Source organism: Epinephelus fuscoguttatus, linkage group LG5, assembly GCF_011397635.1.
Source record: "Epinephelus fuscoguttatus linkage group LG5, E.fuscoguttatus.final_Chr_v1".
Lineage (NCBI taxonomy): Eukaryota > Metazoa > Chordata > Actinopteri > Perciformes > Serranidae > Epinephelus > Epinephelus fuscoguttatus.
Window position 1 is genome coordinate 10,689,471 of NC_064756.1, and position 136,260 is coordinate 10,825,730.

General features: G+C 40.8%; 7 protein-coding genes and 1 long non-coding RNA gene across 13 annotated transcripts; 5 read left to right on the forward strand and 3 right to left on the reverse strand.

Annotated features, from left to right (window-relative positions):
* Positions 1-1,067: 1,067 nt before the first annotated feature.
* On the forward strand, positions 1,068-19,891 carry samsn1a (SAM domain, SH3 domain and nuclear localisation signals 1a). Its single transcript, XM_049575890.1, has 16 exons — positions 1,068-1,106; positions 2,630-2,809; positions 3,169-3,215; positions 4,147-4,187; positions 5,458-5,541; positions 5,836-5,930; positions 7,583-7,706; positions 8,437-8,867; positions 12,733-12,810; positions 13,960-14,040; positions 14,658-14,786; positions 15,383-15,500; positions 15,678-15,835; positions 15,945-16,157; positions 16,537-16,684; positions 19,058-19,891. Exons 1-16 carry the CDS (start codon positions 1,083-1,085, stop codon positions 19,210-19,212), a joined length of 2,106 nt encoding a protein of 701 aa, XP_049431847.1. The 5' UTR covers positions 1,068-1,082; the 3' UTR covers positions 19,213-19,891.
* An 898-nt stretch (positions 19,892-20,789) lies between these two features.
* hspa13 (heat shock protein 70 family, member 13) lies at positions 20,790-26,108 on the forward strand. Its single transcript, XM_049575884.1, has 5 exons — positions 20,790-20,948; positions 21,049-21,389; positions 21,722-21,935; positions 23,161-23,328; positions 23,675-26,108. Exons 1-5 carry the CDS (start codon positions 20,924-20,926, stop codon positions 24,247-24,249), a joined length of 1,323 nt encoding a protein of 440 aa, XP_049431841.1. The 5' UTR covers positions 20,790-20,923; the 3' UTR covers positions 24,250-26,108.
* A 258-nt stretch (positions 26,109-26,366) lies between these two features.
* Positions 26,367-77,852, reverse strand: gdpd5b (glycerophosphodiester phosphodiesterase domain containing 5b). Of its 3 annotated transcripts, none has more exons than XM_049575882.1 (17): positions 77,416-77,852; positions 56,728-56,901; positions 45,379-45,482; positions 42,527-42,620; positions 42,254-42,313; positions 41,781-41,879; positions 40,776-40,869; positions 39,533-39,678; positions 38,120-38,202; positions 36,579-36,729; positions 34,542-34,763; positions 33,871-34,028; positions 33,626-33,773; positions 32,539-32,621; positions 31,779-31,793; positions 29,271-29,383; positions 26,367-27,719 (listed from the first exon to the last, which is right to left on the reverse strand). In XM_049575882.1, exons 2-17 carry the CDS (start codon positions 56,842-56,844, stop codon positions 27,634-27,636), a joined length of 1,773 nt encoding a protein of 590 aa, XP_049431839.1. In that variant the 5' UTR covers positions 56,845-56,901; positions 77,416-77,852; the 3' UTR covers positions 26,367-27,633. The 3 variants fall into 3 exon arrangements, 2 of the variants coding, with proteins under 2 accessions (XP_049431839.1, XP_049431840.1); XR_007449335.1 differs by lacking the exon at positions 31,779-31,793 and adding an exon at positions 28,708-28,985 and having other exon boundaries at positions 26,371-27,719; positions 77,416-77,850; XM_049575883.1 differs by lacking the exon at positions 31,779-31,793 and having other exon boundaries at positions 26,372-27,719; positions 77,416-77,849.
* Positions 40,760-55,120, forward strand: LOC125888502 (uncharacterized). Of its 2 annotated transcripts, XR_007449337.1 has the most exons (4): positions 40,813-40,893; positions 48,375-48,553; positions 48,750-48,810; positions 54,131-55,120. It is a non-coding gene; the product is annotated as an uncharacterized LOC125888502 (long non-coding RNA). The 2 variants fall into 2 exon arrangements; XR_007449336.1 differs by lacking the exon at positions 48,375-48,553 and having other exon boundaries at positions 40,760-40,893.
* An 8,274-nt stretch (positions 77,853-86,126) lies between the features above and the next one.
* Positions 86,127-90,180, forward strand: serpinh1b (serpin peptidase inhibitor, clade H (heat shock protein 47), member 1b). Of its 2 annotated transcripts, XM_049577109.1 has the most exons (8): positions 86,171-86,280; positions 86,912-86,943; positions 87,730-87,879; positions 88,008-88,200; positions 88,352-88,622; positions 88,743-88,841; positions 88,950-89,182; positions 89,292-90,180. In XM_049577109.1, the coding sequence occupies exons 3-8, from the start codon at positions 87,761-87,763 to the stop codon at positions 89,592-89,594; spliced, it is 1,218 nt and encodes a 405-aa protein (XP_049433066.1). In that variant the 5' UTR covers positions 86,171-86,280; positions 86,912-86,943; positions 87,730-87,760; the 3' UTR covers positions 89,595-90,180. The 2 variants fall into 2 exon arrangements, with proteins under 2 accessions (XP_049433065.1, XP_049433066.1); XM_049577108.1 differs by lacking the exon at positions 86,912-86,943 and having other exon boundaries at positions 86,127-86,280.
* Positions 90,181-92,499: 2,319 nt separating this feature from the next.
* Positions 92,500-102,794, reverse strand: gucy2f (guanylate cyclase 2F, retinal). The gene is made up of 18 exons (XM_049577107.1): positions 102,053-102,794; positions 100,058-100,359; positions 99,313-99,667; positions 99,127-99,211; positions 98,751-98,847; positions 98,531-98,656; positions 97,756-97,836; positions 97,442-97,618; positions 97,157-97,313; positions 96,803-96,952; positions 96,572-96,720; positions 96,294-96,457; positions 95,993-96,185; positions 95,608-95,782; positions 94,757-94,855; positions 94,567-94,661; positions 93,986-94,071; positions 92,500-93,252 (listed from the first exon to the last, which is right to left on the reverse strand). The coding sequence occupies exons 1-18, from the start codon at positions 102,792-102,794 to the stop codon at positions 93,171-93,173; spliced, it is 3,315 nt and encodes a 1,104-aa protein (XP_049433064.1). The 3' UTR covers positions 92,500-93,170.
* A 9,003-nt stretch (positions 102,795-111,797) lies between these two features.
* On the forward strand, positions 111,798-122,340 carry tsku (tsukushi small leucine rich proteoglycan homolog (Xenopus laevis)). 2 transcript variants are annotated; one of them, XM_049576317.1, is made up of 3 exons: positions 111,798-112,054; positions 118,770-119,081; positions 119,739-122,340. In XM_049576317.1, exons 1-3 carry the CDS (start codon positions 112,040-112,042, stop codon positions 120,477-120,479), a joined length of 1,068 nt encoding a protein of 355 aa, XP_049432274.1. In that variant the 5' UTR covers positions 111,798-112,039; the 3' UTR covers positions 120,480-122,340. The 2 variants fall into 2 exon arrangements, with proteins under 2 accessions (XP_049432274.1, XP_049432275.1); XM_049576318.1 differs by lacking the exon at positions 111,798-112,054 and adding an exon at positions 112,097-117,912.
* Positions 122,341-131,769: 9,429 nt separating this feature from the next.
* Positions 131,770-135,766, reverse strand: mmp13b (matrix metallopeptidase 13b). The gene is made up of 11 exons (XM_049576431.1): positions 135,658-135,766; positions 135,378-135,488; positions 134,798-134,925; positions 134,553-134,701; positions 134,289-134,414; positions 134,046-134,201; positions 133,812-133,932; positions 133,168-133,301; positions 132,927-133,086; positions 132,688-132,791; positions 131,770-132,575 (listed from the first exon to the last, which is right to left on the reverse strand). Exons 1-11 carry the CDS (start codon positions 135,748-135,750, stop codon positions 132,475-132,477), a joined length of 1,383 nt encoding a protein of 460 aa, XP_049432388.1. The 5' UTR covers positions 135,751-135,766; the 3' UTR covers positions 131,770-132,474.
* Between the last annotated feature and the right edge of the window lie 494 nt (positions 135,767-136,260).

Sequence of the window (136,260 nt, forward strand, 5' to 3'; positions counted from 1 at the left end):
TTAACATTATACATGGTTGCTCTTTCTTGTTTTATCCAGGTTAGGTGGTGTAGAAATGCAGGAAATTTGTTTTAAATCACATTTAAAAAAAAAAAAAAAAAAAATCTCACTCCAAGCTGAAGTCAAAAGTTGGCAGCCCTGCAGTCCATTGTTCCCTACCTGACTCCAGTAGTGCACCTGAGAGGTATTTATAATTTACTATTTCCATTTAATTTGAGTAAGTCAATTTTATGCTACTTTCTACCTTTTATTCTACATTTTTCAGAGGAAATCATCATAATAGGCCTATGTTTCACATGAAAAACACTTGAAACGTTCATTAAATACATTTAAAGAGTAAACCAGCATGCTTAGCTCTACACAAAAGCAGTGTCTAGAAGGGCCTCTCAGTCCAAACAATGATTACATTAAAGTTTTTGTATCACAAAATTATTATTTATTATTATTTCTTACCCCACTGGATTAAACTACTAGTATATCAAGTAGTAAAAACAGTATTTGTGGGTATGAGCATTTTTTTTTTTCCAAATTCTAATTCCACCATCTACACCAGTTAAATCCATTAATGCACCAGTATTAACAATCTAATAATGTCATATATGTCAAATAATAATCATGGGATATATTTTCACAATATTTTTGTTTTGATGCATATTGACATTTTGATTGTGATTGATTATGGAGTATTTTTGCATTATTGGTCTGGTACCTTAAGTAAAGGTTACAATAAGTAAAGGATATAATACACCACGGTGTGTAGCTTAAAAAGAGCATGGCTGCCGCACAAAGCTTCCCTGCTAAATACAAAAATAAATCAGATTCAAAACAGAGACTCACACTGTTGCTCGACCAATGGTGGGTCTGTTGTCAAGAGTGAGTCCTGCTTCAGCTGGTAGAGTAATGGTGGTCCATCTATTGGATTAGTGGAGGGATTTCACTGTGGTATTAATCTGAGAAGACAGCAGGCGACCCAGGCTGGGCTCACGCTGAGCTGTTGTGTCTCTCAGTCTCTGGCTGTCACTCAGCTCGCTGTTTCACCTCCATTAGACGCACCGACACGAACAGGAGACCTCTCAGCCAACATGAACCTTTTCTGCTTCTCGCTGGTAAGAGAGACGCACTTTAAATATCTGCATCTATCTAACAAGCTGTGTGTGAATAGCTGAGGGGAAAGAAAACTTTTTCAATGCATGAGATAGCTGTAAATCATGGCATGCTGTGAAAGCAGTCAAGTGTTGGAAAATATGTACAAGGTCGTTATAACAGTGTTTCAGCCTCATATTATATTTCTTGCTTGTAGCCCAATCAATAACCCATTGACTGCAAATTATTAGAAATATCCTGATATTGAGTTGCTCCTTTTGCACAATCCAAATCTAAACTATCTCAAAATGTAAAAAAACCCTTCTGAATTCATCTGCTTTTCATTGTATTTACCATCCATTTACTATGCAAGAAGAGTGTGATACAATAGTACTGTAACGTTTGTGTACTTTAACGCTGTAGTTTCTGTATTAGTTGATGCGTTTATGACACTAGAGGAGAAAGCAGAAAGAAAGTACTGCTTAGTGAAGTGACCAGGGTAAAGACAAGTGTGTGGTGGCAGCATACGCACATGCCCCACTCGCACATATGGTCCCTCAGATGCTGCTGCAGCTGTCAGCCTGCACATGGGCACATGGGGCATGTATACAGACTATTCTCTTTGAACAGATGTTGGAGATGTTGACCAATAATCAGGATTATTGACAAGCAAACAGGGGCTTGAACTGTGATTGCACCGATTGTCCTCCCTGTTGCTGTTAGTCCACATCACGTGTATGAAAGCATGTTGTACAAATTTAAACTTAGTCATAAAATATTTAAAAAAAAAAAATTAAAATCATGTAGTAAGAACACAAAGCAGAGTAAATGATACTGTAAAAAATGTAAATGGGTGACATTAACATACACACAAAGAGACAGGAAAACTGATTACATCCATGAATGTGAGTATTTCTGTGTGTCAGATCTTTTAGTTTCTATAAATTCAGGCAAAACTGAAAACAATGCAGATTACATGGACATATCATGAGAGTTAAAACCTAAAGAGGCCGATCTTATCAATCAAAACACCTTTCTGCGTTGCTCCCAAAAATGTCAGTCTGCCTAGTAAAGTGATAAGATGTAACCATACAGACAAGACGAGAAATTGGTTATACATTCCTAGAAGGAATCCAAACAAGCTGCACACATTTTAATCCACACTGAAATCTGTGCTGAGGAATTTCAATCCTCCCCTACATCCATACAAGCAAATTTTAAAAGAGCTTTGGCACAGCATTGGCAGCATATCCCTACATGCATATCAAATCCTCATGACTCTAATTGTGTTGCTTTGCATCTGTTTGCAATGCAACAAAGATGTATATGGGCTCTCTAAACTTGAAACTGATGTGTTGCATGGCATTTCAAAGCATGTAACCTAAAAATCCTGCATGATATGTGCACACTACGTGTTTCATCAAAAGTACTAATCAGACTTAATCCAACAGGATAGATGAAATCCATTCATATGTCAAAAATGCTGCCAAAGTTCAACTGTCTAATAGCTGCACGTCTGTCTGTCTGTCTGTCCACATGGCATCAGGAGGGGTCCATGGACAGCCTGTATGAGGCGGTGCAGAGCTCAAGTGATGGCCCACCGCCGCCTATCCCCAGCCGCTCCTCCAGCCGCACATGCAGCCGATCCTGCAGCCGCTCCTGCAGCCCAGCGGTCCTGCTGGATGACAGCACAAAGTGGCGAGGCTCTGGGAGATCTATTTCTATGGTGAGAGGGATGCATACTGTGCATCCACACACATGCATGTCTTACAGATTGTGAACGGTGGAGCCATGTGAACGATCATGACCAGATTGTACGGGGTCACTTCTCTGAGGAATTGGGACTTTTGGACTTCCACCCACCAGATTGAACCTGCAAAATAAAGCTGATTATGAAATGATGAACAGGGCCAGTTGACAGCTGCTGCAGCTGAAGCAGGGCAATTCAAAATTTTGGATTCAAGCTTTTCATGTAAATTAAATGTCACTGAGTAATGATTTATTTATCAGATCTATTTGAATGTGACAGAAAACAGCATATTTTTTATATGGACTGATTATTAATGTCTGACTGTTTTCTTTCAGGAGATGCCTCCGGTGCCGGGGACCAACTCTAATAAAAAGAAAAGAAGGTGAGCTCACCAGAAAGTTAGACATAAACATCCATCATCAAATCACATTGATTTTAGCTCACAGGTAAATTTGTTTTATATTGTGTCACTTGCTTCTTTACTAACCATGTTATTCTGCTGTAAATAGATGATAAAATTTAATTAAAAACAATGTAATCCTGCCAGGAATACAGGCTTCTACTGTATAACCTTCTTTTTGTTTCCTTTTGTTGGATGTGCGTGCAAAGAAGATCTGCCATGCAAGTGAAAGGGTTTTCACATAGAGTAATAATATGGCTTGAAAGGCTCCCTGTTTATTTTCACTGTGGGTTAATACTGTAAATCCTTCCTGTAGCAGAGCAGACAGGCTTCAGAAGCGCTCCTCACCTCCTCTTATCTTTGGTTTATTTGGTCTGGTCTATACAGGGCTGTGTCTTAAGAAGAGGGATTGGCAGCCCATTAGATGCAACTGAAAAACAAGCTTTGTATGTATTGTTTAGTTTGACTGGTAGTGATTGTTTTTTGAGAATCAGTGTCCTGCGGACTGTTGGGAAAGCAGAAGGCAGATTATAGCTTTGGGCTAGTTGGACTAAGCGGATTCAAGGCCCACTTACTTAGAGTCCCCTATCGCTACAACACCTTTACCCCCAGCTTTACTTTAAAAGAAACACAGCTATATGGTCACAGTGCAGTCTCTCGGCCTGTTGGAAGAGGAGATCACGCAGAGTACCTCTGCACAGTATCAGTCTACTTTCTCACAATGAGATATCAGTTTTTACTGTGGTGTTGTGTAATTCTCTGTGCTCCGTGGTCCTCTTTGTCATATTTTGCTGTCACTGTAAATTAGGAAGAACAATTATATCAGTTGGGTTGTTGTGGTTTGTTGTCAGACTTAGGGGCTAATCAGAGGCAACTGTGTAATGTGATATTTCTTTGTCAATTTTACCCTCAGAACACACATATCCAAATCTGCATCAGACAATGAAACGCTTGGTGAGTGCAAACAATTTCCTTTGTGTTTCATTAAGGCTACAGTTGGTAACTTTTATGAAAATAATGTTGTGTCATATTTGCTGAAGCTGTCACTATATTCTGACAGACATGAGCCAGATAGTCTGTGAAATGAGTCATGTCCCTCCTCCTCTTGTTCCTAATGCTTCTAATGGCATTTGCTAGAATTGGTTGTGGCGCACTGTAAACAACCAATCAGAGCAGAGGAGTCTCTGACGCAGCTGTCAATCATGTCAGCCACTTTGTGAACTGTAACTGTTAAACGAGGCAGCAGTGGTCACATCTGAATCCAGATTTTGTTACTGCACTGGCTATTTCATCAAATGTTTCCAGAAACATATTTTAGTGTACTGTTTAGCTGTAAAATGAGAAAGAAAGTTTACCCAGCTGCCATGTTGGATACAGTCTACCAAAGCGCCAAGCACTGCCCATCAGCTGGACCAACTTTCTCAATTTACAGCTAAACAGTACACTAAAATATGTATCTGAAAACATTTGAAGTAAGAAATAGGCAATGTAGTTTGACCACAGCTCCAACACATTCTCGCTCCGACCTCATCACATATCAGCACTTGGTTGTGGACACTTCCACGTTCAGATACGACGTGAAAGGTACCCTGGGTGTGTTGGTTGTTGACGTTCTGGGCCACCTTAACTTTCGTTCTTGTCCCACCGCGTTTCCTCCTGGCACCGTTGAGTGCTGGTAAACTATAATGGCGACTGGCCGTTAAAGGACGGCTTTTTTGGTCAGTGTCTGACGCTGCAAGTCACTGCGAAGGTGCTGAATTTTGAGGACTTCGAAATGAGACGGGTCGGCAGTTTATGAGCTATAATTAGCTGACTGACAGCTGCGTTATGGACTCCTCGGCTCCTATTGGTTGTTTTCGGTCACTTATGATAAAGTCATTAGAAACACTACAAGGCAAGTGATGATTTCAGCAAATTTGATTATTATTTATTTTATTTTATTTAACTAAAGTCACCAACTGTAGCTTAAATGCTGGATTAATTTTACCACTTGCATTGTATAATTAGTTTTTAACTGTAACTGAGCATACTGGCCATGACATTTATATTCACCTGTATCATAAACCTTAAGGAAGACTGCATTAAAATTATTAAAAGCTTTGAAGCTTACAAGCCTTACTGTCCGTGACTCAGAAAACAATTTCATTCAGTGTCTCTGTGGCCTCCCCCTGCGACCTTTTGCTTAAAATCCTCACTGTTTGTGATTTGTCTCCCTTCATGGCAGATAACCCCGACTGTAATACTACAGTTTGGCAGCCCGCCAAGAGCCGAGAAGATTTAGTCCACATCGCCAACAATCACAATGAAGGTAAATAGGAAATAAATAGGTTAAGCTCATCTATATGCCAACGCTCATTTGGACTCTCAGCATGACGTCTGAAGACATGGGTGGGTTTTTCAACCAATTCACCAAAAATGCACGTGTCCACGCCTGCACTGATCATACATGATATTAAAACAAAGCAGCGGTAGGCCTTTTCTAACTGCTGGGATTTGCACTGTGGAGTAAAAATTCTAAAGGTGGTGACATTTCACATTTTCCAATGGTTTTCCAGTGTTTCACTAGCCTGATGATTTATTGCTATATTTTGTGTCCCTCTAGAGATGAGGAAGACAAAACACAGAACAGAAACCAAAGAAGGGAAAGGAGCTCATCATTGCGGCACAAAGAAAAAGGAGAAACCACACGCAAACCAGGTAATAATAAGAAGCTCAATGTTATGTTACATTTTAACAGAAATATTTAAATGCTCTGTGCACTTGTTATTAATGGTGCGGGTGTGGGTAAGACAGAAATATAATTAAGAGCTGAGTGGAACAGTTAATAGGTCGGCAGTTATGAGGGCCTGGCCTGCAGCCACAAAGAGCATTAGCTCCTTTTGTCCTTCTGTTAACGCACATGCTCACACTCCTTTATACAGCCGCAGTACTTTTAGTTATACAGCACTACATAAAACCATTGTCTGATGCATCTGTGTCGAACTGAAGTTTGAGCTGCAGCGAAACAGACCTGTTGCTGCAGGAGACGTGAGCAGGTTTGGTGCAGACTCATGGTCACATGGCACACATGGCCCTTTTTGTGTCAACTTAGGCACTGACATCCATAGAGCCTCTGGTGGCCTAAATGGCACAATCATTTAACGCAAATGCTGATTGGGTTTTAATACAGTGCAGATGGTCCAAAGAGGGTAGTGCCCTCTGTGTAATCTCTGGTCCACATGACAGAGAGAGATGTGAAAACAAGAGAGGAGGACTGTTTGTATGTGTGTGTGTGTGTGTGTGTGTGTGTGTGTGTGTGTGTGTGTGTGTGTGTGTGTTTTGGGTGGGGAGGGCTTAGAGGCCTCATGCCAGGTCACCCAGTGCCCATTCTGACTAATGCCCATCATAGTGAGAAGCAAACAAAATAGAGCTTGCCAGTAGTGGATCAGCAGCAGCTCTCAGTGCCGCACAATGTGGCTTTGCAGCTAAAGTGACCGGTGACCCAAATGACAAGTGGCAGAAGATATTGTGGCTATCTTCCCTTTTTATAACATCCCCCCTCCCCCAGGATAAAAAAAGCCTTGGTAGTGGCTCAGCGAGGCTACAATTTGTTGCTGTAGTGCTCATGCTAACCCGTCAAGCAAGTATATAGTTCACCAAGGCTATTAAATAAATGCTGGGACATGGTGTTTGACCCCAAAGGAGCTATGCACATACAATGAAACTTGAGCTGTGATGTTTAGAGGTTTACAGACGGTGCTAGAAATAAAAGATGGTGTCTGTTCAGGTGCTTTTCAACAGGCTTGGCTTGACAGAACTTTTTGGGTTCGCTCAAATAAATGGTGGCCAATACACAACAGAATGTTTTCAGATAGAAAGCATTTTTAAGGTCTTTTAATTAAGACCTTTTCATCAATTTCAGAATTGTATTTTACCACTCATATCTATAATTCTTTCGAACCCAAGGCTGACTGCTTGGTTATAAACCAAAGTAGTGGACATATCAAACTTCAGACCTGATGATAGACATGTTAAGGGATCACCAAACCTTTGGGGAATGTGGACTTCTGTACCAAATTTTATGGCACCAATAGTCCATCTGATAGATGTTGAGACATTTCACTCAGAAACAAAAATGTCAGCCTCATGGTAGGGCTAGACAACAACTCAAAGGTTCACCAAAGTCAGTAGGATTCATCCTCTAGGGACCATGAATGTTGGTACTGAAATTGCTATGCCTCGAAATCAGAGCTGTGCTACATGAGAGCACAGAGATGACACTCTTTTTTCATATTTGTGAATTGTTTTTTGAGCAACTGTCGGACTTGAAGTAGGCCCACTCATATGGACTGTATGTGTCATCTTTCCAGAATGTCCATGTTAACGGGGTGGCGACAGAGTCCAAGCCTGCTGTAAAAAGGAACCAAAAAACTGGGAAGAAACCAGGTGGAAAGAGTGGGAAGGAGGGGTCAAAGAAAAGTCACAACTCCACAGGTGAGACAGCTTCCTATGACGACAGCTACTGTCTCCCTAATCCTTAGATTTAACTGTCCTGTCTGACCTCTCTTATACCTCTATGACTCAGTGACTAAGTTATGACTAAACTGGACTCGTGCTTACAGTAGAGGAACAGGCTCATGCAGCATTTGTCAGAATGAAGCAACTCTAGTTCATGACTTTTTTGCTCTGATGAATTATGAATTATACTTCTGCTTTTAAGTGTTGAAACAGCTTCAGTGTAGGTGTTTGTGGAGTCCCTGCAGAATAGGTATGCAGAGGGCTGCATCTGTTCAGACTACACAGAGGCGTTACAGAGGCAAAAGGCAAACCACAAGAAGTCTAACTGGTCTGTTCAGCCACCTATATATTCCCTCTACTCTCTTTCCGGTGCTGCTTCAATCTGTTGAGTGGTCTCACAGATGGTCTCCTTCATTTAATAGTAATATATTTCTTTACTGTCTCTATTGTTCGTGTGTTGTGATCAAATGTTGAAAGAGACATGACAGTATTTCTTGGCGTGACTGCATAAACCTGCCAAGTAGTTTTGTGGTGGTGTTAGGACACTTAGTAGGGAAGGCATATGCAGAACTATGAATCACTCTGCACTGTTGTAATGAATGGGTTTGCTGCAGCAACACCGACATGACGCAGAAGTCTGATTCCAGTTTAAGAATCAACATCCGGTCGGTTTTTCATTTACATTTTCTTCCATCTCCTCTCTCAGTGCACCCCCCATCATGCGCTATGAGCCCACCCATGGGACCCCACTATCTGGATGTGCCATACAGGTCAGACAGGAGACCTTACCTGGGCAAAGCCTCCACCCTCCCTGCTCAGGAGAACACAACCCCGGGCCGATTCACAGATGTAGCCACACTCCCTGGTGGAGCGACGCCCACCCACACCCACCACCAGCGCTGGAGCAACCCAGGTGACAGCAGTCCCGCCTGGGGGAACATCCAGCACACCTGCCGCAGGCCACTCACAGAGTATCGCGCATACTCCCATGACTTCAGCACGTCCCCTGCGAAGGAGTGGGAGGGGAGACAGCAGCAGGTGCCGGCCCCCAATGACCACTTGACAAAGGACTGTAAACCCCAGATTCCCCCAAAGGTGCCGCGATCTATCACAGACGTGGATCTATCAGAACCAAACGTGAGTTTCTGCTGGTTGTTCTGTGCTTTTGAAACCAGTAGTTAGTCCTTGAAAGTGATCTGAGCATGCTCTGAGTCACTGCTATAAAGATACTGATGCACATTTACACCTCAGAACTGCTTATAATAACTTCAGTTTCACAGTGCGAGTCACCAAGCAGCTCTAATGAATCTTGAAGTAGCCTCACCTTTTCTTTTGATGCACTTGTTGCACTCATATACTGATGCAGTATGCCTGAATAGCACCACAGCAGATTGGTATCATAATTTAACCTCTTAAACATACAGACTCAGTGGCAGGTTTATGTTTTGGGGTCATCTGAAGGACAAATTTTGAGGAACCAGTTGGTATTTAATTTCTAAATGAATCTTAGTCTCTCCCACTGGGATTCTTTCATTTGGCCTAGTTGCTGTTCAGTACATCAAGTTCAATGGTTACGCAATGCTAATACCACAATAGAGCAGATTGACCTCAAAGGTCAATGTCTTTGCGTGTACTTGACATCTCTCTGCGTAAGACCTCTGCTGATGCCCAGAGAGCACGTGCAGTGTGAGCCGGTGTGACACAAAGAACTTAAAGCTTAACATCACTTGGGAGAAAATTATCTACGATGAACGGATGATCTGGCGTAGAGATTACAAAATCCCTATGGATCTATAGTGTCATTGATTCTTAGAGGTAATATGTCATTTCAGTGGACATGAAGCCTCTTAAGATTATAGAGGATATGGTGTAGAGGTTAAGACCTCTCTTTGCACTCCCTCTTTAAAGGGAAACTTACATAGAGCAAGCCTGTATAACTTAATACATGTTATTCTTATGTTCTAAGACAGTCCAAAACTATTAGTAAATATGAGCAACTTTCCCTAATCCAAAACCTAGAATGCTGAAACTCAAGTTTGTGATTTCATCAGTTATAAAGTCTGTAGCTGCTCCATAGACAATGAATGGTGAAGATGTTCTAGATGACATTGAGAGCATCCAGGGGGATGATCTGAGTACAACGGTGCATTTTCTGTTTAACATCTAAGAATATTACAATAGAATTAAGCTCTTTGGGTATAAAACATAGACTGTATATAAACATGGATGACACACCTCCACTTACACCTGCTGGTCAGAAGTGAAACTAAAATATGACTACTGTGTCTTGCTCATTCGGAGTCTGCGTAGTAGCAACCTCCCTGGTATCAAGTTTCCCACCCATACACCCATCCGACCAATCTCAAGCTGTGCCACTGAATGTGAGCCCTCTGACTGGCACACACAGTTGTCCACCATGTTGCAAAATCCCCCTTTTATAGCCTTAATTTACTTGTTATATGATGTGCATCAAGTGTCACCCCTAGCACAAACAGGACACGTTGTGCTGCAGCATTTCAACAGAAAACCACACAAAGATATCACTACTTTTACTAAAGATCTGTACTCCTTCCAGCTATGTATTAGCCCAAAATCATGTGTGGACACCCACTTATTAAACTTGAATTGTCACCAAAGAGACAAGACAATTTCTAGAGCTACAGCTTGCCAGGCAATATCTTTTTGCCATTGTTGGGATTGTTGGTCATATAGCTTGGGGTATTTCTTGACTCTCAACAACAAGTCTTTACTCATCTTTTTTTTGACACACATGAGAGTCAGCTAGAGTTTTTATTTATACATACATGGTGAGGGGAGGTGTCGAGCTGCTATGGGAGCCACTGTGTACAAGCAGAGAATGTATGGTGGAAAAATGTAATTCAGGGGTGATGAGGCTGTAAATAGGGCAGTGGTGTAAAGTCTCATGCCACAACATGCTCTCACGACCTCGTCACATATCAACGTTTGGTCATGGACTTTCCACGTCCAAATATGACATGCCTGTTACATGCATTGTCTTCTTTCAAAATACACTTCCGTTTTCCCAGGAAATTTAATGTTTACGTACAGTCTCTTTCAAAATAAACGCACTACGTCGGTACAACATCGCAGTGCTTTTTTCCTTCAACAACAAATACACATGGTTAGGTTTGGGAACAAAGAGCAGGGTTTGGGCTTTAGAATCTTACAATGTAAAAACACCACTCTCCCAGGTGAACATCTGTCCTTGTTAGACCCATCCACCACCAGTTACACCCACCCTACTCAAACTTTTGCCGCCTTAACTTTCGGTCTTGTTCACGTCAAAGGACAGCTTTTTTCTTTGGCATCTGACGCCGCAAGTCACTGCCCAAATGCCAGATTTTGACGACTTTGGAGTGAGACTGGGCTGCATGCTAAAGTGCCACCAGTGTGGTGTTGTACATTGAAAATAATGAGGGGCAGCTGTTTTGACGCAGAGTGTTGTTGCTGGTGTATTCTCGTCTTTACTCTTCTGGTTTCTGGCTTTAAAAGAGAGTATCCTATATTCACAAATATTGATTGCACTTTTCTAAGCCATGGTAATAACATATTGGAATTCTCGTAGCTCTTCTACCAGTCCTACAAGTCAATTTTCTCTGCTCCCTTTTAAATGTACCTTTTGGCCCATACCATATGCTCATTTTTCAATGGTATAAGATTCTAAACATGCCATACTTTTACAACTTACTATGTTGTATTTTAGAAAATCATGTCAAAAATGTATTTAAAAATGAATCAAATGAATGATTCTGGCCAAAATTCAGAGGATCTTCCCTAACAGTGCTTTAAAATATTTCAGCAAAGATCAGGTGACTTTTTTAAAATAGTAGATGTCTAATTTTGAACTCTCCAGAAGAACAACTGCCTCTCCAGGGAGTCAAGAGCCTCTGAAGTAATAGATTAGAAGCCTTAATCTGGATTGACAGGAGTTTACGGCTGATTGCAGGCAGTGGGATTAGGCAACGGTTTTGTCTGTAGAATTCCCTTTTCTGCAACTGACCGATTGAAACCCCCCCAACAATGTAAACACAGCAGCAAATCCCCACATGGCTGCACCACAGCTATGACTAACAGTAATGTGGGATGCTGTGGAGTCAAACTGATTCTTGGATCCAGCGGGGGAGGCCATGTTTTGTTAGAAGGTTACTGGTAGTTATTACTGATTTTCAACCTTTGCCAAATACAATGATCTGCTGTAGACACATCTCATTGTCACGCCTTGGTGCTTCTAAGACATAAAATAAAATATATTCACTTCCATAGTGAGAGCAGAGATGAACAGGAAAGTGTTTCAACACAACTGAGTTGCCACTTTCAGCTGTTCCTCTGTCATACGTCAGCACTTCCTCAAAAGAATTCACCCCACATTAAGAAATGACCACATAGAACAGTTGCTCCAGCATCATTTACCAAAATCAAGTTCCCCATTGCTATTAAAAGGACTTTTTGAGGAATATTCAAGCATTTTTTCATTTTCATGTCGTCCATTTTATTAATGAAAAAAACAGCTTCTACTATTAAGTTTAATAGAATAATTATATAGTTTGTGGATGTCAGCCATAACTCACTCCAGTGGTTTTTAACTGAGTTATACTTTGCTGACATTACAGCCCAACTCTGAACAGATCAACCACAGTAATGCAACACAGTAGGCAGATTCAACAGAAGCTCATCCTCCCCAGAATATCTCAGATCTCATGAAAAACAAATACCACAATTATAAAACCTAATCGCAGTTCCTGGAAGTGGTTCTCAATGTTTTCGTCGAGCGGGCCACTAAATGCAAACTCAAGCACTTGTATTTTTCCCCTTTCAAAGCGATACTGTGGAGAGAGACACTGTGTCAATTGCCTCACATCCTGTGTGTTGTAAGGAAGTGGGCCAGCCAGCCCATCAGACAGACAGCCTCGGTGTTAGTTAACACTTCAGTGTCAGGAGAGCGGGTGGAAGACAAGAGAAGAGCAAGGACTAAGATTTGACAATAACCTTAAAACAGGAAAAAATGCTACAGCGAGCGGCATCCAATGTGTCAGACAAAACAAAGAGCATGAAGCCAAAGGTAAGTGTAAATCAAATATGAGTGAGTGAGGCAAGATGTGATGTTTATTGGGAAGATGTTCAAATGTCACTTTTGACATGGTCGCTACAGAAATTACCTATGTTGTCAATAAAAAAGACAGCTATAAGTGTAGACGAGTTGTAGCTGATTTAATGTATAACACCATTTAGATAAACACTAAAATCTGAAAATGGAAAAGTTTTATTTTTAAAGAATGACTAGTTGACAGAAGTGTGATGTTTTTCTTCAAATACAATAAGCTAAATTTCCCAAGTGAATTTGTATAATGTAAAATAGACAAACAATGGCAATAAAATCTAAACAATATAGAAGCACAATAATACAATTAGGATGAAGAACATTGCTTTAAAATTCAATTCTGCCGCTGCATTTGCAGACAGTGGAGTAAAGTGTTGGCCTGTCAGGCGACGCTGCATTAAATCAATCCACAGAGGGCTGTCTAGGAGTACGCAGCTCATATTTAACCAGGATTTCCAGGGATTACTCATTTATATAATTATTTTTGGAGATGATGGGGAGTTGGGAGAGATTATAATGACTTTTAGTTTTATGAAAAAAATGAAAAAAAAGGGGAGGAAAGAATTAAAACTGAGCCAGAGAAACGCAAATGTGAGTACATGTCGCTGGCGCTATGAGGACACAGCAGTTTAATTCATGTGTTCATTTTGAATACTGGGTGCAGCTGTATAAAGACCACGATTCCCTCTGCTGCCATATGAGTTGCTACATGATTTTATACATGACCACAAATGCACCACATATGTTACCACCTCTCATTTCGAAGCACTCTGAGAACAGACCGAATATTAGCCACATATACTGACATCTATAGAGTGTAGGCGCCTTTGCTTTTATGAGCAAAATATTAGGAACACTTTCCTTTAAGAGACAGTATATAAAGTAGATACAGACAGTTGGAGAGCTTCAGTCATATTTCATTAGTGAAATCCACTTGGGTCACAAAGTGAAGATCCAGTGGGTTTTTGAGTCTTGAGACATCTGGGACGAGGACTCGCGTGTGCAATTACTTAATGTTATGTAATACTGTTAAACCTCTCGCTACACAAAGCATTTGTGCCAGTTGTCTGTATGACATCCTTTGTCTTTGTCCTCTAATCCTCCCCGCAGCGCTCTACCAGCTTCGGCAGGTTTGAGGGTCTCAGACATCACTCGTCTCCAGCCAAACCAGAGGAGAATGGAACAACTATGGTATGTAGATTTGTTTTTACTTCATTTTTATGAGCATTACAGCAAAACAGATGTCACACAGTAGCAGGAATAATGACAGTTTATGGTCTGTGACGTACCCAAGTGGTTTGACAAAAACATTTACATTGAGGATATTTCCCTTTTGCACAGCCATGGTGCTGTGCAAATACTGTGTTTTGTATTAAAAAATGGGACATTGGAAACAAGGTTCATGCTGGGGAAAGCCCTTTGCTGCACAGGAAGTGATGCATTTTCTGAATTGTTTGGACAAAAAACTAGTGGATGAAAGAAGTATGAGGAGCCAAGGTCACAGTAGCACTGTCAGGGGCATACAGTAGGTGTCATTTCAAAACTCAGGGGTACACATATGACAGTGGGGATTTGCTGTCCTCTCCCAGGAAATCTTGAGCATCAACCCCTAAGTTTCCTGCATTCTGGTTTTTATGCATTCGTTTTTGTCTTTCCTGCATCAATTCATAATAGAAATGTCTTTCATTTTGTAAAAAATAAGTCATTTGCTACTTTCATGTTTTTATTGAGGGGGGAGTGTCCTCTGCCCCCCTGAAATCTACACCTATGACTACTGTATATGTACTAAACCAGCTGTCTTTACACAGCTCACAGAAGAATGTGAGACTTTGGACCCACATAAATCAGCTGGACTTGGGAAGAAGATGAAGGCGATCTCACTGACCATGCGCAGAAAAATGGGCAAAAAACATGCAAAGTCTTTTTCTGAGGAGACGGTGAGTCACTGGAAAATATGGAAATATGCACACACACACACTCAAGCATACACTTTTTAGTTAATTATCATCAGGTGCAAGCTTTTGATCATTCAGAGGGTACAAATTACTAGTTTATGTGAGCACAACTTATTTAAAAAATCCCTTGATACCTGTCATATCCAGTAAAAGTCCAAACCCCATCAACAATGACCTCAGTAACATCAAGTGTGTGATGTTTTTCTCAAGAGCTTTATCACTTTCATCGCTTATAAACCCACATCCTCAAATACAACGCTCTTGCTGGCAATATTTGAATGACGCACTTTGCTCTGACCTACAGCGAAACGCGCCTCCTTGCAGTTTTCTGTTTTACTGTAATACAGATGAGCGATAACATGAGTTGCTTTCCAACTCTCACAACCTACTTCTCTACCTGAGGCTGTTTTAGTTTCTTTGCTGTCTTTCACTTTCGCGTAGATTTACTTGATCAGTTAGCTGGAGTTTGTACACTTTCATGCATTTAGTCTGTGATGGATTGGGGATTGTAAAACTGTCTGTATTCTATGACATTTTTTTTTTAAAATCAAAACTGTATATCTCCTCTATTTTTCAAGGGTGATGACACAGACAAAGACCCAGAGGCAGAGACAGAGAGCAGCCCACAAACTGAGAAAACCCCTGCAAAGTCAAGCAACTCCTTAGAGAGTCTTTACAGTGGCCAGAGCTCCTCTAGTAAGTATCTGCACACACTGCAAAGAGTGCCCCAGTTGTTTTAGCTCCACATAGTGAATACATTTACAGGGTTATATAAGTAATTCCACAAACTGTCAGCTGATCCCAGTGCATAAACCAGTGCAGGTCAGGACAGCCATAACTGTGTAATCATACTATGTTGTGTTGTGTTTGTGGGTTCAGGTGGTGTGACAAGTGAGTCTAATGGTTCAGGTCAGCGAGACAGTCTGAGGCTGGAGGAGGACGGCTCCTATCAGGGACAGTTCTGCGGCAGAGCTCGCGTCCACACAGACTTTGTTCCCAGCCCGTATGACACAGATTCCCTCAAACTCAAGGTAAGATACAGCACTGTGCTATGCTGTGAAGTGACAAGGCTCTGATGTCAATGATTATTTAATAAGTTAATAAATCATCCTGATTCTATATCGCTATATTTTTTCCTAGGTTGGCGACATCATCAACATCATCAGTAAGCCTCCAATGGGCATCTGGACAGGCTTGCTAAACAACAAAGTCGGCAACTTCAAGTTCATCTATGTAGATGTTTTGGTGGAGAAAGAGGAAGAAGAGGAAGCACCTAAAATTAGACAACAGAAGCTGTGCAAGAGACCTCGACCTAAAACACTGCTGGAGTTACTGGAGCGACTGAACCTCGAGGTGAGGACGGGATCTCACCTGGGATTGCTTACTTGATTTAGTCTGGTCGCGTGTCAGAGGTTCCTCAGATAGTTAAAATCATAACAGGAAAACATAAGTTCACTCTTCTGTTTGGCTTCTTGCTTAATAAGTACAAACACCTGAAAGACATCCTGTTAAAGTTCAGCTACCATGAAACGTTGGCGTGCTTTTGTATCTTAACCTCAAAGATGTGTAAAGGTAAAATACCTCTGTGGTCACCAATTTGAAACTTGTTCCACACATGTGAAAACACCTTCTACAGCACATCGGAAACTCGATATGTGGAGACTTAAGAGATGAAAGGTGAATGTGTACACCGTGTGGGTTGATGGTAATGAAAACTCCTTTGTTGTTGCAGGAGTACGCCTCTGCCTTGCTGCTAAATGGCTACCAAACGGTGGAGGACCTGTTGCACCTGCAAGAGAAACACCTGATAGAGCTGAACGTCAAAGACCCCGAGCACAGACGCAAACTTCTCACTGCTGCTGAATACCGCTACACAGAAGGTGAGCAACATTACAAGCAATGACCAACAATTGTATCACTAACATTTAACCACACTTAATTTTACAGACTGATAATTACTGTTTACTGAAAGAGTGACACGTTAGCTAAGAAGTGTAGCTAATTTTCAGTGGAAGATGAACTCTGAGATCCCAACCAAGATAACAAAGACCAAATAGACAAAGCTGGAATTAAAATAACCACTAACTAAACCAGCACATCCAAATGTTCCTCTAAAACAAAGGCTCAGTATCTGACCAAATCATTCCTTATTGAAGAGGATGAGCGCCACATGTGAAAAACTAATTTGAGTTCCAAGTTTAAAGTCTGAATTCTGACAATAAAGTCAGTATTCTGACTTTAAACTGAGGCTGTGTCCGAAACGCCATACTATCATGGCATTTAAAACAGTATGTGAATTTTTTTAACATCTCCAAAACATTAGTATGAAACCAATAGTATGTGAGCTGCATACTATTACAGTATGACAGCACTGGACACTAATATCCCACAATGCAATACTGCAGACGAGAGCATCCATAACAGACAGTGACCATGACAGCTCTGTAACAACAATAATACTTTAATTTAAGTGAATCTATAAGATTCACTTTGCCATGTGTAATATATTTAAAAAAAATTAAATTTCCTGTTGAGGCGACGTCAGCATGGGTAACCATAATTACAAGTCGCCATCCGGTAAGGAGGCTTGCAGGAAGTGACCTGAAAATTACAGCTCAGTGCATCAAAAAGATATATACTTCTGGTTATGTACATGAAGGTATGTTGAACGATAGTGCACATGTAGTGTATGTAATGCATTGTATGCCATTTTGGATGCAGCATCAGAATTCTATCATTCTATGTGGCACTAATTATCTTCCATACTTCAAAGTAGTTTCAGAGCTGACACATAAAACCAAACAACGCATGAGCTGTAGCACATACTGCCAAAGCTACTTTACTGAGCTGCCAAGTTACAGACACCACAATATTTACGGTATGTGTGGCATGTGGTGTTAAAGGTGCAAAACCCAAAGTATGATGCAGGGTGGATGCCAGCTGTAGGGAGGGAGAAACATGGTGTTAATGCCATCCAACTTCTTACCAGCAGTGATTATGTTTACATTCTCTGGGTAAATCATCTCTCCGTATGGATGGCAAAGCATTTTTCAGCAGTCATCAATCAGTAAAAGTAGTAAAGTCATTGTGAAAGTAGGTGGTAATTAGGTTATCAGGTTTGATAACCATTAAATGTGACACTCCTGTGTGAGTTGACACACTTCAAAATTTGGTTATCAGCCAATCAGAAATGAGTAGTCAACACTGTCCTGTGACAGATGTCATTTCACAAAAAGCTTTTATGACTTAAGTGCCATTCAAACAGCAAGAGAAGCCAATGCAAAGACACTAAAATGAACATCCTGTATCTGTAAAGTACTTTATGCTGTTGCTTATTACCACTTGGTTGGAAATTATTAGAAAAATGTTATATCTGTTGGAGAGTAAATAAAAGTGCTCAGTCTTTTGAATGTAAAATAGCAAGTGAAAGCTGAGGCATTTGTGCCACACGGAACAGAAATACATCCTGCACACTCTGAGAGGCTTATCAGTGACTTCCTGTTACTCAGATAGAAAGTGCTTAATGGAGCAGAAGGTGTTCCTGTAATCTGATGTCTTGAAGCAGAAAGCAGATTACCGCCCTGTGAATGAAAACAAAACTACTTTCCATTGTGAAGAAGGAACAACATCCAGTGGCGAGTTCTGTTCTCGCTGCTTTTGTTTCACTGCATGTACAGAGAAGGCCAAATTATTCTCAGTGTAAATGTACTGTTCGGGGTGACAGTGTGACTAAACAGATGGCAGCGGCCACAGTATGACCCTGCCAAGCTTATTGACTCACATGAGATGCCAGTAATTTAATCAAGCTAAATTCCATTAGGTTAGTGGTTTGGCAACCTGGGCCGGAAGATTAGACGCTTTCATCGGTGAAGTAGAAATATTAAAGAATGGTGGAATATTTTTACTCAGTGAGAGTGGAAAATAAAAGTCAAAGAGGACATTTGAGATGTTGTATCTACAAAAAAAAGACTTTGCTTGGTCACACCTGCAGATGTTATTTCAGTAGTTGGGTCATTTGGCCACTCAGAGGTTTCACAGTAATTTTAGCAGTAACAACTTTTAATCTATCTATATTGCTATCACATGTATAAATCATTTAAATATCAAAGAGAACCCGCCTTACACATTTGAATACGAGTTACTTTCCACTGACTGAAGCACTTGGCACGGGTTTTATCTTTTCTAATGTGGTTGGAAACAGAAGCTTGCAATATCATGACATTTGACTGATTCCATTTTCTCTGTGGCCGCAGGTGATGATGTCAAGGATGCGGAGGAGCACAAATCCTCCCACAGTCTACAGGAAGAAGACAGCGACTGTCCCAGAGACTCGGGCTGCTTCATCCCATCCGAATGTTCAGACAGCAAAGACGACGTAGAGCAGATCACAGATGCTGTGGACTCATAACGTGATCACCTGTCAGATGGATACTTTGACGTTTGGAATTCAGTGTTGGGTTTTTTTCTTATGACTTGTTGTTTCTACAATTATTCCTTTTATTTTTTCAAAATGTCATGTGGATATCCCTTGTTACAACAAGCTAGTAAAAGCTTTTTAAAAGTGTAATAGGAAGAACAACCACTATTCTGAATGTCATCTTATCCATGTGTCACTTCATCAAAATAATAATCACGTTGTAACTTTTGAGTTTATTTTATGTTGTTGAAAAAGTGACATTTCATTGATTAAATGTCACGTGTATTTATTGCATTCTCAATCATTTAGTGTTTTTCTCTCCAATATAAAGCCTTTATTTATCACATCTGCGTAATTTTCACCTGTCTCATCAAATCTATTCTCAATTCAACATCCAGTGTATTTTTTTTCTTTCCCTGTAAATGAAGTGATGTTGAGGGGATGTTTTGGAGATGTAGTGTCTGGATTTGAACAGCACATTTTCAGATCTTGCCTATATAATGTATACTGTACAGGAAAACATGTATGTTATTTTCTGAATGTTTGTTTGTGAATGAGTGTATGTGTGTGTGTGAGAGAGAGTCTGCGAGTGAACTCATGCAAAAGTCAGCATTCAACTGTTTTGAGAACTTTTTGTAAATAAAATTAAAGAAAACCAATTAAAATATGATGTTTTTTTGTTAGTCAGACTTATTTATTTAATCCTCCACTACAGTGCCTGAATGATACATGAAATATGATAATTAGAAAAATAAATTAGATTGTATTCATTTATTTATATTTTATGAATTTTTAATCAGAATAATTTGTTTTGACCAGGTTTTTGCACCAGCTTCTTCTTTTTTTAATTAGTTACACTTTTTTTTAAATTTACTTTTCTACTTTAATTATTAATTTAAGTAAATAATTTAAAAAATTTTTTTTAATAAGAATCATTTGTTTTAACTATATTTTTGTGTATTTTTTATTTAGTTCAACTTTTTTCATTTTAACTTTTCTACTCAAATTTTGTCCATTTATTTATTTATTTATTTATTAATTAATATTGAATTAAAATAATTATTTTTAACTAGGTTTTTGTGTCAGCTTTTTTCATTACTTACACTTGGGTTTAGTTTCACTTTTTTATTTTAACTTTTTCTACTTAAATGTTATTTATTCTTTGTCTTTTTATTAATATTAGAATAATTTGTTAAACAGATTTTCGCGTCCGCATTTTTTTTAGTTATGTACACTTTTTTTTCATTTTAACTACTTAAATTGTATTTATTTATATATTTATTTTATTAATATTTAATTAGAATAATTTGTTTTAACCAGGTTTTGCGTCAGCCTTTCTTTTTCTTTGTCTTTTTTTTTTTTTTTTTGTAAATGTGTCCTGGCTCTGCCTGATTGGCTGAGAACACAGAAACGTCACGAAACTTTCGTTTACGTTACACGTCACCAGCGCTGATGGGAATTGTAGTACATAGCTAACGTTTGCTACGCTATCCGTAGCGTAAATCGCGTATTCCTTGAACTATATTACCCAGCATACACAGGGAGCCAAGCAACGTTGACGTGTATTTTGTTGGTAGTCTGAAAAACTCCTATGTCGCATCATCCACTTGTCAAAGAAGGACATCGTCTCACCGCAACTTGAGCCATTTGACGGACATTTTGGGATTTTAAGCGGTAGCTGACTTCGCAACAGTGTGTGACGATGTCCGGAGAAATTTCTATGATTGGTAAGTTGAATGACAGTTGTTATGTTTCCGGTAATTAACTGGTGTCTTGATGCTAATACTTGAGCTAACAGGTAATACGCGTGTTATCACCATGCCACAGGTTCGGTGATCCTGGCCCTGTTTCTAGCCGGCTACCTGGGCCAACAGTACCTCCCACCCCCCAAACCGAAGGTGATCGGCCTGGATTTGGGCACCACCTTCTGCTCTGTTGGCGTCTTCCACCCGGGCACCGGGGAGGTTGAGGTGATGGCGGATGAAGAGGGGAGGAAGAGCATCCCCAGCGCCGTCTCATTCACCACCACAGCTGTGTTGGCTGGACATGAAGCCGTGGACCTGGCTGACAGCAACCCTCAAAGCACCATCTACGATGCTAAGAGGTTTATCGGGAAGATATTTGAGCCGGAAGTCCTGGAGCAGGAGAGTGCTCGGTACCCGTTCAAGGTGGGTGGTGATGGTGTTGGTGTAACTGGCTGACTGTGATTTCTGCGGTGGATCAGTTGTGTTTTCAGGAGTCAGTCAAGCGTACTGGTTGACACATCAGCAGCAAGTGGTGTCTTGCATCATGCGTCACTCAGAGCCGTCGTTTAGACTCCCCAGACTCGGATATACCCAGAATAAGAGCTACCATATGTTTAGGGTAGGAATTAATTGAGCTAATCTGTAGTTTATTTTTCACTTAATGGTGAAAATTTTGATCAAATAGTGTTGAGGTTTGCTTTCAGTTTTGTCCTCTCTCCATCCTCACTTACACTGTTTCTTTGTCCCTCTCCCAGGTGATTAACAATAATGGAAGTGCAGAGTTTCTGATCTCCACCAACCATTCCTTCACTGTAAGCCCGGAGTTCATCGGCTCCAGGCTGCTACTCAAGATGAGGAGGATGGCCGAGCGACAGCTTGGTGTGCTCATCGAGAAGGCTGTCATATCTGTGCCCGCAGAGTTTGACGAAAGACAGAGGAACTACACTGTCAGGGCTGCTAACCTCGCTGGTCAGTACTGTGATTATTTTGACTCGAAGTTGAAAGTGCCAGTGGGTCATTTGACACAGAAGCACACCAGACAGTTTCAGAAGTTTAATACATTTGGATATATTTCAGCTAAGATGTTTAACAGCTTTTCTTATCCAAAAGCATCAAACAGTAAAAAGTGCACACACTGCATTTGTGGCCTGGCCCAGCCTCTGTTAAGAGGGCTACCCTTTAAAAAATGTTTTTGCTAAAAAAGAGCTGACAACGCCACCTAGGAATTGCTTAGGGCCTAGGACTCTTAAAGCACACAGGTTCTTTAAAATCAGGGGAGCAGAGTTTAAAAACCAAACGGGAGTATATTCAATTAAAACCAAATTTATTACAGTCAAAGAACAAGGGATGGCACCACGCAGATAAACAGTACTGAATAAAGAGTAAAATACTAAAAAGTGAAAGGTCACTTAGCAGCGGGGATGCAGCCCATCAAAAAGTTCAAGTCCAGCCCAGCGGTTCCTCTCCCGTACACTGTATCCACATCTACTGCTGCTCCAATGTGCTCCGTTCCTCTTCCACACCAGCTGCCAGGCTCACCAACCCGTCTGAACTGTGGAGGAGCAGAGATACAACCAGTAGCATGTTCCTCAATGCGTTAGCTACCCCTAGCTATAGCTCGAGCTCTTTCTCTGGTCTGCCTCTATGTCCGCCGTTCAATTATGTTGAGATATTATCACGGTTTTCCTGGGTGGCAGCTGTCCAAATGCCGACCCAGGCACGAGGTAAACTGTGTTGCCGGACACTGGCTGCTCCGTAGCCACCATGTTGCTCCTTGATGACTTGGCTGAGTCTCTGAGACACTGCTGCCTTGATTCCTCCCTGGCTGCTTCTTTTTTTAAAAACACTGTGGACCGCACACTGCCTCCTTGTCCTGCTGTCTCTCCTGCCCTGCTCTTTGTCTCTTTGTCTCTGTGTCTCTGTCCACCACACCGTCTCCAACAAACTGTTAAGCTGGTGTGCCGCCTAGCACACCTGATGCTCATCCTGTAATCAGGGACTGGAGGGGGTGTGTCTCTGCCACTGCACAGTTCACACGTAAAAACATGCTAAAAAAAAATAAAACACAGCACACGTAAACAACATGCAAGGTGAAATAAAAACAGCACTCAAATAAAACATGCAAAATTAATTAAAAGCAGCATTCAACTGAAATACTCAGTATAAGGTGTACATTCCTTCCTTTGTCTTGCAGGTCTGGAGATCCTGCGTGTGATCAACGAGCCCACAGCTGCAGCCATGGCCTACGGCCTGCACAAGGTGGATGTGTTCAATGTGCTGGTGGTCGACCTCGGGGGTGGAACTCTGGATGTTTCCCTGCTCAACAAACAGGGAGGCATGTTCCTCACCAGAGCCATGGCAGGTAAAGTGTGTTCACTGCTTCAGTAATAAGAGATAGGAGGTGACACGAACACACCGCTGTCTGTATAAGGAGCTTTATCTTTTGCCGCAGAGTTCATGTCCCAGTTAAAGGCTTAAAATATTTAATTCTGTGCCCTCCTCTTCATGATTGAAGTGGATTCAACAGTTGAAAATAATATGGGGTCAGGACTTTTACCTGGATTCACCTAGTCAATCTGTTTCACAGAAAGAGTGTGTGTCTAAATAATGTGGTTTAATTTTCGTATCTTTATTCTGAAACTATATCAGAGGCGTTGTTGCTGACGTGAACAGTGGCCTTATCTTAAATGAACTGTGTGTTTTGGCAGGGAATAACAAGCTGGGAGGTCAAGATTTCAGCCAGAGGTTGCTCCAGTACACCACCGAGAGAGTCCGACAGGAGTTTGGTGTCCCACCCACTCTCAAAGAGGACATCCATCATCTCCGACAGGCTGTGGAAGCCGCCAAGCTCAACCTTACCCTTCAACCCAGCGTCACCATCAGGGTGCCCCTGCACCTTCACACCCATGACAGCTCTGAGTCACCTGAAGGCTCAACTCCGGTTCTTTTCCAGGCCACAATCACTCGCAAGCTGTTTGAGGAGCTCAATGAGGACCTTTTCCAGAAAATCCTGGCTCCTGTTGAGACCGTGTTAAGTGAGGGCCACCTGGAGAAGGAAGAGGTGGATGAGATTGTTCTGGTTGGAGGGTCCACCAGGATACCGCGGATCAGGAGGCTGATCAGCGAGTACTTTGGGAAGGAGCCCAACACGTCAGTAGATCCTGACTTGGCTGTGGTTACCGGCGTGGCCATACAGGCCGGCATCATGGGCGGCTCCTGGCCTTTACAAGTGAGCGCCATAGAAATCCCCAACAGACACCTGCGCAAGACGAACTTCAGCTAATCTTCATTATTATTATTATTATTATTTATTGAGATCAAAGGAATGCCTCAGAGACTTGCCACTCATCCCAACTTGTTCATGCTTCTTTTACGTGCATAATTATAAATCTGCTGAAGTGAGAAAAATGACCTACAAAAGACACTGTCGCCTGAATGAAGACATGGCACTCAGGTTTTTCAACTCATCTTCTGCTTCCTTGTTTGTGAAAGGCGGTGGTAGCAGAACAGTGTGTGCTTTTTACATACATTGCAACATTCCTCGTCGACAGAAATTAACTGATAACATCTGCAGAAGTATATGCCCTGTTAAAATTTTTAAAGCGACAGCTTCTTTTGTTGCACACGGACCTTCAGCAGACGTAACACAGCAAGATGCTGATAAAATGTGAAGGAGGAGCTTCTTATGAAGCTAAATCCTCTCATGTATCTACTGATTAATTCAGCTTTGTTGATGGCGCTTACTCGTGGTAGATACTGTAATGGTGTTCAATTCAGGGAACAACCTTTTGAAGGACTTACAGACTAGCCAGTACATCTTTAGCTATTTATTTATTTATTTCCATTAACTGTATGTGTGAGTAAGAGCGTGTGTGTGTTTTTTGCAGGCCTTTAATGTACTTTTACATCTTTCCATGGCAGGTCAACACCTGTGCCTGTTGAGAAAGCTGCTATATTGTTTGGGTAGAAGTTTAGAGATGACCTGCTGCAAGCTAGTGGTTCCATCAGAGACCCTGGTTCAGGTCCCTGTAGTGCTCTGCATGGTGTCCCAAAGAGGATTTTATGTCGACTTGGACAAAGAGAGAGCTCAGTGTAAAGATGTATGTACGCACATTTTATTTCAAACAAATACACTGCAATATTGACTGCTCACCTCGTAGATAGGTTGTTCTGGTGGGGTGCGAAGTCGCCAGCTAATAGATGAAGGTGCACATTGGATAAAGCCTTAATGTTAACACAGTGCTGTAAAACCTCACATCATTAGCACCTCCCCTCCCTTTGAATGCATTTTATTGCCTTGGAGAGTAAAAGAGGAGCTCAGTGCTGCACTTTGAGGACTTCCACTTGTTGGCCAACTTCGCTTTTTTGTGCAATAGTGCGTGCTTTATTTAAATGGCAGTGACTTATGCTGACTTACAGTGTCACAACATTTGTGCTGCGTAGAGAGGTTATGCACATCAGCCTGCTTTTGCTGCCGCAGATAGAGGTGGTCAACTCTGGTTGTCCCGCAGAAGGACCAAAGCAATGCTTACTGGTGCCTTGTGTATTTTGATTTTGAGAAATGTGTTGGTCGCATTTAGGATGTTTGATGCACCCAATGGTTTGTGGTTGTCAGAGCGCCTTAATTTTCAGTTTTGGTTAATAATTTAGCATTTAATTTGCTCTTATTCTGGTGGACAGCAGGCTGGTTCTGTACATCCAGAATGAAAGATGATTTCCGTGTCTGATTTAGAAAACATGACGCCCAGAACTCTGAAGTTCACATGGTCCAATAACCCTTTTTCAACCAGGAAGTTACCTACATTCCTTTAAAATAGTATTACAGTTTGCCAAATGTCATTCATGAGAAAGTGTGTTTATGTCACTTACTTTTGTTTTTCAAATGTTACATTTCTCATGTTGGAACTGTTAATGTAAAAGAGACTTTACTAAAGTTTGAAGCTGAGGCTGTGCTGTTTGCCTTTGATACTGTACAAATCATTTATTGGTCCCTAATGAAATAGGGAGAAAACAATTATGAGACTTGGATCTATTTTTGTATAACATGTTTTACTCACTGTCAGAGTCCCGCCATCTGAAAATTGAGAAGTTGAACTGTAACAACCTGAATTTCAGCCAATTAAAATCCAATTTCTCAACTTCTTCACTGTTTATTTTGAGTCCTGTATTCCTGAGCACACACAAAGCACTTCACATTTATCACATGTATCCTTCAGGTGTTATAAAAGTTGCTGCTATTGAAGAATGAGGAGAGCACTTCACCAGTGTTTAACCTGAAGATTATTTTTCCTTTGATTCAATATTGTTTATCTTGGAGGAAATACAATGAATTAACAGAACAAAACTCAAATATAAAACTCCTGTATTAGAAGATTTTTTTAATGTTTACTTCTGAGGCACAGTAACACCCAAAGAAAAAAATAGAAACACAAAAGGCAATCCACTTCTTGACCCTGTTGTGATACCTGTAGCTTCCCTTCAATTAGCTCAGAGCTTTATTTTCACATTTAGCACCCACTTCATTTACCTTACAGCAGTCAGGTTTACACCAGCAGCCAACAGTTAGATGCATGTCATCAGTCAACACTAAAACACCACCGATGTTACTGTAATACAGAGGGTGTGTAGTGACTTCCATCGTGACCGGGCTATTGCTATTGTAATAATTCATCACTATCACGTCGTTCAAATGTAATGCTTGTCTGGCTGCAGCATCTCACACACTGGTTCACCTTTTTATATACAATAAATTCAACATAGCACTGCACACAGGGTAAAAAATATATACCCAGCCAATATACACACACAATACACCATTCACATCTTTAAAAAAAAAAAAAAAATCCAAACACATTCACATTAACCATAAAAAGACAGCACAGGTCTTTACCCCCAAACCATTTCCACCAGTTCTTCTGGTACACTGGGAGCACAGCTCACATACATCAGTTGATATGGTCATTATGGTTACATGCACTGGTCAGAAGGAGGGCGGGGCCGCAGGGGCATTCAGCCTCTATCAAAATAATTATCTTACATACACCATGTGAATATTTCACTTGGAGGAGAAGGCAGGACTTCTGTAAACAGCTTGTTCATTTTTTTTTTGTTTTTCTCTTTAAATATAAATATTAATGCTAGTACTATTATGAACAACAGCACAGTGGAGTGCTGACAGAAGGCAAGAGCATAATGAGCCGTTAGCATTTAGTCTCATGCTGCCATAAAGCCTCATTAAAAATAATTTCATCTGCTAAGAGAAGTATCATGTACAGTGGTTTGGAAACAAGGAACTGCTTTGGAAATTTAGCTTAAAATAATAATAAAGAATCTGGAAACACATCTTTAAAAAGAAGCGGGCGTCGGTGACTCTCTGACATCTAGATGTGAGAGGAGGCGGCCACAGATTTGGCGGATCCCATCAATAAAAAGTGCGTGTAGTTCTGTGTGATATACAGTATGTCTGACAAGCAAGAAACAAAAGTATTTACAGAATGTACATAAAGCAACTGGGTGGTTGTTTTCTCCATCAGATACAGCAGTCTGTCAGGTTATCAGTAGGACAAAGGAGGAGATCAGACTTCACACCGACTGGAACAGGAATGATGTAAACACTGAGAGCTTAGTCGTCTCCATCTTGCTAGAGCAGATTCACACAGAGTCCCAATCACTGGCTGATGCCCCGATTGGTGTAGTAATCGTAGCCATTGTCCGCGTACAGCTCCTCAGCACTGCCAACTCCATTGCCCACCTCTGGAGGGCGCCAAAGGAAAAAGAAGTCAGTGTACCGTGTGATGACATTCACTTTCACAAGACAGTTCACACTCAGTTTTGGTTAAAAAAAGATGACGAGGAGGAGTCACTGAGGGCAAAATTGAATGGAATAGCCTTAAACTGACAATCTTTTAATTGGACAAAAAGCAGCAAGAGAAAAACTGCACTCTCTCTGCACTTGTGGCCTTAGCAAGCACACTAAAACTAATATTAGTAACTTGGGAGTGGTTTTACACTCTGATTTAAATTTGAATTCTCATTTTAACAGGGTCATCAAAACATCCTTTTTTAACCCAGAAAGATACCGAAATACCCACTCACGCTTTTATTACCAGCCGTTTAGAATACTACAATTCCCTTTTCACCTGACTATCCAAAAAGTCAATAAGAAAACTACAGTTAGTCCAGAATGCTGCAGCCGGAGTGTTGACTAAAATATGGAAAATGGATCACATTACCCAACTGCTGAAATCATTACTGTATCTTTTACAATTAATTTTAAAATTATTTTACTTGTTTATAAAGCTTTAAATGACCTCCTATAATTTTATGTTCCTGCCAGATCACTAAGGTCCTCCACTGCTTTACTTTTAAATGTTCCTCGTGTCTGATAAAAGTACTGGTGAGAGTGCTTTCTGTTTTTACACCCCTAAACTGTGGAATTAGCGACCTCTGCTCTCGATATTTTTAAACGTAAATTAAAGACCTACCTTTTAAATCTGGTTTTTAATGTGGAGTAACATTGCAGTCTTGATTTTGAAGTTTTAACCTTTTTATCCCCTCTCCTGATCATTTTTATTCCATTTTATTTATTTATTTACTCTCTTTTTATTCTATGGGGTTTTAATCATCTTTTTTGTTAATTTGTTCTGTTTTGGTTGGTTTGCTTGGGGCTGCTTGTTTGTATAAAAGGTGCTATATAAATAAAGTTGACTTGAGTTAAACTGCTGCCACTGGTATGACTCACCTTTGACCCCCAGCACTAGAGGCTGTCTAGACAGACTGGGGCGTCTATAAGCTCCCCTACACATGTCGGTGTCTCCAGTGGGAGGGTAGTGGGGAGGTTTGGTGCATGAAGGGATGAGTGGATGGATGGATGGATGGATGAAGGGGAGAGGGGCATAGTAGGCAGAGAAGTGGCAGGTAATGGATGCATGGAATAAAGGAAGAAGTCACTGCTGGTGGAGGAGGTGGTAGCATGGACAAGAGGTGGTGCACATCACACAGGCTGCTACTGGGGCTGACCTTCAACAAGGAAGAGAGGAAGAGTAGGAAGAGGAAGAGAAGGTGCAAGAACATTCACAGACACTCAAGACAGATGCATGCGGGGATGCAGTGACATGCTGGGTAGGCACCTGAAACTCAAAACGGCAATTCCTCATCTCAGACTTTTTGTAAATCAGCAAATTAAAATGTAAAGTCCAAAGAGAGGAATTAATGTCTGAGTGCAGGAGCGCAACAACACACTACAAAACATCCAGGAGTGACAAACATATACATGTCCCTCTTATCTCAGTGTGAGGGTCTTACCAGAGAAGATAAGTTTCTCCTTCATGACGTTGAGGTCTCTGCTGGACCTCCTGACTGCGGCGCTCAGCATGATCTGCTCAGGGTTGTAGCTGCGCATTCCGCTCATCCGATACCTGCGGGGTCACATGATAGGTCAGAGATCTTCAACACAGTAACAATATCAATAAATACTGCTGCCTCTGCTTGCAATGTGCACCTCAAGGTCACGTTATGGTCGATAGTTGGATAATATCTACACTTTTAGAAGCAGTTATGGAGTAAGTGTACACACCTGACTCTGTTTTAATAGAAACAAGTCTGTTTAATTAGTTCTCTTTACAACAAAATCATTCCAGAATTGTTTGTGAGATGTGATGATTTGTTTTAAAGGAGATTTACCCTCCAATTTAAATGAAGCTGGTGCATATAATTGCAGCATGTGGAGTTCAGTTTAGTTTGGCACAAAACAACACATTTGCTTCCTATCACACCGAAGTGTATATTGTACAGAGTTTTAAGATGAGCACTAAAATACGGCGTTCAGGTCAGGCAATTGGGTCAGAATTCTACCTGCCTGAAGTCATAGTTTACTCGCCCTTATACAAAGTGTTGTATTCATTAGGGGTTATCAAATATTTAAAAAGAAGACTACAGCTAAATGTCTTGAAAAATGAAACTCCACAATACATAGTTGGAGTTTTGCCCTCATACACTAATGCCACCCAACTTAACTCCTGTTTCCAGGGTAATTAAAATTCAGCTCATGAACTTTGTCTTTACCGGCTACCATTTTCTTGAGCGCCTGAATCCATGTGCAACTCTCAGCAGAGATGAGAATGAAGTGAGATGTCTCACTCCTTAACTACTTCCATCATCAGCTCCGGAAAAAAAATACTGTATAATTCTTTTTAGGTTGCTGGATTTACTAGCCCGACTTAGCATTTTTATTTGCCCTGGGCAATCCTTTATTATTGAGAGCTGGTACCACTTTCTGATAAGGCACCCTATATTAAGTGTTTATGTTGTAACTAACGGCTTTGATAATGTTTAATAAAACATTTCCTGATAGGTTATAAATAATTTATGAGCCATTAAGTTTCAGCACTGAATCACACATTTCATGATTATTACATTCTTGTCACTAAAAATTGTGTTAAAATCATTTCTTTTAAACCGTATGCATCGTTTTCTTTTTTTTCTGTGTGTTTTTTAAAATTTGTTTGTTTGTTTGTTTGTTTGTTATTCTGTTTTTTTGCTTGTTTTTTGTGCTTTGTTGTATTTCAGGTCTCCTTGTGTAACATCTTCGCCTACAGGGACGACAGATGGAAAATACCCTTTTGACTAATTCTGGCATTTTTATACTATGTGCAATTATTAATTTGTACTGTCCCTTCTTACATAAGCTAAACTAAACTATTAGTGAAGAAACTTTTTATTGCCAGGTTGTCAACAATCCCAGGGGCAGGTGTGTATTCTATAGTACCACATATGTGAATGTAATATAAGGCAATCTATTAATAAATGCAGAATAATTTGCCAATATATGGATTTAGGTCCAGATCCTCTGTCGTCATTTTCAGATCCATTTATCCATTAAAAGAAAACAACTAATGGTTAGAACTTCGTATAGGATGCCTTAATAGAAAGTGGTAACACATTATCAGTCATAACATGATTACAGCGTGTGCAGAAATGCAAATATTGTTTTTAATAGAATTAACAGAAGCTAATTTTATTTCCGACCTGCAGCCACCTATTAAAAATACCTTCTGAATTAACTATTGATAAATACGATTTAATACAGAACATTTTCCTCTATTATGTGTTCATTTAATTAACGTTCGTTAGTTCCACAGAGGATCACTCCCTCGGCTTAGCTTTGTGTATCGGTCAAGGCTGAGGATCCGTTCCCCTTATGTGAAAACTGCATCCTTGCTCTAACGAAAACAGCCTCTGTTTCTATTAGTTTCATTAGTCACAATGTACTGCGACTAATGGACAGAGGTATTTAGAAACAGAAATGCAAACAAGCAAGCTTTTAGTTCGTCAGCATCAATAAAAGCCAGTCCTGCGGCACTTCCCCTGATGAATGCATATCCGTGCTTCAGTTTGGACGTTTAGTCTTAAGGTGGATAATAAATTTAAAATCTAATTGGTGACTTATTGATGTGGATTTTTTTTGTGCTATGTGGGTGGAAAGCATTCATTTTATTTAGCCCGCAGGGATAAAGACGTGAGCTCCTCCCTAGAGGAAAGTGGCAGCAGTGCAGTACAACGATTCAGGTGAGATAGAGAGAGGTGAAAGAGAAAATAAATATAGAAAGACAGTGGACGTTTAGGTGGAGAGAAAAATCTGATGGAGTTTGATGTCATGATAAAGAGAGCAACAAAAGAGAGAAAGAATGGGAAAAAGGACAGAGAGAGGGCAGAAGAATGCATCAAACAAAAGAACGATGGATAAAGATAGTGAAAGACAGAAAGACGGTGAAAGGAGAGAAGACTTTGGGTCAGAAGAGGTGACCCAGTTACCTGATCATGTGATAGCTGAGAGAAGATGCCAGAATGCAGCAGAGGAGGAGAAGAGCATGCACATCAGGCAGAGGAGAGAGGACGAGGAAGAGCGGAAGGACAAAAAAGGACAAAAGAAGGCGGGAGAAAAGAGAGGTCAGTTTAGAAGCCAGCAGAAGCTACTGAAGAGCTCGGCTAAGCAGAGCGAACCCGCACTGGACCGTTCCAAAAAAAAAAAAAAAAGGATCACTGCCTTCCATCCCAGAGACGACATGAGGACAGGCCATCTGTCAAACAAAACCAATCCCTCGGACAGAGAGAGGAAATACTGGAGGAGTGTGAACGGTTTACACATTTTAGGCAACAGAAGACATGCTAATACAAAGTACATCTTCTCTGTCGCCACACAGAGGTGCAAGGGGAGAAAAAATACATCATAACAGCTTATAAAATCACTTAACACATAAATAATAACGGTGTGCCCTTTCCAACCTTCCACTGATCGGCTAAATAATTAAAAACAGTCATCAAAACATAAGAGAACAGCAAATATGTATGAGCGGTTAATGATGTCAAAGTGTCGAGCTTGTTAATTAGCAGTAATTAGTGGTGTGTACTCCACATGTGTGAAAGGGCACAACAGGAGAGACACACTAAACAAAATAACATCAGTGTTTACTTTCCTCGTCATACACCAGCAGAAAAATAGACAGAAAACTCTTAGGTAAGGACTCACTGTAATAACCTGACTACAGTTATATCATCGAGTGGCTGTACTTACTTTTGGAAAATGAATACTCCTATGACTACAGCAAAAGAGATGAGGTCCACAGACACCCACATCAGGCAGTATTCATCTGGTCTCTGGAAACACACATGCACATGTTACTGGCAGAATCCGCCACTGGGTGGTGCTATGCGTCAACAACACAACCTAATATGCAAGTAGCAAACACACACTTTGATCTCTTTTTGAATAAATCCACAAGAAGTATCGAACAGGGAAATGTGGTAAATGCACAGTTCTTAAAGTATTGTATTATAAGGCCATGCACTTGAACACAATCCCTGACAATGTCATGTATGTAACATAAGAAGACCTGCAAAAAAACAGATGTCTTGAGGATAAATATTCACTTCCATTGGCTTTATCAACATCCAATGTCAGACTTCATTTAGATTCACAGTTGACACTGCAGATGCCCCGGCAGCTTAAACTCTCCCTGAACCACAGCAGGGGGTGGGGGTCACATCCACATGTTGTCACGCAGAGTTCCCGTATGGTGCTACAGACAGGGAGACCAGGCTGGCACGCGGCACAGACGAGGCACGTGAAATGATACCAGAGAAGCACAGTGTGGGTGCTACCCATGTTGAGAGGTTTCAGGAGATGACTGCACTAGAGAAGCATGAGTCACGCACTACAGGATACACTACAGTGATGATGCTCATCTTTCTAATGTTCAGGGACCTTGTATGAGTGTAGAGAAATATGAGGATGACATGCTCAGTGCATGAAATAAACAGACTTGATGAGTTCAGTTGAAAGCCAGGCTCCCTTGTTGGTATCACCTGTTAAAATCAAGTTAAGTTATGCGGAGGAGATGCAGCTGAAGGAGAGGAGACAGGTTGTCATCTCATACCATCTGCACATATTCAGCCTCTAGACAGTTTATGAAAGTTTTTTTATGATTGATTTTAAAAATCTGTTACCAAGCAGATCTTTTCAAGGCTGAGCCACGCAGAGAAACTCAAAATTTATCCAGAAAGGACGCCAGAAAGAAAGAGGTCATTGTTTGCAAAGTGATACCTGAGAAGTTTGACGCAAAGAAGAAGAAAAAGCCAAACAGTATGTGATGCGTCCTTACCATGAGCCAGATGGGGTAAGGCACCTTTCTGAGGATATGTGAGGCCTCTGAAGAGACTGAAGACACCCCACTGCACCAGAGCACCGAGTACAGCCAGGGCTCGTTGATGGTGTAAAGGGTGAGGTTGATGTTGCTCTGGGAGAAGTTTCTGAAAGCAATCACACATTCAGACACGTCTTTAAGTATGTATCAGTGAGCTAAGGTGCCAGCCTGATAACCTGTCAGGTTTGTGTGTTTGTTTCTACCTGATTTCCCATGTGCTGGCCTGGTTGTATCTGAGCAGCAGCCTGCTGATGCCATACTGATGGAGACTTTGAGGACTCCGTTTCTCCACTGAGGTCTGGATCAGACCGGGCGCAAGCTGTCTCACCTGAGCTCTGTGTTCATCTGGAGTCCACATCACCTACACAGGAAAACAGTTACGCTCGTCTCAGTGACATTGTGCAGTGATTCCCCTATAACTGTATGGATTTATCTGGCAGCCAGGCCAATGGGAGGAAAAACGTTTTTAAATGCCAAATATGTGGTTTTATTTGAGCTAGACCAGAGAATATTCATTTAAAACACAATGGTGATCTATTTTTGCCCTCATTGCTGCGGGAAGTAACAGTAGTAACAGGAGAACTGACTTTAAAAGTGACCTATTTTCTTGTTAGATTCGTGCTGTGCGGTGAATGTAATTTATGCCGATGTAGAGAGTGGGTCATGTGGATTGTTGGCTGATAAATATTTGCAAAGTAACTGATAAATATTTAAAGAAACTTTAAAGTGTTAAATTTGAGAACTGAATTTGATTAGACTAATTCACATTTTAACCACTCATTTGCATAAATATGTTCAGAATACATTTTGCTGAGATACACCTAAACACAATGTGGATTAGGTGTTTCTCAGCATTCAGCTCTTATATACTTACCAGGCTCTGAGGAAGCCCAGATTGCTGCACAACCTGCAGTGTATCATTGATCCAGCTGTCGTAACAGGGGTGCTCCGGAGGAGGCCTCCTCAGCCGGAAGACCACTGTGCTGTTATGATAGGAAGCCAGCTTTAGAAGCTGCTTCAGGCTACACACACTCTGGTTGGCAATCAGATTCTTCTCATGTTGGGACAGGGAGTGCACCGTCCAAAAGGGGTCATCCTGAAACACAGGGACAGAACAGCATGAGGATGTAGATCACAGATGTCCTTTTCACGGTTGTAATATCACTAGTTTTAGGGTTTAAAATAAAATTACAACATGGTAATAACACTTCTGCTGCTTTGTAAGATAAAGTAAAGTAAGGTAAAGCTTTAATGTCCCCGAGGGGCAATTTAAAATACAGACAGTGGCCATGAGTACAATAAAACAAACAGTACAATATATGACACACAGAATCCAGTATGACACACTGTCAGGGGTAAATCACGGGCAATTAGTGGTCACTGCTGGTTAAGATAAGCAATCAGAGACGGGACAAAGGACAATCTGTAACACTTAGTGCTACATTTAGGGAGGAAAAACCTCCACCCTGATGGAAGTATCTGAAACTCAACATGGAGGAGATATTGAGGGTCTGAGATAGCAGACTGAGCTTTAGAGGGGACGCTCTCCTCATACAGACGCCCTCAGTGTTCACGTCAAAATTCAACTTGTCACCTAAGACAGTGCCCAAATACTTGTACTGCTGCATTGCTGCCACCAGCTCCCCCTTGAGATTAAATTGTGTTTTGGAAATGTGCACAAATATATACATGTGTTCATAATCCTGACGATTAATTGGAATAAAAACATCCATCTATTTCATATAGAGTGTTTAGACAAAGCCTACAGCAAAAAAAAAAAGCAAAGAAAAAAAAGAAAGAAAGAAAGAAATATTTTCCCCCATTTCCTTTACATCCTTTTTTGCTTCACTGCTCCCTCGCTCCTTGCCAAATCACACGCAGAAGATCAGATGCTTCCTTTTTGAGTCTTCCATGATGTGCTTCACTTCACTTTACTGACGAAAATACACTGTCGTTAAAATGACAAATGTTTTTATTACACAAGCAGGACGGATTAGGACATCTTTGGGCACATAGAAATCAGACTATGACAGTGAATTGTCATAATTAATATGCACAGACGGAGCTGGGCTTTTCTTGGAATGCAGTCCTTAGACACACTGTGTTCACATGCAATGAAGAGAGACTGAGAGGGACTGCAGATTCAAACAAATACTGACATAGCAGAGCCACCACAGCCAAGTGTCTCTGCACAGCAACCAGATATCAGAAAATAGAAGCCTCATAAGAAAATAAAAATATATCCAAACACATGTATGTATTTGTTAAAGCCCCCCTTAAAAATACACAATGAGTGTATATATTAAAAAAATCTGCAAAAAAGCAGAAACACTTGCCACAGCAGTTTTGGAGCAACTAGACAAATATAGAGAATAATGCTTGACTGGAGGGTACTGTAGAGGAATTAAAGTGGAACGCTGCAAAGTAGCACAGGGCACGAAAAGCAATGTATCTACATCACTGCATCTGCCCCAAATTTATACTGATTCTCTTGCTTAGTAGCACAATATGAAGATTAATGCATTTACATAATCTGCAGCTAATGGTTAAACAAGAACACAACAATGGAGGAGGTCATTTCTCCAATTCTTGTACACAGTGCAATATCATATGAAAGAATAATTCGGTATCAGAACAGGCAGCTTTTCACGTGGCTTGTTAGGCTGTGTGTTTCCATCATGTTTAGCCCACTAGTACTTCAAGCAGGTTTAAACAAAAAAAACATTTTGAAGCACTAGTTGACCTTGATCCACTCTGCATACAGGAGAGCATCTCTAAAGCATTACTAGATCTCAGTGTTTAGATGAAACCAGAGTACTCACAGCTCAACGAGCTCCTGACCTTTATCTCACATAATTGTACGACATCACGCTTTCAAGCAGAAACCGCTTCATTAGCAACCGAGAACTACCTTGAGGAACCACCGTCCTGCGTTGAGCTGCTGCAGATCTGTCCAGTTGAAGGATGAAGCGTCTTCCATTTGTCTGCCTGGGAATACCCTTGCTACATCTGTGGTCCTCCGAAGGGTGCGGTCACGCATCAGGAATGGCACTCCATCCACACTGATGAACAGAGGAGGGTGTGCAGAGTTATATACAACAGTGTGTATCTGTATAAATGTATGTATAAATTACAAGAGCGACGTTTCACAACCACTATCACTCAGTGGTCTGGAAACTGAGCAACAGTTTACACTCAAAAAGGTCTCAGAAAGACTCACCAAAGGTAATCTTATATTCAGTTCATTCTCAGTAGAGGAATAAAAGCTCTCATCATAACACTATAGTTATTAGGCAAGAGGCAAAAAACATAAAATCATGTTGAACAAGAACAAAAAAGAAAGGGACAACACAAACAAACAAGAGTTTCGAGAGTCGTAAGGTGTTTTTTTTTTTTTGCTGCTAAATATTTAAATACCAAATGACTTTTCTTTTGGTATTTAAAAACCAAGACTAAAGAAAAAGCCCTCCCATTTCTCAATATTTGCTTTTCAAATTCTTTGCTGAAAAACAATGCCTTTCCGATGTGGATATATACATAGGTAGTGCATAAACAATATGTGTATGTGTGTGCGTGTGTGTGTGTGTGTGTGTGTGTGTGTGTGTGTGTGTGTGTGTGTGTGTGTGTGTGTGTGAGATCTGCTGCAGGAGTGGAGTCTCACTGTCGCTCTGGCTGTCATCAACTCTAATTACGCAGCACAGTCAGGAGCTCACCTGTCAGCAGGCTGCACCAATCATACACCCATTCACCTCTCTCAGTACTGTGCAGGGAGCACAGCGAGCGCACACATATACACACACGCACACGGACACACACACACACAGTCTGCCAAAGCAGTTGCTACTACAGCAGAAAAAGTCTGCAGCTAATTAATATTCAACAGTAATTTACAATTACCAAAAAAAACACATTCCCCTACAAAATAAAGCTCCGACCCACAAACACACTCCCTGCACCGGCAAAGCAACACTCCTCCACCTCAACACAATCACCCATCCTCCATCACTGCACATGCATGAGTACACATGTATACCGACTATCTATCATAAACCATGGCCATATAGTTTCCACCCTCCAACATCCCCGCACCTCCTCCCTTCTCCTCCCAAGTGTGTCTCTGTGAATGCAGCGTGTCACCTCTCATTATATTGTTGATGCCTGGCTTCTATCCACTGCCTGCTCATAGCCTGATCTGCTGTTGCATCGCTGTAGCCGCAGTCCTGTTACTCTTGGGAGTCCAAATATGAGTTTATTTTGTTGTTTCCTTTTACATGAAACTTACATTACAACATACTTTTGTTTTTGGTTGTGACTGGTGATATGGAGCTCTGATTTCATAATGTGTGAAAGGAAACTAAACAGCGAGGCAGAACATAGACAGAGACTAAATGACCCTTCATTTGTTTGGCTTTGTCACTCTGCTGTATTGATCGTGCGCTTTTGTGTGTGTACCTGATAGCCACGTCAGCCTCCAACCCAGTGACGTTCATCTGCAGAGCTCGCTGGAAGGACCACAGTGTGTTCTCAGGTGCAAGCTGGAAACACATGTACACACAATCATTGCATGTAGTCCTGTAACAATGACTTTACTGGAAGCCCACAGACAACATGTTAATTAATAATAATATATGTTCATCTATCAAGTAGGTTATGTTACAAAGTCAAGAATGACCATCAGTGTAGTGCATCACAGCTGTGTGAGAAAACAGACTCTTCCCTCTGAGCGAAAGGCAATGTTGTGAAATGAAATAGGCAGTGTTGTGGATTACTCTCCCACTCTTCAAGTCTTCAAGTGAAGGTTATGACTAATAATAGTCCAGAGGTTAAACATCACTTACTAGAAAAGCATCCTCCTATGAGACCCCGTGAGTAAAGCTTATGACTGGGAAACGCAGGGTAGGAAAGATGCTGTAATCAATACAGAGTCCTTCTGGGAAACACAGTCTAGTCATGTGACAGTGAGTTTCTCACAGCCTCGCAGAGCCACTCCTAATTTTAGATTCCACTGTGAGGATCGATCGCTTTAGAAAAATACCACAAAAAAAGCAGGGTGTGTTTTGGATCGTGTGAGTAACTGTTATGAATAACCAGGAATCCATGTTCGTTTTCCCTCCAAGTGTTGCGTAAGACCCAGCCACACTTTGTGCCAAGGGCATGAATCCTTCTTCAGGTAACGTTCAGAGGCAATAGCATTAATCCCAGCACATAAATCAAATATGAAGTGGAAAAAAAGTGCTTTGGTGTGCATAAATCTAATGCATACCTCACAAGCAGGCTCTAACAGGCTTTTTAACACTATAGTGGAGTTGAACATCAGATCTGTGAAAGATGGAGTAACAGCAGCGACAGCAGTGAATCTGATCATAAGCAATCTCTAATCGATTCACAACAAGCTGCCAATTCTTTTTCTTTGCCAGGCAGAGCTACACAAAATCCATCAGAGAATATATCCTGGCCATACTTCAGCCAGCGAGAGCTTGGCCCCTTACTGGGTTATGTTTAAGGCCTATTTTCATGCGTGCGACCACAAGGTCATTAAAGGACTAGAATAGTCCTGGGAAATACAGGAGAGGAAAAATGAATGAAAAACAAGGAGCATAAATATCTATAAGAACAGCGCAGTTTTTTTCTCCCACTTCTCTAAATCAGAATCAAGTGGTCGTTGACATTCTGGATTAACGGCTTCATATCCTGAGTGGCTCTGCGTCATCAGCACTGCCGATGTGAGCTGTTTGGCCCTCTGTGAAGCCAATATAAAATAGCCAGAATTGCGCAGCAGTGTGAAAGCACATGTAATACTATTTATTTTAAGTGGCCTGTTTCATTACTACATTTGGATTGCATGATAGAGGTCAGCTGACTCACCATGGGTGCTCCCTGGTGGCCAATGACATCGGGGCGTTGCTTCAGGGTGGTGGGGTCCATGATGCAAGGGGAGGTGATGTAAAGCGGCACCACGTAGAGTCCCAATAACACACTGAGATACAGCAGCACGACCACCACCTGGAACACTGGGAGAAAGCAGATGAGAATGTATCTGCAGAGGTTGAGGGAATAGTTTGAAAGTTAGGGAAATACCCTTATTTAACTAGATCAGACGATTTTAGATGTGGCTTGTTATGATTTAAACCCATGACAACATTTCTCAGCAATTTCTTGTCTCATCTTTCAAGGATGTGTGATGTAAGTAGTTACAGTGAATGTGGGTAATGTTCAGTACTGTTGCCTCGGTGCAGCGGCCAACAACATTGACATCAGGGGCAAGGAGATACACTTTCCCCCGCATCCACCTCAGTGTAAGTGAGCGATGATGTGTGGGTACGCACACACAAACGCACACACACAGGGGAATGTATTTGTTTCAAGGTCAGCTCTGGGGTGGGGTTGAGTAGACAACTCTTGTTACACACAGGAGACTCACAGCCTTCATCCACACATACAAACACACACCCTCACATCCTCTGTGGTATTCAAACTCCACTCTGCATTACAGCAGAGACATTTAAATGGGCCTAGACCTTTCCACCTCATCAAGGCTTTCCAAAAACTGAACGTAAAATGTAGCTGAGGTCTTTTCTTTTAGATTTAAAAGTCTGTCACTCCTACAAACTGCCTTGTCCAAATTGAGGAGTCAGACAGTTACGCAACCCACTGGAAGTAAAATCTTCTTCGAAGTGAGCGTACCTTCAGATCGATTCAGAGGATTACTTCTGAGGAAATTGTATGATTCACTGACTGAGTGCATTTATATAAGTGATATTGCTCTCTGGGTGTAATTTCTTCAGAAGACAATAGAACTGGTACGTAAGTGACTGACTCTAAACTCTGTTTTACAGACACCAATGGCAGTGAGAGTCAGACTGCACACTAAGAGCTGCTTATCCCCAGAGAGACTCCTGCACTCAAGGAGAAAACAATCCAAGGTGTCCTGGTTGGAAAACATCACATGAGCCCTTAGGAATGTTCGTTATCTTCGACACCCTGTGTGGAGGTCCTGGCCTCTGTCTACACAGTGTTAATCATTCACCACTCTTCCCGTGCGTGTATGTGTGCGTGGCAGACGCTTAAGGCAGGTAACTTGTCCTCTGCGTTGCAGAAGTGAGCATACCTGTTTTTTCTGCGCGGGCGACTTGTCCAGCCACAATCCAAGACAGCGCTGTGACCGCAGCAAGAGCCCCTATGTGCAGGAAAGGACCTGTGGCCTGGACAGAGTGAGGAGAAAGAAGGTAGGACACAGAGAAAAAGGATGTAGAGAAATGGAGACAAAGGAAGGTAAAGGAAAGAGAATCACAGTTTAAGAGAGATGACAATGAGCAAAAGAGAAGGAAAACAAAGATAAAGACAGGCTGCCATGGATAACAGACATTATCTGGGGTTAAGACAATGGTGACGCTATTCAGAGATAATAGCTATAATTTGAAGAGGCGCTCAATTTGAATGGCATCAGTTTCAGTGGAATTGCGGGTCCACTTCAATCACACATTCATAGTGGTGCAATAACCTCACAGGGACACACTAATTATAAGCTTCTCACAACTCCTTGGACGTCGTTTAGCTGTGAAGTGTTAGGAGGATAAATGTGGCTTCAGTGCTGTGTTACCGCAGTATGTGCAGTTAAAATCATTACACTTTTTCTCTGTAAAGCAATGCCAAAAATGGAATTTTAATCACATTCATAATTTATGACATGCGTGTAAATTATACACACTGTATGCTTTTTGCAAGAGAAGAAAAAAATGTACTATAGATACTGGTCTATGGATATCAGGTTGATACCAGGCTCATACTAAGGGTGCGACTATATATCGATCTGAATTGAAATATCGATTCAGTGATCAATGATTCAATATTATTGATGCAATGTAGAAACATGAAAGTTGTGATTTACACCTGTAGCTCAAACAAGTGCAGAGTTTCTTAATAAACTTCCTTGTCCAAAAAAGAAAGTGGTAACAGCTAAATTATTTTATCCAGTGCCCAAAAGCCAATGGTCAAACTCTAGGTTATGTAAAAATAAGACTGCCTCCACTCTGTGTATCGCAACACTCAAACCTGACATCAAGCCATCAAAAGTGGCTTTGGGGTTTTTCCTGTGTCTCAGTGTTGTGCTGACCTGCAGGGAGATGGGTATGACATCCCACTCTTGCCCCCATGTTTGATTGACAGATATCACCCCAACAATGGTGGTGAGCAGAGCAGCAGTCACTCCTATCTGTGTAGACAAGAGAGGGGGAGATACAGAAAATCAGGGAGGCTGTCACTTTGGACTGACAGCACACAGACACACAGACACACACACACACACACACACAACATTGAATAACCCCAAATAGCCCTTTCACACCCCACACAGTGTTTGGAGGTTGTGTTTGATTTGCTGATAGCAATTTAGACCAGGTCATTTACTGGGCTTTCACAACCCTCCTGGGACAACGCGATCCAAACGATAAGTTCAGGAAAAGTTCAGCTGATCGGCAATGAATGAGCACACATGCGGGCACAAAGCCAACAGATTAGTGTGTAAACACCCCCACCACACCCCCACCACACACACACACACACACATGCACATACTTGGCACATTACCTTATGGAGCCAGTGCAAATTCAACTGTTGCCCAAGTGCAATGTGGCAAAGTGCTAAAACCTGAAAAGAGAAATGCATACAAAAGAATACAAGTTTCAAAAACAAGTTCGCTGCTGCACAGATCTCAACTTGCACAACATCACCACGTGACCGGCGGTTACTATGTCTGGCGAGATGGAAAACAATTCAAAAGCTGCTAAATCAAGACTGAGGCACAAAGAAAAACACGACATGTTAAACAACTCCACAGTGAATATTTGATGTAGGACTGACCATTAAAAATGCAATGTAGGTGAAGCCAGCAGCGGTGGTGGCCAGGATGGGAACAGTGCCATCACTCCACTCCCCAGAGCGGTTGTAGAGGAACCTGCAGGAACAAGGGAGTGAACAACAGTACTCATACAGAGAGCTCACCTTTACTTAATCATCATCAACAGGTGTGAAGGCCTGGGAGAGCTGAGTCTATTTGTGTGAGATCCTTGTCATTTTTACTTTCTTTGAACCAACCATGCCTTGTAAAGCTGGGTTTATGCTTGCTGTAGTGTGCTGGCGCACTAAAAAATTGTGTTATCACTTCTTTTACTTCACGAACGAAGGCTCCCAAGGTTGTTGTGTAGCTTGATCGTGCACTGAATTTTGTAACTGGGTGCCTAATCGTGAGCTGTGCTTTTCAGTTAAACATGGACGCCTTTGAGGGCAGACTGGCCGAGCACGTTCACCTGCACACACATCTTTACGACTCCTCATTTAGAGACCACAAGGACAGTCAGTGGCCTTGAATTTCGGGAAAAAAACAGCCCATCAGACTGAGGAAAGCAGAGACTTTTTGCAGCAGGGTGTGAAAGAATATGAGAGCTTAGCTTAGAGAGAGTAAAAGCTTAAAACAGTCTCATGGAAAGAGTGGTAACCCAGTGGGGGAACAAAGCAGTTTACAATAATTTTGACTTGGAGGTAAGTGACAGTAAATATTACAGTACACACACGCAATGTTTGCCCTACGTTGGTGTTTACTACAGTTGCCAGGCAGTGTTCTTCCAATGCAATGATCTTTTGTTATTACTCGCCGACTTCTTGCTTATCCACAGAATTTTTTGTTTCATATTGCAACGAACAACATGTTGAGCATGCTCGTAGCTCACATGACATCTAGAGAGGCCAGCGCCACCGTGTCACCCGCTGGTATAAACAAAGCTTAAGTTGACTCACAATAATGTAAATGATGACACATATGTCATATTGACAATAACAGCCTGGAGTTATTTGAAGGCTTTCTCTCACAGATAAATAGCAGGGTAATGTGAGTTTAAGGGCCTGTGGCATTATCAGTTCACAACAGATCTGCAGGGCAGGTAAGTGGAGAGTTGAAAAACAAGGACACACACACAAAAAAAACAGATACAAGCTTTGTGAGTGACTAGACTGTTGCTGTCTCCAAAGATCTTTGCCTTGCATGCAGATACAAATCAAGTACCCTCAAGCTTAATGCTTTATTGTTGCAATAAAGCTAACAGATACAACAAAGACGGCAGCCTCAGTGACCACAGACACAATTGTTGGGGTGCAGGGGGAATTCAGACCATTATGTGATTGTTTTATTAATGGTTGGGCAGTAAATTACTGACTGCTGGTTTCTGTCTCAGAGCGTTGGTAGGGAAACAAGTGCAGGCTGGTTATCTTTGTTGCTGCGTTTACTGCTTGTCATATTTTCTTTTTATAGATAGATGCAGCCAAACATAGTTCTACAGACACACACACACACACAAATATACTAATATATCGATGTCGCTCTGAGCTGTATTGCTCAAAAGAATGACACTGGGTGTATCAATAGCTTCTCTTCTGCAGAGCAAAGACAAGTGTATGCATGTGCTCATGTGTGTTCTGACATGACAGCCAGGGCCCACAGCACTAATTACTTTCAAAGCCTTATCAGTAATTCCAGTGGCACAGAGCCACAGCAGGGTCACTTAGTGCTGCTGCTCCTAGCCCTTTGTGAATAAATTTATACTGCAGATGGACTCGGACACTCCCTGCTGCTAAATCACTGGAGCACATGAGGGCAGGAATGTCATCTGAGTGATTATCTGTGGAAGCCAAAAAGGAAGGAAGGAAGGAAAATGCAGGAAATTTGTACATTTCCTATTAAACAGGAATGGCGAATGTTTGTATGCCACAACTGACATCCAGAGATAAACAAACACTGGTCAGATTGCTGATAAAAAAGGGTCAGGGTGAGGAATAGTGTATACAGGGAGGACAAGCTGCTGAGAAAAAGGCTGTAAATATAAAAGGGATAAAGGAGAGGAAAATGGGGCTGGGATATCACAGAAAAACTGTATTGGGAAAGGACTGTGAGAAGAGGAAGTGGCAACAGACGATAACAAGAGGAAAAGGTGACATTGTAGAGGTTACTGAGAGCAGGTGGAGAGGGGGAAGGGAAAGGTAGTTGGAGAGAAAGACCTGGGTATGTGACATTATAGGACACAACAGCAGTGAATTACAGCATGTACAAGAACATGCAGAACAAAAAACTACAATCAACATCAGATTTTACTGTTAAATTAAACTGCTTGGAGAAAAAATGTCTTAAAAGAGCTGTTTCATTGACATCTAGAGGGATGCTGAAACTGTCCATCAATGCTCTGAAGGGTGTTTCAATTATTTGTTTGTACTTTCAAGTATCTAAATTTGAATTTCGGCAGCACTCTTTGTAAGAAATTATGGGATTGTTTGCGCTTAAAAGGAACATTTTAGGTGAGGTTTTGCTTAAAACATGCAAGTGAAAACAGATGAACGCTCCTTACACGTCTGAAATTAGTCCTACTTTGGTAGATTACAATATTTTTAGTCACATAACCTTGTCGTCACGTAAAAGTGGCGCGGGGGTGAGACATCTACAGTATAGGAAATGTTGGGTGAGCCATCCCCATTATGTAATGGTGTAATCTGTGGGGGGGCTGGGTGGTCTCTGCTCAGATTAAGGCAGAGGACAGATTGCACTGACGATTAGGAAATCAACAAACAGGCGAGCATGGATAGAATTTGTTTATAGCTGAAACAATATGGTGTGGCTTCAGCTCGACCTGACAGGCACACAGGAGCTCTCAATCTGACTACGTACTCACCAGTTGAACTCATTGTAGTCGTTATGCGCCTCCCACCAGAAGTAGAACCAGACCAGTAGCAGACAGAAGGTGAAGAGGAGGATGAGGGACCACAGCAGCTCCCACTGCGCACACACACACACACACACACACACACACACACATGCATAAATACAGTTAATTATTTCTGTCGACCCACTATGTTTAATTATAATTTAATTAGCATTGACAAAAGAAACATGGCTTAAGTCCATTTAATGCAGAACAGCTCTGAATGCTGCCAAAACAAATGAATAATATATAATTATTGAATTATACTGTTGTGAGCACAAAGCCGTTATGACAAATTTACGTGGGATGATTTTGTATGGACGTGGTTTGACAACCACTTCAACTTCCGCTTTTCCAGATGGTCCTCAGAGCAGAGCTCATTAGAAGTAAACTTTCTACAAACTTACCTACACGGAGCACATAGTGTCAAACTGGCTGCTGACCTCTGCAGGGAGTATTCCCTTATACACTTTGCTCATCATCAAGGAATGACTTTTAATAACTTCACAGGCAAGCCGACTAATTACTGTCCTCGTCTGCCATGAACTTTTGTATTATGGCAAATATTAAATTGGCTACATCTTAAGATACACACAGACAGAAACACACCTTGAGGCCATTCTCAGGAGGATATGTGCAAGCAGGCATGTTCATCTGTCTCTGTCAGCGTACTTTAAACAAAGCTAATTTTTGCTGTGACTCAGGCAGGAACCTTATGATCTTTTGATAAAGCACAGAAAGTTGCTCTTAATTAAAGATAACTTGGTGCACCTGTAGGAACTGAGCAGTCATAGTGGAATTTAAATGGTGCTGACTGGGTAACACACACAGTGTTGAATGGATTAAGACCGTAGGTTAAAGAGTAATAGGACGTTGACTCATCTGACGCCAGTGATCACGAGGTGACAGGGCGTGAGAAAACTACACACATTTTAATCACATTGTTAGACAGTAGTTAGGTTTGCTCAGTGACTTGAATTCTTTGTAATCTGGACAAACTGCAAAAAAAAAAAAAAAAAAATCTGATCATATCAAAAGGTCGACTGTATTGTGATAATTATAGAGGTCAAGTGTCTACTGTAGCAAGTCCTTAGGAGGGCTAAAGATTTCGGCCAAATGCATGAATACATTTGCATGAACAGTAAAGATGTATTTAATTTATCTGGTGGTTCCAGCTCCTCAAATGTGAAGATTTGCTCATTTTGTCTTTTCTCTATCGCTGTAAATTGAGTATCTTTGGAGTTTGGACTGGTGATCAGACAAAACAAGCCATTTTGAGACACTACTTTGAGCTCCAGGAACTCAATGATGGGCATTTTATAGAATGAAATAAATGGAGAAAATAAAAACACAAGGCCAATCTATATGTTAGTTGCCATCCTTTGAAAAATATCATGTATATGTGCATTGTGTGCACTGTGGTGTCAAGATAAAGACACTAAGCTCAGCAACCTTGGCATACCAACTTGCATACACCATTGTTGTGTGTGCAGAGGATCAGATTATTATCGCTGCGACCAGCTGATGCGACACACAGGTAAGACAGCCTGCCTGACCTGCTTGTATCTGCTCTCATCCCCGGTGTTTCTCCCTTTGTTTTTTCATTTGGACAAAATCAAAATGCTCTCTGATGTTAAGTAAGGAAGTTTTGAAACAACAGTCACAACCTGGAACTATTTCAAACAGTGCAGAATGTGAAGGTCAAGTTTTGACCTCAAGTTTGTTTTAAGAGCTTTCCCACATTTCAACATTCAGACCTGAGGTCTGACTTAATGTGGAAATCACGATGGTATGAAGATTTATTATTCAATTTTTGGGCATGGTTTTATGGCATTACAGAGATCAGCTGTACAAAAAAGGGAAACAAGCCCGAGGGATATCTAATTCAATCCCCTCTCATATTTGGACATGACTTCTGAAGTACATCTCAGACATGCAAGAAAAAAAACGTGCAAGGAAAAAACTTTATTATGTAAGAAGCTCTGCTTACATCATATAACAAGGGCACCAGATAGGTTTGGATGCACATGTCTGTCTTTACAGGAGGAAATGACACTAAAAAGTAAAAGGAGTCTTCTCAGAAAAACACTTCTTCTTTTTCTAAAGCAAATAAAGCAAGTACTGTTTGACCCTTCAAGTGTTTTTCAGCTTTATTATAAAACACCCACTACAAAAAAACAATGTTTAACCTTCACACTTGTACCTACATTCGGATATGTCTTCTGACAAAGAGCACAGCAAATCAATTCCAGTAACAAATAGGTTACCATGGCCTCTGTGAGAGGCAGCTCAGTGATGAGAAAGCAGCAACCCTGGTTCCCATGGTCCTTAATGATTACCTGAAAACACCTGGGAGATCTGACCTCGCTGCTGAGAGAGGATATTGTTCACCACCCCCTTTCATCCCCCCTTCATTCCCTTTCTCCTCCTCCTCCTCCTCCTCTCTAGATTATGATGGACGGGACCCTGTGAGAACTGCGATGGTGTGGTGAATACGTTACCCACACTGAAGGTCTCTTAAATTAATTGGATCACCTAATAAACTGAATCCCAACGTCATTTCTGCGAGCTGATGCTAAATGGGATTTTATTATCTACCATAACTCACACTGCTATATTGGCTTAAATGAAGTAATTATATATCTCTTAAAGCAGTGTGAATTTATGCCAATCTTTCTGATTACTTTCATGCACACAATAAAAACTGCATCCAAATGATACTGCAACCATCACCGTTTATCTTTGTTCTGATTCAGCTGGGACAGGGGGAGGAGATCTTGTGTGTCAACCAGTATGCAGTGCAGTTTATTAGCTCTTTATAGTATGTATGTAGTATGTTTAACATGCAGTCCTCCTTTTGTGTCTTTTAAATTTGACTTGAATTCCTGCACAAACTGTAACAAAACAATCCTGCTTTGAAGAATAACTGATCTCGTTAGCTCTGATGTTCTCTTCCTGTTTGCTAGCTAACTCAGCAGCAGAGCTCGTCCAGCCTGACAGTACTTGGCCTGCCCTGGTGACATCACATTACCATTCTGCATGGCTGGCATTTTATCCAGGCACAACACCCCATGGCACGGACTGACAGTGCGGCAACAGAAATCTATCAGAACGCAACAATCACTTGGAGTGTTTAAAGAGCAGTGTACGCTAACAGCCATCCGTGCTTTGTTCTGATAATTATTCTGACTGGTGTTATGCTGTTCGCCCCTTGGAGAAATCATAAAGGACAAAGAGGACAAGTTCTCCTTGTGAAACGCCCAATCTATTGAATTAGCTGTAATTCAGATCAAATGATGTGGTGTGCTGTAATTAAAACGTAATTTAAAAATGTCTTTCAGAAACTACCAAGGACTCTCTCTGTAGCTACTCGAAGTAATGTTCTACAGACAGCTGCAAGGGGTAAGATTAAATATATTTCTAAAATAGTGAACAAATTTGATTTTTAAACCAGCGATATTAAAAGGATGAAAGCCGTAGAATAGGCCTTAGAGAACAAACCCCACTGCTAATAACAGAGGGATCAAATAGATTAAGGAGAAAATCACTGCAGTATGTAAACACTCATTTTAAAACCTAAAAAAGAATATGCTTGCACTTAAGTCACTGGAGCCTCTGCATAAATGCTATGAACATACAACTCTTAGGATTATATCTGATATGGATCCACTGCCCTTTTTAGGTGTTTGTGAGCCAAATAGAGTGTTGCCCTGGTAAAATTACAGAGAAGACCTGCTAAAAACACTAAAAATAGTATGAAACTGATATATTATCGCTGACTCACCGCTGCGTCAGAGGAAATTGCATCAGTGATTTAACATCTGAGAAAAGCAGGTGTGGTGAGAGAGAGCGAGCAGACAACTTTGCTCAGAATTATTAAAAAGACTCGTAGCAAAGAATGTTGTAGAATATTAAAAGGGGGTGCATTTAAAATCCCTTCACAGGTGCTGTGGTTCAGAACCACTGCAATCCAGGACAAGAGAGCAGCTTTGCAATAACAGCCAATGCAATTTTACCTTTTTGCGTCCCTCAGTGGCTGTCTGACTGACTTTTTTATTTGTCTGGACTTTTAATGGCTCACAGCCAGTCCACAACAGTCAATTAAGATTGAAGCAGCCAATAGGATATCTATTAAACAGGCTTATTGGATTTTTACAGCTGTAATCTTGAGACGTTCATGTCTCCTGTAATTCTGGGAGGCCTTCTTATTATATAACATATTTTCTTGTTGAGTTGACACCATCACACTAGCTAAGTTGCAAGATCACAGCTCCACAAATGTGTCTTCTTTTTATTTTAAAGCCTGTAGCACACAAATGTTACTGTGCTCAGCTGCTTTCCACATGTGCAAGATCTGTCTTAAACAGCTCAGCATCAGGTCATTTGAGTAACTAATTTTAGTAAATCTAGCTAAACTAAACTATATGGTGACCAGAATTTTCCAGCCCTGATGGTAGTTTGTGGGAAGTATCCTCCTTGGCGTGTGGTGAATGATTGTGGTGCCAGGAGGGTGGAGTTTACCATGACTATTTACTGTAGTTATAGTAGATTAGAGTACGGAGATATGTAATAATCTTACCTCTAAATACTTAATATTTATGTAGACTTTTTGGCACTTTTAATGTGGTCCTCTAGGACAAACCCAGTCAGTGATTCTTTAGCCTGACGGTTACAGAGATTTCTCTGATATTTATCTGCCCTTCTTTTCCCTGTAGGAGCAACTGCTAATGATAATACCAACATGACTGACTGACCATGTGCTCTCTCTTATCCCTCTAAGAATGCTTCAATACTGTATGTCAAACAGGATTTAGGGTACAATATAGTGTCATACCCATAGGATGGTTAATATTCATGCTCAGCGACTGCCCATGCATGAAAAACCTGTGCAGTCGAGCAAACACGCGCTTGCTTACTTACTCAGATACACATAAGAAAACAAATACACATGCTGTACAGTTACTTAAACAAAGCAAATGGCAATTAATATACTTGTTTTGATTGATGATCTGATTTGCAAGTCAACCTCGGAGCAAATGCAGATCCTGGATGCAATGTATACATTCATACACAAAAACTAGTCATTCTTCAGATTCACAAATCAAGCTGGGAATTGCCATGTATGTGTGTAAATTTATGCAAACTTTCCTACCAACAGTGAAGCCCCAGTAGCTTTCTGTGCTTAACTCTGACCCCCTTAACAGCGTGTACACAGAGAGAAGATAGCCCAAGAGCTTATGAATCACACAGACAAGCATGTGGATTATTAATAACTGCACACCAGAACATTTTTGTAGAGATACTGTACATACTAGCCAACAGGGGAAAAAAGGACTACATGAAGAAACTGTCCTTGTACATGTACAGCCCATCACCATGTACAGTGACACACTGGAAGTTCTCTACAGCGATAGCACAGGACAACTTTCTGCACACTTTTTGTGCTCGGCTGATTATGTGCTTCTGGCTGTGATATAACTCTGGAAATTGCAAACTCTATGTGGGCTACAGTACATGTTGGCTATATGACAAGAATAATCAGAGGGAAGACAAACAGCAGCTACTGTATAAGCAATCTACTGAGAGATGCTGTCTGTAGTAGCACTAAGCTTAGAGAGTACTTCAGTATCAGTATCTATTTTAATTGTTCAGCTATAGATACTATGTAACAAGCATCCAAATCCCATATACAGTGTTCTGATATCCAACAACACACAATGAAATGATGCATTCAATTAGTTCTGACAGCCTGACTCAGTGTGCTGCCATCTAACATGCCAACACTGTGGAGAGAAAATATGCTGTGGGATAGTCCTGAATCAATTTGCAGCCAAAGATAAATACAGACAGATACAAACAAACCCATACATGTTGTGGATAAACTTGAAGACTGACAGAGAGACATTTTTCAGCTCACATAAAGCAGGAAAAAATGATAAAGCTGCTTTCGCCGTTACGCTTTCGCTGACGATGCTTCATTCCCAGTGAGGCGCAGGCACAGCCTCACATGCCTCGATCTTCACCGGATTTAACACCTCAGTCCCTTGTCACATTCCTGAGCATATCCAGATAAGTCCCTGGCATTTCACACAGGGGTGTGCACTGCTTTATAATGTAGCCATACTAACACGGCCATGCACACAATGTAAAAGTGTGTGCAAACATGCGATTGTGGTCCTGATAACTGAACAATGAAAGTGAAATTATCCTCCTCATTTTAGCATAGAAAAAAATTACACACTGTCAACATATACAAGCAAAAGTTATTCATTTTCTAATATTTAATTCCTAAAACAGGAAATCATGCTACCATTCCAGCCAATAAGCGGAACAAGCGCGACATGGCTGGCTGACCCTGCAAAGCTTCTCCCTTTTAAACCCCCATAAATCTGATCGAGGCCCTACTGTGAGAGCATCACTTTTTTTTTTGTCCCAGTATTTGTGGTTCTTGTCAGCCCCTCTTGTGAGATCAATACTCTGGCTCTAAACTGAACTCAGGATGAGACCTCCATCCACAGACTCTGTGTCATTGAAATATCATTCTACCGATTTCACATTGCATATGTTTTGCATTGAATGGATGCTTAAGGCAGAGCACAAAGCACAGGTCATGCACGGTATTCATCACAGGCTAAACAGCCACACACCAGGAGTTATCTTGGGGATTTTCTAATTACAGCGGATAAAGTAAATATGTTGTTCAGCAACCGCAGAAGTTATCAGAGCACTTAGGCGTTAACAGCTGGGTATTTTAGATTCAAGTTCCTTTTAGTCCCTTAGTGACGGCTGCTTTGATTCTTCTGCAGTGTGTTACATTTGCAAGGCTGCCAATACACCTTGGTGACAGCCCTGAAACTAGAGGCACTAATTTAAAGTTTCTAAAAAAATGACTCCTATTCTTAACAATAAAACTGTAGCCTCTGCCACATTTCTGAAATCTGCAAATTATTCTCTCACCCTTCAGGGCCTTGGTTTCACTATGTGGAACATGTGAGTGTGTACTGCTGAGTGACTGGCTGCATCTTTACAGGCAAAGTGGGGGAAACAGCAGATCACCTGACACGTGTATTTATCACATTTACACTGATGCTTCCATATAATCTTTTTATTATCAGACAGTCATTATTAACTGATTTACATTACAGTAGGAGTGCAGGTGTAAGGCTGCAACTAACTTTCTTTTATGATTAATCTCCTGATCATTTTCATTTTTTATAGTGAAAACCTGATCCCAATTCCTAGAGCCCAAATTGACGTCTTCAAACTTCTTGTTTTGTCTGACTAACAGATATTGAGTTGCCATCACTTTACACTCACAACAGAGAAGCTATCAAAAGGTAATGCTAGTTGGACTCTAACAAGTAATCGAGTAAATAGCTATCAGTTACTATTCAGTGAATCGCCTTAACAATTACTCAACTAGTTGTTTCAGCTCTAGTGAGGTACATACAGCAATGCAGTTAAAAATAAAAAGGTGTTATTAACATATTAATTTAGCATTTGATGAAGCGTCTTTGAATTGAAATCACATCCTACAAATTAGTGTCATCAAATAAAGTAGGCAAACCTTTAAGTAAACATGTGAAAGCCATTGATGAAAAAAAGATAAATGTTTTCTATCAATAACATTGATTAAAATATCCCAAAACACAACAAAACCAAATGTAGACTTTGCCCTGTGTGACTATCATATTTCATACCGATAAAATCCAAAAAATTACAGAAGAACAAAGATAACAGATGTCCTGGAGAAGATGGGAGTTATGGAGAGGTGCTTTAAGACAAACTGAAACAGCATGATCTCCCACTCTGTTCGCAAAAGCAAGAAACATTCAGAGGATGCCAAAACCAAATAACGTGGTAACAACTACGTATTGATTAAAATGCATACAACACATGTATAGTGGCTACTTGACAAGCCAAAATCCATATGAAGTATTGCCATTCACCACATTAAAACACATCAGAGATCATCCATCATGCCCTCAGCCTCATCATTAAGTCACCTCACATCTGATTTATTGGAGCTGATGACCTTTCAGTCTGCCTGCTAGAGAGACAAGTGGACAAGTATGTGATCAGGCACACAGAATGAAGGAAAATGAGCTGAAATGTTGAAGTCCTTCAGAAATGAATGAGTCACCCGTCCAAAAATTGAAATAATACAAAGACTAAATTTCACGAGCATGCAAGAAAAAGGCAAAAAGTAATTTCATGATCAACATTAGGGATGGGTGAAATCAATACAGCATAGTATTGTGATATTTTGTGTGTCAATATTGTATCAATACATGGACTCCAAGTATAGATATTCTTATTATAATAATTACAGCTTACTAGCATAATAAAATTCATTACTTTTTCAGTCCATGAGACACATTTTGCTGGAATAAAAATGATTGAGACATTATTTTTAAAACTTTATCTGATTAGATAAAACAAATGTTGACAAAGTTTTCCTTTCGGCATTATATGTTATTGCAATACTCGCAATCTCATTGTATTGTATTGCATCCTGATGATATTGTACCTTGTGGTCTCTGGTGATTCACACCCCTTATCAACATCACAACAACTTTTTGATTCTGCTGATTTGATGTTCTCTTGCAACTATTGCTTTCCAAAGCAAATGAAACAACAATATGGCATTTAGTGGAGTCACCATTAGTAGAGCTGCTTGCTGTGGGTAATTCTGTTCTCTTATTTGTCCAATATTTCACAGGCCAGGGCTAATGAAGACGGCAAGAACACTGATAAATACAGGCGGAGCAGCTTTGCTTCTATTTTTGAAGCCTTTTGTGTGACTGAATGGTAAAGGACTGGCTAAATGGAAATACTTTCAATTATTACTGAGAGGCCAGATCGCCTTGCACTTCATGACGTGGGCTGTCTTCCTACAAAGCACCTTGAACACAGACAAAGACAACTGCACAGGGCCAGCCAGTCAGCCTGAACGGCTCATTACAGTGGACAAAGATGAAAAAGGGGAGAAATACCATGATCCGCTTGTAGATTATGAATGAGTCTACAGTTGTTTCAACATGAGATTCTTAGTTCTCACGCTTCTGTGATTCGCTCGGGTCCAGTTACGTGTAGCTGATACCTGTCCTTGATTGGTCACAGTTTGTTTACTGGGATCGTTAAATATGCAGTCTTATAACATCACCTTGACCTATGCGAGGAAGCATCCTTGATGGACATGACAGCTCTCTGCTCACTCAAATGAATACAGACAAATAAATACCAGACTACACAAATCTATTCCTCTATGCTTAACAATTATTGACAGCAAAGAGGCACCCTTAGTAGTTGTCTATATTTACAATTGTAGTAGAACGGATCATTATGGCTCAATCACTCGCTATATAATCACATTAAAGGAATGCTGAGGGGAAAATATCCACATCCTGAATCAACTGAATGGAAACTGACTGCAGCCTGCAGAGTGCATGTTCCCAGCTGTGTGCTTCTTACACCGAGGTCAAGACTAGTGCTATCCACCACCACACGGTCAAAACAAAGGATGAGCACTGTGAACACAGAATGCTGACTCAGCACTATGCTATCAGCTGGACTGAAAGACAGCCGCTTGCCACAGGAAACAGAGCTACACGGTGTCCAGTTTCCTGCAAACAGGAGGGGAAAAAAATCTATATGTCTTTATTTAGTTCTGCAATGCTTTTTATATGATCCAAGAGCTATTAAAATATAACCACCCAGTCATGCTTGTGTTATTTTTATCTGTTTGTTTATACACCTAATGCAGGTTAAATTCACGCCGCATAATTTCTTTGGCATCTGCGTGCTGAGTGGCATGAGTCTATTGTCTGTATCCTGGGTTCCTGCTTGTCTACAGTAGCCTATGGTATGTGGACATAAATAAATTATACAGCCTAGTGTCTGAGCGTGTGTGAGTGCACACATGGGAATGTGCTGTGCGTTCCAGTTTGTTGCAGCAACATAAGCAGTGTGTCCTTCCTTAATACAGGGTAGAGGAGATAAAAGGAAAAAGGTCAGGATAAATTGCTCATCTTGTGTAGGCTGTATTATGGGCATAATAATAAAAGTACAAAAAGCACAGCAATAATCTTTGTTTGGGAGCTGCATGTGGTGATGAAACATTGATTTGAAAAACAGCATAATCAAGAGTGTGAGTAACCACTTACCAGCATACATTTGAATGTTTAAAACTTATTTAACTCGTAGCCTTTCCAGGCTATAATACGTGTGACTCTTATTCAGATGCATTAAACAACAGCCAGGCTCTATAAGAAACCCACAAACAAAAAAAAACTAACACTTGGAGGATAATACGAATAACAAAATCTGATTAAACTCATACAAAATGTGCAGAGCGAAGGAGATGACAGACTATTGGAAACAGTGGAGTATTGTGATACCAAATGAACCTCTATGTGGAAAGCTCAAGGTTACTGAATGAAGGATAAGCCAGCAAGGACATATTTGCTCACAGATAATTGTTCATTGTAAATCAATGATGAGAGACAAAGGTATCTAGAGACCATACGGTGTAGGAGCACACTGCTATGGATGACGAATACAGACAGATATATGGGTGTGATATGGTTTTTCCCTTGGTACAGTAACAGAATACGTGATAACATCCCACCTCCTACACAGCCATCTTGTTATTCAGAGCTGTGAAAATACTCACATTAATGTAACAGCTATGATAATGTCTTTTAAATTCAGCAGCTAAAAATAAAGTAGAGGAACACCAGATTTTTTTGGTGGTAGGTCTCTGAAAGATGTAGAAAACCAGCGAGAAAAACAGTGACGTCAAATTAAAATTCAAAGCAAGTCACATTTTTCAAGCTGAAAATTGATATCATTCTACATCAGTCTCTCGGGACAGTACAGTTATTACTGAAAATGACCTTGACAAGATGAATTACACAGAGAATGAGATGATCAGATCTCATTCACTGCCAACCTCATGTGAGCACATATGCACAATAGCGTGCATACAGCTTACAATGATCTTGTGATATGATCAATGTGGGAAAAGAAATAATGTTATCTATGATCTCCTGGGTGTAAATGTTAAATAAATCTGTAGGACGTTGAAGATTCAGACTTGCAGTATAATGCTGTAAGGTCATAATAACTGACTGGCACACAGGTGATGTGTTTCATGTAGTAACCACCATATACATGTTCTGTATCTTGCACCAACGCGTGACTGTGTTCTGGGGAAAAAAGTTATTGTGTGTGTTTTTTTAAATAGCCGACAGCCTGATTTACAGCAACCCTGATTGATGCAGTTCACCCACAAAAGAGGCTTCCACCCCCTCTCACCTTTGTGGTGTCATCATGGGAACGTTGATAGCGTTTCCAGCGGCAACCGTAGATCCCAGTGATACATGACAAACACAGCTGGCGCTCATAGACCTGGAGGGGTTGGTGCTTCACCATGCTCCTTCAGTCAGTCCTGCTTCCAGAGCTCTAACATCCCACTGACTACCAAGTGTCCTGTAAGAAAATAAAAAAACACAACATGAAATGTTTGCTTTAATGTTGATGCAAACAACATGATTATAAAAAGGTGGAACTGAAGAAGAGCACATTGAACAATCCGAGGAACAAACAGTTACTACAGTAACCTGTCTGGCTCTTTGATAGAAAACACATGCTGACCTGAAAAGCACCGTGCTTTGATACAAAGCCCAGCCTAAAATTAAGACCTTGTTTCCCAGCTGCCGTTTCCAATGACAACTGAGACTGTGAGGAGCTTTCATCAATACGATCAAGGAAAAAAAGAAAATGAAATTGAAAAGAGCTTGCGAGCCCACTGTCTATTGAACATCACATTAAATTACAGTGACCATGAATATATCACACAGTCACTACATATCTGGGTCAAAAGACAGCATGCAGGCCCCATCTCTGCCTTTTATGTCAAGCCCAGAAAAAGGCCAGGCAAAGAAAAGGCCAGCAGGTGTAACAAGGATGTAATGTAACAGTGGTATTATAGCAAAAGCCCTCAACGTACAGTATTAAGAAAAAAAACTTTTTTGTACAGCAATAGTCAACATGGCAAGTTAACCTAGCAGGCAGAACAACACTAATTCTGTGTTGCAGTGAACCCAACCAGCGTCACGACCCTCTCTCAATGTGGAGGAGCAGCAGAGCACCATCACACTTTACAAAAAAAACAAGCCAGCACTCCTTTCGTGCCTGTCTAGTGTTGTTGTAGTGTGTTAGTGACCATGGTAGGAGCACCAGGCTGTGATGCTCGTAAATAATCAGAGTTATAACTTGGTCCTCCTGTAGAGCTGCTGCTGATTCAGCACGGAGACTCTGCAATCAGCTGTAATAACAATAATGATATTACAGCAGTGCTGGCTGTTATCACAAGTTTACCTCACTCTCCTGGGACATGATGGAGCCTGTTGTGCTGCATCAGATCAATCTGGGGTGGAAAGTGCATCCTGATGGTATCAAAAGCATAAATAAACTGTGCATAATTAATGACATCTTTCTGCTGATGAGAGTCAGAGTGATTAAAAGTGTATACACACACACACACACACACACACACACACACACACACACACACACACACACACACACACACACATTTCCCTGAAGCATTTTAACCGGTGATATTCCTCTTTCCTTGCAGCATATGGCTAAGTCCCATCTGATGTTTCAGAGCATTTCTGCATGTTAACTACACTCTTCCTGCTGTAATCAGGCTGTCTCGGGCTCTGGGCAGCTGCTCATTAGCATCTGCTGCAGTGGCCATGCTTCCTGTTATTAGTAAGACTGCTTTGACGAGGGCGGGCCTGACCCTAGGGTATATTGAACCTGGCCCACCCCAGCAGGACCACAAGGGTCTTGACTGGCAATGCTGCTCCATGCCTTCAAACTGATAGTGATACACTTCAATCAACCAAATATCACAGCTGCTAGTACAAATCTTAATATAGCCAAAGAAACAACACTACTTTGCTGAGTGAGAAGCTGAGTGGTGGCAACGAGAATCAAACCCCTGATGCTGACATGGTTAATGCTGTGCTCTACCCACTGACTGATACAGGACAGACACTGCCAAGGAAAACCAGGCATGGACCGGATGCATGCAGAGAATCGCTGTCTTCTCTGCCAGGGGCCAAACACAATATAAGCCAATGTGTTATCAATAATCACCTTATCTTCTTGGGAGTCTGCACTGCTCAATCCCCATCAAGCTGCCATGCAACTGACCACGGATTTAGACCTTGATCAGATCAGGAAGTGCTTGATGAGCAATTATGCTTGTCTGATGTTATTTCTGAATAAATCATGGTGTGCAATTCTTTGATTGACATTCACTGTCCACCATCACTAGGGTTACGCTTACTTTATTGTGCTGGAAATTGTTTAATTCTTCATTCATTCAGCATATGGGAACAACTAAATTTACCTTGGTAACACTTAACATTAAAATAAACCCACTGACAAATTCGTATGAAATTGAAAATGTGATTTTTAACTAACATTTTGTCTTGCATCATGCACACACAAATACCAAATGACGTTAATTGGATTAAGTTATTTCATATCAATATTGACAGGCCTGAACGTCAATGACGTTGGCATGTGATCAACAGCGCCTAACATCCTCAATAAAAGACAAATATTGGATATGTGTCTGGGCATGCCGACCAAGCCTTAAGCAAAACAATCATGCAGCTGACACAGTAAAAGCCCGTTGGTGTGTTCATGAAGGCAAAGTAACAACCACTTTCTGCATGTCATGCTGCCACTTGTTGACAAATGATAATGTTCAAACCTGCTGTATCCACAGCAATGTCTCCATGTTGTTGCAGCAAAGTGGCTCATGCGGTTTATGTCGCAACATGTTTACCTCCAAAAGCTTCCATTCACACCAGCGTGGCAGCCACTTGGATCCTCAGAGTCAAAAATATCACACACACATCGCTGCTACTTCAACTGAGCCGAACATCAAACAGCCCTTTAATTCCAACTATTTGATGTAGGATATTATCATAATTAGGCAAAGCAGCACTGAGACCACATTTGTCACCTTCAGATGGCAGGCTCATCCATTTTTTACTTCTAAGTTAATGTGCCCCAACCCTCATCCGAGCTGGATAAAGACAGAGGGAACAGTGCGGCAATTAATCCCTTTATCAGCATGATGTCTTACCAGAAACTCATCAGCTAAATGTGACCCAGTGGAGACAATTAAATCCTCAATAAACTGCAATGAATTGGCAAAGCTAAGTTAAATACAGCATGAACAGTAATGTTCTGCACTTCAGTCTCAGGAAGAAATGACATTCAGCCATATTTTGCCAACATGGATGTGACACCTCAGACCATAGTAGGTGCAGAGGTGTGACCACCATGCGGGCTGCACTGTCACAATTACTCACTGTGTCACAAAAACACAAAAGCTGAAATGACGGAGCACAAAATAACAAAAGACCAACTCCCTTTTGCTTAGTTTAACATTAAAATTTCAAATGAATAAATCTACTTTGCTATGCCTTTAAACACAATTCCAGATCCTGTCAGGTACATAAATACTTAATAGATAAATTTAGCAGGGGAAATCAACAAGTGATCAATCCTTTCCATCACAGGAGTTGCAGCTTTTCTAACATTCACGTGTCCATCAGAAGTTGTTTGAACTTGAGTGAACAAGAAGCTATGAGGGTTGCATGAAAACCCCCTAAAAGGCTGTCGTCATCCCCTTTTCTGCTGCCTCATTTCCTCCAATCAAAGACACAGCGATGGAAAACAGTCTGCAGGGGAGGAAATGCTTCAGCAGTTTCCCAGCAAAAAACAGGGTCTTCCCCTAATGTGAAGGAAAATTTCCTTCGAATAAGAGCAGTTCACCAAGAAAGGGACAAATTATGCTTTCGTAACCAGCGCAACCTCACACAAAACATCACTGTAATGTACAGAGAGTGGACAAGATACAATATTACCCTTTCAGTGTGATTGGTAATTTTTAATAACGCTATAAAGCTTTTAATGTTCAATTACTGAGAGAGGTATTATTAAGCAAATCTTACTTTTCCGAACTTTATTCAAATGGTGTTTTTTTGTTAATATACCAGGAGGTGTATTGTTCTGTAAGGTGTTCTTGATCACACATCACTGTAGAGTTGAACCAACAACTGTTACTGAACTTTTATATTTTAAGTGAGTCTCAAAAATGGCAAAAGAAAAATTGCTGTAACATAACCCTTTTTCTGTAGCTGAATGACTCTAATGTGAGTCAAAACTCTTGTCTAAGAGCATCTTTACATGTCCCACAAAGAGGTAAACATGCACGACAAAGTACACTTTTGCATGACACAGTGACAACTTAATGTCAAAGTTAAATATTGCAGTCAGAAGAATCAACTCACTTGGTTGCAAAGGCCAAAAAAAAATTTGTATTTTTGAATTTTGCAGGCACAAAGACAACATTAGGCTGGATGTTAACACCTCAGTCACACTGAGAGACACTACGGTAAATCTTCACAAATTTATGAGTACAACACACAAATATCTTCCTGCATTACATTAAGGAATCCTTTGAGCCTTCAGCAAATGGGCCTCCATTTGATCCCCGTCATGTTTGAATAATCTGAATTGCTTATTGAGATGTGCAATGTCTACCAAGTAACAAAGCACCATGGAGACTTGGCTGAACCATGCCGCATCAAAAGATGCCTGTGAGGGAGTTGGTTAGTGACACATGGGTGATAAAACCCACTATAACAAGCACTGGGAGTCATTACATCAGAGCTGTTAAAGCTGGCTGAGCCCTGACAGTCTAGTGCTGTGGAAGATATACAGACTCTTGGCAACTTTTAAAATTAAGTCATGAAAGATCGTAGCTGCTCAGGGAATAGTCTTGGTACTGGGAGCCCATCAGATCTTCTGTTTAAGCCAACCACTGTTGCTGCTTTCTGTAAAACCTATCACTTTCTGTGCATTTGTTTATTCATTTTTTGTGCTGTATCAGTTCATCCATGTTCAGTTCGTCCATGTCAAGAAAATAAAACTTTTTTTAGTTTATTGTTTACCTTAAAGCATAAAAGACGAGACAAGGCCACTTTCTATTGTACTCTAGTTACCGCCTCTGCAAATCTCTGATCAAATAAAAAAATAACAGAAAAACAGCAGCAGATCATCAGCTTTTGTAAACAGAGGTGAGCACAGATAATAAAAACAGATAAACACTAATGCAGGTTAAGCTTCACATTGCTTTCTTTAATTCTTCTCTGCATGTGACAAAGCCAGGCGAGCTTTCTCACGAAACCAAAAATCTGGAGACGTGTTCTAACTTGCTAGGCGTGGAATACATAGTATGTGTATGAGTGTGCACGCTGTACAAATTATAACTCTGATAACCACTCAGGTGAGGCAAGGGGAACACTGTCACTATTCTATCACAATACTGTTAAATTAAGTTTATCTATAAAAGAAGAGCAGTGGATGAAGGAGGAGGAAAAGCTTTTCTGTTTAGTTCATTTCTTTCTCTCACCCTACATCTAATTTAATACTCCCTTAATATTACTTTTGGCCCTTAATGCGGACTACTTATAATGTATCCCATTTAACGATCTGATCTTTGTAAGAATGCCAGCGAAACACCTCAGGATAAACTGTTAAGACTGCACACAGTCATCTGCATCATAAAGAACAGACCGGGAAATCGCAACTATGTTTCCACACATCTCAAAGTTAATCATGTAGCAAGCACTATAAAAGCTGATTTGATAGGCTCGTGTCCACCATGTCAATTGGCTTATTCATGCAAAATGACTTTTGAGACCCTCAAAGCATCACTTTCATTTTGTTTCTATGATGAAAATAACCAGCATACCCTCCCTGAAAGACGTTTTGTCCAAAGAAACCTCCGATTTCCTTAAGATAATGATCATCCTGATGTAACAAGAGTGTGCTCATTTGAAGACAACAACACTCGTAAACAAAAATGGGTCGGCATGTTACAAGACTATCTTTGTGGGAACACAAACAAATTCATGCACGTTTTGGTTGAGGCACCACCGGACCCTGCAGCGTTTGCTCATTTGCTAAACAAACAGTTTGCTCACAGGGTTGAAGAACGAGCACATTTTTCTCCAGCAATTTTCTTTACATTCTGCTCTAAAACATACATGACAATGGGTTTACTCCTTGCCATCATCATGATGTGAAGACCACTTGACAATGAGACACAATGTAAACACAAACCTGTGAAAACTATCTAGACGAGGTTGACGAGGTTGCAGGAAAGAAGCATTTAACATCCTTCTGTTGGTCGCAAGGTGTTGCATGTAAAGCATTGGCAATGCAGTGCAATATACAAATGGTGCATTTTCAACTAGTGCTGCAATTTGTTTATGTAAATTTAAGCTTAAAGCCTCTGCCTTACCCAATAAAAACAATGTTTGACTTGTTTTCATCTAATCTCAGATGCAACCATAAATATCATTAGCGCAACACAAGCTATCAACATAATTCCAACCAAACCCTCACAGAGATCACTCCCGTGAGTCAGTGTGGTGGAAGTTAAAGATTTAATGGCCACAGCCTCTGACCAAGAGCTCCCATTCATCCCCAGTCTGACATTATGCCCCACCACAAACCACTCTCAAATTGTCAAGTCAGCTGTGCTAGTTAGCGACAACTGAATGAAGGCCGATTTGTGATAGTGATGAAAACATCATCTTCCTCAGGCCTTTCAGTCATAAGTTCATAGGGTGAAAGTGAAGCTGAGGGGGGGAAAAAGAATCACAGCCTGCTCAAAGTTTTCCATCAAAGCATGTATCCCTTTTATTTTAACATCTGGTGTTAAGGTGTTAGGATTAACTTGGCATTTCATAGCTTCGAAAGAGAAATGGCTGATCGTAGAATCTATCGCGGCCATGATTCCACTTGGTTAGTGCCACCAAGGGTGTCCGTGCACCTACAGGCAGGAGGGTGTTACAATTAGCAGCCTGCTTTCAAGCAAAATTGGAAGATGAAGCAATGGGATACTGATTAGGTAGCTGCGGGTAAGCAAAAAGCAACTTAATAGGCACTGACAATGCAGCATTAAGTGCATCCTGTCTAACAAGCAGTTTGCGCTGATGTTAGGAAATGTCGATGTCAGGAAAATTTCTCCCAAGATCATTTTCAACACTGGATGCAGACGGCAAAACAAGCGTGAGTTCTAGATGTTTTCCTCGAGATTCAACTACAAATATTTTGCTGGATTTAACAAGTTGGGGATGAGAAGATGTATGGCAAGCCGTTTTAACATTTAATCACTAAGTCCGACTATCCGGAATTACCATTATAGATATCTATAACGTCATTTTGACTAGTAGTAATGTCATTGTGACTAGTATGAATTTTAATTTAAGATATCTGTAACATCATGTAACTATAACGTCATTCTGACTAGTCAAAACTAATTACAGATATCTGTAATTCAGTTTTGACTAGTAAGATTCAAACTATTTTTGCCATTCATGTGTATGGGGTTTGTCATTATAGATATCTACAATTACATTATGACTATCTATAATTCCAGTTTGAGATATCTACAAGTCATTCTGACTCGTCATAATTCACTTACAGATATCTATAACGTCATTTTGACTAGTCATAATTCAGTTGCGGATATCTATAACGTCATTTTGACTAGTCATAATTCGAATTCAAGATATCTACAACGTCATTCTGACTATCTGAAACTCAATTCAAGATATCTAGAAAGGACCATGTAGATATCTTCAATTGATGATAATTAATGATATCTTGAACTTGAATTATGACTAGTCAAAATTAAATTGTAGATATCTCAAACTGGAATTACAGATATCCACAATTCAGTTGCAGATATCCGCAATAACAATTGCAGATATCCGCAACTACATTGGAGATATCTATAACGACAAACCCCAAACACATGAATGGCAAAAATAGTTTGAATCTTACTAGTCAAAACTGAATTACAGATATCTGTAATTAGAGTTTTGACTAGGCAAAATCTAATTATAGATATCTTGAATAAGAGTTTTGACTAGGCAAAATTATGTTGCAGATATCAGCAATGAATATCCAGTCTAGCGATTAAATGTTAAAACGGCTTGCCATAGAAGATGTCTGTTACTTTTGTTTTTGCTATTGACTCAGATTCATCATTGACAAATAATCATTAACTAAATACTGTGATTGAACCTGAAAGGCTATTTGCATGCCTTATTAAATCCTTTCAACTTTGAAGTCAGCTCGGTGACCTTAAAACTCCTTGACATGCTCCTTTAGGATATTGATGAGAATGAAGGCAGATTTATTTCTAAGCATACAAGACCTGAGGCATGTTAAATTTCCAGTAACATCAATGTTAAAGTTTTTCTAGCGCTCTCAAGCTTATGACATCAAGATGAAATATAATCAAGTATTCAACACATACTTGTTGCGAGGCGCTGGTGCCAGAACATTCTGGCCGGACATCTGAGAATAGAGGGGTATTGCAAAATGCTTACATAATAGCTCTTGCGTGGTAATTTCCCTCCTGTGCACATGATACTGGACAGGTCATCACTTGCATTTAATGATTACTGACTCCGACACTGACGGGTCCATTTACACCAATAATCCTGAATAAATTAATTCTCCAGGACATTAGGAAAGCTTCAGAAAATGGCACCATGTTAATATAACCATAAAGCAGACAACATAAGGGACACGACAGCTTGATGGAGCACAAACAACGGCTCACTGTTAGAGAATGACTCGTGTCTTTGTCTGACCAACTGAGCCGAGCAGTCTACACAGCAGCTTACAATATGAAAGTCGCACATTAAACCTGAGATTTAGTAGACTCCAGGGCTGTGCCATACAAGGTAGTGAGGAGTGCAGCTCAAGCCAGCTGAGAAACCTGAATTTTTGCGAGGGGAGATACTTTTTAAACTGACCAACATCATGAAATGATGACTGAAAATCTGTGTCCTGCATTTTTAGCAAAAAGCAATCTGCAACAGACTTAATAAAGTGGGAGGGGTATGTTAGAGCAGACAATCTGACACTTAACTCATCAAACTGACAGCTCATCAATCTGAAAAAATATGGGTCAGAGATAATCTGAGGGAAAAATTAATCTAATCACAGTCCATCAGTATCTTCAAATTAGAACAGTGACAGCGGGAAGAGGAAGTGTCATTACAGTCACTCATTTCCATTATTAGAGCAAAACAAAATGAAAAATAACTCAGAAGGGAAAGAAATCCACCTACTCATTTCTGTGCGGACAAAACAATGGAGGTGTAAGTAGGTCAAGTGACGTGTGGAGATATTGCTCTCATTTTTCATCTGGAGGTAAAGGTAACTCCTAAAGAGTGAGCTGGCTTGATGCTACAGGGACGGTGTGTGACAAAGCAACGTAGTTACAGTGGAAAACAGAGTAATATTAGCAGTTTTTTGCAGAGCTATGAGGATGGAGGGGTTGGTCATTACTGATTTGAGTGTTTCAGATAGTGTAAATGCTGTGAATTTCCCCTGAGGCTTCAACAGATGCACCAGGAAAACACAGATCAACAGTTTTGAGCAACAGACTTTGTGGTTTCATCTACTAGGTGTCTAGGCTGGAGGTGGGAGTACTCCTGATGGCTAACATCAATGTTTTTTGGAGCATGCCGTAATAGACCACCCAGACACATGTTTTGGTGCAGAGGCAGAATGGAAAAACAACTTCACAAAAAAAACGCCCCAGTCGACTTTGTGAAGTCTGAGCCCAGCTTCTTCCTACTGTGAGGTGACAGTGCTAACTCGCTCACTGGCTAAGTAATTATCACCTTAAAGACTGGTTGACACCGAGTCAGCTTAATGTATATTTGCACCACACTGAGCTGTTTAACTTACGCACAGCCTGTGATTTTGGATGCCTGGAAGAAAAGCAAAAGGAAAGCCCTCAGGACAGGAGGTGGATCCCACAGAGAAGAGTGCAGGCTATGAAGAAGCAGTACTACTGATGTGTATGCGAAGACCACAGCTGAATGTTTGTGTCCATGCTGCCGATACAACTTTTCAAGCTGACGAGAATCCATTTATTAGAGCTAAATGCTCCAGTGTCACTCGGTCATGCTGCAGCTCTCTGAGGCTGCTCTTAAGCACTGTAGTACTTCAAACTAAATGCTACCATCAGCTTGTTAATATACTCACAATGACAATGTTAACATGCTGCATGTTAGCATAAAACACACATAAAAGTACTGCTGAGGATAACGGGGATGTTATTAGTTATACAAGCATTTAGTCATTAATTAAACTGATGAATAAACTGAAATTTTGACCTGATGAAATGGCTCTAGACAAAAAAAATATGAGTGTATGTACCAAAGATTGTTTCAATAGATCAAGTTGTTGGGATATTTCACTGGAAAAGCACCATAAGAAACGTTAGGGGAAAAAGTCAGTAGGATTCTTTCTCAGGAAATCATAATTGTCTTCACCAAATTTCAATTAATTCAGTATTTAAGATTATTTCAGTCTGGACCGAAGCGTTGGAGAATTGTACAGACTCCACAGAGCCATGCTGCTAGAATGGCTAATAATGCAAAAGCACTTAGAAGCCGAAGGTGACAAAAGCGAATGTCGAAAAGAGACACATTGGGGTTATAATGAAATAAATCTGAATGAAATCCTTCAGAATTAAAGTTTTTCCAGGTAGTTTACATGAGAAATATTCATTACCAATGAGGGTTTACATGGGAGATCAGTTTAATCGCCTTTTAAATCACCTGTATTCGGGTCCGCACAAGGTTTTGGGCAGGGAAGGTTTCTGATTGGATGGGGGCGGATGTTATGTGTTTACGTTTACCGGAAGAAAACACTGTAGTCCTCGTTTCCGGATAACAAGATGCTTGACGACGCCTTTCCTAGTGCCTTTTTCGGGCTTGTTTTGCTTATATTCTTGAAGCAGCAGTACGACAACAACCTTGTTATGCTAATACTTCATCTGTTGAGGAGGAGAAAGGAGGTAGAAGGTCGAAGAGGGAACTGCCCATTGGTTCGACTGCCCATTGGTTCGACATCCCATTGTTCCAACCATATTAAACTCATTGTTCCGAAGTCCGTTCCGAAATCTTCATGATGCCCTGGTTAGGTTTAGGCACAAAAACCACTTGGTTAGGGTCAGGAAAAGATCATGGTGTGGGTTAAAATGAAAAAGAAAGTGACAAACACATAAGCCGTGAGCCTGCTCCGCCTCAAGCCGGTCGAGGCGTACCATACACCTGCCGCGAGCTGTTCAGCACCGCGGACCGTCGGACTAATGGAACGTCGAACCAATGGGCTGTCGAACCAATGACATGGACCCGGTCGAAGAAGGGAGACAGAAGACCGTGCTTGACCGGAATGAACTTTAAGAGAAGTGAGTGTATACAAGTGCGAGAAATTCTTTCATTCGGAATTAGAAACGGAATATTCCAGCCCCAGCATTGGCCATTTTCATTCTGAATTAGGTGTTTACAAGATCACATTTAATAGGAATGAACTTTAATTCCAAATGAAAAGGGAATTAAACTGTCCATGTAAACACACTCATTGTAGGTGTTTCAAGGTATGCCGTGATAAAAAAAGTTGAAGGTTATCATATCGTATACGCTTTCTTATCTACAATATTGAAAAATAAATAAATAAATAAATGGACACTGAATCCCCACTTTATTTTAGTTATTTTCAACAAGGAGGCTTTTTACGCATACTTCCATTAACAAAATGGTTTCAAGTTTCCCTTACAGTAATAAAACATTCGTCTGCAATACTGTGATACCTTGAAACAACAATATTTTCTGAAACGGTAATTGTACTGTGAAAAAACTGTTGCAACCCTCGTGAAAGACAACCAGGATTAAGGAGCAGGGGGAAAGAGGGTGTTTAAGTGGGAGAAGGGCTAAGAGGATGGGCACTTTGCCTCTTTTGTCAAATCATCTTGAGTGTGTTGGTGTTATAACCAGCAGCAGGTGTACGACATCTGGATCTTATATTCAAGCCTTATATGAAGAGGTTTCTTTTTTTTTAAAAAACAGCTTTATAATCACACTTTGATCTGGATTTGATGGTCCTTCTGATTATTACAGCTTTGATAATGAGAGAGAACAAAGCGTTAAGCTTCCAGGCCCGGCTCCCCTAGAATATCAGCAGCTACAATTTAACAGGCTGCCCCAGCTATCCGAGCGTGTAATTGTTAATTCACCAAACTGTTCATAAAATGGTCCATGAATTTGGTAATGACACAGAAAAACGTAGGCAGATATTTTTGGATACTTTCTACTGATGGCTCTTTGTAAAATTAATGGGCCATTTTACATGTCTACAAAACGCACTGTGTGAAACACTGTAACGGTAATGGTATAGAGTCTATTACAACCACTTGTCAGAGCTCTTCGGCCTACTTAATGCTTTTCAACCAAGGCTCCGAGTACTTTTTTTACAGGTCCCCCATATAGTTAAACCTGCAGTATATTATTGAACAAATGTTTCTGCTTTCATAGCTGCTTTTGCCATAGAATTCCAGCCAACAGAGAGGAGGGTGTGGGGCCCCTGACCAGTCGAAATCACTGTCCATCGCTGAGAATTGCTAACCTTCAACAGTAAAGAAGTGCAATCACGTTTCCTGGAGGCAGAGAGCATTCCACTTGTTTCAGTAATCAGTGAAATCAGTGACTGTACTCTTTGGACGGGCATGAAAACTCTGTGCTTGGCACTTCATGGCACACGGAGAGCTGCTGGCCCAGGCAGAAAATGTTGAAGCTGCTTTCAATACATCACTGTTCCAACCTGGAGCAATGCTGCCTGACTCATTTGCTATGACCCAATGTCCCCTGTTGTCTGCTGTGAGGCTTAAAGAAATATTAAACAATGGCAGAACAAGTTATGTTGTGACCCCTCCTGGCCTGTCTGCCTGTTAGAGTTGAGAGAAAGTATTCTGAGGTTGGTTCCTAATCATAGGTGATACTGCTGTGTTGATACTGTGGCCTGAAAAGCAAACAGCTGACACAGTCATCCGTGGCATGCAGAATCATGGTGAGAACCATTGTTGTGCTGCGTGTGGCAAATGGACAACTCCATTGGCTTAGTTCACACCGGCCTCTTCAGTCTGACTTTGTGTGTGGACTAGCATGTTTTATCAAGGTGCCATCTGTATGTCTACGTGAGGGCTCTTCACCACCATCTGTGTGTTGACATCACACCGAGTCCTGTTCTCTGCTGTGACTTGCTGTCTGAGCCCGGGAGGCAGCGCCAGACGAGCAGGTGCCGCTATGGTGAACTTGGCATTCTGAAAGGGAAACTGAGCTTTGTCCTTATATGATCATGAACATTTGGCTTTGATTTGGCATTTTGCATTTGGTCTTTAATTCTATTACAGGGATTACACGACAGCAGCAAAACTGTATCAATAGTGAATATGTCTGAAATAAACTCAGATCATGAAATAACCAGAAAAACTACTTTCTTCTCCAGGTAGGAGGATTAGATCATCTATAAAAACATAACCTTAACCACTTCTCACACACAAGAGTTGATGCAGACACACCTGTGGCACTGACGACATGAGAAAGTTTTACATTTTCTAAGTTAGTCTTTGTGTGATCTCTGTGACGGTGGGTCTCAAACTGTGGGGATATTCTCAAGAATAACAGAAAAACAAGCAGACTTGTTATCCAGTCAAGTAGGTATTTGTCTTTTTTCAAAGAGGAGCTGCAGATTTGGTAAAATAAGTGGGCACCTCCCAGTTTGTCCATCTGGACTTCTAAAAGCTTAAAACTCGCAAAAGACGCAAAACCAAAGTCTCATGTGTGCCTATGAGAGTCAAATCAACAGGCTTGGGAATGTTACCTGCACAAATACGGTGAGACAAACAAACTGAAGGGTTTTTTTAATCATTATTTTCTCCAACTTTTATTTGGACTTCAATTTGACAACAATTTGACAGAGACTGAGGTCCCATAGGTAGTGTCCTCACACAGATTTCATGTACTGCTGGATGCTGAACTTGTCCATAGTGCCAGGATCTGCTATGCATTGCAAGTATGAAGCATGTTTAACATGGAGGGGATGTTCTCAGTAACAGCTGGGCTTCAACCTCTCTGAGCACGGTGGGAATGAAGCTTTGCCAAATGAGTATTCTGACTATTTTACTTTTGCCATCTGGAACGGGTACAAAGCAGTTCTCTCACAATTCTGTAGTACAGTGTAAAAGAGTCCTCCCATCCCCAAAAGCCAACCATGGTCTTTGACAGATTTAAAACTGTGGACTGAAAGACACTGACTAAGTGTGTAACATCACTTGCAGATAGAAAGCCGACTTGTCAATTGGTCGTGCAGACGGACAAAAGATTTTCAACGTGTCAGCCAATCATCAAACTTCAAACACGTGTCAATTATATTCAGTCTGCATTGTGCAATCTTGTTTACAGACGTGGTCTTGTCGAGAGACACGACAAAGCGAGGCTCCATTATGTGACTGCGTGTCCCTGACTGCGTGCTTCAACATCTGTTTTGAAAAACCAAGCGTTTTTATTTATCTATTTTGCTTTGACAACTTCAACATTCATAAACCACACATTCCCAACCTATTGCGTAGGCAGACCAGCTTGTACTGCAAAGTCCTTCACTCCTCAGTATCAATTTGGCCCCAACTGCTGCTAGCATGTGCTCCATTATGTCTATATTAACTCCATTCAAAGATGGCAAGAAACGTATTTCTAGAAAGAAAAATTGGTCGCAGTAAAGTAGCAGTGTGACATGAAGTGCTGTGGAAATTATAGTCCTTGACTGAGTCGAGGTTGTTATGTACACAACCTGTACCCATGATTTTCTCTCTCATTTTCTCAAGTCTTAAAATCCAATTTAGTAACCAATTACGTTCATATTAAATGTTTGCTATTGCTTCTGCGAGTGGAACCACATGGAAATCAGATTTTTTTTTTTTTTCATGTGGTTGCCACAAATTAATAGTAAACGCTTTCTGAAGTGTGCCAGCTCTTAGTAGAGGACCATTATCCTTACTGGGGACAGGCACAGAACATGAGTACTTGTGTGTGCGTGTGTGTGTGTGTGTGCACGTGAGAGAGACACACAGAGGGATGGACTGGACCTCACTGCTACAGGGCAGCTGATAATAACAGGTCATTTCTTTCAGTCAGACTCGCGCTGCCCCTGGACAATTCTGCACAGCTTCGACGGATCTTATAGATGTGTTTCTTTTCCTATATGAGGCTCGCAAATATCCTACAGGATATTGCATCTATTGTAGGATGGCTCTGTTTCTCTTGTTAGATGCAGCTATTTAAGGAAACAGTACATGAAGATATAACTACACAGTGGCAGTTATATAAGCAGCGCGGGCAAAGCAGAACGTCTAGGACACAGAATCAATACTTCACTCAAATGGACAATGGGGTCTGCTGCACAGTGCAACTATACATGTCCAATCAGCAGGACACAATCAGCAGCAACATGCATGACACTTGAAGGCTAGATAAAGAAAACATGGTTTAAATGCTGTACAAAAAGTCGGTAACCACTAAGTGGATTACTGCTGTGAACACAGCACACCACATTCCTCCCTGTTCTGACCTATTACATCTCCCTATATTCTCCGTTTATTCTCCTAAAATAACATTTCTAGGGTGATCTTTAAAGCACTTTTCAAACAACCCCAAGCCTTTCCAGCATGGCTGTACATTTTTTCAACACCTTACCCACATCTCACTCTAATCCAAGTAAATTTTAAGAATTGCAGAAGTGTATGTTATGTCAACTGTTTTTCCAGCTAACCTCAAAATGTCAGCGTTTGTATCATTTTGTCAATGTCCCTCATCTGAAACTGGGTCAATTCGAGTATCAAGAGTGAGGTTTATTTTCTCAACAGGCCTACAATATGAGTTTCAATGTCATGATCTGAAAACATTTTCATAGTGCTGGCTACCCTCAGGACTGGGGCCCCACTTATTATGCAGCAGCATGTACAGAACTGTACTGTACAAGCCAAAAAGAAGCTCAAAAACATAGTATTCAGCACACTCCTCTCCAAAGCCCTTCAATCCATTTATAGATGTTGTAAAAAAAAAAAAAAAAAAAAAAAAAAAGAAAAAGGGGCAATAAAAGAGAAACAGCCTTGCATAGTCTTGTCTCCTCCTGAGTCACCCGTCTGTTGAAACCAAACAGGTTCTAAATCCCTAAAAAGTAATTATTGACATGCCTAGAGGATGCAAATAAATGTCATTTGTCATCTGGAAGCCTTACCAAAGACAAACAAGTATAAGCTGTTTTTACTGGAACTGTAGTAGTGACAGATGGGGAAGCGTTAACACGGTCAAGAAAGGCCTAACACGAAGAGACAATGTGCCAAATAGAGCCAATAGCCAAAGCTTTAAAGGGGAACTAATGCTTTTTTCAACCTGAACCCTATTTTTCGATCTACTTTTGTCTAATTGAGTGATAGGATGTTCAATATTTGAAATTTCTCCAGTATGAAGCTAGGGCTGACCTGCCTGCAGCCCGTGAGGGCGTGCTATATTAAATAATAGGGCACTCAGACAGCGCCAAACAACGTCAAAATACATCCACAAAAAGTGCATTTTTTCACACAGATAGGCTCAGATTGTTAGTATAATTAACCGAAAACATAACGGAAAGGAGAAATGAATGTCTATTTACCTTTAGCTGGAATTGGACATGTTCCTCTGCCTGTTGCAATTTTAGTATATGTGCTACCGAAGTAACACTGCTCCCTCTCTCTCGTCCGCTCTTCAATTTCAATGAGGTCTGCATCCACGTACTCCGTGTTCAAATAAATACGGCGGGCGGTCATCAAATTCAAATGGCTCATCCAGATCCAGTTGGTCAAAATCGGGTAAAAAAAAAAAAAAAAAAAAAATCAGTCATGACTACTCCGAACAGAGTAACTCCTTGCGTTTGGTAAGGTCACTCCAGCAGTAACTTCCTGCAACAACTCAAATCTTGCGAGATGTGAGATTTCAGAGCCAGACTTTCACTTCCTGAGTGAATGTTTTGACTTGCCACAACAAACATGTCCGAATTTTTACCCGATTTTGACCAACTGGATCTGGATGAGCCATTTGAATTTGATCACCGCCCGTACACGGATGTACACGGATGCAGAGCTCATTGAAACTGAAGAGTGGACGAGGAGAGACAGGGAGCAGCAACAGGCAGAGGAACATGTCCCAATCCAGCTAGAGGTAAACACAGATGCTCATTTCTCCTTTCCGTTATGTTGTCGGATAATTATACTAACAATCCGAGCCTATCTGTGTGAAAAAAATGCACTTTTAGTGGACGTATTTTGATGTTGTTTGACACTGTCCGAGTGCCCTATTATTTAATATAGCGCGCATTCACGGGCTGCAGGCAGGTCAGCCCGAGCTTCGTACTGGAGAAATGTCACATATTGAACATCCTATCACTCATTAAATTAGATTGGAAAATAGGGCTCAGGTTGAAAAAAAAACATTAGTTCCCCTTTAAGATGACGAAACTCCTACATGTCTACAAGATTACTGGATTAAACTCCCTCTGATGAAGTGCTACGCAACACAGATCTGATAAGACACTATGAAATAGGTCTTGGACGACCAACATACCAGGACCATGCAAATGACAATCTTTCAACTCCAAAAGAAAAATGAATGGCGTCATGAATTATGCAAGTAAATGGGAAGAGTGCTGTGCATGAGTAAACACAAATGCACACTGTGCATATAGATGAAGGAGTTCAGGCACTGTAGCTTCACTGGCATCATGCCACAGTATGCATTCACTATTTTGTGATAGAGATAAGCTGAGGATGGACATCTCAGGTGTGTAAATCAATCCATAGTTTCACTATAAAAAGGGAAAGCCTTGCTTTTATGGGATACAGCGTCATGGGTGTGTCCCATATCTTTGGGTGCACATGAAACCACCAGCGAGCAGTGGTGTACTGAGAAAGCCTGTGATGGTAAAAACACATGATTATAGCTAATACACTAAATAGCCCTGTAGGTGAAGATGCCAAAGGACCCAGCTTCTACAAAACATGAAAACAGGAACAAAATGTAAATCCTAATAACTTGTGAGTGATATTAGCTTGTATTTGACTGTAGGCATGTTACAATAATGTTTGCTAGGGGGCGTCAAAGTGGGGGTAAAAGTAGGACTGATTACCCAATAGCGGGGGGCCTCAAAAAGCCTGAAGTGTAAAGTTTGGTTTTGTTTGCATTTTCCTTTAAATTCTAAACAATTTGTGTCATTACTAAACTAAGATTATCTGAATACGTTGGTTGAAAAACTGAACTTTGTATTAAAATGTGGAATCTCTGAGGCCCCTCTTACCTGGGGGTAGGGGGAAAAAAACAATTCTTAGATGCATTGCAATGCAGACGTGGAAGACTTGGCATCAATTCACAAATGTCAATAATCAAATATCTAAATGTTTATTACTAATGTGTTGTTGACAGAACAAAAGTGAGAGCACATCAGAATAACTCATCAGTCATTTTCACAAAAGGCTTGTTTTAATCTAATGTCTAAACAATTTAATGTCTAAATAATTACATTCATGAGGCAAACATGAAGTACACTGTTAATACTTTCTACGCCATCACCCTGAGAGTAGTGTTAACAGAGTGGAGCAGCGATCAGAAGTTACATAAACAAATGAGACTGACCAACACACACTGCAGTATTAAAAAACTTAAACCAACTCTATTGTGAAGAAAATAACTCTGAGCTCAGTCTGTTTCACCTCAAAACCCCTTCGTCCGGCCTGCTCAGCATCTTGTCGTTTTAAAAGTAGAAAGTCACATAGACATCAAAATTTTTGGTGCACAGAGATTATCGTTTTACAATCAAATCATAGCCCTCTAAATCCTAATAGAATCGAAACGTGAGGGGCCTGAAGATTGCCATCCCTTCTCTCACCCCTTAAGAGGCTGCAAAATCGTTTAGTCCAGCCCTGCACTAGATGGAGCGGAGAGAGTGACTGCTTAAGCTTCTCATATCTTTCCCCAAGAAAGAGATGTCGGGGTCCCAGAAAATAAAATAAAACTGACTTAAGAAATGAAAAATAAAAAGGTGCATGAGAGACATGGTCTAAGGGTGCTTTCACACCTGCCGTGTTTGGCTCTGTTCAATCGAATTCGAGTTTGTTTGGGCAGGTGTGAACACAGCAGTCGCACTACCGGCCCGAGACCTTCTTGAAGACCTTCTCGTGCGGTTCGTTTGTGGTGAGAACATGTTCAGACCACAATCCGAACCAACTGCAGTCGCATTACCCATTGTTTGGGTTAAACAGCACATGAGCGCCTCCTCCTGTACTGCCTTAATATGCACATTCGGCGCATCCAATGCATCAAAACATTGTTTTCTAGTTGGAGCCGCGCCTTGTTTTCAAACTGTATGGTTTGACTAAAATGAACAATGACAGCAATATAGTCCATGATGACCAGTGCTAAAATCAACCTGCGTAGTTGGCCCTCCATTGCGACATTATAAAGTGTTGTATTTATCTTGCAAGTGTACTCTTCTTCGTTTTGTTAACTTCCTGGATTTTTCCCACTTGGAAATTCTGACCAATCAAGAGCAGCTTTCACATGCAAGGCATTTGATCTGGTCCACTTGTAAATGCTGCCGTGAAAACACGAACCAACTCTAGGCAATTATGCAACTTTATAACAAAATTAATCCCTGATTTGGACCAAAGTTATGGAGATAGATTTGTTTCGTAATTATGTGTGTGAACAGATTGACAATCTGTGTGTAAATGTGTAATCTGTAAACATAAAACACTTTCCACAAATACAAAAAAAGATTTGTAAACTTACAAAAATATTTTGCAAGTATAAAACAGATCTGCAAATACAGAAAACACATTCCACAAATAAAAAAAAAAATACCTGTGAATACATTAAATTAATTTGCAAATAAATGAAAAGCATTTGTGAAGATCTTCCAGCACCCTGCTTTCGTCCACCCAGCCCGCAACATGAATGTTTACTGTTGCCGTGGCAACAGATGTCGTTTCAGTAGCTAACGTTAGCTTAGCGCAACCTACATATTAACAATGAACAATAAAACTACAATACGACATTTCTAAACAAAAACAGCTACCAGCACCAACAGCTTTCTATCAAAGACCTCAACCAGGGTGTTGCCACTTGTCATATCTTACAACAGTTGACGTAACCTCACTGAAACGATGTAACCTAACTAAACACGATGCTGTTCACTGCATGCTCTTACTTTGACGTGCGGAGATGACGTCATCAGCTGGGTGATCACGTGCTATCCAAAAATGGCCGAGTGATACGAATGCATTTTCGTTTGGACCGGCGGAAAGTTTGTTTCAAAACTCTGTGTGTGTAAAAAGCAAATCCACACGCATAACTGAGATCAACAAATGTTTTTCAATTCACAAATAAAAACTGAGTTCACAAATGCCTGTTCGAAAGTTGTAAATGTTAAGAAGATATTCACAAATGCTTTTCATTTATTTGCAAATTAATTAAATGTATTCACAGATTTTTTTTTTTTTATTTGTGGAATGTGTTTTCTGTATTTGCAGATCTATTTTATACTTGAAAAATATTTTGTGAGTGTACAAATCTTTTGTGGAAGGTGTTTTATATAAAGATTACACATTTACACACAGATTGTCGATCTGTTCACACACATAATTATGAAACAAATATAAACAGCCCTAAATCTGAAAGCTCCCCAGGAGAGGATGGGCGGGGGGGCCACATGGACTGCTTATACATAGGGGCCAACAATTTGGTGCTACGCCCCTTAGTGTTACCATGGTAAAAACTCATTAACAACATTTCTTAACACATGGTTATGAGATATGTAACTTGAAAAGTGTTCTCACATAATGTAACCGGACACAGATGCTGCTATAAAACTCACCTGGCTCACATCACAGGTAAATGTGATTAACACCTCACACAAACCGTGCTGTTAACGTTACACACTCACCTGTCTGCGGGCTGCCACCACTTTTCTTTGATTTCACAGTTGGCTCACGGTGAAGTTGTCGCTTTCCTTTTTATTCCTCCCCTCAAAAGCGTCTCTCCCCCCGACAGTCAGACGGGGACAGCCCGTGTCAAAGGTAGCGTGAGAGAGGTGGGTGGTCGGTAACGTTAAATGCTGACTGCGCTGAAGTTTACACCGAAAACAAAGGAGAGAAGAGCCGGGTGAGTAACTGCTCCACACCGGGTCAGTGGCTTCGGTCTAGTTGAAAAAGGTCCCGGTTCATATTCTCATTTACTCCGTCCTCTGTGGTTTTTGGTCCTCTGAAGATAACGCGTGTGTCCTCGTCTCTGTGGGAGCAGCGGTACATGAGCCGGCTGAGTAATTCAATGTACTGAATAGTGGGAGGAGTGTGTGTCGGTCTTTTTATCCCCACCCCAGCCCTCCTGTACAGACAGAGAGCGTCACACACCGAGCTGACTTTACTCCTGCTCTGCGCGTTCACGTCGCAGCCAAAGTAACCGCTGGCCCGGTTTTCTGTCCTGTTGTTACACTTTAAAACCACACACCTCGTTGTATTATCAAAACTTAGATAATTCAAATGACGATGATAAGATTTTAAATGTCACTGTCATAATTCCTTGTCAGTGTGAACACCCTCAGTGAGAGAAATCGCTGCTAAACTACTATCCTTAGTGGACAGACCGTGAGCAGGCAAAAATCCTGATGTGCCTTGAACGCAACAACGTGCAAACATTTAAGCTGAAAGGCATTTTATTTATTTGTTTATTATCTAAACAATAACTTAATACACTTTGCTTGTAATGAGGGAAAATTATGGAAATGCATTTTTGCTTGTTGACACTTAAAAGGATAAACAACCTTGTGTTTTTATTTATTTATTTGGTTTTTATTTTATTTTATCTTGCACACACCCAACTGCTCCCACCACTTCATTTTTTATCTTTTCATTCTCTCTGCATATAAAAACGTGCTTTCCCTTTTAGTCAGATTACTCATTTGCACTGCATGCTTTACTATCCCCTTTTTGTGTGATTGTTGTCTACTTTAACAAGTAATTAGGTCACTTTCGAGTATCATTGGAGACCACTACATTTGATAAATTGAATAATGTTATCCACCAGGCAAATGAACACAGTAAACAATCAAACCACCTCCACACTCAAGTGTTTTGCAGGTTCAGATTTCACTGACCTTCGATCTTATTGACACACACTAGATGACTCATTAAACAAAAGTGATTTATTGATTTTTCGTCACAAGAGCACAGTCATAATCAGAGACGTGTAATGTCAGTAGGGTCTCACAATTAACCACCATGTTACACTATGACACATTTTAAATGTTGACCTCTTGCATGTGGGAATGATTTTCAGGAAATGAATCAAGACTGGGTTTGCCTCAAAAAAGATTTTTGTTAATAGAATCAATACTGACATTAGAAACTACATTTAACCCCAATTTAACATACCCAGGTAGCCAAAATGACTTGGCCCAGCATCGACTCAAACTTGGCAAGCTGGAGTAAAAAGTCAGGCCGCGTCTTGTTGCCCCAGCTTGGCTGACTCCCTAGAATCAGGCTACATAAACTGGCCCAACTCCAGCTGCCGACACTGCCATCACTGGACCATTATTAAAAAATGTCCTGGCCCAGCATCCGCCCACACCTATCCCGCTAGAAGAAATAACTCAGGTCCCATCCAGTTGCATGACCTAGCTAAGACTCGGGATGAATGACGCCCCAGAATTCAACCAAATAAACTAGCCACAATACGGCTGCCAACACTGCTGTCACTGGGCCATTACTAAAAAATGACCCGGTCCAGCACCAGCCCAAGCTTGGAGGGCCGGAAGCCCGACTTGGCCGTGTCTGGTTGCCTGACGGCCCGACCGGCTGCTTACACTGCCATCACTGGGCCATCCTCAAAAATGATCTGGCCTAACATCGGCCCAAACTCGGCATGCTGGAAGAAAGAAGTCAGGCCATGTCCAGTTGCACAACCTGGCAGAGACTCAGGATGAATGACGCCCCAGAATCGGACCAAATAAACTGTCTCGAACCCGGCTGCCATCACTGGGCTGTTATTAAAAAATGTCCCGGCCCAGCATCTGCCTAAACTTGGCACACGGGAAGAAATAAGTCTGACAGCGTCCAGTTGCCCGAGTGGCCCGACTGGCTGCTGACACTGCCATCGCTGGTTATCAAAACATCAAGAAACACATTGTACTCCCTGCATAGATGAAATTTCACCCCTTGTTAAGTTGGAAATCCAGACGGTGCTGTGCTCTCCAAAAGTGACAGCTGGCAACATAAAAAAAAGATGTTTAATTACAATGACTCTGGTCTGATTAGATGTACTGTTCTCATGGGGACCACGACATCAGAGATCATCATTCATAAGGTAAAAAAAACCCCTAATACAATGAATTAATTAAATACAGTATAAGATGATGTGTTAATTTCATATGTTCCTGTTTTTCTTGTGTCATCAGGTTATTATGTATTCTGTGGGATAACCGTGTAAGTAAAAACTAAACTAAAACTACACAGATAAACTCCAGTATTCATCGTTCCAGAGGACACAGTGAAACTTATTCAGACTGTGTTGATCGTCCTCGACAATGACAAGTAGTCAGCAGGTCTCAAGCATGTGAAATGACTCATCAGCAGATACAGATACAATGTTTGACGTTTTCAACCACTTTCAGATTGCATTTAAATGGTTAACCTGAACTATGAGCACTTCTGTGTCAAGTGGAGGAGGATTTGTGGTTAAAAGGAGTAACGGATCAGATGTATCACCAAGGAAACAGTCAGTGCAGTAATGTTGAGAGATAAATTAGCATCATATTGATGGACATGAGGGGTTTGAGTGTGTTTGTGTGCAAGATGTGTTGCATAAGACTATATTCAGATCAAACAGCAACTTAACAACCACTTAATGCTCTTACTATTTACTGCTACTTCAAACTGCATAATTCCATTAATTGAGATTATATCACCACCCTCACACTCATGCAGCCACTCATAGAAACACACATATTGTCTCTCCATGAGCATCTCTACAGGTGGGGGACAAAGGGAAATGTTCTTCTCAGGATGATTTCCTGTGGCATATATCTATTTGATGTGGCAGACCCAGGCCTCCCTGCTCCTCTCTCCACAGGTAGGCATTAGTCTGCAGCTCCAGCTGCTGCGCTTTGTTATGATCTCCACCCATTTTAAAATGGCAACCAGAATCCACAGGCAGGAAGGGTAGGACAGCTGGTAGGGGTCTCCTCTGCAGGTGGTGTTACAGCAGCGTGAAGAGTTTGTGACTGGCTGCTGTCTGAAAGGGCACAGAACGTGACTGGTGCTGGGAGAGGGGGAAGACAGACGAAATAATGAGAACACAGACTCTTGCAGGCTGTATTGTCTAAATGCCAGTTCAACAGCTTGTTATGACTTTGATGGCCTGCTGGAATTTCACAGTAAGGTAAGATTTGTTTGGAGACTAGACTGCATCAAGTTTGGAGGGACTGAAACAGCACTGACTTAATATGATACTCTATAGATCTCTATAGGGAGTTGGTATGAAACACTTACAGTTTACTCAATATATGTGACAGCTGACCCCCAGGTAGAAGCCAGAATCAACTGCTGATGTCAAGAGCCGTCCCACATTCACTGAACCTGATTGAGCATTTTAACTGTGTTTAATTTTGCCACAGTGGAAATATAAAAACAGAAAGATTTGTCAGTGGGCCCTAAACAGAAAGTGACTTAAACTCCTCTTATTGACATCAACAAATACTTTCTCTGGCAAAGTGGGTGTAGTTTATTTGGTTGCTTTGCACCCCATCTAGTGGTTATTTGTGCACAATGCAGTGCAGCAGCAAATAATGTATCTATAGTGTCAATTAAACAATTAAAAATTATTTCCACTGGTTATTCTAATTTAGTTGACATACAGGCTTTATATCTTAAGATCATATGGGTTGGGGTATGTCTTTAGTGTCTTCGCAAAAGTTCTACTTTTTGCATTTTTCTCAAGCGAATTAAATTTGAAAACATTTCTCGAATAAAAGAAACATTACAAAGATGACTGTGACCTTAATTAAGACTTTAATTACCACAAAGAAAACTTTGATTGCTTTGTAGGAAGGCCTCAAACTTTTCCCACCAGGGGGCATGTTTGGTCATTTTTAAAGCCATTACAGATTAACCTGAGTGGTGCCCTGTCATTATGAAGTTAGGTCCAAAATAGACTGCAACTCTTGCACAAAATGTCCAGCAAATTTTCCCTGAATTATCCAACTATCATTCTTTTGTTGATCAACGGACATGTACATGCGGTCAATATGGCCAGCCTCATTTTTTTTTAATTTGCATTTTTGAGAATTATTTAACATATGTAGAGACTGAAATAGATTTTGTGAAAGGGAAAAAAAATACAAAGATACAAACATAAAACATAAACAAACAAAAGTGGTAGCAAAATCAGGAAATAAGCAACAATAATATAAGGATAAAAAATGTAAGAAATGAAAAAAAGAAAAAAAAAGCAGATTACTCATTCATTATTTCACAGGATGTACTTATATAAACCAATATATTTAAATTTAAGTTAGAGGATACATAATATACAACTCGGTTTACCATGGGTACACATAGATATTAACACACATGATACCCACATGCTCGCACCCATCAGTTGAACAATTTTATTTATAAAGCCCATTATCACAAATAACAATTTGCCTCAGAGGGCTTTACAGCATACGACATCCCTCTGTCTTTTGGATCCTCACAGTGGATAAGTAAGAACAAACCCAAAAAACAAAACATAAAAATGAATGTGTGTGTGTGTGTGTGCCCAAACATGTACACATAGTTACCCATATGTATTGTGAATGATAAAGAACAAGAAAACACTTCTATGCTATCAGTGTCAATACTTCAGCTGTCATATAACCAAAGATCAAGGGGAACATCGTCTTTTATCTCAACCACTTTTCATCTTTCTTCAAAGCCTCATAATTTTGATGGAATATTATTCATCAGCCCAAAAAAGTAATTGATTCGATATGTTGGCCTTTTTTGAATGTTGTAATAAATGTAATTAGTGATAGGATAAAGTCAGTGGTGTGATGATAAAACTTTCTGTCATAAATCTACAGAAAAATTAGTGTACAATATTGTCTGTCAGGGAGAAGTAATTGAATTGCTTTACTCCGTGTGAAGCTGCAGTTGTTTAATACACAGCTTGTGTCCTCAGTTTATCGCCACCTCATCACAGCTAATGTGAGTCTGGTTTAGAATGACAGTGCACGTAGATTATAAACTGTACATGACGAAACAGCTCGCTGCACTCATAGACCAAAAACTTCAGAAAGTTACATCATACAGCAGAGCTGAAACTTTTCTCGGGTCTTGCGTCATAGTCTACTTGGCAGCTGCTCTACTTCCTTCAGTGGAGTCTTTGTGTTCAGCATTTCCTCAGTGTGTCGGGGTCGTAGCTGTTTGTGACTGAATGGCAGACAGATAGATAGACATAGCAATAGTATGCATAATTTATAAGACTGTTAGAGAACGTTTGTCCTTTGAAAACTTTTAATGACAATGAAAACTTTTTTTAAGTCGAGATTATTACTTCAGACTGTGTCTGCCACACCTGGGGAGACTCTAGCACTGGAATCAGTAAACAACAATTTTGCAGCCCATCTGGAAAGTCTATAAAAGAGGAAACCAAACACTGATCCACTTGGAGGAGATAAGCAGAAAGAGAGTTGTTGTTTAGAACCTCCCTAAACAGTTGCAAGAGGCTGCCAAAATCCTGTTAGTGTTTTTGTTTGAAGGACTAACACAGATGGTATGATGGGAGAGTGACTGAACTCTTCTGTTTGTTTGCCACCCCCATATAGCTCTCTGGTCTTTCACAGTGGGTACCTCAACCTAGCTGCAATGCAACTGCACAAGGAGCTGTTTGAGTCTGATTTGGTTGCTTTTTATTCCTTACAATTATGTGCCTTATAACCTGATAAAGAGGAAAGACTTACAGCCTGTATGATGAGGCCTACCTATGGTCATATTGCCTGGTCAATACTTATAAAATACTGGTGATATTGTTTGTGAAAGTGTTGGTTTTCTGTCAACCATAAACACGATTAATCACTGAAATCCAAATGTAGATGAAAAAGACTGACGAACTGAAATCCGGCAAGAAGAAACTCTATTGATAGATGCAGCTGAGCGAGACTAGTGCTGAGGTTAGTGTAATGATCTCCAGATGTTGAACCTCCTCCTGTTCTAAAAAAGCAATCTGTCACTCCACCCTCCAAGTCTGTTATTCCTGCTCTTGGTTGGTGCTGAAATATTGCATCACTTAGTGACATGCCTTAAGCTTGTTCTGTAGAACCTTCCCTCTCCATAGGCTGAACGTAAAAGTTTCACAGGATTTCAGATGTTTGCATGTGGTGGTGGTTGTGGCTCAGGAAAGTACTAGAAGCTTCTGTATGCTCACACTGGCACATGAACACACACATACACAGTATATATTCAAACATCATACAGGAGGCACTGTGAGGCAACACGTTGGATGACCTCTTCCAACACATCCTTAAATAACACCATTTTGCATTTTCTGTTAATCACTCATGATACTTTAGTGTCACAAACATGCACAGGTAGAGATTTTAGGGGGGACACAATTAATATAATGTGCAGTTGTCTTCCCCAGTAAAATCATTTAAGTGGCAGAGGGCTTTTATTTTGACAAAATTAAAGACATTTACACTATAAATGGATGCAGAAATGGCACCAAATTGTACCTTAAAATTCAACAGACAGAGGTCATTAAAGAGATAAGGCGCTTGAGTTTGAGCTTGGCCTGCAGAACCAGGGACCGTAGTAAAACAGACTTGTTTTGCCAGCCTCTCAAGCATTAAAAAGCACTTTTAAACTGAAGCCTTTTGTGTGACCAAAGATTATGCTTTAGATTATGTACTGATGAAAAAAAATAACAGTGCCCCTCTTACAAATGTGATCTTATTTTTAAATTCCCTGCCCCTGTGAGCCTCCTTTTCTTCACACTTTTTAAATCTGCTCACCTCCCACGCCTTTGCCACCTCAGGAAAGCAATGAAAGGTTGTTATTTTAATGGAGATTTTGTGTATTAGGAGATTTGACCAGGCTTGTTCGACCCTTGAGTTACCCTCACTCTGCACATGCTGAGCAATTTCAGTGTAAACTGTTGTGTGAGGGGCTTCTTCAGAATGACAAACACCCCCTGAGGGGAGGGAAGGGACTGCAATCCTGCTCCTGGGTCAAATGTTTCAAAGGAGAGATTGTTACATGTAGGTGGGTCACACTGTCTACAATGTGTAAATAATGTAATATTTAAAATTAAATGAAAGAGTTGTGGCGTTAGGATTTGGGGACTATTTTTTCTCCATCAAAATTTCATGAAACTTTCTGGATGAAACAAGTAATCAAAAGAATACAAGCTGCTCATTAGTTGGCAGGTCAGGGCAGGAAGCGGCAAATAAAGGAGGAGCCTGGGGGATTAACAGACTGATGGAATTCCTCTGGTTGGAAAATAGTTTGTGTCATACACAGTAAAAAGTGATCATCTATCAAACGTCTTGCTTTGCATGTCTACAGTTGGTTTAATTAGGGCAAATGTTTCATTCATTTCTGTAACATCTTTGCACAGATTATTAAAGAAAAGAGTCAGAATCTGGTTTATCAAAAAGTAGGTTTTCACATACAAGGAATTTGCTTTGGGGTATTGGCGCATAACATCAGAACAAATAAAACTGACAATATTGTGAAAGTATTGTAAAAAAAAACACTACAAAAATCAAAAAACGATGAAAAAGCTGTGTAGTTTTATGCGTTACTTCAATGTCTTTTCCTTTGCATTTTAAATCAATATGTATTTAATGTGATGTATGTAAGAACTTTAATGTATTTGTTTTTTTCCAAATCAAATCAAATACATTGTTCAATGTTGAGATCATAGAGCTGACAGTGATATCAAGCTGATGTGTGAAGTCTGAGCAGGTTTAGACAAGCATTTATAACTTCTTTTTGTCTTGTTTGTTGGCAGTTTTTACGACAGTTATCCTCCTTAACCCCCTTCCTTCCACCACCCTGCAATCAGCAGCTGAGTTGGACAGACGTGGCACTGTGGGGGTGGGGGCAGGGCTGCAGATCTTCTGTAAAGCATGAACACTACTGAATGAAGCTTTTAAAGTTCTGGACATGTCCATGTGAAATTAGGAATCTGTGTAACAAGGTTAACAGGAGTAAAATCACTGCTTCTCCTCTGTGCTTTTCAGTGAGTTGTCTTGTCTGCTGAGATTGCAGAAGAGTTGTGGCCCACAGAGGCTCATACAGTCCAAGTTACAACAACTTCATGAACACTGTTACACACCACATCTTTTAATGCATAAGGTTGATTCAATTCATATTAAACACATATTTTTCATGTGATGAAACCAGTGTTAGAAATTGAGTCAGAAAGCAGAGCAGAACCTGAACTTTGTGCTCCTCAGCAGCTAAGACTGATCCAGAGTCAGATGTTCTCTGCAATTCTGTCTGCAACCACAGGAAGGAAAACTTGAAAACTGAGCCCAGATCAGAGCTTAGCAGTTCACTTCAGCCGACCCCTCTCATTCCAGCCTGTGGTTTCAAGGGGGACGTCCCAGCTCCCAGCTTCCTGAGGACTCACATACGCCCTCGTTTTAATATCCTATTCCCACTTCTAGAAAGTTCTCTCACAGGATATAAAAAGCAGGAGAAGTGTGTTACAGCTACACTATCCACAGGACACAACTTAGAAGAGAGACCCTGCAAATCCTCACCAGGTAAGGATTAAAAGATAGCTGCCTTTGTTTTCAGAGAGGAATGCAGAGGGAGAATGGGGTGCTTTGTTTTTATGGTTTAAAGTAACAGTGCAGCTTTTGTTCGACTTTAACCCTTTCTCTTCAAATCTCTTCTTCCTCTCTGGCTGTCTGACCTGCACATAGAATATTAAAGTTTATCTGAAATGTAAAAAGAAAAGTTTTCGTGCATCTTATCCCAGCATGTTGATACTGAAGCTTTTTGCTTCTTGCATGACACTTATTTAAGGTCCATTGAAATGCATTAGGTGCAATGCAATGAAGGAAACTACTGTATGCACCCAATCTGGCTTTAGTCCATCTCTATTTGATGAAGAGAGGTTAAAATCTGTACTCTAGAAATCAGTGCTGCCCATTTGTGGCACAGCTGACCAGATAAAAGTATTCTTTTGGGTCACAACAGCCAATGGATGACTAACTTGCATCATAACTTTAACTGAAATGTTGTTAGTCCAAAGGCTGAAAAGTAGGATATAAAATGTAGATATTAGACAAATCAGAATATGTCTGCATCTGAGCCTGTATACTGTTTTACTGCCTGCTCTGTAGAGATTATTACATACATCTATTACTACGTACACCTCTTGTCTTTCAGAATGAAAATGACAGACCTCAAAACATCTCAAGGTATCCAATGATGATGCAAAATCATTTCTGTTACATCACAAATATGCAAATACAGAGAGGCAGACAACATATCTCTGCACTCAGAATTGTGGAGGTGGATGATAAACACGTTATGAGATGCTGCTGCAGCGGGTTAATCACAGCTTTGTGCATTGTTTTTTTTTGTCTGAACAAGTTATGAGATGAGTTAGATATAGCCTGCAGGCAACGCCCTTCCTCTGAGAAAAAAAATGGCTGCTGCAGAGAGCATGTGAAAGAACTGAAGACTGCATGTCTATACAGTGAAGTGCTGTGATTTCTGATCCTGACTTCTTCTGGCTCAAAAGAAATCGTTAAAGACGTCAAAGTGCAGACGTGTAACAGTTTTCATTGATTACAATAAATGTGGAGAGGAGAGAGAGATCATGTTTTAGTGTGGAGTCAGCACAGAACGTCACTCTGTGTGGACAGTGGCTCCAACTGCACAGCTAGGCCTAAGCTGCTGCTTACGTGGCAAGGAACGTGTCTGCCTGGAAGTGGAGGCGTTCCCAAGCTACTGTGTGGGCTGAGCCAGCCCTCTTGTGCCACATCCCAATCATAGTCTGTGTCATTGCATTTTGATTTTAAGATATATAATTGTGATAAATGAGAACACCTTTGAGTATCCATTCATCCCACAAACTCCCTCTGAGGAGACGTGTGTCTTCCATCTCAAACTCAATACATTGTTTTATTGTAGACCTCAAGTAACCAACTCAAATTAAGAGATGTTAACCCAGATATTTGTCTTTTGTTCCTTTTGCACAGGCTGCAGCAGCTGCTTTTGGAGACAGACAGGATGTGGATGACAAATGTCGTAGCTCTTTGTCTGCTGGGCCTCGTTGCCTGTGCAGAGGACAAGAAGCTGAGCAGCCATGCCACCACGCTGGCTGATAACAGCGCCAACCTGGCCTTCAGGTCAGACATCTTTATATATAATTTAGTGTATATTATAACGGTGCACTAGGTTTTGCTTAAGCATTCTTTGTTGCATTTTTCCTCTTAGGAACACAAGCAAATAATCTTTCTTGTCTTTGTTAATTCAGCCTCTACCACAACATGGCAAAGGAGAAGGATACAGAGAATATCCTGATCTCTCCTGTGGTGGTGGCCTCCTCTCTGGGCATGGTGGCTCTTGGTGCTAAGGCCTCCACTGCCTCCCAGGTCAAAACCGTCCTCAGTGTTGACAAACTGAAGGATGAGCATCTGCATGCAGGCCTGTCCGAGCTGCTCACTGAAGTAAGTGCAACAATATACTGTATATGAGTCTTTGTTATGCAACCTTCATTATTGTATTCTGGTATCACAAGTGGAGCCAGCTTCAAACTAGACATTCAGCGCTTTCTACACATTGCTCATTTGTCACTGTTTATACGTTGCTTCTTCCCAGGTGAGCGATGCCAAGAAACGCAACACCACCTGGAAGATCAACAACCGTCTCTACGGCCCCAGCTCTGTCTCTTTCGCTGATGAGTTTGTGAAAAGCAGCAAGAAGCACTACAACTACGACCACTCGAAAATAAACTTCCGAGACAAGAGGAGTGCGGTAAACTCCATCAACGAGTGGGCAGCCAAGTCTACAGATGGCAAGCTGCCTGAGATCACCAAGGATGTGCAGAACCCAGATGGAGCCATGATTGTCAATGCTATGTTCTTCAAGCGTGAGTAAAAATAGTTTCTTTTATTCATATTTCTTTTTCTTTTCTGATTGTTGTGACACATGGAGATGCCAAAATATGGTGCAGATGTGTCAACTGTGTCGAATGTGTTTTTTCCTGTAGCTCACTGGGATGAGAAATTCCATGACAAAATGGTGGACAAACGTGGTTTCCTGGTTACCCGCTCATTCACCATTGCAGTTCCAATGATGCATCGCACAGGTGAGTTTCTCCATCGCCTCTACTTCTGATATTATCTTATAATGTCTTCAAAATTCTTTCAGCCGACAAGAATGCAAACAAGACATTCAATTTGTCTGCACTTTGTAGGTCTGTATGACTTCTACGAGGATAAAGAGAACCGGATCTTTGTGCTGAACATGCCTCTGGGCCAGAAGCAGGCCTCTATGATCTTTATCATGCCCTACCACCTGGAGCCCCTAGACCGCTTGGAGAAACTCCTGACTAGGAAGCAGGTGGACACCTGGATCAGCAAGCTGGAGAACAGGGCCGTGGCTATTTCCCTCCCCAAAATCGCACTGGAAGTCAGCCACAACCTGCAGGTAAATGGTGGCAATTTGATGGACCTATTGTTATAACAATAAAGTTGCATTATAGAAGTAAAAACTAGTCAACATTCCTTTGAATTGAGCAATTCTTTGTCTTTTCTAGAAACATCTGGCTGAGCTCGGCCTGACAGAGGCTGTGGACAAAGCCAAGGCGGACCTATCCAACATCTCTGGAAAGAAGGAACTCTACCTTTCCAACGTCTTCCATGCGTCAGCTTTTGAGCTGGACGTGGGCGGAAATCCATTTGACACCAGCATCTACGGCTCCGAGAAGCTGAGGAACCCCCAACTTTTCTACGTAGATCACCCCTTTATTTTCCTGGTTAAGGACAACAAGACCAACTCCATCCTCTACATCGGCAGAGTTGTTAGACCTAAAGGAGACAAGATGCGTGATGAGCTATAATGTTGTGAATTGTGGTGGATAGTTTTATTCTTTGTGAAAAAATGGCAGGAATCTGTGTGTATTTTTGGTCTGACTGTTACCTCATGAGCACATTCCAATACACGACCTGTGGACTGAGCTCGCTGTTTTTTAGACACACTAAACCTTCCCAGGGAACACTCTATAGAAATGTTAGGTCTCAGCCTTAAGCCCCCTTGCATTGAATAATGTTTTCAGTTACAAAAACGTACATCATTTGAGATCTCCACAAACAGACGGCAGACAACATGCTTATATTAAGCAGGTTTTCTTAATACCTTGCTTTTGATGGTCCATGTGCGTTTTCTTGTATCATCTTTAATGTTTAAAGAAAAAAAAGATCCTTGCACAACATTGTCTTAAAGCTTTGCTTCACTCCATCCCTTCACATGCTCAGTTGTTAAATTTTTTTGCATCCAGTATGCACTGAACGTTTGGTGCTTAATTTATGCTCACCAACCATACTGTGCCATTTTGTTGCTGTAGGGTTTTTTTTCCACAAAGAAGCTGTTGAATTGTGAGATTATGTAATAATGTGTTCATTTTTCAATAAAAAAATAACAAAGAATCTTTATGTGTGTCCTATTTTTGCAAAGCATGTCTGAACACCATCCAGACACAGTTGAAACAGTCCTCTGGAGTGCTGAACAGAAGAATGTGAGCTCGCTAGAGTTAACGTCTCAAAGGGAAAGGATAACAATCTTTCCAGTCGGCTGGAGGTCAAACAATTCTCCCAGGTCTGGAATGTAGAGGTTATTGCTAATCTCCTGTTGATAACTATCCAGAGAATTTCATGGTTCATTCACTTACTCTCAGTGGCCTATATGATAAAGCCAGGCTCGTTGAGACATCCCAAACAGAGCAGACTCTGCGGGGCAAAAACTGGAGGGCAGGGTTCCCATGGTGAGCGGGAATCTCCTGCAATTTGAGCACAGCCAATAAAAATCTGTAGTTTCAAAGGTGCCTTTCATTCAGCTTAAGAATTATCTTAAGGTCTTTTTTTTCCACATATTGTCACATATTGTCACAAACATCTGTCAAAGAACCTGGTCTTGTATACTTATCTCTCTTTTAAAAAGTGATGCAGTCCCTTTGTGAGAAAAGGCCTTATGGATTCCAGTGTAAGAGATGTAGTGCCACCCTTTGGTTGCAAAGAGGAAAAGCACTGGTTAGGGGAGAGGGGATGAGATGGGGATGGCGGTAATATCTCCAACTAAAACATGTACATATATTTGAGAACGTGGTGCATCCCTGGCAATAATCACTTTGGATCTAACACAAACAGTTTTTTTTTTGGAAAATTTGAATTTTCCTAAAGCAGTGGTTACTTGGCTCAACTTGCCCCCGTTGAGGGGTAACCTGAGCAACAAGAGGTTAAATGTTATACCCTCTTCTTCTAATCTTCTCCTAGCTGTTTTATATCCAAGTATCATCTTAAGTCATCTTGTCGATCTTGCCATCTGGCTTGTATGGACTTTCCACTCAGTATTTCTCCTACTGCTCTGTCCAAATCCACAAGAGGAATTAAAGCCCTGGCTGTCTTCTGTTTATAGAAACGTGGCATGATGGTTTTTGGTCTAAAATTCCAAATGTCACATCATTTCAATGACAAAATGTAGCATTGCAATGTAGAATTACAGTGAAATAATACTTTAATCATAATCATAAGTGACACACTGGCTCAAAGTCCCACGGGCCTTTTGGCTCAAAGTATCCCAACCCCTCCATTTTAACAAACCCTCACCTTCCAGATGATTAAAGCTAATGTCATGCTAACAGTATAGCCTCATACTGTAATGTCCTACAGCACTAACCTGTTAGATTTTTTCTAGTGGTCTCTCTCCATCACAGGATAGTAAAATGGATGACTCTATGACCAATTTTGTCTATGGTCGCCTAGAAACAAGGGGCAGCCCCCCCCCCCACTCTGTAAGGAGGGCCAGACAATGAAGGTGTTACAAATAAATGATTTAATTACTTAATGATGTCATATTTACATACGACTTATACTTAACATTGCAACAATAATATACAAGACAAATAACAACATATAAATTACACAATATACATGTTTCTGACTGACTCTGCTGTTGTTTTGCACACCAAGCATCAATGAAGCTGCTCCTATAGTCAATATCAAGATGATGAGATGCAGGGGATTAGTTCTAAATGTTATTAAAAAATATAGAAATTGCTTGGTTTGGTTGAGAGGTGACTTCAAATTTGGGATTTAGTTCAAAACAATATTTTCACAAATACACTTCCATCAAATAACGCATGGCAATATGATTATCTGTTTAGTTTTATTATCTTTAGTGTGTGCTCTCAAGTATTCCCTCGTGCTTACAGGTCTTTTTTAATAAACAGCAGTGACCTTAGTATAATGCTCTTTAGAAAATGTCTTAATTTGAACACAAGATGGGGCTCTTCAGCTCTCAGACACATTATGAATCTGTGAGGGACACCAAAGTCTCTAAATATACAACAGTAGAACATTAATAAAGTGCAACATAAGCTGTTTAGAGACCAGCTGTAACACTTCCAGATGTATTTAGGGTTGTACACACAGTTTGCTCGATAGAATTGTGTACAAAAGATACTTAGACATAACAAAGTAAAATTCTTTTTCCGAGGAAGCTATTGGTGTGACAGATAAAATTGCTGTGTGAGAGATCGTGTCCTCATGTTGACACACTAAAGAGGGGTTGTAAACTTGTGATGATGGAAAAGAAATGATATTTGAAGTTGTTAAAATGCTAAACTGTTGAAAAGATTGCCTCAAAAGTCACTGTGCACTTTGGAAACAGCAACATATTTCATTAAATGACCTTAAAACTGTATTGTCATGGCTTTCCTAGTGCTGTCACCCTTTTATTAATGTAAACAAAAGGGTGACAGCTCAAAAATATATATATTTATATATATACTTTGTATAAATGGGCTCAAATGGACTGTTTTTTCCCTGTCGGTGTGCTCTAACAGAGTAGAGATAAAAGTGGTAAACATAAAAGTGGTGATAATTATATACAATAGCAGCCTTTGCCTCTGACTTCCGAGGGCTAATAACATATAATATTCAGCCATAGCTAAGTAACATCATCGGCCCCACAGCTCTATCAAGGCAAACTAAAAACAGACATTACCACCAAAAAGATAACATTTCATTTTGAAATAGGCGTTTGGGGCGTTCAATCTTCCGATGTGTGAACCTCTGGTTGCCCTGAAATACGTGACCACTCAGTGGCCGGTGAGTGCAGAGAAGAGTGAATGAATGCATCCATCATTAAGGAGCGGTGCAGCTTCCCTGTGCTGCTGGCTGCAGGTACGTAGGCAGGTAATGCGAAGACTCTCATTACATTAGCACTTTGGTGTTCTGCTGCGCTGGCTGCAGGCAGATTAGCCAGTCGATGTACAATCCTCTTAAACAAGTCTGCATTAAGCCACAGTGAGAGGCTGGGTGGTGTTTTCTGTCCTCTGCCTGCCCCCAGCTCTGGATGTGTCCTTCTCTCTTTCTCTCCTCTGGTTTAGCTTCTGTCACATCTTTCACCCTCTTCACGTTCAGAGCTTTTTGTCCACCTGCCTGTGGGCCTTGCGAAAAATGTCCTTGATCTCCTCAGTCACCATTTCCTGCCAGTTGTCCCTAGTAAGTACAAAGGGTGAAATTAAGACCAGGATTTTATTTCACAAGGACATTTATATTTAAGCAGACCTCTAGTATTCAGATACATGAGATTACAATCACAGCATGCTACAAAGCACACATAAAGCAAACCAAATGCTGCCACAACTACAGTAAAATAAACAAGAGCTAATTATGAAATTGTGCCAGCCAGCTGCAGTAAAAGTGAATGAACTAAACAAAGAGGGCTTTCCCCAATCTTCTTAAGAAGATGTAGAAGGTGATAAGATCAGGAGATTAATGAGACGAGTAGATCACAGAGCAGGAATCACTGAGAGAGGTCAAACTCAGAGGTCACATTTGGTCACATCAAACTGACAGCCACGGCAACACGTCCACAACACAACACCAGCTGCCATGCAGGTCTCTACCTCCTGTGTTTGGACTAAGAAGGTCAAGCCTTTTTCTCGGCTTTCTTTCTCTTGTACGCAGCTATATCCTCAGGGCTCAGCCCGTGATTGTCTTCCCTGAAGTTCAGACAGTTGTGATTTGCATGAGTCGAAAGTGTATCAGTGGCAGGCGGCAGTTACATGTTGACAACACTAACAGTACTTTAAACACATCTGCAAAGTAAACTATGAGAACAGGTGATAATTTCTGGTCCAACTCTCAAAATCACTACATATTAAAGAAGTTATACAAATTTAGTTACTATCTTAGGATTCAACAGTACAAAACAGTTTGAAGCTCTTACCCTGGTTTGATCTCAGGTGGTTTTGGCAAAGGCTTTGTAAAGTCCGTTTTTCCTACAAGCCAGTATGTCTCCTCAATACCTTTACCCTGAAAAAAAAAAAAAAATAGAATAAACGAACTTGAGACTGTCTCCTCTAAAACATGTGTCTCATTTCAAGGCTTTAGCCATGGAGTCAACATTTGGGGGTGAACCAAATCTCCCGGGAGGTCTGGAAAACACTTCAAAATATTTATCCTGAGCAAATATAACCTTAAAAATACCATAAAAATATGCAGGAAATGAAAGTTACTTCTATCTACATAAATTACACATGCAGTGCAACATGACTGACACTTTTCTCAGACTTCACATGAGCTATCTGACAAATATAACATCATAACGACATTAATGTTGGTTGAATACGCCTGTGAGCCATGTTCCTCTGTGGTATGGCAACACCACTTGGCAATCGGTTAAGTTTGTTTATGATTATAATTACATTGTCTAATGATTATTTGGACAGCTGTGTGTCGTTGCCTGTCGTAGAATAGTAATTGTTTTTAATTAAGTAATACTGCAGTTATATTATTGTAGACTGTTACCTTCAGTTCTGTCTTGCCTCTGACTTCTATTTTATAACCCTCGTTAAGAGAATGGAGGATCTTCACAGTGCTCATATTTACATGGATTCTGTAAGCTGAGGGACAAAGAGAAGACAGAGACATTAACCTAAAGCAAACACGAAACAACACAGCAAAATGTGGTGGGTATGTGTGTGTGCAGGAAACTCACGCAGCCCAGTGGATTCCATACGAGAGGCAGTGTTGACAGTGTCTCCAAAAAGGCAGTACCGAGGCATGGTCAGACCTACGACTCCCGCAACACAGGGCCCTGAAAATACAAGAATAACAGTGATCTGACGTACTGTGTGGGGACTGCATCAGACACATCGATCAATCATTCATATGCGCTTGACTGTCTGCTGTGTTGTAGCAGTGCACAAGTCTAAAAGGCCAACTAAACAAGTCAAGCCCAAGACCAGAGTTTGTCCAGCACTGAGTGAGACTAAAAACATTACAAAGTCTAATTTAATACCCAGGCTGTAACTGTGTTGGCCTGTCATGAGTGTATATACAATCTACTTAGTGTGGTCACAAGGTTATTTTTTTGTCATTCTACAGCACCAGGTTTCACCATAAAATGCAGTTGTAGTCCCGTCATGCTTGACAAGAAAAACAAAATAAAAAACAATTTCGTCTAATCTGGTCCTAACCCCTTACCCTCAACCCTAGGGTTAAGGGTTAGGACCTTAAACTTTGGGTTAAGGGTTAGGGGTTAAAGCCTGAGGAAGGAAGTTAAGCTCAGTAGGACATATTCCCAGTACAAGATCAGTAGCCACAGTCTTTCCCAGCATACATCAGCACTGTCACTGACAGTAAAACATTAGAACTGATCAGTATAATCTCAGAATGTACAAGCTATTAGACACTTTTGGTCACTCGGACAAATATTAATAGAAAATCACTGATACCTGTGGTGAAATATATATATTTTTTATCATCTGCAAAGAGCTGCACATCTGTTCAACTGAAGCTGAATGTTAATAATGTAAAAAGTGTGATGCAGATTTTGCATCATCTTACCTGAGTGGATTCCTATGCGTATCCTGACGGGCACGCCTGGCATGTGCCGCATATGAAAGGTTCCTACTGAGCTGAGGATGTTCAGAGACATGTTGGCAATCTCGGCAGCGTGCTTGTTGCCATTTCTCTTGGGAAGACCCGATGCTACCATGTAAGCATCACCAATGGTCTCCACCTAAATAATGTCAATGAATTTATACAGTTATGGGCACATCACTGTGTGTTTCTGTGTACTGTAGAAACATACTGCTGACTAACATGTCAAAATTAAGCGTCATCTTGGAGACATAACATTTTTTGAATTCAGAACAATCCATTTTAATTTTACTTTGGTCTCTCAATGCAAACATTATTATTATTACTAACATTAAGCATGTTCTCTTACCTTGTAGACATCGTGGTTACAGAGCACGGCGTCGAACAGAGAGTAGAGGTCATTGAGGAGGTCGACCACCTCGATGGGATCACTGAGCGAGGAGATGGTAGTGAAACCCACAATGTCACTGAAGTAGATTGTCACCTGGTCAAAGTACTCTGGCTCCACTGTGGCACCAGTCTTCAGGGCCTCAGCCACAGAACTGCATATGGAGAAGCAGAAACGTTACAGGAAGCAGATAGCCGAGAAGTTTATTGGATAAATGTGACTAAATTAATAGATTTTGTTGTTTTTGTGTGTGCAAACTCACGGTGGGAGCATCTCTGACAGTAGTTTTTCTGTCCTCTGTTTTTCCACCTCCAGCTCCTCTGTTCTCTCTCTGATGAGGTCCTCCAGGTTGGAGCTGTACTGCTCCAGCATCCTCAGCATGGAGTCGATGATGTTAGTCTTCTTACCCTTGTTGATGAGCTTGAACTACTCATAAAAAAATACAGACTCACATCAAATGATATGTAAAATATTATTTAAACTAGGTTATTAGAGTGAGATGAGAACTGTAAGGTCACACGGGAGTCTCCAAAAATGTACCCTGTCAAAGATCTCATCGAAATTTGGCCTGCGGTCCGGCAGCTCACTCCAACACTGCTTCATCAGTTGGATGCACTCCAAAGGAGCCTGGTCTGGGGCCACAGTGGGGCGACACATGGGAGGAGGCTTCTTCACCTTACGGATGATCTCTGGAGAGGAGGCAGATGTGGGACACGTCAATCAAACGTCACATCAAAATGTTGTAAATATTGGTGACATCATGATACGCACCCTCGGGCGGTAGGCCCAGCATGCAGTAAGGTGGCCCTCTGACCACCACCTCTTGAAGGATGATAGAAAAGCTGTACACGTCTCCCTTATAGGTGCCTTTACGTGAGCTTGCAAGGTCCCTCAAAAACTCTGGAGCTGTCCAAAATAAATCTGAGTGAAAAAGAGACGAGATTGAAATTTAGGGGGGGGGAACATGATCCCAGTCATTACCATCATAATCAATAGCTTTGCATGTGTGTGTGTGTGTGATCCTGAACACAAGTTAAAACCTTTATCTTTAGTTGAAAACCACACTTAAAACATTGTATGTTGGATAGTCATGAAGACACATTTTTTTTCCAGAGTTGAAGGTACCTTCAGGTGGAGGTTCTTCTATAACAGCTTTCTGAGACTCCAGCAACTCATTGAAGCCGTAGTCAGTAATCTTGAGGACAAAACGCCCGTCTACCACACAGTTACGAGATTTTAGTCTGCCGTGGGGGAAATCTCTGTGGTGAAGGTATTTCATACCCTGGAAGCACAGTATGTTCAACGGTGTGGTTAATCATACAGGAAACATCAATGTGCCAATGGGGATATTGGTAACACCCAGTGGATAATTCATGTTATGTTGTGCGGCTTCAGTAGATCAGTGGTCACCTTGATGAGGTCGAGCACGAGCGAGGACTTGAACATCCAGTCTAATTTGACGTCCTCGTTCCTTAGCAGGTCCTGTAGACTGCCCCGAGAGCAGTGCTCCGTCACCACCGCAAACATTGAGCAGTCCAAAAAGAAGCCGAGGAACGGATTCACGTTCTCGTTTCTCAGGTCTTTCATCTGAGGAATAAGATAAACAAGTTGACGGAAGGATGGAGGAACTGAGGGTTTATTAAGACATCCTATTTATCATTAATGGAAATCGATGTACAATGTACTTTTAACAGTTTTTAACGGGTCAAGACATGTTGCTCTACCTTTGTAAAAATCTTGGTTGTGCTCTGCTTCACTTCTTTGAATTGCCCCTCCTCAAATTTCTTTAGCCACACCCAGTCGCCCTGAAGGAGAAGCCATTTTGTTACAGTGGGGTCAAACCTTTGTTTTGAACTTTGTCTTCTATTGTACGTGCAGTTTCAGGATGTATGGCTTTACTTTCTAAAAGAGCTATAAAGCTGTTGCATATATCATTTAGTTTTTAATTTCAATAATCATTTTATTGCTGCCTGTTCATCCACTGCAACACAATTTTTACGTGAGTATCTGGGAGGTAGCCTACTGTTATGATTACCTCATCACCATTCCCTGATCACCTCAAATCTTACAGAAAACGTAGATTTGTTTATTAAAAAAAGAAGACATGTCTGAATTAGAAACAAAAACATTTGGACCATATAGATTGAACAGAAACAAGAGAGTTAAAGAAATATGTACACAAAACCTTACTCTAACTTTAGCCAAACAGTAAATTGCGCTCTTTCCTTAAACAAAAGATTCAACCTAACTTCAACCTAACCCCCAAAAATAAACTTAAAAACAAAAATTACGCATTCAATCTAATGTAATAAAAAATGGATTCGTACTTTCTGGAAAATATCATGATGTTTTGTTTAGTACCATTAGAATAAAGGGCCCAGACATGTGCTTCACAAGGACGTCCTTCCCTCCCTTACTTACATACCTGCTACTTTTTGATTATTGTGTATGCATACAGGCAGAAGCAACAAGTGCAATGACTCTTTCAGGGTTACGTACCTCGTATACAGCTACGTTGGTGGACTCATGAGTTGCAGTCAGCATGCTGTTGACAGAGTGTGAGCGTTCTGCAGATTTCTCCTCTATAGCGCTCTTGGACTCGCTCAGATCCTCTAAAGTGATTTTCTGTGTGACATCGAACACCTTTGTTATATGGTGAACTGACATGTGCTAAAGTTAAATGTCATGATAATGACTCGGAGACGATGCCAATGCTTACCTTTTTACTAAGCTGAGGATTGATAAAAGTGAGATCCTCTAAGGTCAGGAGGATCCGATTGGGACCTTTGACCAGCTGGATTTGTTGGAGTCTCCTCCTGCCAGTGAAGTTTAGAAAAGATAAGGAAATCAGTTCAACCAGTGGTAGTGGGTTACCTAAAATGATCTCAGAGATCATCTTCAGAGTGAAGACAGCTGATGAACAAGATGAGACATTTACACAGAACAACTATTATTGTGCACATCGCACCATAGAGTATATCTGAATGCATGTTATCTGATACAAAAATCCCTCTACTTAAAATAGTTGGGAAAGAAGAAAAGGGGACGTACAGGAGAGAAACACACAAGGAGATGAATCTGTTTACAGGCTGTACCTGATATATAGACTTATAACGAGCCCTCCCACAGCCAGAATGAAGATGACAGCAAACACTACTATGATGTAGGTGACCTCCACACCTGAGGATGACAACAGACTCAAATGGTTAGACTTGAGCAAACACATTCACACATATCCATTGTGCGTCTGTATTCACACACAAATATGACCTCCTGCTAACCTCCCGTGCAGACAGCCGTCTTGTCAAACCAGCAGCTGGAATCAGACGGCGGGGGTGATCCTCCTGGAAAATGAATCGACCTCCCAGCGAAACGAAGCACTCCAGATGTTAGATCCACCACATGGGTCTGGTACAGCTGGCTGCCCCTGTTGTCAGAGTCCAGGATGATGTAGTTGGTCTTAACGTCTCCAGCAGTGTCCACTTTGACCTTCTGGTTGAAGCCGGTGAAGGTTGTGTTCTTTGTGAAGTATGCAAGGTTTGAGCCTGACAGCCGCATGCCTGCTTTCCTGGCATTGTGGATGGACTTTGCCAGCAGGTAGATGCTGTTGTAGATGGTCCCAAATAGTGGGTTAACCTGCAAGGGGCACAAGAAGAGACATGATGTGTTAGTGTAATATTTCAATCATTGTAAATCACCCTCTCTAAATCACCCTGATGAACACTTTTTGCTAATTGCAGATCATATAATACTGTCTTTTCTTGTGGAGCAGGGACAGAGGGATGAAAACAGAATGAGTACATTTGATTAAAAAGAAAAAGTATGTACTTTTGGAAGACAACTGCTTGGTTTGTTTAGTTCACACTGACTCATATTAGTTTTGGCTGAGCATCTGCATTTCTTTTGCACACAATGAGGACTGTTTAGCTTCCCATCTCTTACACTGGAGTCGTGACAATTACACCAACCAATAACTTTTCATTGTACATATAGACATGTGAGTTTTAAGTCAGACTTGGTTTTTACCTGCTCTGGCTGCGTGGCTATCGTCATTTCCTCGCTCCTCTTTGCAGCAGCGAACGCCTCATTGAAGGACAAAGGGTCAGAGGCCACGGTGATCGTGAGCACAGCGTCATAGGCCTCCCTCAGCCTGCTGTTGTTTTGCAGCGGGAAGTAGGAGACGTTGGTGTAGGGCACGCTGTAGTGGAGGGTGTCGTAGGGTATGTACACGTACTTCCCCGTAGTCAGACCCATTTTCTGTGCTTTGAGGAGAAATGTGGCCTGCTGCTCTCCTCCGAACAGGACTGAGTGCATGCACATGATGATGACTGGGACAGACAAGGATAAAAACATAGAGTGGTTTTGCTAGATGACTGAACTCAGTATCATAATGACTGTATGATAAACATTTACAGCAAACCTACATTACTGAGTCAAAAGAGTAAATGTATTCAGTTGCAGTATCAGACAGATGCTTCTGTGGACACAAAATCTTATTTCATATCTTGCTAAAAGTTCAGTTTAAGAGGATGCAAACTGGCTGAATGCTTAAATTAAACCAACAATTAATTAAAAGTTAAAAATGAGAAGTTGAAGTGCTCTGTAATTTAACCTTTACCCCTCATCCCTCTTTCCTGCCAGCTCTGTAGTAAAGGCACAAAAACTCTCCAAATGGAATTCATTACAGTTTAAAACAAATTATGTCGCTGCCTCCAGTTCACTCAAAGTGAAATCTGCAGTGTCAAAATGGCTTCCTGATCATTAGTGGAGCGATTAGCCTGCTGGATGGCATGTGTACAACTTGAATGTGAGAAAAATCCTGGTGGAGAAAATCGGGACAGCTGATGGTTTGATATTTTGCAGCTCTGCAAGTTGTTCACCTGTGATGTAATATCTGCTATGCATGTGTAAAGGGTAACTGTATCATTCAGTGTCACACTGACCTGCCTCCACACTGGTTGAAGATGGAGGGACTTAGCTGTGAGCTAATGGCTGTGAATTTGGGTCTGATTGAAGGCAGGTGTGTTTGAATGTGCCTCTTCACACTGAGGTTGTTTAAGCCTGTGCCGCAAACACTGCTGTCTCTCATTCTGTTGGTGCTTTCTCTGTGCAGGTCTGGTTTGCATGAGAAGTCTGTTTAATTAGTGAAACTCCTCTCTCATTCTGGTTGTGCTCTCTCTGTGGAGGCAAGAGTCCATCTGCAATGCTGCTGACAAAAGCAGAGTTGGTTTCCTGGAGGCTGAGAGGACTGCACCAAGTGTGTTGATTTGTGAAAGGACTGAAGAAGCAAGAAACCTGTGGCACCGCGACCCTTGACCTGGGACTCCCCCTTCCTCTGATACTGACCCTTATTAGTTGAGAGTAGAGGACTTCATTAATAGATTTTCTCCATTTGGTTTTGATATATTGACATAATAAAATAAGCTTTTAACCTTTCATGTGCTGTTGTCTTTTACCTTTGCGGGGACTGGTTGTCAAATCAGAACCTGTAGGCCCGCTGCAACACACCGCAGTGTGTGTGTTATACATGTTTTTATATTACCAGTGTTACAACATCTATTTCCAGGCCCTGCTTGGGGGGCCTAAGCAAGATTTGATCCCCCTCCCTCCTGTCTTGTAAAAATTGACTTGTAAAAAAATTGTTTAAGCCCACAGTGGGACTTCTGTAACTGTATATTTAAATACACTACAGTAAATACAGTACTTGCTAATCCCCCTCCAACTCCATAAATGGTCCCACTCATGGCCGTTTGGTTGATGTTGATACATGGAGCTGAATCTCACCTGTCTTTATGTGTAAGATTGGAGTGAAAGATATGATAAGAAGTTCAGTTTTTATTTTGTTATTGTTTCGTGAGGGGCCCCTATGAGCAACTGCTTGTATTGCTTAATGGATAGGGTCAGCTCTATTTCTATAAATCCACTTTTTTAATAGCAGATTCATTATGATCCTCTAGTATCACTTTAATGTACATATCGTAATCTTACATTTTATTACTGTAATGTAGCTCTTATACTCACCCCTGATCTCTCCTGCGTCCTGGATCTTCCTCAGCGTGCTCTCTACCTCCGTCTCATTCAGACCAATAGACGTAACCAGCCCAACAGGAAGCCCAGTGTGCCTGAGAGCTGTGGCAACTCTCCCTGCAGTGTCCCTCCAAATATCCTCATTGGACGAGACCACCACAACACTGGCCCACCTGAAGTGTCTCAACACGGTGAACAGCACCTCAGTGGGAAACGGCACCGTCCTGGCAAAAGTCGGGTATCCAATGACTCGGTCCAGCTCATAGTTGACACAGCCGTAAGAGAAGATGGCTTTATCCCAGTTCTTGGCCAGTAGAGAGGCTGCAACACAGTATCCCGGATTGGTGGGGCCCACAAACGCATTCGCCATCTTCTCATAGTAAATAAACGCAGTGAGAGCTCTGGAGGTTTCACAGGGCTCCTGGAGGATGACAAAGTCCATTTTCAAGCCCAGATCCAGATTTAAGTCTCCGTTTATCCTGCTTACAGCGAGCCTGGCGGCCGCAGCGGGCAGCGCCCTGTAGTAAACAGGGTCGCAGTTCCAAGGCCCCAGGACCCCCACTTTGAATATTAAACAGCGGACACAACAAGGGAACGTCAAAACACCGAGGAGGACCCATAACAGAAAGTTATAAAAGGGCAGTGTCGTTAAAGTGGGTCTGCTTTTAATTATGGGCATACATGGATGATTGGACTCCCATAGCGCCCCTCTGAAATTTGGAGCAATATGTTGCATTGTCCTTCCAGGGTGTCCAAGATAGTGAATTTTCTTCACTATTGGATTATCAATTACACCAATGACACCTGCGAGAGAGCAGTTGATTTAATCTTTTTAAATAAATGATTATTATGAGGCCATAAATGGCTGAATTTAAACAAACAAATAAACCGCTTACCATCTATTTGGTGCCATCAGGACAGCTTCAGGGTCCGATGAGACAATCTACAGGTGTCCTTTTCTGTATCCACATAAACCGTCACTTAACCATCCCCAGATCTTACCTATTCACCCCGAGGATCCACGGTGTCACTTCGGAGAAGACACAGCCAAGTCATTGTGTTTGGATTATGGGCTGAAGATGACAGGCAGGGAGCTCGGGCGCTGCGTCTGTCGCGTTTGGAGACAACTTCAGCACCCTGGAGAGCTACTTACGTCCCGCAGTCAGCGCCTCTGAAGGCTCCCGTGCGTTTCCACAAACACCTCTGTTCACGGGAGACATAATATCTGAAGAAGGGCAAATAAAATTACATCTGGCTCCCGGGGTTCCTTTCTTTCATAATGTCACTTCAGAGAAAATAATTACATATTCCAAATGAAAAGCAAATCTGGTCCAAAAATGAGCAACATTCCCCGCAAAATTATATTTGAAATTGTTCAGTTGTTTGATTTATTATCAATATGGGAGGTCAGTGTCAGCTACAGATCCATTCAATCAAATCCCTCCAAAGTGACCCGGGTCCAAAACGTAGGTGTTACTCACTAATCCATTTTCAGTGAGGCGCAATATAAGAGGATTGAAAACAGGCCTTAGTCTACTCTGAAAGCTTTGTTGTCATACAGGCTGGAGAGGCAACAAGGCCTCTCCCCATCAGTTAACATACTCTGGAAGTAAAGTCACAATTGTTTTTTATCAATGAAATCCATGATTTTTTATATAGCAAATGCAACTCTAATTTTTGCTCCCACATTTCACATGTTTAAGTTTAGGAGCTAAGAGTTTTTATGCACTCATATGCGGGCATTACATTTTGGGTTTAATGGTCCTTAGATGTCATTCTGCTCAAGACCTCTCATCCCCCTTCACAGAACCTTTTTTTGCCAGGTAGTGGTAGTAAGAGAATAGCACACTAATCCATGTAAAAACAAGATGGCAGCCATCTCTGCCAAGTGAGTCTGCAGCTGATCCCCACACAAAAGTCAACAAGGTATAAAACCTGATCAAATTCTATGGTTGAAAGTTGTTTATTTATGATTAATAACATTTCTAGACTGATATGCCACACAAATTTGACCAATTTTAGCAACAGTAACAAACTAGGACACTGTTGATTAGAAAGTAATCATTTGCAGACAGTTTGACTTTGAGGACATTAGGGCTTTATTGTTGTCTGATTTGAGGATATTCAGACTTCATTTATTTATTATCACTGACAATCTGTAGTTTTTTATACTTACCAGGTCCTACTAATCTCAAATAGCTAGAAAAAATTGAAAATGCATACCAAACAAAAGGTTGGGTCTCAGGAGGATATTTCACTCAAATTTTGGTCACAAATTTGTTTAAATCCATGTCAGTGAGCACTTCTCCTTTTCCAAGATAATCCATCCACCTGACTGGTGTGGCATATCAAAATGCTGATCACACAGCATCATTACTACCCAGGTGTGCCTTGGGATGGTCACAATAAAAGGCCAGTCTATAATGTGCAGTTTGATGACACAACACAAGGCCACAGATGCTGCAAGTTTTGAGGGAGCGTGTCATTGGCATGCTTACTGCAGGAATCTTCACCTGAGCTGTTACCTGTGAACTAAATGTTCATTTTACTGTAATATGTCTCCAACATTGTTTCCCTGAATTTGGCAGTGCATCCAACCGTCCTCACAGCCACACACCACATGTAACCACACCAGTTCGGGACCTCCACATCCAGTGTCTTCATCTGTAAGTTTGTCTGAGACCAGCTGATGCAAGATTTCTGCACAAGCCTTCCAAAACCGTCTCAGGGAAGCTCATGCATTCTAACAGACCTCACCAGGGTCTTGACCTGACAGCAGTTTGTCATTGTGACTGACTTGTGTGTTTATGAGGTTGGATGTACTGCCAAATGTATCAAATCTACTGACCATCCCAAGGCACACATGTGAAGCAATCATGCTATTTCATTAGCATCTTGATATGCCACACCTGTCAGGTGGATGGATTATCTTGGAAAAGGAGAAGTGCTCACTAACACAGATTTGTGACCAACATTTGAGAGAAATAAATCCACTGAGTGCATGAAAAAAGTCTTAGATCTTTTAATTTAAACCTGTGATGAATGGGAGCAAAAACAAAAGTGGTCTGTTTAAATTTTTATTCAGTATATATTCAGTTATTATCATAACAATACCAAACAGTTCCCATAGCCCAGACCTCCACATGAATATTTAGTAAGTAAACATTTCCTGGTGTGCAGAGTGGGGTCATTCTTCTTGCTATGGAGACACCTCAGCCATATTGCACGAAGACACCTGAACCATGGTTTAATTGGTCTAATATGCCCTCAGTACAGCAGGTTCCACAGTTCAAATGAATGTAAACCCTGGTGGAGTGGCAGTAATTAAAGTTAACGAAGGGCTCTCCCTGTGGGTCCCCTGAGTTCTGCTGCGTGTTTTGCCTGCGTCAGTCTTTTCAGCTCTTTTTCAAAAGACTGCGCCAGGTGAGGCCACCTTGCCTGGCAAATGAATCCAGGAACAGCTGGTTGCCACAACATCAACCAAGGATGACAGTGTTAAAGGCAGGATGGGCTGGATGGATGCAATGACTTAACAGAACCATAACAGTGGTAGTGATTAAACTGGAGCTCAAAAACAAATAACAACATCAGGTGTTTATTGTAGTAAAGCAATAATTTACATGACAATAGGAAGTACTTAGCACATCATCGTTATGCTTTTATATGTCAGAAATAAGACACCATCCTGAGGATAAATTGAGTTTAGGTGCCTCTGTCACTTATATCAGTGTTTCCCAACTGGTGGGTCATGGTCCAAAAGGGCAAGGCAAGTGACTCACAAACATGTCAAGTTTGTTAAAAACACACTTTATTTTAAAGTACAGTGAATTTCCAGCACATAGTTTTCATTGTGAAGTGCCATTTCTTGCTGTAGAGTGAGTGAATAATGGACAGCTACTTGACAGAGACAGCAAGCTAGCTTGACGACACGGCCAAACGCTGGCTGTATGTATTGAACTCTGACGCTGAATGTATTGAACTGTGTGGACCTTGAACTAATGACTAAGGAGAAATCTGAATCCCGTGGGTGGACCAGTTGGGAACCAACGCCTTCCATCAATGTTATACTTCTTTTCCACCAAAGTTAGCGCTTTTACATGGTTTTTTTTTTAATACAACAAAAATAGGCAATAGGCTCCTTTCCCCTTACCAGTAGTCCAGAGCTGTGTACATGGCTGTGCAGCAGACGAGTATGCCTCTCACGGACAGGTTGGAAAACAGGTTAGCAAACAGTAGAAAGCAGCATGGAGGCCTGTAAGAACTTCATGGTGGTTACTTCTTTGTATATAACTCTTACCTATTCAGTCCATCTTTTTCAAACTCAGTGTCATTTGGATTGATGTTTGAGCGCAGCTTGGCCGGTGACGAACAGTATTTAGTTGCAGCCTGTTCATGCATCTCACTGGATGTGTATGCCGACTGTAACCGTTCCTGTAACATGAAAAAGCCAGATGTTAATGGGTGTTAGCCCGTTTTTTTGTGCTATGGAAAAGGGGCTTTAGATTTGCTTATTACTTTAGGGCCCTGCAGAAATGATAAGACATTTTAGCCTAAATAATTTACATGCTTACTGGCTGTTAAAACCAGGGGGAAGAAAACACAACAAAGACCAATTATGTTTGAATTCAGGGAGCAAGTAACAAAAATGTTCAGGTAACCAAGATGAATACTCCAACCAACATCAGGCTACAGGTGCCTGTTGTTTCTGGTGTGTGTGTGTGTGTGTGTGTGTGTGTGTGTGTGTGTTTGGAGGTCATGACATGTCAAAAATATTCCCTTCACTCATAAAAACATTATGTTGCAGGAATATTACATTATATTATGATATTGTGCGCATGGAGCTGAAAAGTGACTCCACCTGTATTGACCCATATCCCACATAAGCTGATGAGCCTCTTAAACGTAACACCTTGACACCACTGTCCTGCATCCAGGAATAGAGGACAGAAACGACGACTCAGCGCTACGTCCGCCCAGTGAGCAGTGAACACAACACACATCTGATGCTGCTCCTGAGACCAGCTCTGTGCTTTGTAAAGTGTAAAACACAGTGGAATAAAACACATGTAAAGATGTATCTATAAAGTTGAGTAGTGGAGTAAATAAAGCCACCTAAAATGCATCAGACTCCAAGTAGCTGAGACACATCTCTCTCATTATACAGCGTGGAACACAGAGGAAAATGGGAAGTGCAGTGTGGGCAAAAATGAGAAAGATGACTGAACATGTCCTTGGACTGATAAAGTAGGATAAATGAGAAGATGGCTGGAAAGAAACACCAGTGGAAGCTAAATTGAGACACCAGGGAACAAAGAGGCTTTATATTAACATTTAAAGTCACTCACACTTTGCATATTAATATTAAATTGAAGTCCCCCTTAATAGGCCGTCCTTGAATGTTGCTTATGCACCAAAGAAGACTGAGAAGGTTTAACCAGTAATTATGAGGAATAGGCTATGTGCACTTTAAAGTCACTAAATAAGACAAAATTGATTCTGTTCAATAAGTTAAGTAACTGTTATTCCTTATTAGAGAGTGAAAGCCAATATGTCTTGTTTGTGCAGGATCAGTGAGAATTTCAGGCCTTTCTTGAACATAATTTACACGTTTTTGAAGAACAATCCAAAATACAATACCACACTTGCTGGTCACAGCTGTGCAGGTCATAAATTAATAGTGGCTGTCGTGATGCTTGTGCCTGCCAACATTTTTTATTTCCTGTTGCTTTCAATGAAAGCCCTCATGTCTTAAAACTGAGTTGGTTTCTCGGAATTGCTTCTTGAGCCTTCACTGCGCAGTGAATTTATGAGGTGACGTCTTTAGCTCTGGCGCCATCTAGTGGATAAAAAAAGACTTACTGTATGCCATGGGATTAAGGGAGTGTATACCTATGTATCTACATCAGTGGTTCACAAACTTTTCAGTAAAAGACCCCTGTTTTTAATCATTGAGTAAACTGATGAGCCCTAACTAAGTGGATGAAATTGAGCTGAATATTTCCTGTGAATATAACGTCAAAAATGAGCCTATCTTGTATTTTTTGGAAGGTTTTATATGACTTTTCTGTCCGTATTCTTATCTATTTATTTTTCAACAATCATACACACTTAAGGCTTTTTTTTTGACAACTTGAGTGTATTTTATTAGCTCTTTGCTCTCTTTTTATCTAATGCAGGACAAGGCTGTTTAGCAGAGAGTGAAGGCTCTTCGAACGTAGCTTGTGTTCAGGTCTTCACTGTATCTCATCAGACATGTGGTAATACGATTAAAATTTCCAAAAGGAGCAGTTTCTGGTGTGTGGACCTGTTTTTGTATTTTTGTATTTGTTCCTCTGTCCAGCACTCAGTATTTATCATACTTGGATGTGCATGCTGTTTTTTGTTTTTTTTTTGAGTCTTCAGGTCTTCACTGTGTCCTGTCCTGTGTTTTTTATATCTTGAATAATAATCTAAACTAAATTTCATTTCGTTTTCTTCACATGAACAAATATACTGCTGAGATATACACCTACTGTATATATTTTTCAAACGCTTTCTTACACTCCTTAAAATCAAGAGGGCCTTGCAACCCTCTATGAAGCTTTGCTGACCTCTGGTGGGGGTCAGGACCCCCAGGTTGGGAACTAGTGATCTTAAGGTTTGCATCTATGGATGCTAAAAGATGTAATAATTTCTGCTTTCCACAGACTGTAGGGATATTGTCCATGACATTCTTCCTTAACAAGGGGGCACAAATCTGTTATGAAGAGCCAGGATGCACATTTTTGTAACTTTTTTGGTGCAAGAAACCTCCATTATGTTCGAAATTTTAAAAATGAACTTGCTGCAAAAGTGTACTCCCGCTATTAACACTCCTTTGTTTCTATTTTTCACACTTCTCAGTGTAAAGAACAAGGTCATGCTGTACACTTTAGTTGGCTTTTGGTGCATCATTGACACTAACTTCCCCTTTAGCTTTGGTCGACACATGATGTCTTCAGTATGCAGCGACTGTCTGTGGCTTAAGTGATAATGAAAGCTGTAAAGAACAAAACAGTTGAACAAAACAAGTGAAGTTCTGGATGAATTTAATGTTGGGTAATGTGTCTTAATGTGCTAAATAACACGTCCCTTTCAGTCATTTTTGCCATATGATATTTATAATCATATATCAGGCTTGTCTTTCAGAGGTTCTTTTGTTCCTTTTCAAGACTGATGTGCTCTGCAGTCTGTCTGCCCCTATCTTATCTTTACAACCTTGAAGAATCCCAGACACAACATACAAGTGTGTGTGTGTGTGTGTGTGTGTGTGTGTGTGTGTGTGTGTGTTTGGTGATTGGGGTGGATATACAAGTAGCTACATGTGCAACACCAAACCAAATGTCAAAATAGGTTCCCCTTTCCATCACAGCTTACAAGGCTATCAGACATGTGTGCTCTTTTGTTTTCCAACCAAACCATTTGCATGTACCCTTGAGAGTGCACGTGTGAGTGAGTCTGTATGTAGAACAGCACTGGGTGTGTACTGTGATGCTGTCATGCTCTCATAAGGAAAACAATGCAGCGTGCAGATGAAGAGCGGAGGCCCCTCAGCGATTGTGTGAGCAGCAACAGATGTTCGCCATAATTCATCACACTTGACCTGTGTTTTTGGCTTGTTACAATATCTCAAGTAACAGGATGCAGCCTCGTGTCTCCACGGATTCATACTCTGTGTCGACCTCAGTGAAACTACATGAAGCACATTATCAAATTAACTTCACATGAAGCTGCAGGATCTGTCTTTGCAAAACTTTCACAACACACTGCAGGTTCATTATTCTAAAGAAGCAGGCCTGATATGCAGCGTGGGCAGCAACAGGAAAAGTCTGGGTTTCCGTTCACATTATCTTTTCAATCAGTTTCATCAGAATACGCTCTTGAGGCCAAATGAAACAAACCGCCGCCTTGTTGCGCAACGCTGTATTTCAGCTTTCCTTTTCATGTGGATTTGTTTGCCGCGTCTCCACTAGAGTGCGCACCGACAAGCAGCGTCAAAACTACACAGGACAGTCGACAGAGACCGGAAGTTACACGTGTGGACCTTCAAAAATAAAAGCGTTTAACCACTTGGCTTTACTGGTATTTTCCAGTGTTTATTCCGCATATGGTTTCTGTGTGGATGATCTCAGAGAAGGCGGAGAAGGAACTCATTATTATTTTAAATGACAGCTAATGATGTTTTAAATCTAAATGTGTTAAAGGGCCAGTGTGAAACGGAATATAATATTCACAACTCTACTTTCATCAGATTACAATCACCTGAGTCGTTTTTATCCATGGAGCAAGTCCTCTTCCACAAAGTCCACCATGTTACTTTACAGTAGCCCAAAAGGGACATACCAAACACTGGCTCTAGATGGGGCCTTTTGCATTCTTGTGTCAGCCACTACAGTTTTCCCACACGGTTGGCACACAGAAGAAGTTTCAGCTCTGCAGACTCACAGCTAGATGCAACTAGACCCTACAAAGCTGACCTTTAAGCAGTTAGAAACTGTGAGTGCAAAATTAATGTTCAAAGCATTATGCATGACACATCATGCTTCAGTAGTCTATCTTAAAAATACAGAGAATTCATTCATCAGGTTTTCCCCCGTCCTTTACGCTTGGTTTAGTACATGGGCCGAGTATTTAGCATAACATTGGTCAAAGGAGCCAGTTAGGATATGTAGTCTCAGATATATGTCTTTGTGAGACTATTTGTTAAGACAGTTTCAGTGCATAGTCAAGTTGTAGTTTAGTAATTAATTTCACATCTTGACCTGAATAAAGAAAACAAAAAAGAAGCAAAAGTCATAACTTGTTGTTGTTGTTGTGTTTTTATTTTTATTTTTTAATTATTGTTTAGGGACTGTTCATTACTTATTAGGGGGAGGGGCAGTGCAAAAAGGGGGAGGTGTGTTAAAATGGTTGTGGTTTGTATTTATTTAACTGCTGATTAGTAAAGAATACATGGCATGTTTTCTTTAAATATCACCAAAATAACACCATTTTATCATAACTAGAAACCAAACAGAAATTGTCATTTGATTTTCAAATTTCCAACAGTCCTTGGACACATCATGTGTGAGGAAAACGTCTGTCGGGAAAAAAGGGGGGGGAAATCAGAAATTAAAATCACTTTATTCTATGTCTCATTTAAAATTTATCCAAAAAAAAAAAAACAAAACATTTGCACTTAATATAATATAATAAGGCTTTTTTTCTCCAGGATTTCATCTCCAACTTTTGACTTTTAAGTTTAAACATCCAAGAGTGAGTTTTAAAAATCTAATAACTAATTTATCGTAAAGGGAGGGTCATGCATTTTCTGCCGGTCACTCATGAAGGCTCAAGGAAAAATATTTGTAGCTTTAGGGAAGGTTAAAATAATAAATTAAATTAAATTAAATTAAATTAAATTAAATCAAATTAAATCAAATCAAATGAATAAATAAATAAAAAATGAAACCCCTCTGTTCCTCTGATAAGTAAAAAGCAGTCCCTTAGTTTCCTTGACCTGTCCAATATGAAAGCACAGTGGCAACAGTAGCCAATGTAACACAAAAACCTAGTAGCCTAATATAACCTGACATAAAATGAGATCAGAACTTCTATCGATGGGCTACATTTCGTGCAAATATTAGTCAAAACAAAGAGTGAAATGGTTAACAGATCTGGACACAAGTGATGCATTTTGTTTTGGAAGGTACCGACAGGAAGTCCTCCTATGTTGGACTCTCGTAAACTTGACGGTGGTAAAACGAGCCGAGGCCAGTCAGGACTTTATGGGATGGGAACAGACGAGTGTGCCCCAGTGTTTCCAGCTCCTGACAGTTTATTGTGGCGGAGCAGACACGCAGAGGGATCCGCAGAGCTCATGTGGACCAGCAGGCACACTAACCACGGGGACGCGGGCACGCAGCGGGGGTCTGGAAAATGGGAGCGGTGAAGTGAAAGACGGCCGAAAAGCGGACAGTGTGGATGAAAGGCACCAAAGTAAGTTAGAACACAAGCGAGAAGAAAAGTAATATAAGTAGGAGCGATTTTCTATTTCCGTACTTGTTTCCTGTTTATCAGAAAGTGTCTGTGAAGTCAGCAGTTTTTGGGGGGTTTTTTTGCGTTAGTTTTGGGCACAGAAACGCAGCGGAGCAGCGGACCGCTGTGGTCAGATCAGGTTTCACGTTTGCCTCTGTGTTGAAGAAACCGCCCCTGGTGTCCCGTCTGAACTGACCAGGCTCTCGTGTGTCGTTACCGCAAATTATTCAGACGGAGAAAGAAACTTTATGGAGTGTGCAAACTCTGGAGACCGATGCGCGCAGAGGTGACATGTGGAGACGTGATTGACAGCTGGAAGGGGCGGGGTTGGAAGTGAAGGTGTAATGAACGGTGATCCGTGTGATACTTGTTTGGGGTGTTTTATCCGAAAATCATGCAGCAGAGTCCTCTGCTCTCTCCGTGGTCTGCCACGTACGGCTGCAAGAAATTTGATCTGCGGAGGTGCCATGCAGTGAGTGTCACCCGCCTCCTGTGGTAACTTCCCAGGGCATGGCACTGGCTCACTGTGGTAACGCAGAGAGGGCAGTGACACGTTTGACACAGCTGGTCAGACTTTCATCATCCAGGACGTGGAGAGCTCATGGAAACACATCTGGCGTAGAAAGAAAAAGAGGTGATAGGATTGGTGTTTGATAGAAACTGGTGGAAGAAGTACTTTGAAATAAAAATATTATTTATCAAATTATAACTAAGTATGGACCGCAAAATGCACTTAAAGGTCCAGTGTGTAGGATTTAGGGGCATTTATGCGCTTTCATTAGTTTATAATAACCTAAAATAAGAATCGTTGTGTTTCTATGTAATAGGATCAATTAAAAACCCACGTATAAAAGGGTGTCTCCCAGCTTGCCTCTCCCCTTTTGCTGTTGTAGTCCATGCAAGAGGTAGCCCAAGTGACATTGCTCTGGTAGTAATTTAAGCTAAGTTTATAACTTCATTTTTCAGCTTAAACTTATTGTATAATAATACATTCCTGTGTCACTTAATTTGTGTAGGGGCTCGAGTTATATGGTCACGATTGACGGAGGATTTTGTTTTTACCTCTTGCTCTCTGTTGTTAGGAATAAACAGAGATCCCCTCAAAAGATATCTGTTGTCTGGGCCTCTTCATGTCAGCACAACGTGAACAACACTTGAGTCCGCCGGTTACATCTATGACCCTAGAATGAGCTATATTCGGAGCAAGCCACGTCCCATCCATGGATGTATAAAGAGATTTGGATACAGCATTGGCGGTGGAGTCCCATTCATTCCTTTGAAAGTTGCACATGACACCAAAATGGTTCAGCTGCTGCGTATAAAGTGATGTGAAAGATCGGGCACTGCTTCTGCACTGTGCGGCACATAGATCAAGCACGCTAGCAACGTCCACAGGCTGTGCTGGCTACTTCTGAATTAACCGTCTGTTAACTTGATAGGAGATAATATAATTTAATTGTGTGGCTTTTCTAGACTTTCCAAAGGTTATTGGGAGGCATTTCACAGGGTTATGGTGCTCAAAAAAATGTCCCACTAATTTAAGGACATTTCTTTCTCCGTGTAACTCAGTGGGAAAAAGTCTTAATTGGCCGCAGTGCATCACATGATGGATCCATATGTTGTAATTTCACTTCCTGGGGGCCTGCTCACACACAGTCTGCCATGTTGTTGTACAGTGGCCCAGAACAGGTGAACCAAACACTGGCTCTGTTTAGGGCCATTGGTATTTTTGTGTCGGCCACCTTATTCTTCCTACATGCTTGGCACACCTGCAGTCTCACCCCTAGATGTCACTTAATCTTACACAGTAGACCTTTAAGTTTACAAAGTCAAAGTGGTCTTTATGAAGCAGAATGGCCCTGTCTGTGATATCTTATTGCATTATTGGATTATTATGACTGATAGATTGTTGTGTAACTCTGTATACTGTTTCTATGCCTCTTCACTTGCCATAGCTGTAGCTAGAGGCTTTATGTTTTCAGGTTGTCCATCCCATTGTTGTGAAAGCGATATCTCAAGAATGCCTTGAGAGAAGGCCCCCCTGACTTAACAATAAACTGATTAGATCTTAAGTGGCCATAGGTCAACGGTCAGGGTAATTGTGACCTTGTCTGCCTCAATCTCATGAACACGATTTCTCAAGAATGCCTTGAGGGAAATGTAGCACAAATGTTCACTGATTAGAATGCGGTGGTGAAAGGTCACTGTGCCCTACCGAAGCATGTTTTGGCAATACTGTAAGAATTCACACTCTAATTATGACAAGGTCAACTTCATCGTGACATCGTAATATTCTGCATTTATAAAACACATTACTCAACATCATATTTCAGGAACAGAAGGGGAGACATTTGGTCAGATACTGAATTGATGACACTAATCTTGGGTATCCAAAAAACTAACAAACTTTGTAAATAAAGCTGTCAGATAAATGCACTGAATTAAACAGAACAATATTTCCCTCTATTATTGGATGGAAGATGAGTTTAAAATAGCACAAAATGGAAATACTCACACGTAATGTACAAGTACCTTAAAACTGTGCTAAAATACAGTGCTGGAAAACATACACAGAAGGGTTTAATTTATTTCTTAGGTGATATTCAGTCAGCTACACCTTCAGTGAATCTCTCATCACCATGTTCTGTGATACCGTCTCCTCTAGCTTTGCTAAAATATACTTTGATGAATTTGATCAGCCTCCCTGTTTGTGATTTGATTTATTCACCGTTACTTTAGGCGTCCCAGTGCTGCCTAATTGTTTTAAAACACTTAAGTACCATCAATTTAATTTAAATCACTGCCTCCTCCTCAGTGTCGTGCATTAATTTGGCTTAAAAGGATTAGCGTGGCATCCATCTTCTAATTACACAGTTTTCAGCCTTCAACTTGAAGATTAAATTAGGACACAGCAGTCTCAGTGACACGAAGAATACATCACAGCGCTGGAGGATATTGAACAAATTGATGGCTAAATGATGTTTGACATAGATGTAAATAAATGTGTTAAATCGGAGAAGTAAGTGGGTATTATGTTTGGTGCGTTCACTCTGTCTTCTGCTTTAAATGTGCAGGAGTTTTTTTTTTTACTTTCCTGCATGAATTTAGATAAAGACAAGCCAGCCGCAAAAAGATATCTTGTAAAGACTTAAGATAAGTGTATTGCTTGTGGGCAATAAAGTGGTGCTTTTATATTGGCTTTTGATGAATGAAATGATTGTGTTTACACTGATAACACACTATGGTAATTGGATTATCACAGTAGGAGAGCTCGGCAAAAGTCTGCACGTACTTGCGTGCTGATAAGTTTTAGTTTAGTTAAGAAAACCGTGCCGTGAACAGCAGTACACCGGCTGCAGGATGGTAAATAAATAAATGAGCAACTAATGGCTGGTGATCCTCAGAGGGCGGCAGGATCCCAGGATGCAAAAGGAGTGAAAAGGCCTCAGAAAGTGAGAAGGTGTTGGGGCGTGATTTCACAGGCCTTTGCCAATTGTCCACTCAGGGGGTCCACAGCTCTAACTGCCGTTGCCTTTTGGGTAATTGCCATAGTTAGAATGTATCTGATTTGAAGGCAGCGCCAGCAGCAGTTTGCCGTTAGCTGAGATTTATTGGTGAGAGGTCAAGAGCAACACCTGGTGCAGAAAGTTCACAGTCCTTGTCGAAGCAACAGATGGAGCAAAGGATGCAGGAAAGGAAGGAGGGACGGACGAATGTGGCTGCAAAACCACACGGAGGTGACGAGCTGCTGAAGACCAGTGTGGTAGACGTAAAAGGCGTATAACCACTTGGTTTTACTGGCAGTTTCCCATGTTTAGTCGGCATATGGCTTCTCTGTGGTTTCCCGACAAGGCTGACCTCTTTGAGGCCTGTAGTTTGCTTGAGGTGAAACAAAACTTGTAATTGCAGAGAGGGCGGAGAACGACCCTATTATCTTTTTTGAAATGACAGCTAATGATGTGGTAAATACACATAGAATAAGAGTTATTGGGTCAGTGTGTAGGATTTAGTAGCAATGAGGATTGCATATGGCAAGCTGAAAATTCTCCAGTGTTCCAAGTGTGAACTCCTGGTTAGGATTACATCAGTGTTCATTGCTCAGAAGGTTTTAACTGGGAGCCACATTTTCCACAAAGGTTTCTTTCTCTCCAAAACAAATGGGACAGGGGTCTCAAACATTGCGTATGCACAAAACGAGGCCTGACAGAGGAATTTTGGAGATGGGAAATAGGTGATGCAGATGGTGAGGTGGAAGCCTGATTGTAGAAATGGTTGAATATTTTTCAGTGCGTGCCACTTTTGGCTTTTGTCCCCATGTATATTTTTAGTACGGATCCTAAGCGTTATTTTATAAATGAGACCCCAGGTAATTAAATCCGGTAAAAACACTGAAGTGCTTGGTTTGTCCGTTCTGGGAAAACATAGTTGTCTCCATAAATGAGGACCCGCTTCCAATATAGATATAAATGGCTCATTCTAAGGTACCAAAAACATGCTGATTCCTTTTTTCAGGTGACTGTACACTAAAGAAAACACACTTATTACATTACATTTATGCAAATATATCCCCCTAGAGCCCACACACTGGACCTTTAAGCAGTTGCTTTAGAATCTGCAAGTGCAAAGTTAATTTGCAGAACACTATGCATGACACACCATGCCACAATATCTTTAAAATACAGAGCATTCATTCATCAGGTTTCCCCCCTGTGTCCTTTACGGGTGGTTCATTCCGTGGGTGGACTATTTAGCTTCGGAAGAGCTCAACCAGAAAAAATCTTGTTAAATTTTGTTCAGCAAGTGAAAGATTTGTGTACTCAGCTCAATTTGACAGTCATAAACCTCGCCCGTTCCTGTTAGGTCAAAACCCACAGCTGGAGGGACTCAGGCATTCGCTGAGTACACACACACCTACACACAACCATGAAAACATCAGACACTAACTTGTCATGTAACATAACAGGGTGAACAAAGTTTATTAAAACTTTTATGTTAGTAATATTACATGTACACCCTTTATGTAGGTAGAAGAAAATTCTAGTAATACATTTTAAAATATAAAAAAAACCATTAGTTGATTTCTTTATAAACTTGTTCACTATCAGCAGCATTACAAGCAGCCAGTAATAGTCAGGTACTTCAGGGGTTAAATCTAAAGAAACGCGGCACAGAGGTGATCAGCTCTGTCTGAGTAGACTTTGAGCCACGCTAATCAGCCTGCATATGTAGACCAAATACTATGCAGCTCTGTAACCTCATCCTCTTACATAAGCCAAGATGAATAACTGTAACCTCTGAGAGATACGCCTGATAACAGCAAGTCCCTGAGTACATTCTCACTGCATACCCCAAAAAGAGTCAGAATTTAAAACAAATGTCAGGTCGAGGATCAGAGAGAATTAATATTTTACTTTTTCTTGCAAGAACACACCAACTTGCATTTCTTCGAGAAGCTGGATTCCCCATAAAAAATGCTTTTGAACTTGTAAATTCTAAATTTTGAGCAGTTTAGGTGAAAGATCAACAAAAGTGATGACAGTAGTGTCCTGTTTATTGTCATTCAGGAACAAACTGTTAACATCTGAGGTGGATCTTTGACACATGCTCTGCTGTGTCATGCCTGGGCTGACTTGACCATGACTGTTCTTTTCTACCTGTTACACAACTCTTAACCTCTGTCCAATTTTCATACTCATTTAAGTGCTTGTGTGTGTGCGTGTGTGCGTGCGCGTGTGTACACATTGCATAAGTTAAACTGGGTGAGCACCATTCTGCTCTTATTTACACATAGAGGAACAGCAGCAACAACTACGGCAAAGGTACAGTAGCTGTTTTAAAATAAAACTAATCACTGTTATAGATTTTACAGCCACTTTTTCACTTAATCTTTATTTGTATGTACAGAATTTACTTAGTTCTTTATTCATTTTTAATGAATCCTATGCTTTAACTTATTGATCCATATATTTTGAGAGGGCAGGGTTTGTTTCCCTCTGTTGTTTAATTAATTAATTTTTTCATTTTGAAGCTTTCCATTCTGCTATTATTCCAGATGCAGTGTTGTAAGTTTTAGACCAAATACCAGTATGATTAAAATCAGAATGAGAAGTTGTGTCTGATTTTTTTCCGTCTTCATTCATTGGGCTCAGAGGATATGCTCAGGCAGTGGGCTCATCTTGGTTTTCCTAATTTTTAAGAAGGAGCAGAGATATATTAAGGGCCCTGATTTACAATACGCTCAAGTTTTCATTTTTTACAGCCATGCACACTCTTTCTTGTGAGTAAACTAAGAAAGTGCAAATGAACTCTTTGATCAAAGAAATCAGGTCACACCCGTTGGGAAGCCAAGAGGGAGGGAAATTAGGGCTGCTCAAGTTGCACAAATAAAAGCTTTAAGTTTTTTCAGAAAGCTTAACAAATACCTTGAAGATGGCATTTGAGAAGGAACAGTGCTTGTAATTTCTAAAACCACAAACAAGGTGCTCTGTGAAGGAGTTTGGACCAGTTGAACTGATCCGCTCTGGTGACTGAGGTAATGCATCTTTCTCACACAGTGATTGTAGCTTGAAATGTGATTTAAACATGATAAATGGTGGCTTTCATGAGAGACAACTTTTCTAACCTCCATGGGAGTGTCATGTGAAAAGGTTTCAAATGTAAATAATTCTCTCTCCAGAGCATAATGGCACTCCTCCTGTGGATCGGCCTGTTGCTGCTGGCCTCCGCCCAGTCCAGTTCGGTCAAGAACTGCCACCCTGGCTGCCGCTGTGAGGTGGAAAGCTTTGGCCTGTTCGACAGCTTCAGTCTGACCAGGGTGGACTGCCGAGGATTGGGACCCGGCACCACCATGCCCATCCCCATCCCACTGGACACTGCCCACCTAGACCTGTCCTCCAACGCCATGGGCCCGCTCAGTGACACCATGTTAGCCGGTCCAGGCTACACCACCCTCATTAGCTTGGACCTAAGCAGTAACCTTATAACAAAGGTCAGTGGATGGAGGAACTCAAGCATCAATCTGTTGGTCTCAAACAAGGCGATGTAACCTTTTAATGAATAATTTGCACACTCTATAATCAATTAAATGTGTCAGTCCCTAATTTAGTACACTCACAGGTAGGGCTGGGTGATATGACCAAAATCTCATGTCCCGATATAGGTCATTTCATATCCCAATAACGATACCTATCCTGATATAGCACATTTTAATCCAATGAATAAAGTTGTCCCAAACATTTCAATGATTTTATCATGAAAGATTAATAAATGAGATCATAATTAAGCTTTTTTTGTAAATGTAGAAGTTTTTGTTTACTGATATTCAAACACATCCAGCTATGACATCGTGCTAGGTACTATGAGCTAACAGTTGAGAGCATTTTTTAATGACATAAAAGGTTTGCTGGTCACCCCAAAGTTTGACTGGATACATTTGTGTATATTCCTCAGTCATTACAAATATTACAAGTTTTCTAAGGACAGAAAAGTTACAGATTTATAGACCAAAAGAATCAAGTTCTGACATATATCAATACATACATGTCAAAAGTCATTGTATAGTTTTATTTCAGTGTATTATCACCCCTTGCCACTCTTAAAATGTTTTCCTTGTCTTTTTATCCCTTCCTTGCCTTCACATTTTCAGGTAACACCCAGTGCTTTGTCCAAGCTGCGCTACCTGGAGACTTTGGATCTGAGCCATAACAACCTGGAGAGCCTCTCCCCAACCTGCTTCTCCGGCCTCCCACTGGCTGAAGTTGACCTCAGCTACAACAGCTTCAGAGAGTTCGACTTGGACGTGTTCACTACTAAAGTCAATGGTGAACCTGTCAGCGTTGATCTATCTCATAACAAGCTCGTGTCAGTCTCCACGACTTTGCGTGGAAGAGTGTTACACATTCAAAGCTTAAATCTGTCAGCGAACCTGCTGACGAGCGTACCGAGGCTTGCGGGACTTCCGCTGAGGTATCTCAATTTGGATGGTAACCCCATCGCACAGATCAAGGAGGGAGCTTTTGCTCAACTGAAAGATCTGGTTTATTTATCAATCAGTGGGCTCCCTGAGCTTCAGGAGATCGAACCGAACAGCTTCAAGGGCCTCCAGAGCCTGCAGGTTTTGGATCTCTCAAACAACCCCAAGCTCAAGACCTTAAGCCCTGCGGTTTTCAGCGGACTAGACTCCCTGCAAGAGCTGAATTTGTCCGGCTCTGGTGTGGCGTCTTTGCCAAATAACATGCTGACCCACCTGCCCAGTATTAAGAGTATTACACTGGGACGAAGCATCCACTGTTGGAGGACCCAGAAACAGGGGCAGTTTCACCGGCAGCTGGGGCAGGTCCAACACAATGAGGTGCTGAACTGTAATGTGGAGGGCATTGTGTTGTGAAACAGTGCCTGTGGAAATGGACCACTCCTAAAGGGGCCAGTATCCTCCATCATAAGTGCTTGCTGGATGTGCCAGTAGCTTCGGAAACCCCTTCCTCCCCACACCTTTCAAATGTCGGATATAACCATAAACACTTGATTCCCACCATGGTAGGAGAACACATCATACAACCGAGTTCTGACAGGGAATACCCCGGCCCTTACAATCCAGATGCCAGAGCTGTGCCTTATCTGCTTTCATATGCAAAACACTTTTTTATGTAACTTTCACTCAGTTACCTGCATTCCAAGGTGAACCTTTGGAATACGTCTTAAAGGTTTAAAGTAACCCTCATGGACTCTTGACTGAAGTATCATAAATGCAGTACCTAAAAACAAAATATACAAAAAAAGACAAAATGTACAGCAGTCTTTATAGCACAGATCCGTTTATTTCACATCTTAACATGTAGCCTAAACTGGTAGAGAACCTTTCATGAATCCAAAAATTTCAGTAATGTTTGTACGTTATGTACTTCATTTCAAGTGGGACCATTTTAAGAGTTATTTGCACTTATTCCAGTCGTGGTATTTTTTAGATAATGCACTCACACATGGCCTAAATGTCATCCAGTGGAATACAAAACCTTCTATGCATTGCCCATAAAACCCACACTGAAGAATATTTTACTGTTGACCACTAAGAATTTTATTTGACTTTGAATGTGATGCTTTGTTGGAATGATTAAAGGGACGATTTAGCTTCTAGCCCAGAGTTAGATGAGGAGATTGAAACCACTCATGTCGACTTGTTCAATATGAAGCTACAGCTGGCAGATGGTTAGCTTCGCTTAGCACAGAGACTGGAAACGGGGAAACAGCTGGCCTGGCTCTGTCAGAAAGTTCTCAGAAGCTCACTAATCAGCACATTGTGTTTTCTACAGATAAAAAGAAATGAGATTTGACATGTCAGATAGGTAGATTTTACCTTCAGACAGAGCATTGCTGGCTGTTTCTTGTCTTAATGCTAAGCTAAGCTAACCAGCTGCTGGCTGTAACTGTATATTTACCTATACAGACATGACAGTGGAATCAATCTTCTTTTCTAACTCCTGACAAGAAAGTGAATGTGCGTATTTCCCAAAAATATCGAACTGTACATCCAAGAACCAGAATTATTTTATTAAGCGTGGTTTTGGGAAGCTTACAGTTATGTTTGTAACTCTCGAGGGTTGAAGATCTTTTCTTGTTACACCCACAAATGACCATTTGATTACTTGAATTTTTTTCTATGTCCACCAGCCCAAATCTGACATTTTGTCCATTATGTTTGGATGATTTACCGTCATAATGACAGTAAGTTTGGTGCACAGCCTTTGCAAAGTAGGTCAGCAGCCTCTGACATGGTGATCTTTGTTTTGTCTGTTTGACATTACACAACAGGACTAAACAAGCTGTGACTGCAGTCAAATCATTCTCCAGCCAACCAAAACGCTTATTTGAAGCAGAATTGACCAGTGAAGTATGACAACTCGCACATAATTGGTAATGAAGTAATGTCGCTTTCTGTTGATGTTTAAATGCGAGCTGCACTGTGCTGTAATCTTTAATGTCACCTTCCCATCTCTGTGGTATTTCTGTGGACCTAAGAGGATGATAAGCCTCAAGACTGCATATTAGAGTTTATGAATGTCAGCGATCTGTGAAGGTTCGGGGCCTTTATTGTTATGATTTTGAGATTTTCAAGGAAATCCACCTTTTCAGTTGGTTAATTGAAATTCAGATGTCTTGGTGTAGAGGTTTATATTTGTACGTATGTAACTATATTGTATATAACTTTATATATATGAATCATGTGTAATAAATTGACTCTTCTAACTCTTTGAATGACTGCTGTTTGTTCTGTGTGAAAACGTCAACACTTGTTAGGTGTGTCAGCGTAGGAGCACAAAGAATCGTTAAAAACAAAGCCACATGCAAGGAAAGATTGTGTCAGTGTCGACACTGTATTTATAATTTCGCTAGAGATCCTGTTTTTCAAAGCACTATGTGATTTGTATCCATGCATGGGACTGACTCATAGCAGGGTGTGTCCCTCTGCAGGACAAGAGGAAAGCTTAGATCTCGGTGGTTTGCCCTCACAGCACTTTCTTCACTTTTTACAACTCAGCAACATGTTGTGTATAAAACTTTTTTTTATTTACTTGAAAGTGTCTGGATACACAGAAACATACACACACTCTTGATCTTGAATGGTCCTGAAAAGACACTGAAGTGGGCAGACACGCCAGGGTTTGGCAGGATACCATGCTACACTGGGCTGGTAACCTGCCAAGGAGGTGACTGGGAAGGAGACGAGTAGAGAAAAGGAGAAAGAGGGAGAGAGAGCCGGGTTTCAGTCATGGCAGCTTACAGTTCTCCTGTGTGTGTCAGGCAATGAGTGTTTTGTCCTGTGAGACAGAGAAGACATTATGCCCCCCTTTCTGTGACACATCTTTTAAACTCCAAGACACAAAAACAGCCAAAATAAGGCTGACTAAACCGAGGGGGTTTTCACAGATTGCGCCATAGTTGGACTGTTGATGTTACATGCTTAACCTTGAGTGTGAGAATGCAGAGGATCTTGAACAAAGCCAGAATCTCGGTTTGTGTGGTATTTGAGTCTAGTTGTGCTTATGTGTGAGTGTGTGTGTGTGTGTGTGTGTGTGTGAATGCAGCTCTTTCTCTTCTAGTTGGTAGGGGGCTTCCTGAGAGCCTTTTGTTGATTGACCCCACAGCAGAAAATACTTACCAGATGTTGTTGCTTTTTTTTCTCCTGAAGCATGCTGACACCCAAGGAACCAGCCATCCATCAGAAACATGCAGTAGCGCTAAATGGTCACTACGACACTGTGAAATTGCAGAGACATTCAGGGAATGCAGCAGCACAACTAATCAGGTTACAGATCAAAAGTGCGGAATTTTTTCACACTATTGTAGCTCATCATGTCTAACATAAAGTCTGGTTTCAATAGTGAAATATCAGTGGACAAGATCTCAATCAGAAAATGTATTTATACAGCACATTCCATACCCAAAGGCAACCCAAAGTGCAACACATTCTCACTCCAACCTCGTCACATATCGACGTTTGGTCATGGACCCTCTACATCCAGACACGACGTGCAAGGTACCCTGGGTGCATTGGTTGTTGACGTTCTAGGACACCGTGTCAAGTTCTGCCTGTTACATGCATTGTCTTTCAAAACACACTTCCATTTTCACAGGAAAATTTCTGTTTACATACAGTCTCTTTCGAAATAAATACACTATGTTGGTACAGCACCTCAAATTGACCTTGTTTTTTTTCTCCAGCAACTAACGTACGTGGTTTTGTTTAGGCAACAAAAGCACGTGGTTAGGTTTAGGGAAAAAGAACAAGGTGAACACTGCTCTCCTGGACCACACCTCACACCAGCCCTACTTGTACGTTCACTGCCTTAACTTTCGTTCTTGTCCTGCCGTGTTTCCCCCTGACGCTGCCAAGCACCATTAAAATATAACAGCCACCACCACCATGTTAAAGGACAGCTTTTGTCGTCAGTGTCTGACACCACGAGTCACTGCCCAAGCAGATTTTGACCACTTCAGAGTGAGACTGGGTTGCAAAGTGACATACAAATTAGTCAAGTCAAAGTTAATTGCAGCCCAATCACAAAGCATGCCTCAAAAGACTGCACAAATAGTAATTTCAATTCAGGTTCAGTATCAATTTGATCTACAAAGACAGCCTCACTGAATGAAGATCAGGTCACATGTCTATTAACATTTCAGTTCGCTCCCAACAATGTCCCTCTGTCTAGTCTGCGACATGCACAGATGAGTTGAAAAGCAGCACAAATGTGTTGCCGTGCAAACTGCATGACACATCAGAGACTAGCTGACTGACAAAGATGATGATCTGTACATATGTCTACTCCTCTGTTCAGAGAAAACACCACAACATGATGAAACACAATTTGTAAGAGCAGCTTTAATGATGCTTTACAGCTAGCGGAGGTGAAGAGGTTCACCACAGAGTAAGGATCAATAGAGATCTTGATAGAAATGTTGACATTTCTGTTTGACACTGAAAAACAAACCCTGCAGTGACATTTATTTGGAATACACTGCTGACAGAAAGTTAATTTCCGGTGCAAGTGAAGAAACAGACGCGTTCAAATAAAGCCACAACGCACTGCCAAAGCAGATGCTTTGTGTTTTATCTCCTTGTGACATCTTGCTTTGTTGGTTTGAAATAATGTCATCACACAAATACAGGACAGTCACAGGAAGAGGGGCAGTAATCAGGAGAGACTGTTTTCAGGTGGATAAAGGGGTCAACAGACACTGGATCAATAAAAACCTTTAGTCAGTGACAGCTGATAAAAACCGTGTTTGCATGTACAACTTATCTGACCGTGTCTGTTGTGAAATCAAGACCAAACAAACTGCAGCTTACTTTTATGCAAGTCTGAACAAGATTTATCTCGCCTCTGCTTCCACCGAACAAAAAGTGACTTTGTTTACCTGTTTTTCTTGTTCTTGTTTTGTTTTGCAGAGCACACCAACAGTAGAAAACAGGATTTTTTCAACATCACAATTAATTTCATTTCCCAAAAACAACTTAATTTAGGCGTGCTGTTTGCATTATGGCAGTGTGGGACATATGAGCAAAGATATCAAAAAGTAATCACTGGCTTCTCTGCAGTGGTCTAGCTCTGAGATGTAATTACTTCAAAGCAGAGGGAAGCTTTGAACTGTGTATAATTAATTCAGGCAGGCAGAACCAGGGTGTCTTTATTAAGTGTTCTGTTCTTGCTTGAACAGCTATCAAACAAATGTAATCTGACCTTCCCAGGATAGATCCTCTGGAGGATCAAGTTATCCAAGCAGCTGTAATTCACTTTGCTTCAACAACGAGCCCATACTGCTCTGAACGCTGCAAAGGTTTTGCTTTTCGTTCTCGTGGGAGGCTGAAACCAAAGAATGTGTTTTTACAAGCAAGTTTCTGAAGTGTTTGTTTAGGATGTATGAGTGAATAACTGTTTTTTAACTTCACAATAACCTGTTTATGGATTTCCAGAGGCGATGTAGCAACATTTTCATCTGACAACAGTGATATTGACGTATTGATGCTCCGTATGCCCTCTGGTTTGTCGTGCTGCCGTGACAATAGACACCAAGGCACTGTGTCAGCGTACTGCAGCTCAGCACAGAGGTTTTGTTTTTCAGACAAACAAAAGATCAGCTCAGCTTGTCACAGGCCACAATGATTTGCCTGTTTTTCTCAAGAGCTAAAGCTGTTGAAGTTTGTACCACAGAATGGCATTGCTATGCAATTAGTAAATCCTAAAGAAAATCACACTTGGATTAAACAATAAAAATGCAACGTGTTCATTCAGTTTTTCAGTCCTTGCACATTATTGAATTCGACGTCCATATAAAAAAACTGATGCAACATTTTAGTTCAGTGCCTTGCAACAGTATTCGCCCCCCCCCCCCCTTGTCGTTGCTCCTATTTCATTGTGTTACAACCTTTAACTGAAATGGATTTTTATTGGATTTTTTTGTAATGGACCCACAGAAAAGAATCAACACTGGTAATGTGCAATGAAAAAAAGGTTTTTAAAACCTTCTGAAAAATAAAAAAGGGAAAAGTGATGCGTGCATATGATGTATTCACCCCCCTTGCTATGATGAAGTAACTTAAAGGACCTAGTGCCACCAATTATCTTTAGAAGTCACATAATTTGTTCAGTAAAGTCCAACTGTGTGCAATCCAAGTGTCACTTGATCTCAGTATACGTCCACCTGAAAGGCCCCAGAATCTGCACCACCACTAAGCAAGGGGCACCATGAAGACTAAGGAGGTCTCCAAACAGGTCAGGGACAAAGTTCTGCAGAAGCACAGATCAGGGTTGGGTTCCAAAAATACATATCCGAAGCTTTGAACATCCCACAGAGCACCATTAAATCCATTATTACAAAAAAGGGAAATAATGTAGCACCACAACAGACCTGCCAAGAGAGGGCCGCCCACCAAAACTCTCAGACCAGGCAAGGAGGACATTAATCAGAGAGACAACAAAGAGACCAAAGATAACCCTGAAGGAGCTGGAAAGCTCCACAGCAGACACATGAGTATCTGTTCACAGAACTTTGAGCTGTACACTCCACAGAGCTGGGCTTTATGACAGAGTGGACAGAAAGTTTAATTTTAGTCTCATATGACCAGAGTACCTTCTTCCATATGTTTCCCACATGGCTTTTGGTTAACTCCAAACATGTTCTTATTTCTTTGATATTGATACTTGATATTTACTTTGAAAATGAAAAAAAAGACATGAATATATAAACAAGCAGACAGACAGAAATAAGTATTTACAAATAATTAAAAGCATATAAACCTATACCTTTTATACCCTATAAACTTTTCTAAATATTTTATATATATATATATATATATATATATATATATATATATATATATGTATGTATGTATATATACTTTATTAATCCCAGAGGGGAAATTCAATTTTTCACTCTGTTTGTCAATTACACACAGGTCCGAACACACACATGCACAAACTGGACCTATACATGCACTAAGTGGAAAGATGTCAGAGTGGGCTGCCCATGACAGGTGCTCCGAGCAGTTGGGGGGTTTGGTGCCTTGCTCAGGGGCACCTTGGCAGTGCCCAGGAAGTGAACTGGCACCTCTCCAGCTACCAGTCCACGCTCCATATTTTGGTCTGGACGGGGACTTGAACAGGCCAACCCAAGTCCCTACGGACTGAGCTACTGCTGCCACCATTGCTATTACCTTTTAACTTTGTCACACAAAAATAACCTATATAATAGTGATTCCCAAATATTTATCTTACAAAAACCTATGTTAGTATATAATACAAATTACCAAATATCCGTGACTTACAAGTATAAACCAGTCTCAGTGTGTGATATATATAATACCAGTTGTCTTTACCTACAAAATAAATGAATGACATAAAATAAAAAAAACAACAAAATAAAATGAAATAAAATAAAAATGACATATATATATATCTTCATCATCTTATTTCTTTCTTTCTTTGAGCAATGGCTTTTTTCTGGCCACTAATCCATAAAGCCAAGCTAAAATTTTTAAAACATCTTTTTTATTTTCATTTCACTTCACCAATTTCGACTATTTTGTGTAGGTCCATCAAAAAAATCCAAATAATAATCCATTCACATTACAGGTTTTAAGACAGCAAAATACGAAAACACCAAGGTGGTTGAATACTTTTGCAAGACACTGTGTAAGACAGTAACCCAGGGGGGCCCTCACAAGGTGTCGCAAAAAGATTAAAAGCAAATGAAAACAGAAAAAAATAAGTTTCTATTTCACAAAATATATACACATATTTCAGACTTTACTCTATGCTTACAAGACTAAATGGAAAAAGGGTTAAAATTTGCTCCTTTTCCAACTCTCTTTGTCACAACCTGAAGGCAACCTGTGACAATGGGCTGCAAGTGAACACTGCTTTATTTCCAAAAATACTGCTGTACCCTAAAAACCTCACATCTGCAAAGAAAGTCAAACTTTCCAGGAAAAGTAAACATCTCTTTTAACTGACTCACACACTTTAAAAAGCTGTACCATGACTCAGCATGAGGAGGACCAGCTCCTGGTCAGTAGTGTTGTACAGTGTAAGTTTTATTATGCTGATTCTTTGCAAACAGAGGTCCTCACACTGAGGTTAGAACGGTTCCATCAGCTGTTCACAAGTCTGCGTTCGACATCTGTTCCCTCGCTGGAAATTGAGGTCATGTTTTGTTTAGAAAGAACAATTGTTTGCTGCTGTATTCACAGTACAAGTGTATCCTGACTTCCATCTTGAGCCAAAGTCCACATGATTTTGTTACATAGTTTTGTGTAACAGATGGTGGCAAATGCACCCAAGATCAAACATTAGGTCCATGTGAATTCTTACTCAGTCAGACTGTTCAAAATAAGTCTTTATTTTCACAGTGTGACCCTTCCACAGCTTTATTTTCTGATGCATGATTATGATTCTTGTAACTGTTTTTGTAAATCAAGTTTTAGGGAAACACTCCAGAGGCCTCAACTAATCCTAAAAGCCTGCTGCAAGGGCTGCTGTCACACCAAAGAGATGAACTCCTTTACTGGATTAACAGGTCACTTTTAACACACAGCAGTGTCCGCCCCTGAGTCATGTCTGGTCAGATTTACCTACTCACGGGTCGACACAGAGCAGAGGCTGACCTTCTGCACATTCCAGCATCCAGTAGGAGGAAGAAACACAGACTGTGCCTTTTCAGTGAATCACTGGCTGCTTTACAAATACGATGACTTCAGATTTTTTCTGTTCTATTCAAGGAAAGAGGAAGAATAACAACAGGCAGATGAGACAAGAACACTAAATAGATGACAACAGAAAATAAACAGATACACCCAGAAGCATAATATTTGCCACTATCAGCGCTAAGTACACTATAAAAGCCACAGTCATCAGTACTGTTCAAATGAAGTTGAACAATGTAGTGCCTATCCTGTACCTAACCGACCTGCACTCTGGCAGGCATGTTGTAAAATGTGTACACGTATGTTAGTTTGTCAATTCATATGTTTTAAAATATATGAATAATTTGATGAAAGATTTCTGTCTTAATGACATTTCATAAGTTCCCCAAACCTTGTGGTTTGCTCACACTCAGAATAATCATCTCAGTGTAGGAGTAGCAGGAGTCTTGCATCACCCTCCTCATATTGGGGGCCTGAGGAGGGAGTTCCCAGAGGAAAAGGGATACATCCTGAGACTGCTGCCCTCTCCGTCATTCTCCACCATCTGGTTTCCATCAGGAGCTGCTGGGCTGGACTGTGTGAAGGTTTTCTCAAAGGATACCACCTTTTCTTTTTTCTTTTTTTTTTTTTTTACTTCCATTGCCATTTTTCTTTGACCCCATTGAACTGTCTCTATCCTTGCTCTACATTTTTTCATTAACTAACTAACTAACTTAATTAAGTGCTATAGAGATAAACAAATGAAACAAATAAAGTAAGGTCAAAAAACACAATAAAATCAAAATAAAATGAGGATAAATAAGAGGTGGATGAAAAAATTTTAGCTTCAGGGAGCTCATTCCAGTCCACTTGCTGAACCACACCCACCTTGTCTTGGCTGCAGGATGATCAGAAGGGCTGCAGGATCTAAATCTTTCCTCACAGGGCAGCGAACTCTTTGTAAAGTCTTGACGTGGCTGCACTTTTAACATCAGTAAAGCCAGCACCACTCCACCTAACTTGTAACCAATGCAGAGACATTAAAATTCAAGGTTTATGATCTTTTAATTTGGCTCCAGTTCAAATCCTCAATGCTGCATTTTGAACGAGTTGAAAGAGTCAGATATGGTAATGACTTCTGACTGGTGCAGGAACGGGGAGAGGTGCCCGGCTGTGACTGGAATGAGATGGAGGAAAAGGGGAGACTTACATGACCTCTAAATCCACATGGGGCTAAAAGTGACTAAATTTTTCATGTTTCTTGCTCGCACTGCTCTATAAAAGCCAAAAGTTAAGTCAACACTAAAAGTTGCTGAATTTCTGCAAACCACCGAGGAGCGAGAGCATGTCAGTAATGAATATTTAGAGACAAGAGACTGCCTTGTTCACCTTCCCAGAGGAGTGAAAACACATCCAAGTATAGGAGGCAAAGTAATCCTCACACTGAAATAAACATACATTAGAGACAGCTTTAAATCTCATATCAGCTGTATTTCACTGTGAGTGCTTCTCCTGTCTTTGAAAACTGGATTTGCTTTCCACCAGGCCACAAACATGCACCTCTAAACATCATAAACATCAAGGGAGAGGACTGGAGATTTCAACACAGGCCTGGAGACAGCTGTATCAGTGCCAAAAACAATGAGCTCTCTTGTTTAAATGTTTCCTTTGCCATGTCTTTCCCCTTGTTTTGCATTGCACTTCCAAATTTAAATTTCTATTCAAAACACATGAAGTCTGAAGTGGCAAGCTGAAGGGGAAGTATGATTTGTGGCACATGCAAATGACATTATAATCTGAATTTGATTGAAAAAAAGGCTTATGTAAATGACGTATTACTTTCAGATAAAGCAGACTCTCGGAGCCAACAGTGGTGATGAACGCACGGGATTTGTGGAGCGGTGACGCGACCCACACCACGCAATACCTCGGAAATGAGCAAATGAGGTGACTGCTTCACTGCACTGTAATTACATCCACATGATTGGGCCTGTGGATTATGCTGCTTGGCTCAAGCTTCGCTGTTTCCCAAACTTCCGCGTGAGATACTGACCATTTAAAATTGGACTGCTCACACTACATAAATTCTTAATTTTCATAAACATCTCACCTAACTCCCTAAACTTTCTGTTAAGGTAATTGGCTTTAGGTTGTTATAGTATGCTGGAGGATAAAGATACTGTGTGTAATGGCCCTTTATTAATGCGATTAATGCTTAGTCTGTTTGATGCGAGGTATGTTCAGGTCTAATAATGCCAGAGAAAAGATTTTCCCCAACATTTGCTGCACTAATGAATCATGAACTGATTTTTTTCTTCATTTATTTGTTCATTTTCCAAACTCAGGAGACACTTGGTGGTTTCGAGACTTGACATCTAGCTGTGGCACATTGCCATGATGTTGTACTTACATTAAATGTTACTTATATTTTCTAAATCTCACTGAATCTGCTCCATATCTGTCAGAACTCTTTTTAAAGCAGGATCTGTATGTTCCCAAACTGTTGATAGGAGTGCTCTCTAGTGGAAAAGGTGGGGTATTACATGTACATGATCCAGAGTTTCTTGGCAGGAGGTGCTATACCAACACTACAGCACATTTACTGTTTTGCTGAGTTCTTGTATATTTTACATTTCTCAAACAATTCTTGCAAATATATAAATTAAACTCTTGTCCGAGGACTCTATTAAATGTTGCTGCAATAACGAAATAATCATGTTCCAATTCTCATGCATTTTTCATACTAAATTAGGCCAATAACCCTCCTGCAAAGTACATCATCTTAAGTGTGCAGGGAAGCTCCAAGAAGCATTACAAATTTACATCTGGCCAGTGTATTATATGAATGCAGCCTTGAAGTGGCAGCAGCAGTCCATCTGCGCTAAGATTATGGATGATCTGACTTCCCCATGCAAATAACTTGTAAGAAAGTATAATCAGGTTTGAGTTAAAATATGTTATATGTAAATGTATACGTAAAGACCACACCAGTTGCCTCGTTAACTTACATTTTATTTAATAATTAATTTGCCAAAAGGTTTTAACAATACTGACAAGAAAATTCACATATGTCATGCATGTCAAAAATACATCAGTGCTAAAATGACATTTAGTTAAAGCAGTTTGTGAAAAAAAAAAATGGTTTGAATTAGTGCATGTTTCAGACACAGTCCCCTTTGTGTCAAGTGTTAAATCTCATCTCATGCAAAAAAAAGCGCTATTGTACAGAGTAAGGTCTACGATGTTGAGGAAATGCTGTAAGTGCAGTCCCCTTAAAATGTCACTAAATGGGACAACATTACTTTATGTTCAGCAATTCAACACCAAGATCAGATATCAAGCTTTCTCTGCATCAACTGCAATAAAAAAAATCTAAAAACAAACACAAAATATATTAAACCGCTCAGCTCCTTAATATTAGCGAAACATGTAGTCAAATAACAGGATCCTGCTGTCAAAAGTGAGACTGGTAGTACAAATATAGAGATGTAAAATAAATAGAAATAATCTACGCAAATACATTTTCAGCATTCTGTGTCTGAAAAAAAATATACCGTATGGCCTATGTGTGTCCAGCACCAGTAAAAATAAACATTTTTCTTAACTTTAACTGTATCAGGTTAACCCTGCACGTCTCAATTTCCCCTCTTATTCAGTAAAGCCACATATAATTTTAAGCCAGCACTGATGGTAAGAGGCAGTTTCATCAGCAGTTGAGAATGGAGTTGGTCCTCATGATGCGAATGACCTTTCTTGAGTTGTAACTGTACTCGTACTGCATCTGTTCGTGGAAGAAGTACAGGTATCCTGAAAGACAACAGACGGGATATCAGTTAGGGAAAGCGGTAAAGTGGTAGTGGTGGAAAAAAAATCATATTTTAACCTAAGTGAAAATGTGATAGATGTGGCTTCATATTACCATAGTGATAAGCAGCAGCGTCGATCTCGTCATCCATCCCAGGGAAATCGTCTTCAATGGCTCGTGGGTAGCCGCTATCCATGGTGCCTGTTGCTTCGTCATAACTGTGTGTGACAAATAAAATCAACATGTTAATATACTACTGTACATGTGATGAAATGTCAGTGTTGATCCCAAAGAATATTGTTCTCTGCAGATGTAAAGACTTGAGAGAGATGTGGTGCACATGACCACATTACCTCCAATAGTCCTCATCAGTGAAGAGCAGAGTCTTCCCAGTGTCTCTGATGTAAACAGCAGCATCTATTTTCCTGATCTTCTTGGGAAGTCCAAGTTTGTGTATGTACTTAGGGTAACCATCCACAAGGTTATATCCATTCAAAGCCCACATTCGGATCCCTGTTGAGACAGAGCAGAGTTTTGGTCAACACATGCTGCATCTATAGTATCTAAAAAATACAAATTAAGTATATAACCCACCACTAAATATGATGACTACATCCTTCTCTGGGTTTTCGTATGCTGCGTCCACCTTATTGGGGATGGAGGGCCATGTTGACTTGATCATTGTCTGCTCAGGCTCAGGCATCTGAGGATGGAGACGCCAGTAGAATCTGCAACAAAGAGCGGCATATAAACAAATAGCTGCATAAATTATTCTGCAATACAGAGGTGTAGCACCAAATTCTAGGCCCTATGCATTAACAGTCTCTGTGGGCCCCCGTCTATCCTTTCTTGATCCATTCCTCTATAACGCACCTTTCACAAGCAGTCAAGAGACGAACCGAACCAATTGTGCCTTTAAGGTGTGAGAAAAGCCTCAGAGAGCTCCCACAATTTTTTTTTATATAAAATTCAGTCTTTCAACCAATTTATTCAACCAATTTCAATTTAGTTATGACACTAATTAGGGGCCCTGAGTCATCTATTCCACTGTCCCCCAGCTACAACGCCCCTGCTACAATATGTAACTCTCAATACAGAGCAAATGTTTAAGTCAAAGAATAATCAACTCTTTCTTACACACCGTAGTGGTGAAAGGTTAATAGTCTAGTCCATGACGATCATGATCGAGAGCTTATGTGTTATACTTTTTTAAAGCACCATCATTGTTCTCACTGTACCTGTCTTTGAAGATGATGGTTTCTCCTCTGAGCTCTGTGACGGCATCAAAAGTTAACATGGGGTCACATTTGTTTGGTGCGTCAGGCTTTGGCTTCACTTTCTTTGGGTTTGGGTTCGGGCCTGTGATTGAATATTGGTCATTAATGCACAGTTCACATAAAATGTCCATGAAAAAAAAGTCTCATGCCATAAAAAGAGTTTGACTTTAAGTTATTGAGGGGTTTTTTTCCTACCATAGAGAGCTTGAATGCCTTCAATGTCATCCTCAGCGAGCGGGTAGCCTGTAGTGTACGAGTAAACGGGGTACATCAGGGCGCCTGGGTCTGTGGAATGGGACATACCGAGGGCGTGGCCCAACTCATGGGCGGCCACTATGAACAGGTTGTAAGCTGTAGAGAAAAGATGTTCAGTTTTAATCCTAAGATACAGATCAGTGACTTGTGCATGTATGTTGTACATTTGTTCATAACTCTCACCTGATGAATCTTTGGTCCAGTGTTCATCCTCATCAAAGTGAGTGTCTCCTCCGATGCCTTGGCCGGGCGGGTAGGCATGAGCAAGTAATCCATTAGGCCCATCAAAAGGATTATGGTCTCCGTGCTCTATAGAATAAAGGACAGAGAGTCTTTAACGTGTGGAGCAGAATGTGCACTGTTATAATTCTTTGCATGTGATTACCCTAACATCAACATCATGTATGTTTGTGCTTGTATTTGGAGGATACAGTATATAAGAATTACCCATTGATCCAAAACTGATCATAATGTCAGCATTGCCTTGGCGCAGCTTCTTAAAGATCAGTGGGGTGACATCAGACCAAACGTTCAGTGCCTTGCGGATGGCTCTGTCTACATCAGCCTTCTTCAGATCTGGTGTATAATTCACTATCCTGCAACATCAGGGGACAGGCGACAAGGAAAGTGAGTGAATAAATGATGCTGGTGGTCATGTTCTAAACTCCTTGGAAAAATATTTCAGTGCGTACCTGAATGTCACTTTGTTATTTTGCCATTTGAGGTGTCGAGGGAAGTGGTTGTACTCCCCGATGTCAGGGACGCCGCATCTGGCCTGCTTCATCAGCTCCAAAGTGTTGTCGTCCAGATTTCCCGTCACCTTCAGAAGAGGTGGAAACAAAATATGTTAGATGGGTACATGGTTAAATGTTGTCCTGTCTGTTCTGCACCATGAACTCAGCAATTCAAGTCCCTAACAAAGGCTGTTTTAATGGCAATAAAGGTAACTCAACTCAAATCGATTCAACTTTCCCACAAAAATGCTTTCCCAAAGTTTTAATGTAAACCCAAATCTTTTCTACATGCCCAGCTTAACCAACAATGACTGTGGATCAAAGTTAATCACATATCACATTAAAAAATCTTCACACATCAATGTCCATCAAGAATAATATTCTGACGCTTCATTCACATTAAAGTTTAATCTCTCTTTCAACAGTGAATAAAACCTGCTTCAACTACACCATCAAATAAAAGAAAAATATAAATTATGACACAAAAACAGCTGCACATTTCCAGCAGGATTAATAAGAACTTCCCAGATCTGCTCACCTTGAGTTTGAAGAATTTCTGCATCTCCTTGATCTTGCTTTCGAGGGCACCTGCTGACCTCTGTCGACCTTGGAGACCAGCTGGGAGGCCATAGAAGCGACGGAGGTACTTCTGTTTGTGGAAAGAGAACATAAGCTGAATGACATATCATAATTATGAAAAAACAGACAGGGATTACTGAACTCCAACACTATGTGGAGTCTTTTTTCACTGATTATGACAAAAACAAAGACAAAAACAAAGACTAAACACAGTCTGAATGAGAGAGCTCAGATCTTACCTCTGCTAAAAGAAAGTTGTCTTTGTCCTCAGACGGCAGAGGCACAGCAAAGGAGTGAGCGGCCAGTGCCAGCAGCAGCAGTAGAGCTATCATTGTTGTTGTCTCTGCGATGTTCAAACCAGTCATTGGTGTCAAGAAGGTCTGACGGGTATTTATAGTGCTTTGGTCCACTTTTTTTTCAAAGGGTCTCAGTGATTCATGTAAAAGCACCTCGCCACTTCCTCCTTTGTAAGAATGTGCTTGTATCTGTAAAACTCCACACACTGTGGTTTGAGTGTACTCCTTTGAACTCCCCTGAAATGCTTTGATAAAGCCTTTCCCATTTCCCAAACTTACATGACTTAAGGAGTTTCCCAATACATGCATTAAAAATGTCTATGAGGCAAAATGATGCACATTTAATCCCTTTGTTGTTGTTGGTTTTTTAAACAAAACTAACATGGCAGTCTTTAGATTTAAACGGGATGACCATATATGGTAGGACATACTCTGGGACTCTCTTAATAAGGATGTCACATCATTAGTTATCATCTGTGCACCCTGTACAGTGGAGAATAAATGTATGACCTGCTATAAAAAATAGGGAAATTTGGGAATTCTTTC

Coding starts and splice junctions, on each gene's coding strand:
- samsn1a (XM_049575890.1), top strand. CDS start 1,083: ATGAACCTTTTCTGCTTCTCGCTG. Junction 4,188..5,457: donor ATCAGACAATGAAACGCTTG/GTGAGTGCAAAC, acceptor CCTTCATGGCAG/ATAACCCCGACTGTAATACT. Junction 15,501..15,677: donor CAGTGGCCAGAGCTCCTCTA/GTAAGTATCTGC, acceptor TTGTGTTTGTGG/GTTCAGGTGGTGTGACAAGT.
- hspa13 (XM_049575884.1), top strand. CDS start 20,924: ATGTCCGGAGAAATTTCTATGATTG. Junction 21,936..23,160: donor CAGGGCTGCTAACCTCGCTG/GTCAGTACTGTG, acceptor TTTGTCTTGCAG/GTCTGGAGATCCTGCGTGTG. Junction 23,329..23,674: donor CCTCACCAGAGCCATGGCAG/GTAAAGTGTGTT, acceptor GTGTTTTGGCAG/GGAATAACAAGCTGGGAGGT.
- gdpd5b (XM_049575882.1), bottom strand. CDS start 56,844: ATGGTGAAGCACCAACCCCTCCAGGTCTATGAGCGCCAGCTGTGTTTG. Junction 39,679..40,775: donor CGCCCGCGCAGAAAAAACAG/GTATGCTCACTT, acceptor GCTTTCTCCCAG/TGTTCCAGGTGGTGGTCGTG. Junction 33,774..33,870: donor GCCAGCACATGGGAAATCAG/GTAGAAACAAAC, acceptor GATTGCTTTCAG/AAACTTCTCCCAGAGCAACA.
- serpinh1b (XM_049577108.1), top strand. CDS start 87,761: ATGTGGATGACAAATGTCGTAGCTCTTTGTCTGCTGGGCCTCGTTGCC. Junction 88,201..88,351: donor TGTCCGAGCTGCTCACTGAA/GTAAGTGCAACA, acceptor GCTTCTTCCCAG/GTGAGCGATGCCAAGAAACG. Junction 89,183..89,291: donor AAGTCAGCCACAACCTGCAG/GTAAATGGTGGC, acceptor TGTCTTTTCTAG/AAACATCTGGCTGAGCTCGG.
- gucy2f (XM_049577107.1), bottom strand. CDS start 102,794: ATGCAACATATTGCTCCAAATTTCAGAGGGGCGCTATGGGAGTCCAAT. Junction 96,458..96,571: donor TCGATGAGATCTTTGACAGG/GTACATTTTTGG, acceptor TTTTATGAGTAG/TTCAAGCTCATCAACAAGGG. Junction 94,662..94,756: donor TATGGAATCCACTGGGCTGC/GTGAGTTTCCTG, acceptor TTTGTCCCTCAG/CTTACAGAATCCATGTAAAT.
- tsku (XM_049576317.1), top strand. Junction 119,082..119,738: donor GCAGTAACCTTATAACAAAG/GTCAGTGGATGG, acceptor TCACATTTTCAG/GTAACACCCAGTGCTTTGTC.
- mmp13b (XM_049576431.1), bottom strand. CDS start 135,750: ATGATAGCTCTACTGCTGCTGCTGGCACTGGCCGCTCACTCCTTTGCT. Junction 135,489..135,657: donor ACAACTTTCTTTTAGCAGAG/GTAAGATCTGAG, acceptor TTCCACAAACAG/AAGTACCTCCGTCGCTTCTA. Junction 134,202..134,288: donor CTGGACCAAAGATTCATCAG/GTGAGAGTTATG, acceptor TTTTCTCTACAG/CTTACAACCTGTTCATAGTG.